Consider the following 144,179-nt stretch of genomic DNA (forward strand, 5'->3'; position numbering starts at 1 on the left):
CTCTTGTGGTATTGTGGTTGAAGAAAACCTTTAGAGAGAAGTTGTCCACAAAAAGTATTGATGGAATAATATTTTGACAATGATGGAGAAATGCAACCAAAACAAATGAGGTTTAGCCATTTAGCTAACAATAAGAGGAACGATGCAAGTCTGTCATACCCAAGAGGCAATTATGGAGAATTTACATTTTAAAAGTTGAATGTTCCTAGAAGAAATAAATTAGTTGAACAGAGGAGAAATCCAAGAATGACTCCATAAGCAGGAGCTTTCAAGAAAGAGAAACTTTCAAGAAACTTTCAAGAAAGGGTTGTCAACAATGATAGACAAATTCTTTTTTGTACTTTTGGTTCAAGTGAATTCCAAAACATGTGGTACCACTCCTTAGATGAGCTTGGCAAAATGCAGCAGCCAAGCTAGCTATCGGTCATGATCTGTCAGTCTACCTGTCAAAGTAGACATTTTATCCTATAGCAACATAAGATTCTCATAAAGATTTTCATGCTTGTAAGCCATGTAGTTTAAGTGGCAATCTAACCTAAGCCCCAGAATTAATGCAAGAAATTTAGTAGAAGATGAAAGCATTATCATGAATGGTGGGTTATTCAGCTTCTGCTAGATGATTTATGATAAAAGTGAAGTTATTTCGGTCTTGACTGATGGTTTACTTATTACCTGAATCTTTCTAAGAAGTCTGCTTTGACTCTGGAGGCAGCCAAGTATAATCCATGTCTCTGGAGAGAAAACACTGCACCATGTTGCAAAATTAGTTGACCTATTTATGTTTAAATATTCTGAAAGAGCAGACCTTTTAACCTAACTTCTTATCCATTCTTGGCCCGAATCATCAGTATATATACTGTAATATCATCTAATCTTTTACAGCATTTTTTTAAAAAAAATCAGTACATAAAGTCCTTATGCTTGAACTGCTGAATTGAAGGAATATGATAAAAAAGCTGTTGATTCATAATTATGGAAAAAGAAAAGCACTCAGTGATAAATTATTGTGGTTTTGCTGCATAATAAACTTATGTCATTGCCGTGAGTGGTATTTTAATAGTATAAAATGATTGTTAATGGCCCAGGGAGATTGTCAGGTGGTGGTGTTGTTTTACTGTTTAGAATACAAAATTACTCTAGTTAACTATCTAAAAGGTACACAGGTGTCTTTGAAGGAATAACAAAAGAAATTTGGAAATGAGAAATTTATGTTTTAAAAAATCTGAAAGTTAAAAGTCTCCATTTTTAATTAATCTCAGATCCCTAATGACAGCTACTTATCTGAAATAACATATGAAACAGACCCAATTCCCTCCCTTATTTAAAAATGCATGTAGCAGAGGTGAAGGGGAATATAATGCTTCTAAATCCAAAAGTGATGAGAACATTTTTATTCTTCTGAAACAATTTGGCATATTGTTCAGTTTCTATCATAAAGGAATGAGGACAGGATAGGGAGGTGTGTCTTCTGTATTGTGTATATTTATTTATTTAAAACATTTATATAGCCACCCAATCATCCAACCTAACCCTGGGCAGCTCCCAATCAAAGGCTAAAAGACAGATAAAATCACATTATAATGATAAGTATAATCTTTATTGTCATTGTACTTAAATACAATGAAATTGGTTTCGTTATGATAAAAGATAAAACCATACCAATACAAATAGCAAAAATAGCAAAAACCTGGCGCCCAATCAAATTTTTAAAGTGTGATTATCTAGTCTTCTCCCACTGCTTGGGGCGAGGGAGAGAGACAGACCTCCAATGCCTGCTGGAGAAGAGTTTTCCATAAGGCAGGCATTGCCATGGAAAAAGCATGCTTCTTAGCTGCCGTCAGATGGAAATGTTTAGGAGAAGTGACTAGGAGCATGCCCCATCCTATTTGACTTGGTGGGACAGGTAAATGTCTTTAGGGGGAAATGGTCCTGCAGATATCCTGGCTCTGCGCCATAAGACTTTAAGGGTAACAACCAACATCTTAAATTGCACTCAGAAAGAATCTGGAAGCCAATGCAGTTTGCACAATAGAAGGGTTATATGGGCAAACCTATGGGCTGTTGCATTCTGGATCAGTTGGAAGTTTCCACTGTATGACCCCTAATCTCTACTGCTACAGAGTTGGCCTAATTTTAGTGAACTAGAGGAGAAAAAAACAGAAGGCCTCACAATGAACAATTTTAAAACATTGCTCTATATAAGGATTTTGTGGGAATCGAGCCCCTATCATTTGTAAAAATAAAGAGAGAGAAAAAAATACTTCTAAATCCAAATGACTATGTGTTTGTGTGTGTGTTACCATGACACATAGAGATTTTTTTTGTTTAGAAAATTTATATTGCCACCTACTCACACATGGCAACTCAATAGCACTAGTACTTAGACTTACTGCTTCACAGTGCTTTTACAGCCCTCTCTAAGCAGTGGATGACTCTGCTTAACTGTTTAAAAAAGCCTCTTAAAAAAGTGCCCTCTACAGGAGGAGGCAGGAGAATGACGTGCCTCATCTAGTCTGATTTTAGGCGTTTTATGATCACTCGAACAGAGTTAAGCAAGAGTATAAAGCCTAAAAATTCCTGATGTAGGTGTGGCACATTGTTCTCCTGCCTCCTCATGTAGAGGGCACTTTTTAGAGGCTTTTTTAAACAGTTAAGCAGAGTCATCCACGGTGACTCTGGCAGCAACTAGCTCAGCCTGACCTCAGCTCTTGCCTTTTTCCTTTTACATTTTTTTTCTTTTCATGATGACAGGCAAGAGCAGAGTTGAAATCCTCTCTGAAACAGCTGGAAAAGGTACGTGTGGGTCGGAGGGAGGGAGAGGAATTCAAACTTCATCCTCAAGTGTAGATCCCTCCCAAGGGTAGTTTGATTGCAGGCAGAGCCACATTGCCTTTTCAAACAAACACACACACAGCTGGATAAAACTATATAAGACTAGCTTCACTGATTACAAGTTTGAAATGGCAACATGGCTCCGCCTGCAATCAAACGCTCAGATCAGTTCCCCTCTGGCTTCTCTGCCTCTTCTCTCACCCCAGCCTGCAAGCAGGAGGTGAGTGGGTGGGTGGGCTTTATTGCATTTCAGGCATTTCCCACCCAGACAGCAGGCTGCATTTGCAATGGTGGGGGTGTTTGGGGAAGGCAGCAGGGGAATGGGGGCGGGGGGGGTATGACAGAGGAGCTGCTTTCAAGCCATTGGAAAATATATCCAACTTCTGTGTTTGTATTTGTTTCAGAGAGAGTGAATGAGAGAGGGATCCAACTTCTCTGTGTGCGTGTGTCTGTTTGAGAGAGGGGGAGGGAGGGAGGGAGGGAGGGAAGAAGGAGGTGGTGGGAGAAGAAAAAGAATGAAGGAAACTTTTTCGCAGAGAAGAAAAACAAATGCTGTCGCTTTAAATCAGAACTAAGCATGCCTGGCTGTGGAATTCTGGGAGATGAAGTCCACAAGTCTAAAAAAATTTGAAACCCACCACTGTGTCAGTGCCTCACCAGCCATAAACCTCACCACACGTCACTGGCTTCCATCACACTCAGGATTCCCCAGGCCCACGGACACAACCACGTCTTCAGGGCCTTCTGAAAGAGTGTTTGAGTAGGGGCCAGTCTAATCTCTGGGGGTGGGGGTGATGTTCCAGAGAGAAGGAGCCACAACAGAGAATGCCCTTCTTCTGGGTCCTGCCAAATGTATCTCCTTAGGGGACAAGATAATGGGTGAACTGCAGTTGAACAAAACGTGACTAAACACCTGGTTTGCACCCACAGTCACTGGCTTTCAAATGGCAGGTGCAACCAGGTTAGCAAAGTTCCATCAAATTTTGATGTGCATTGCACACCTGGCACACTCATAATGGAGTACAGTTTTGATCAGCTAGTCAAGCTTGCCAGTTTGAAGCCAGTGAGCATCATTGTGGATGTCCCTGTTTAACTCAATGGATAAAGCTGAAAGAAAGTTCAAAGACATCAGAGAAGAAGGAAAGGACAAAACTCTTCAGAGAGAAGAAAAACTGAGAGGGAAACCAAGAGTATCAAAAGGTAAGTAGTCCTGAATTAAGGATGATTTTACTCTGGTTTAAAATAAGAAGCAAATCATAGCTTCAGGCTTTTATTCAGATTTAATTGCATAGAATACATGCAGCCCACTAGATTCATTTTAAAACCCTTCACCATGTTCTTGTAAATTATATGCAGATTATTTTAATTACATTCCACAAAATTCTCTCTGCAGGTCACCTCTGAGACATCAAGTGTGGCCTAAATGTGTAATGGATTTTACCATATAATGTTGTTGCCCAGAACATAACACCATATAACAATTATGTACATTGTTCATTATGTGTAAACTGCAGCCATAAAGTGCCAAGCTGATTGAGTTTTCATCATCCAAACCAATGTGAAGGGTAAACTTTCATAAAGATTAATGAAGCCAATTAATTTTCATCTGTTTCTTTTGCTTTCTTATTTTATGGAAGGCATATTCTATGTCTCTAAAATGTTCCATGTAAGCCTGGAAATTATTCTCTCTCTTTCTCTCTCTCTCTTTTTTGGTACTCTAAAGTCATAAACCACAGCTTCTTAATTGTCCCAAATATTAGATCCTTATCTATTTAAGGTGAAAAGTCTTTATTGGAGACAAGAATATATTGTGAAGACTTGGATGTTATGAGAAGAGAAATCATATTACCAGCCCAGACAGTCATATCCTAATAAAGGTAGGTTATAGATGCTATGCAGATGCTCATTAAAAGGAGAGTCCCCCACTAACCCTTTAAAAAGCATGTTATTTGTTAGGTTTATTCCCAGGGAAAGCACCAAGTAACAAACTGGAGGGGAAATATTGGATGATTAAGGGCCCTCCAAATACAACAGCTTCCCCATCATAATTTTACCTGTATCTGTCAAATACACTGCTAGATGTTCTCTAGTGCCTGAAAGGAAAACATTTAACTTTGTGCGATATGGAAGCAGACAGAAAATAGTGATGTTTGTAATACAGAAGATAGATCTAAGCATCCTTATTTTTTCTTTAAGAGGAGCAGTTGGAATGCTTTAGAATCCATATTAATCATTCCATGGCTTGAGAACCATATAGGGAGCTGACGGATTGGCATACAGATGTGCTAGGAATTCACCGAGTGACAACTAATGACAAATGAAAGAAAAGGTAAGGAGCAACAGATGCAACCTGGGAGGGCAGCAAGATAATCGAGTATCATGACTTTAGAGTCTCTATTTAACCAACCTTTACAGCTTGAAGACCTAGCTGGAGGGTGGGGAGTACCCATGTGAGTAGTGGGCTGGCATGGACATGCGTGTGAGTGTGTGCAGCTCAAGTTGCACAAGCGAGGGCCAGCACACATGTGCATGCACAGACAGCTCTACTGCAAGTATGATGTATGCACATGCATGTTGGTTCACCGCTCACATGAGTTGAACTGTATGCACGTGTGCACTGGCTTGCTGCTCGCATGGCTCAGTTGCAGATAGCCATGGCCAATAGTGGGCAACACGCTGGGGGTTGGGAACCCCTGATTTGAAAAACATGGCATCAGTATTCCATCAGACTGATACGGGTATTGCAACATTGTTTGAGAAGATGAAGAAGCTGATTGATTTAATTAACTCTCATCAGCGTCTTTAGAGATTATTTAGTAACAGGGAAGGGGAAATCTTCCCAAATCTCAGTGTGTTAATTACTTGCTGATTTGCATTCAGAGACCAGGTATGTTGCCTCCATGTAAATTAGCAAGAGTGTTGTTTAAAAGCATTGATCTCCACGATCGTTTTCAGAGAGTTCATAGTCCCTGGGAACTGCAAAAAATAAATTCACAGCTCCTGTATTTCCTAAACAACATGAGGACTTGCAACCCTTCACACCAGCCCTAAACAGAATATTTAAAAAAAAAGACATTGAATCATTCATTGGGGCACAGTAGAAAAATACAAAAGGTCATCAGTACAGCATTTTCAATGTCACTTCTTAGCATCTGATTAGCAATAAATAAAATTAAACTTAGAGACCCTCAGCATGAGGGTATTGTAAAATGAATCTATATAGCTATCTGGAAATTAATACACTGCTTTGCAGTGAACAATAGATAATGTAGAGACCCAAGACCGAATGACTTTGAATACTTTAAGCACAGGAACAAATCAACATTAGGCCTCACAAAATGAGATCAGGTATGTATGAGATTGGAATACATTAAACTGACAGCCGAACTAGGTTGACTGAGCTCTGCATGATAGCATTCTAAACTGGGGAAAGTCTAAAGAAAATTCTAGGAAAGCCAGTGAAAGGAGGTCTTGCTGCCATCCCATCCATACTCCAAGAGACTAAAGGCAAGTGATCTAGCAATCTCTTTGATGGAAAAACAATGTCTCCCCCCCCCCCCCATCTAGGGGAGAGGACCATTGGTGGAGCCTATACTCAGAAGGATGCTAGATAAAACTGATATTAACGATGGAAGAACATGAACCAATTAATTTACTGAGAAACAAAATTGCCATTATTTCTGAAAAAATCATCAAGAGTACCTACTAAAATGAATAACCTTATAAAAGTATACTATAACTTTGAGGTTTTATTTATAAGTGCACGCATGCATAGATGAAATATGTATGTATACTTGTTTGGAAAACATCCCTTCTAATTACAACCAATAAGAGAAGCTCTGACATCTCACAACAAATCTGTTTTATTTATACTTTTATCCATATCTATTATGTCATAACTAATTATATGGACAATTGAATCTCTCTCTCTCTCTCTCTCTCTCTCTCTCTCTCTCTCTCTCTCTCTCTCTCTCTCTCTCTCTCTCTCTCCCAACCTCCCTCCCTCCCTCCCCTCCCCTCCCCTTCCCCCTCCCCCATCTCTCTCGTGTGTGTGTTTAGGTACCCACCGGTGCATATTCAGTATATGCCTTTGTTGTCACTGTATAATATTTCTCATAATTTGAAAATAAAAACCATGTTAGCACCTTTTCATACCAGTAATATTTGACATTTAAAAGTAATTTAGCAGAAACTCCCTTCTCTACTTCTAAACTGTTATTGTTTGGTAGATTGGATGTGGGTCCCACATGGCATTCCAATTTCCTGTTTAATGTGAATATATTCCAATGTTATTTCTGAAATTTATCTAAGCTCCAGTTGGGGATCTTTTCAATTTCTCTTATTTCCTAATAGATTTCCATTGAACAAGCTCCAGTCTTGGTGTCTACTTCAAATTTGATGCTCAAAGCTCAATATTGTATTCAGAAGCAAGCTGATAAATGTGAACAGAAAAAATAAAGATAAACACTTAACAATAAATGCTCCACAGAGCGTATCAAGCCTCTTTTACATGTAAATCCCATGAAAGTATCTCTGCAAGAAGTTATGGGCTGCACTCTTATGCTTGCTCATTAATGTCTATGGAGAGTCTCAGTCATCCAGGTCATGGTTGTCCCAAAGGTGCTTTTTCAAGAGGCAACTGGACTTTCAGCTTTCTTCAGCAGAAGAAGGTTTTTTGATGAGAAGTGAAACATCTTCAAAGAAAAATCAGAAAGCCTGTTGAAAAAACACTTTTGGGTCCCTGTTCCTTAAGTTCTATGGTGCCTCAATTCCCTTTCAACCTTCATGCATGGAATGGTAATAAGTTCATAGTAGAAGTTTGTGAAGAGCTTCCTTTTGTTCCTACATCTATAGTCAATACAGGGGAATAATGTGGCTCTTTTCTTTGCTCTTCCTATGATTTACTCACTCCTGTAGCATGACTGGCAAGTGAAAAGGCAGCATTAAGAAGTGATTAGTGATGGGTTCATGTTGGCTCTAGGCCTCACAAATGGCAATTTTTGTTTCAGAGAGTCAGACATCCAGCAGAAATTAAGAGGACAACTTCTACTTCCTCTCCATTGTTTCCTGAATAGATTCTGTACAGCTGTAGACTGATGAAGGCATGTTACCCGAGATTCTAAAAGGTTTGCTTCTAGAACACATGCACCATATTGAAACAGAATCAAGTCAACACTTGCCAACTCTCATTCATCAAAAAGAATGGAAGATCATAGGATTCTGATGAGTAATATGAATTGGATCCACCATAACTCCTATACACTCAGCTTTTTGTCCCTACCTGGGTAAGCCTTATAAACATTGGGTAAACATTTGGCAGCCAGATTACAAGTTACCCAGACAATAGAAGGTAAAAGCAGCAATGCCATTTTTGTCTGTCTTGCAGGAATAAGCATGGGCAAAACAGTGAACAAATAAAAATCCATCAAGTTGGAGCTAACTTTGATCTAAGTCAAGGTTCCAAATCTGCCTAGAATTAATCTTCTAGTGGGGATAGCAAAGTTGAGTCTAGGAAAAATGGTATGAATCGATTGATATGGAGGTGATGTAGAAGCCTAACAATACTTCTTCACAGGTGGAAAAGTAACGGTTGGCCTTTTTCAAGTGCTCCTATTAGGACCAGAAAGGCATGTTGCAGCCCAGAATTTATTTTCATTTTACTTTGCATTATGTAGTAAAACAAAGACTTTGTCCTGAAATAATTTAGTCACTTTTAGTGATACTCAACATAGGAGAACATTCCATGGCAGCCTTCTAGATTCTGCTGATTATTCTCCCAATGTTTGTGGCTGTGATAGAACATGGTTCCGGTGCTGTGTCTATCCTGTTCCCACAATAGCTATGTAGCTTTGTGCTAGCCAACACTGCATTGAGGAGTAATGTTTGCCTCCAACTATATACAAAGAATTTAGTTGGCAATTATTTCTTGCTCTATACTATCTGGAGAAGGAATCGGTCAGTGTCCTGGATACTCTTAAGAATGGGCATTGTGTTGTCATTCAATTCTTTAAATAAAGGAAGACAGGAAAATATGGGTGCAATAATTGCTTTTGTACTAATAGCCTTGAGCCAAAGCAGGATTCCCAATTAGAAAGAAGACAAGAGTCATTTGAACATCATCATCTCCAGGCTGTTTATCCTGTAAAATGGCCATCGGAAGACATGCCCTTTGTCCAGCATTTGCAGAGATCTCAGCATGTCATAAAGGAACCAAGTTTATTCTTCCTTCTGCATTCTGCACATATCGCCTCTCGTGGCATTTGCAGTAATTAGAGTGTTGTTACCTTGTCAGCACTTGGATTTTGCTTGGCAAATTGTCCTTCTGAACTTACCTTAACCTATGCGGCACAAGTGCCATATAGGAAATAAGTGTTTCAAGTGCACTTGGTGAACTTTCTGTCCTTATGCTTCTTCTATGACATACATACATTGATATTAACAGTCAAGTGACTAGGTGATTAAAATTGTTCAGAAGCTACAATAACATCCATAAGTAATTAAAAGCTAGGGAATAAATTGTAAGTGACATCAGAGCAAATCTGTGATGTTTGCAAAAGCTAATAGATCATCCTTCCAGATAAACCATTATAGATCATTATTTTTTATAAAGTTGGAAAGGAATTTTAACATTACGTTTTGTTGGTTAGACTTCAGTACTGTGCCCTGGGTGAGAAAAAGTAGCATTTATATATAATAGGTAAGGCCGGCCCAATTATTAGAAATTACATTTAACTGTGATTTACGTTGGTTAATTTTGATGATTTATTCATTTTTGTAATGAATATAATTGTTATGTATCTGTATCCATGATGAATTTGCTTTGAATATAGTAATTACAGCCGAAGAGTATATAAATAAATTTGACTTGACTAATTAAAGGCTTCCTATAGATCATTAAATTTGTTCAAGGTACTTCTTCATATGTCATTTGAAAATTATAGAATATGCAAACAAGCTATTTTTTATAGGTACTGTGCTTCTTGAGCCATCCAATTATACTAAATGCATCCTTTCCAAACAGTACAGTAATCCAACTGAATGAATAATATCCTTACACAACAATCAAAACAGCGTTTAAGGTAAATCAGTTTATCTTCAATAATATTTATGTATGAATACTTGGAATGTTGGTTCAAACACTTAATTACTTGCAGATTATAAACACTAAATTCTAAGTTTACTGTCCACATTTTTTTTTAAAAAATACATTAACTACATAGTAGTAAAATTGATTTATTTACTGATTCATGAGTTTATCTGCCTGCCTGGTTGTCATGGCCAGAATGAGAGTGGGGCAATATTTTGAAGATATAAGATCAGCCTTTATTCATTTCCCTGCAATGCAAATTCAACCAGTATCCAGGTATATTTGCCTGCTGTAGTTCAAAAGTAGTCTTTTTGTCTTATGACAATTTCAGTGCTGTTGTCTGTTTAGGATGGCGTGCTTTTCCTCCCTGCAGACCAGCACCAGCAATTCATTTGATACTTTCCAATGGAAGAAATTTGAGAGCCACTTTGATGTAGTGATTAAGGCATTGTGTTAGAAACTAGGATAGTGTAAGTTCTAGTCCAGTCTTAGGAACAAAGCCAGTTGGGTCACCTTGGATTAGTCACTTTCTCTCAGCCCCAGGAAGTAAGCAATGGCAAGCCACTTCTGCAAAATCTCACTAAGAAAACTGCAGGTCTTATCCAGGTCTCTGAGAAATGGACACAATTGAATGGAAGGGGGAGCAGAATGAAAAATCAATTATGCCAATGCTTATTATAAGTTCTAACATCAATTGTACTTCTTTTTTATTATGAGTGTTGTAATAATACAGTAATTAACTCTTGTGAATAGAAGGTTGCTGGTTTAAAATTCATGAGAAATGTTGGGAAGGAGGTTAATTATTATTTTGATTTCTAAGCTGACTATTCCTCCTTTGTCTTTTTTTTTTCTTTTCTAAAATAAATGCTGTCGTTTGGAGGGCAACTTTATGAAGCAATGCTGGATTTCCACTTTCCAAGGGGAGAGGTTTTTTTTTTTAAAGCCATTGGAATAGCTAAGAAGGATCCCCCTGGTCATTTTAAAAAAATGGTAAGCAAAAGCTGTGTAGTCCAAGACATCTGAAAAAAATAGATATAACATCCAACTTTTTTCATATAGCATAATTAGTTTAAAAGTTATTTTAAACAATGCTTTAGCTAACCGGGTCCTCTGCTGTTTTCATTATTGATTCTCAGATCATATGAACTTTTTGTTGTTTATAATGTTCTGCAGACCTCATAGAACTCTTAGAAAAAGATTATATGCGTTTTGCATCTCAAGAAAACAGGAGCTTGCCACCCTACAAAGTACAAAACTTTTTGTTTGCCCTCAATGTGTCCAAATCTTATTAACATTCTGCCATTTAAATCATGTAGAATTCACTGAATTTTGAACATGCATATTTAATAATAGCTGTCTTGAAAGCAGGGCTGATGGAAAAAAAGAGGATAAGAGATTCTGAGGTTGGGGAGTATGATGGTTATATAGAAGCAGAAAGATACAAAATATAGACTGCAGAATCTAGGCTAATAGAAAGCTTATTATTCTCTTACCAATCTCATTTACACTTCAAAAAATATTGTGGATTTGATCACTGAAGGTAAGAGCCTTGGACCTTGACAAATTGTTAACATGTCTTAACAATTTTATAATCTTCTGAAAAAGCTATTCACCACTTAGTGTAGCATCTGAAGGAGTGAAAGTTGACTTGAAATTGATAAGTCATATGATTGTTCTGATATTGAGTAGCAGAATTGAATGAATGGACAGAGACAGTAAGGGAGAGACAGAGAGATAGTTCTAGCAGGATTTACCTGAGACAATGGTTATAGTCTTTAAGGTTAACAGTCTTAAATTTCTCTGCAGATCTGTTTGTTGTAATTTTTAAAGGTAAAGGTTTGCCTTGCACATATGTGCTAGTCATTCCTGGCTTTAGGGAGCGGTACTCATCTCTGTTTCAAAGCTGAAGAACCAGCACTGTCCAAAGATGTCTTTGTAGTCATGTGGCTGGCATGACTAAATGCCAAAGGGGCATGGAATGCTGATACCTTCCCACCAAAGGTGGTTCCTGTTGTGACTCAGCAGCAGCTTGCTGTGAGTTGCGTCGGGATGCAGGAATAATGAGCAGCAGTTGCTCGTTAGGGTCGTCTTCTGCAGATAAAAAATGGATGGTGCCACACCTTAGTTGCAAAAGTCAACGTTCGTGGTTCGTCGTTCGTCGTGTGTGGTTCATCGTTTCAAGATTCAAAGAGGCACTTGGATAACTGATTTGCTTTCTGTAAACCTGGTTTGCTATAAGAGCTTTTTGTTTTTCCTTTTGCTGTGTAACTTTTTGCCAGAGACTTTATCTATGTTTATTTTTGGGCTTGCAGCCAGCTTGAGCCAGGACTGATAAAGATATGTCCTTTGAAGTTCTGTCTGACTGTCATTTGTGAATGAGCGACGAGGGGGGTCAGAACAGTTCCTATTTTTTCTACTTGCATTTTTTACATGCTTTCAAACTGCTAGGTTGGCAGAAGCTGGGACAAGTAACAGGGGTTCACTCCATTATGATGCACTAGGGAATTGAACCGCCAACTGCCCCCCTTTCTGATCGACAAGCTCAGCATCTTAGCCACTGAGCCACCGTGTCCCTTAATTCTTATGTGCCTTATATTCTTACCCTCTGCATATTTATTTGGTAAAGAAGCAACTATAATAAAGATTTCATATATAATAGCTTGCCCTGCCAGATTTGATTGACTTGTGGCTTCCTTTTTAATGTTTCCTTTTCTGCCTGGAAGAACATAATAAAGTATTCTTTGGATTATGATGACAATTATAACCATAATTTATATTGCCAAGTGATATGGTCATAAAGCATGATGATGTCACATTGCATAGCTTAGCAATGGCAAGTCATGCTTGCCATCATAATCGCAGGACTATATGGGTTGACAAGGAAAGACAGGTGGGAGTCCCAGGCAAAGAATATGAGAGGTACATGGGTATTACAGGTGGATGGGGAAGCTGTGAGTGCAATTTGGGAGTACAGATGGCAAGCAGGGGCCACAGGCCAGCCATTGAATTCTAAGGGCTTGAGCTAGGCAGGCTGGCAAAGGCTGAAGCCAGGTGCTAGGGAATGTAGCAGACTGTTAAGGACCACAGACAAGTTAGTGGGTGACCTTGGTGGATGAGGAGGTGTTGCAGGCCAATACATGTTACACAGTGCAGGTAAATGAGTGGATGTGCAGACCAGGTCTACCCCAGTTCCGTAAATGGGAAAAATGTCATGAAATATCATGTGATGGCAACATGATGCGGTGAGCTTGACACTCATGCTATGGAATATGCGATCCCTGGAATCACTTGTGGGAATCTGACAAGGAAACTGACCAATAGCAATCAGAATGTTGCACCCATCATAAAAATGGACTGGTTCTCAAAGATGCCCAAACTGCAATCCTACGAACTGCAGGATTGCTGTGATGGACAGAACTTTGAAGACCCATCATAAGTACCACTTGTTCAGTGACGTGCGGTCAGCTTTAGGGCTGGTGAGGCACTTTTTACACTTGTGGACTTCAACTCCCAGAATTCCAGAGCCAGGCATGCTCAGTTCCGATTTAAAGTGACAGCATTTCCCCCCCTTGCAAAATAAGTTTTCCCATTCTTTTTCTTCTCCCTCCCCCTCCTTCTTCCCTCTCTCCTCCCTCCCCCCTCTCTCAAACAGACACACGGACACAGAGAACTTGGATCCCTCTCTCACTCACTCACTCTCAAACACAAACACAGAAGTTGGATTGGATATATTTTCCAAAGGCTTGAAAGCAGCTCCTCTGCCATACCCCTCCCTTCCCCTGCTGCCTTCTGATCAAACTTTTTGAATTCCTCCCCCCTCCCCACACATGCACCTTTTACAGCTGTTTCAGAGATTATTTCAACTCTGCTTCTGCCTGCCCTGCCCTGCCCTCCCCTCATGAAAGGCCAGAGCTCTGAGTCAGACTGAGCTAGTTGCTCCCAGAGAACTCTAAAAAGCCTCTAAAAATGCCCTCTACAGGAGGCGAGAGAATACGTGCCTCATTTGCATAAGGAATTTTTTGCTTGTTAACCCTTGCTTAACTCTTAAAAGGCGAAAAATTGCTTATGCACAGGAGGCCCCTATTTCTCTGGCCTCCTCCTATGGTTAACACAAAGCACTGTTCCAAGTAACTGTGAATCTGGTAGCAACTACCTTGGCTTTAATTATTTTTAAAAAATTCTTTAAAATTCTTTCCTTTTCCTCATGACTGGTGAGGCCATGCCTCCCCTGCCTCTAGTGACTGCATGTCCCTGCACTTGTTCAGCGCCATTGTAATTTTGAATACGGTGCAAGTGGTGTAATTTGAGGATTACCTGTACTCCAGTTAAGGAGCCCCCAAAAGAAAACCAAATCCCCTCCAAAACTGACAAGGCGAGTTGTTACATATATAAGTAGTAGACTTCACACTGACTTGCACTGATTGTGTTACCTTGTTGGATAATGAAATTCCTGCATGAAAACAATTATGCTGAAAGAGTGCAAGAACTCTGCAGTTTAATGGTAAGGTACAGATACTCTCTTCTTTGGGGAAAAAAAAACCCTTCTATTTTTCCATCTAAACCAGGGGTAGTCAACCTTTTTATACCTACCGCCCACTTTTGTATTTCTGGTGGTAGTACAATTGTCTAACCGCCCACAAGTTCCACAGTAATGGTGATTTATAAAGTAAGGAAGTAACTTTACTTTATAAAATTTATAAAGCAGAGTTACAGCAAACCCCCACTGCCCACCATGAAAGCTGGAACGCCCATTAGTGGGCGGTAGGGACCAGGTTGACTAGCACTGATCTAAACTAAGCTCTGCTCGGTTGCACCTGGGACTTCTCACTCCCGTGGGAGTATCTAATATCATCAGGCAATTTCAGGCCCTGCTCAGATGTTTCCAGGTTTGAAAGAGGCCTAGTGGGTCTTTGAGGGATTCACAGTGATCTTGGAAGATAGATCATGCCAGAGAGTAGCACTTTGCTTTGAAACATCCAAGCATCCCATTTTTTTAAAAAAAATATTAAATGGATATGTAAAACATTTGAAAAATAATGAGGCAGGGAAGTTTCCAGAAGCACTTTTTGAAGACCCATGCAGAGCCTTGAAGCTATATAAAGAAAGAGCTCTCTGGTATGTCCAGGTTGATGTCCAGACTCAGAAATAGAATGCTGTTGTTGCTTCTTTTTACCATTTTTATAAATATTCTAAACATTTCAATTTTTGATTCAGTTTACATGTTTATTTTAATTCATTTATTAGAGTTTCATCCCATCTTCATTATAATGTTGGGGAAAATCTAACATTAGAAAGTATGTTTGGTCAGGACATTTTCCCCCTATAAATAAATACCCGGGCAATTCAAGGGGGCGAACATATCTAATACTCCTTCCTCAGCCTATTTTCCCACCAACAACAACCATGTGAAATGAGTTGGGCTGAGAGATAATTGACTGGCCCAAAGTCAGTCAGTTGGCTTTCACGCCTAAAGCAGGACTAGAACTCGCAATCTCATGATTTCTAGCCCAGTACCTTCCTGATTCTTTAAAACAAATATTTAGCCTTTTGGAAACTTGGTGGGTTGTTCAAAGTAATGATTGTATGAGAATAGTTCTTCACATTCAGATTATTAACACTGGTCTATTGCTGTTATTAAAAACTGCTAAAATGCATATTATCAGCACTACATGATAAATATTAAAAGTGGTTAAATGTTTGTAATTCTCCACATCTGGGTTTGCTTTTCTTATACATGTAATATATTGCTCTGTGCTTTGCCTTCTGTGGATTTTGATTATTTGCAATGGAAGCTACATCTTATTAGTGTGCAGGATATTTAGCGATATCTATTCTGCTGTATTCTTATTCATAAAAACTAAAGCAAACCAAGTCTAAGTATGATTTACAAATAAGAATGTGTGTGTGTGTGTGTGTGTGTTGCAATTGTGCTGATAAATAAATAAAGGGAGACTAGTATAGATCTATTTCAAGCTATTTAGCTCCCATCAGCTAGCCATACCCTTACTGGGAATCGAACCTGGGCTGTATTACATCTTAGGCAGTTATATTAGCCACTAAGCCTCAGGCTCTTCTCCTTTATCAGCTATATTCTCTCTCTCTCACTCACACTCACACTCACACACACACACACACACACACACACATTATATATTGTCCCTCCCCATTATAACAGCATCAATAAGGAAAACGTAGTGCTGATTTTCATTTTCTTCTGACTGATGGATGTGCTAGATTTTAGTTCCAGCATAATCCCAAAGATAGCTTGAAAAGAACCCCCCCCCCCAAAAAAAAAGGGGGTTGTTATGGAAGCATCAGCTTTCACTGTGAGTTACAGGCATTATGCTAAAATGGATTTGCAATGAAGAGAGAAGAAATATCAGCAGAAATTCCATTTCCTGAACACACAGAAACTGCCACATAAGAAAAAAAAATATTAGAAGGCTGCAGTTGTTACAGTCCAAGTCTGCTTTTCTAAAATGTGTTAACAGGGGAAAAAAACATTCCACAACTCTGCTTGTATCAGAATGACAGCATTGGAAGGGACCTTGGAGATCTTCTAGTTGAACCCACTGCTCAAACAGGAGATCCTATTCCAATAGTCCCCAACCTTTGCAGCTTGGCGGCCAGGGGAGGGGGGGGAGGGAAACCAAACTGTGTGAGTTGTAGAGTTGTAGAAGTTGAGCTGTTCACGTAGCCCAGTTCCAAATAGGCCACAGGCCAGTATTGGCTATCCAGTCTGTTCTTAAAAGCCTCCAGTGATGGAATATCTACAACTTCTGGAGGCAAGTCATTCCACTGATTAACTATTCTGACTGTCAGGAAATTTTTCCTTAGTTCTAGGTTGCTTCTCTCCTTCGTTAGTTTCCATCCATTGCTTCTTGTCCTTCCCTTAGGTGCTTTGGAGAATAGGTTGACCCTTTCTTCTTTGTGGCAACCCTTCAAATATTGGAACACTGTCATCATGTTTCCTCTAATCCTGTTTGTCGTAGCCATTTCCCACAATCGTTCTTCATGTTCTGATTTGTTTTGAATTGTTTAGATATAAATAATAACAGACGGGAGAGGAGTTGCTGCTGTAACAATTGGTCAAAAATCTCAAGGAACATGTTTAAAGAGGCATTAAAATCATCGGTGTAAATATCTCCTGATATTATAAATTAAGCCATCTGCTTAATTTAATTTAGATATTCAGCTGGTGTTACTTTTTTAAAAAAGAAATTCAAAAGATATTCTTTTATGTTATAAATCCCCCTCCCCCGCAAACAAAAGATCCTAGAATGACTCACATCATTGATCCTCAACTTTGGGGAAACTATGAATCTGAGATGCTTTAGTTAGAGCTACTGATTAGCAATAGCACTTAGACTTATATACCACTTCAATATGCTTTACAGCACTCACTGAACAGTTTACAATGTCAGCATATTGCCCCCAATAATCCTGGTCCTCATTTTATCAATCTTAGAAGTTTGGAAGGCTGAGCGACCCTTGAGCTGGTCAGAATCAAACCGTTGGCAATCGGCAGAGTTAGCCTGCAATACTGCATTCTTAGCTGCATTCTTTGAATATTTTATAGGAGGTAGCACTTGGCATCTCCCTCATTATTCTTTATTTCTATTCATTTTTAAATCATTTAAATATTTGAATACTATAGAAGGTAATCATCCAGTTTCTGGTCAGGAAATAAATTTTGGCTGGTCTTGGGAAAATTGAATAGTCATTTGTCCTTTTCAAATAGCAAAATGCAGGATAGTCCAAGCTACTCTTCAAAACCATGTTTACATGTTACTTGTGTAAAGTTACTGAGAGACACAAAAGACTAGGTTGCTATGAATTTAGCTTTATCCCGAATTGTTGTTGTTTTTTTGGCTTACACACACACACACACACACACACACAAATATTTTGAAGACATATAAAACTTCTTTAATATTTTGAAATTAAATAAAATGGAAGACACATTTTAAAATGTAGGATGTAAACTCCGTAAATGAATTATTAAATATGCAATATTTCATGGCAAATCTCTTGTTTTCCTCATGATAAGAATATCATTGTATTTGAAATGGATAACAATGTTTTTTTTTTCTTTTGTGCTTCCAGATCCCAAGGAAACAATGAATTGCTAGGAATGCTGGCCCCATAAACTGATTATTCATTTCGGTGTATCCATATGCAGCTGAACTGTGAATAAATGGCATTTTTGACCTGTACATGAAACCTTCTTTATTCAAGTTAGCTTCTTCCTTGTTTTCTCCATAAAGACATATGTACCCACTTTGTTTGTAAGCCAGAAGATAACAAACTCTCCTCTGACTCCAATTAGATAATTATTTCCCACCTTTTCCTTAATTAGCCATCCACTTCTTGTTAAATGCTTAACTCTACCCCACAAATATGTAATTTTTCCTCGCTGACGCCAACTCTGCTGCCCTTTCCTGATTTATTTCCCCAAAAGCAATCTAAGCAATTCCAGAGATGGGGTAGAGATTGAAGGCCTTTAAAATGCATCCAAAAGACAGCCCAATCCATGTGGTTCTCCTGATCTTTGTGCCCTCCACAATTGATGTGCAAGTATACAGAATTAATCATTGAAGCTTTGCTAATTGTCTTTATTCTTTCTTTTGAATCTGAATGGTGGCTCCATCAGCTGGCAACCGCATGTACAATAGGGCAAGTTAGCTTTCATATATCTTTGCCAACTTCTTCCTGGTTTCTTGACAAACATTGCAGATGAGAAACTAAAAGAAGGATTGCATTAGTACCACCTGACTAAACAAAAGCTATACCAAGGTAGTTTAAACTAAGCTAAGACCAAGAGAAAATGTAGTCATACCATACAATGGCAAGTAAGCATCTATGTGACTTTCAGCATTACCTATCCCACTGAAAACATCCCATCTATATTTATTTATTTATTTTCAATATGTATAATGCTGGTCAAACTCAGTGAATCTGGGTAATATACAGCATAAACATGGAATAAAAAATGTAAAATGGTGACCAAGGACACAACAAAATAATCATGGGGGCAGGGATGAGGGCTTCCACTCAACTGTCTCCTATGGCCTGGGGAGGAATCAGTCTTGGTGGCTTTGCTACAAGTGGGAAGACTTGGGGGAGCTGTCATATTCAGGAGATGGAGTGGGATGGAGAATCCCATTTCATATGCAAACAAAACACAAGGACAGAATATTATGGTGCTAAACTAAACCACTGCAGGATTGATTAATAACAAATATAACACATTCAATCTTACTTTCTAACTACTTCCAATAAAATCAAGAGGTTCTTCAACGGAGGGCTCTTCATTTGTCACACGGTGTCTAATTACAATCCTTGAGTAATACATAATTCATGCCAGTTCGTTAAGGATCCCAGGCTCTCGAGAAGAGAAGTCATATTGTGTAAAATCTGCCTCCTCCCAGTTTCTTCTCAGCAGTACTCCGGGATACCTACTGTCCTGCTGGGGGTCAGAGGATATTCAGAGTATCTGCTAATGTTATTATTATAAAAATGAAAGTTTCATCCCTCCAGCTAAGAAGGAAATTGTATCCACTTCCTTCAGATGCAAGGGAGAGTGAAAAAGAGGCGGGGGGGAATGGAAATATGTCACCAAATTCATGTTTCAGCTTAGCTCTTGGGGTATTATCTGTAATGAGGCACCACAGTGGGCATTTAACACAGGAAGATTTGTCATACTCCATTGACAAGTCCTTGACAGATGTGCCCTGTCCTTGAATGACAGTCCTGGATCCACATAAGGTACAAGAAAGAATGTGAATTTAAGCTAGAATTTGCAGCATGTCTAAAGAATATAGCACAGGGGAAAGCACAGATCTCCTAAAAGAGAGATTGCATGGGAAGATACAAAAGACACACACACACACTCACACACCATGCATAGATTGCTCCTGGACTTATTTGAACATCCTGCATATAAAGAGCTGTGAGATTTCCAAAATGGTCTTTTTTCTTCTCTGAATGGACAAGGCATGATTTAGATTTTTTTAAAAGAATTATTGAAAAATGGCACTTTTATATCTAAAGAATATGCATCAGATTTCTACATGGCCCTAGAGATGCTGCTGTCTCAGTTCCAGTCAGTATATTCTCATCCCTCAGTTTGTGCGTTGTATTTCTAGTCTCTTACATTCATATTTATATGCTTCCTTACATACATTCCTATTTTAGTGCTAATAAATTATAAACATCTCATAGAATTTTCAGCATAATTCATGGTCTTATCATCCATAAGTGTCATTCGTGAAAACTAGAAACCTTGCATATTTATTCATGTTTGAGGAGACACGATGCATAATTCTTTCCCAAAAAACTACCAAAGATTTTTCAATGATCCTATCATTAGACAGGGCATCTATCTCAGGAAATAGACTCTGAAGCACAGTATTGGCAGCTCTCAGAAACTCCCCAGATGTTCGCTGAAATAATCTAATCTGTTCTGTCCATACACCAGCCATCCTTGCATTTAGCATCCTGTCTTAAGCATTTCAGCTGTAAAATGTCTTGGATCAACCATATTGGCCTGTCAAGTGGTCTAATAAGGAAGTAATCTAGTAGGCTGAATATTGGTAGCGCAAGATCTTGATTCTTCAGATTAACAGTCAGTAGCAGCAGCAGCAGCAGTATTCATAATAGAAGCCATAGAAACACCTATGTAACAGATTTCTTCAAATGTGTTTAAGGGAATTCACTGTTGAATTAACATCTTCCACTTATGCTGATCAGTTTTTGAAAAGGCAGCAATTGCCTACTTCATGCTCTTGGGATGTTTTAGCACTGGTGGTAGAATTTGCAAAGATCATGGCTGGTTGAGAATACTGAGAGTTTCAGTACCAAATGTGCCAGCTACTGAGGAAAGCTGGACTATGGAAATTCAATCATCAATAACCTGCATGAGTAATCCTTGCTTGGTGCCTTGGCCAATTTATATTGCTGCTTGCAAGAGCAATAAGGGGAAACCATACAGTAGTATACTTGGAATCTCCATAATGGATTTTAGAATTCCATGAGACAGCAGATTCCTTTTTTTATTTAAAGCCAACAAAATAGGAACCGAAATACATGTGGATGCTTTCAACATTAATTATCCTAAAAATACCCAGTGAGCTGAACATCCCAAAGTTTTATTTTTTTCAAGCAGAGCCAATCTATCACAACCTCTTGCTGACAGCAATGAAATGTCATTAGCATCTAGATTTTCAGCAGTCATAACCTGCAAGGGGGAAAAGGATTGTCTCCTTATCTAACCTTGCAGGAAGCTGAAACAAATGGTACCGAAAAGAAAACTATTGTGATCTAACCCCCACCTCCAGATCCCACTGTAATTAAAACTAGCCAGGGTCATTTCATCAGCAGTAAGGCCACTGCAAGCCTGCAGCATTCTCGGTGTCTTTAATGGCAAGCTAGAAGGAAATTATCAAGTCTAATTTATTTCAGGAGTCTGAATGGCACTGATTTCGTGCAGGGAGAAATAAAAGAGAAATGAACAAAATGTCAGAAGGATGCTACTACCTGAAATTTATCTGTTCTTTTTTTTCAAAAAAAAAAAAACACCAACAATTTTTCACAACAATTAGCTCTCTTTCTATCCTTAGAAAAAAAGAATATGTTCTCAAAAATAGCAAACGGGGGAAGAAAATATGGTGAAAAAATTCAAATGTGGGGTTCAGATTCTTAGCACAATATAAATTCATTTCATTAGCTTAATCCCCCACCTCCCAACAACTCTTTGGGGTACCTTAGATTTGAACCTGTGTCTTCCTAATCCCAGACCCCCAAAATAAAGTTCAATAGAATATAATAATTACATCATTATTGAAGCAGCAGACAAACTGTAAATGTCAGACAGCTGATTGAATAAAGGCAACCTAAGAGGAACTAATCTCACTTTCCAGGAGACTTGAGTAAGCTGCTGGTAGTCTATAGTTGGACTCACATACCCCAGCAAGCTATAACATACTTTGCTTGCTTTTGACTTGTGTGAATCTAGGCGCTCTAGTTTAGAAATCATGTTTTAGATTTTAATTGGATTATACCCAACAGCTGCATGGGTGTCAAAGTGGCAGCCCACGGGCCGGATGTGACACATGCAGACCACCCCCACCCCAGCTCCGCAAAGGGAAAAAATGTGGCAAAACAGCATTGTGACTCCATGAGTTTGACACCTGTGAGCTATGTTTTTTTAAAAATAAACCATGTTTTAATATTAAGACTGAGACCAACGAATATAGACAAAATTTTGTTAAATATTCTTAGGGTCTGAATGTAGAGAGTAAAGAAAATGGCCTTGAGAAAAAGAGGAGAAATCCCTCAGAATAGCAATGGAAATAAAACATTGCTTAAGCCCAACAAATGAAAGCGAAGTACAAAAATGTCTCAGACGCCTCCCTAATTCATATAATAGAAAGGGCAGGGAGAAGGTAATACATAAACAAATTTATTTAAAGTAGTTTTGGTCTTAGTATGGACTTGATTTCTTGGTCTTATCTCCATCTTAGGGCTGACATCAATCTTTGGATTAAGCAATGTTTTCCCTCTTTTTCCTTTGGTAATAGATCTCTCCATCAAGGCCATCTTTCTTACTCTCTACACTGACTCGGTATACAGCAGCTAATCATGCACATTGTCATGTACCAACACTTTTCTGACAATATGTGTCACAATTATGGCAAATATGGTGTTTCCAGAAAATATCCAATTCACTCTTAAGACATCTGTACTGTGTAAGCTATCAATTAGCAAGATACATTTAAAAAATAAAGACGTTTTAGAATGTTGAGCCGAGGTGGCGCATTGGTTAGGGTGCAGTACTGCAGACCACTTCAGCTGACTGTTATCTGCAGTTCAGCGGTTCTAATCTCACCGGCTCAAGGTTGACTCAGCCTTCCATCCTTCCGAGGTGGGTGAAATGAGGACCCAGATTGTGGGGGCGATATGCTGACTCTGTAAACCAGTTGGAGAGGGCTGAAAGCCCTATGAGGCGGGATATAAGTCTAACTGCTATTGCTATTGCTATTGTTGTGCAAGCACAAGAGCAAATTACACTCTCTATGTGGCTAAGCCAATCGTTTTCTTTATCTCAGGTCATTCTGACTTTGATTCATTCTGATGGTGGCGTCTCAAGACACCCCATCTGGATGTTTTAGACTGAAACAAGCTGGTATGTCTCCTTTAGCAACTGGACTGAAGGAGGCTTCTTTCTTTTATATGAAGTTTTTTATTTATTTTTTCATTTTCATAACAAATAACCACATGTATACTATTACATAACCAATATCGTATTACATTGCAAAATGTTTACATCAATTCGTCTTACCATCAACTCCCCAAAATGATTATTGGCTCTTCTGCTCTCCATACACTGTATTTGTACCCTATCCATCACTTTCTTCTCCCTCTCTCCTCCTCTTCCCTACCTCCTTTCTTCCCTCTGTCATCCTCCCTACCTCTTTTCTTCCCTCTGTTGTCCTCTTCTCTACTTCCCCTTCCTCTCGCCTTCTCCTCTCTCCCCTTTCAATGCCTTCTTTCTTGCCTCCTCTCCCCCCCACCTTCTCTCCTATCCCTCTCTTCTGAAGTAGGTTTCTTGTAAGCCTCATACTCTCCCTACAGTCATTTATCTTTGTAACCCACAAAAATGGCTGCAGATTCACCCAAATAAAATTAAAGAGGTTGTTAAAACCATTTTAATACTTTCTTTAAAATTCAGCTAGAATGAGGGAGAAGAGAATTTTAAAGAAAGAACATCCCAGCTTCATCTCCTCTTGATAGCCTCAGAAAGCAACAGTATCCCACAGATGTCGGTCCACAGCATTTGGAGATCTTGTGATGGATCTGACATCTGTAGAAAGGGCACCAGCACATATGCTGGGAGGGGGGGAAGTGAAATGGAATAGATAGGGAGGGTTATGAGTCATATGATTTGTGAAACATAATGACAGCAGCCATATGGTCTAGATCCTTAAGAATATCAACAATCAAGCTCGTATTTTAGAATCAAAGTTTTCCACCAAAGAAGTTCCTTTCAAAAAATAAAGAAAGCCTCTAAACTCTTGAAGTCATGCAAAGCATTTTTGTCCTCTCAAACAAGAGGTGTTTTTGTGATGTGCAACATTTATTTTACATTATGTGATATTATCTCTATGCTAGGCTGAATGGCCTTGGAGGCGGTGAATTCCCACCATATTTGTACCCGTGGAACCATATGCAATTTTGTTATGGTCCAGTGGATTTAATTTCACTCAGCCTTCATGAAAATCCCACTTTCATCTGCCATTTAAGCAATGTCTATTTTTTTAACTGTTCCTAAACTCTGCAACTCTTGTTGTCTGTCTGGTCTGGTCAACTACCTCAGCAAAAGTCTGTGGCTGAAGTATGATCTATTTTGAATCATAATAGCAGCCAAGAAAAATCCTCTCTAGTTTTCTGTTCCTTGAATTTCTATAAAAACCTACCATAATCAGATTAGTTCAGCCTAACCAACGAGATCTCCCGGTTAGAAGTTAATATTGAGTTCCTACGTTTATCTGTGCTTATGAACTACTTATATTAGATAAGGTAAGGGATGACTTTCCTAGATATGTATTAATATATATTTTAGATGAAGGCATTTATTAATATATCTATAAGTCTAAAAAATATTCACCCTGGGGTGAAGTTCAGCCTAACCAATCTTTGCAGAGCAATGCAAATCCTTCAAATATCCCTCTTCATGTTGATATCTATTTCAGTAGGACCAGGAGATTAGCAAAGTGTAAAAAGGTGGTGATATTAACATTGAAGGACAGCCCCAAATGTGGTGCCAAAGCCAGCAAGAAAGGAGGAGAAAACTGATGAAGGCATCAACAAAACAACCTCCCTCTCTAACAAAGCAACCCCTTCCTCCCAAAGCTGCTTTCTTTTGTATGGCAGCCATTCAGCAGGTTCTCCACATTCTTCCCCCTGCCCCATATTCAAATCTTGCATGTAAATTTTCCTTAAATTTTACTGTTTGCCAGTAACCTCCCAATTTATGCTAAATTAACCATGAGTTCGTGCAGGGACAAGTCAAAAAATCTTTTTAAAAAATCCATTAAAAACATAAAGAAAACCTTCTACCATTTTACCACTGTGTCTCTTTGCTACATTGAAATATTGTACAAATAAGAAATGTAATATAGGATAGGATTCCTTGAAAAAAACCTACCAATCTAAGTCCACTCTTTCTTTGCAGATGCTTGTCAGCCTGTTACTGCACATTCTTCTTTTATATGGAGGCTCACCAGTGGTAGGTTTCAAAAATTTTTAGAACCTCTTCTGTACATGTGGCCTGCTTTGTGGGAGTGACTTGCCGGCCATGTGACCGGATGGGAGTGGCTTGCCAGCCATTTGACTGAGTGGGAATGGCTTGCCAGTCGTGTGACTGGGTGGGTGTGGCCAACTTGTAAAATGTGGTGAAACTCCCTTAACAACGCTCTTGTTTAGCAACCAAAATGTTGGCTCAGAAACTCTGGCATTTGAAGCACGCAACTCTTAAACCTGTCAAGTTACAAGACCCTTGCGCCCCTAACCCTTTAGAAAAAAAAACCAGGGGTGTTCAAACTTGGCAGCTTTAAGACTTGTGAACTTCAACTCCCAGAATTCCTCCTCCAGTCATGTTGGCTCAGGAACTCTGGCATTGAAGTGTGCAAGCCTTAAAGATGTCAAGTTACCAGATCCTTGCAACCCTAACCCTTTAGAAAAAAAAAACCCAGGGGTGTTCAAACTTGACAGCTTTAAGACTTTAAGGTTTAGATAGGACTCTTAGAGGTGGGCAGGGTGATGGGTGAGCCAGCCAATCAGTGAGTGGCCGGTAGGGCAAGCGTGGTGTGGATGGGTGGGGGGAAGGAGCTGGAACCGGTTCTAAATGGCACAGTAGATTTGTGGAACCTCTAGTATAGAAGAGGTTAGAACTGGCAGGAATCTACCCCTGAGGCTCACCTTGCCCTTTGCTTATCTTTCTGTCTCACAATGGGCTCTTATTGTGTTTCTTGGAGTGTAATTGTAATTTTAAAAAGCCATTCACCTGTAAAACACCCTTTTAATTTCATAGGTCTACTCCAGTGTAGGCCACCTGTGATCCAGGTCTTAGAAAATCAGTTACATTAGGCTTATTTCAATGGAAAAGGAAAATAACGGGAGCAGCTATTATGGATGTCTGACATGAAAATTGCATCCATTCATTCCCCAAGCACAATGAATGAAGGTATGAATTGATTTTGACAACAGAACCTAGAAAGGTGGAGCTTCAGTCTGAACTGTGCAAAATAAGACAAATGGTGTTCTGTCCTGCATAGAATTCGATTCTTGGAACTAGATCCTGCTTACTTGGGAGTATCACATAAAAATCTTCTGTAGAATTCTAATAGTCCATCAGCAAAAGATGTTAGAAGCGGCTTGGTAGATTTTATATTTTTATTTTATTCTGTTCTATTTTACTTTACTTTTTGGCAGTTCAGAAACAAGTTTATTTCATTTTATGATTTGTTAACCATTTTTTTTTCCTGTCTTTTTCATGTTTTCATGAAATTAAAATGAAATATTTTGAGTCCTGCTGTGTACTATTGTCAAAGTAGAATTATCCCTGAGGTCAATGGTCTTTCATTCAGCATTTCCCCAAATAACTACACACTTGATATACAAACTAGACAATAGAGGTAGCTTTTAAAAGAGGGATATCTATTTTTAGTACCTTCCATTCTATTCTAATGGCTTATTAATTGTTTTGCTTTAACACAGGATCCCCAAGAGTCTGGTGATTACAATAAATGTAATACATGAATAAGAATACAATAAATGTGTCCAGTAAAATTATTGTTTGGTCCTTACAATGCATTCCTTTCAGCAGTCCCAAGAAAGTTCCACGCCTGTTTGCACTCTGATTCAAGTGACTCCAAGGATACAGATAAAGCCCCAAGTGGCCTCAATGACTCTCAGAGAACTAACAACCGACCTTCAGAGTGCTAATGATCTGCTAAGAATACAAGTCCTTCCATTCCTCACTACTCAATTAGAACTAATGAAGCTCCCTGGATGAGAAGTGAAACTTTGTCAAAGAAAAAAAAAACACAAGTTCAGTTGCCTTTGGAAAAAAGCACCTTTGGGTCTTTACATGTGACATTCAGTAGCTTTATTCCTATGAAAAAGTAGATTATAAAATGAAGATCTGAAAATGATGATCTGGGATGACTACAGGCTACAAGTAATATTTAATAATAGGGTTTTATCCCATAATAACCAATCAGAGTGCAAATGCAAAGTTCTAGCAAAAATAGACTTAGCAGAAAGACAGCTCTGAGTCATCTGTCTATTCATCTTTCTAACTATCCATCTATCCATTCATCAATCAAATTTGCATCCACGATAATCAGTTGGGCTCTGGGCAGTTCACATTTACAATAATAAAAGATACAGCTTTTATAAATAATTTTGCCTAATATTGAATCCTCTTGCAAACCTTTTTTTTTCTGCAAGAAATACCACTCAATTAAAGTTTTTTATGTCTCCTATGATGCGTCTGGAATTCTATATTGCATATTTTTCTTTTCTTCTCTCAATAATACCAATTATCTATAGAATGCCAGAAACTTTGTAACAATTTTTGATTCCAGGAAACTATCTAATAATACAATTGAAAAATGTAATTGTTCACCTTAGGTGGTGCTATTATCAAGAAATGTTTCTTATTGTGTCAAGAGACAAGCTAGCTGTTTCTTTAGTATAAATGATGACCATTGTTCCATTTTCTGGCTAGCAGTCTTATCACAATCTTGTCCTTAACATGTAGCCTGAAGTCTCATAACATTTATAGAAAATAAGCCCAAATGCACAAAAGCCCAAAACAAAAGGAAACATTCTCAGTAAAATAGCCTGAGCTGCAAAAAGCTCCTATAAGATAAATAGAGACGATATATCCATTAACTGCTCTATGCCTCACTCTATACATTAAATACCACCTTGCATCTCCTTAACGCAAAGCAACTATGGCAAGGAAAAGACTTGGTTGAAAGTGGAATTAAACCACAGGTATGAATGAATGAATGAATGAATGGCAATAACAATAGCATTAAACTTATATACCACTTCACTGTGCTTTCCAGTTTACAGAGTCAGCCTACTTCCCCCATCAATCTGGGTTCTCATTTTACCGACCTTGGAAGGATGGAAGGCTGAGTCAACCTTGAGCCAGTAAGAATTGAACTCCTGGAAGTGGACACAGTCAGCCTGCAATACTACATTCTAACCACTGTGCTGCCACAGTTCATGAACTAATTAATGAATTAATTACATGCTCAATAGTGGTTCCTCCAGTAAATCAAATCCAGATACATTTCAGTAGCAAGAGGAAGAACATTTTGTCATCCTTCCTTTAGAATAGCAGGTTGGGAGACTTCTAGCCTACTTAATGTATTGAATTGAATTGAATTGAATTTATTGGGTTTCTATGCCGCCCAATCCCGAAGGACTCTGGGCGGCTTACAGAATAAAAAGAAATTAAAAGAACTTAAAAACAATAGGACACACAAAGTTAAAAAAGAACACAACAAACACCAATCAGAAGGCCTGCCGGAAAAGCCAGGTTTTAATGGCTTTGCGAAAGGCCATGAGAGTGGGGATGGCCCGGATCTCTGGGGGTAGCTCATTCCATATGGCCGGAGCGGCAACAGAGAAGGCCCTACTCCTAGGCGCCGCCAGCCGGCATTGTCCTGCTGAAGGGACCCGGAGAAGGTCCATCCTGTGTGATCTTATTGGTCTAAGGGAGGTATGTGGCAGGAGACAGTCTCGTAGGTACCCAGGTCCTAGGCCATGTAGGGCTTTAAAGGTAATAACCAGCACCTTGAATCATGTTCGGAGACCAATGGGCAGCCAATGTGAATTTCCTCCTACACTTTTTACTACTCAATCCTGCCCTAAAGGTGCTTTTTCAAGAGGCAACTGGACTTCCTGGTTTTTCTTTGAAGACGTTTCACTTCTCATCCAAGAAGCTTCTTCAGGTCTCCTGAAGCTGAGCTGAAGAAGCTTCCTGGATGAGAAGTGAAACTTCTTCAAATAAAAACCAGAAAGTTTAGTTGCCTCTTGAAAAATCACCTTTGGTACAACCATGACCTGGATGACTGAGAATCTCCATAGACATTTACTTAACCCTGCATTTGGAAGGGGATTTAAGGTACGTGCTCTGAAGGGAACCTGGGCCAGTCCTTTCCCTGCCTTTGCCTAGCAGGCTATTTCAAGCAGCTAATAGATATTTTAATAACCCAATGAACATCCAAAACTAGGTACTTCACATCAGTCACGAAAACATTGACTTGTTTTGTTTTCCGCAGAGCTGAAATGACAGGATACTTCTGCTGCTTGTCATACTTGTCAACGCACTAGTCTGGTTCACATTTTCAAGAATATGACAACTAATTAAATTTCTAAACCAAAGGAAAGTATCTCAGTGTGCAAAGTGTGCATATAGTTGTAGAAATGAATCTATGCAGTTACAACAAGAAAGTGTAAAATTATCCATTATAAATATCCAAGGGATAAATCTGTGAGAGAAATCTGTGTGAAAAATCTATTCCACTGAAGGAAATTGGATACTCTGACTGTTATGTTTGTTATGTTTAATTGATAGTTTCGTGTTATTTTCTCTCCTCTTGCTTATCTTTGACACCGATTGTGCTCAATACTTCTCAATGTTTCCTGACAGCTCTGTGATTTCTGATCCACTCAGTTGTTAAAAGGAAAAAAAAAGGACCTGCAGATACAATTTGAGAGAATTCAACACATTTTTTTAAAATATTCATTAGCTCCCTCCAGCTGGAAGCAACATCTTCTTTAGTGGCAATCTGTCCCAATTATATTTTTATCTAGGTAGCATTCAGCGAGAAGGAGAAGATGGAGATAGCTTTTAAGTCACATGATTTTATCTCCAATCACTTTTGGACTTGTGCTTATGCTTCTTCCTTTTCTCTTCTTTTTACTTGACATGCTCTTTAAAAAGTATCCCATATGATCCCTGGGGCTAATCTGATGGCTATGACTAAAAAACATTCTGAGTCTCTCTTTGTCTCTGATATGGATGGCTCATGACATAGCTGGTTATTAGTAGGAAAATTTCAATTTAAAGCTCCTTTAAATGATTGGGGAGGGATTTTTTGAAGGGTTCCTTCCCCCCCCCCCCTCCAAACCTCACTCCATTTCTCTGTCAGTTCTTTCATCTACCCTGGAAACCTTCCGGATTTTTAAATGGATTAGATAATAAAGCAAAATGGCTTTTGAGAGACTTTCCTTCTTTCTCTCACAGTCCCTAATATGAAAAGAGATACTTCCAAGTCAGCAAGGACAAATTGTGTCATCAACACCACAATATTGTTTAACCTCAATCTTTCTGGAGAATAGTGGGGGGGGGAACCCATTTCTTCCATTTTTGTGGCATATTACAGCAATTTTCATTATCATCTAAAAATGAGACATCGGTAAAGGGAGAAAATGGAGTTAATTCCTTTTATGAGCAATAGCGCTATAGACATTGACTCTTCCCCTTTGATCCTGAAAGAGCTAGGGGGAAAAATCCCCTTATCAGGATCTCAGTTACAAAGAGGATCCACTGATGTCCTTTGATACCTTACTTCCTTAAGTTGAAGCCAAAGTTACCGAAGCTTTAAGGAGATCCTTATAAGAGCCACGATGGCAAAGTGGGTAGAGTGTAGTACTGCAGGCTACTTCTGCTGGTCACCAGCTGCCAGGAGTTTGGAAGATCGAATCTCACCAGGCTCAAGGTTGAGTCAGCCTTCCATCCTTCAGTGGTCAGTAAAATGAGGACCCAGATGGTCGGTGGCAATATGCTGACTCTGTAAACCTCTTAGAGGTTTACAGCCCTTAGAGAGGGCTGTAAATCGGTATATAAGTCTAAGTGATATAGCTATTCACAGTAAGGAAGAAAAGTCTAGCTGCATTTTGCCTAGTCATCCGCACTACTATCTTACAGTGTACTGAATTCAGGTCTACATGCCGTCATGTCTCTCCATACTGTACAAAATAGCAGTAAAATTACACAAAACCCAAATTAATTGAAATAGACTTTCATCTAAATCAAACAATCAGTGAGGCTCTCTTTTAGTTTTAGGCTTAGTGTGAAGAAAACCTCAAAGCATTCAAGTGTGTGTGACTTACACACACCATAATTAGACATTACTTCAATGTTTTCAAGTTTTTCCCCCCTATAGGAAGCTTGTTCATTTAGAAGGAAATATCTGATTGATAATATAAAAATACCAACCTATGGGTGAGGGATGGATTAATTTCTCATTATATAACAATAGCAATAGCACTTAAACCTGTATACTGCTCCATAGTGCTTTACGACATTCTCTCGGTGATTTACAGAATCAGCATATTGCCCCCAACAATCTGGGTCCTCATTTTACTGACCTTGGAAGGATGGAAGGATGTGTGAACCTTGAGCCCCATCAGGATTGAACTCCCAGCTATGGGCAGAGTCAGGCAGCAATACTGCATTCTAACCATGTGCCACCAGGGTTCCTGGATGCTAAATGCAATATCGAAAGTCATGTATGATTTTCAGTGGTGGGTTTCAAAAATTGTTCGAACCTACTCTGTGGGAGTGGCCTCCTTTGTGGGAGTGGCTTGCTCCCCATGTGACTGGATGGGAGTGGCTTGCTGCCCATGTGATCGGATATGAAGATGCCGACGACACTTGTCAGAACCACCTTAAATTACCTCACACACAGCACTGGCATGCATACAAATATGATGTAAACTTGTTTTTTAAAAGGCATCTTTGGTTTGCGTTAAAACAACTTCAACACACGCAATGTTCTGATTGCACCACAAATGCAGTAGTCATCCTTACCTTTCACAGAGGCACTGAGTTTTATAAATATGAGCATGATAGTGTAGAATAATCATATCCAAGGACCAGTGGTGGGTTTCAAAAAATTTTGGAACCTCTTCTGTAGGTGTTGCCTGCTTTCCGGGTCCACTGGTGGAACCTCTTTTAACCAGTTTGGTAGATTTGACGAACCGGTTCTACCGAATAGGTGCGAACTGGTAGGAACCCACCTCTGATGATTTTATACCATGTATGATACTGTAAAAGTGTACTATATATTTATGATGGGCTCTATAAGATTTAAACATCCCAGGTCTGGGTAACAATGCTCCACTGTTTTGCTCTAACGATTTCCACAAGAAATAGTGCTATGTAGTGTTTCTTGTTCAGTGTAAACATTGATGAAGACTACTTCAATTTTTTTTAGAACTTTGCTCCTGATTCCAGAAAATCCTCCAGAAATATCATCCCTTGATGCATTATCTGTATTAGAGATTGCTCTCTACATAAGTATCATCGGGCATCAATGATGACCATTACATTTGCGGTAGACAAGTTTAAGTGCAACTCAACAGGGAGATACATTTTGCATCTCTCTTTATATTTTTCTTGGGCTACACCTTTCCCCCTTAAAAGGAGTCAGGTTCTATTAGTAACCATATGGCATGAAAATAAGATTAATTCTATAATGTATGTAAATCATATGTAAATTCCATCATGGAATGGAATGAGAGAAATCAGTCAGATTTCTGCATGCCAACTGTGTGCATAATTGCTGCCTTCTTTTCAAGGGCAAGGCATAAAGTGATGAGCTGCCAGATCCTCTTCAGTCCCACTATGAAATATTCAGTTGGTCCTCAATGAGCCATCAAATGACAAAGGCTTTTTATTGTTGTTTACCGAGTCAGAGTGTCCATGTTTGTTTGTTTTGATGATTCCAGCTGCAATAGATTGGCCTGAAAAATGCTTCATTTACTTATCAATTGTTCTAAGCTGTCAGATATGAGTGCCACAAATCCAGCTCACTATGCGATGGCTTTTTTATTATTTGCAGTCAGAATAATGATGCAAATTAGGGTTATACTTTTGTGTGTGTTTTGGAAATCTGTGACCGAGCAATAACCAAACTCATCTGTGCAGTTGTGCGAAAGCAGCCAAAGATGCTCATCTTTGAACTATGTGAATATTCTCATGTCCGAATCTGAGAAGCATGAGCAGTTGGGAAGTCCCTCCAAGACACATTTCTCAGGCTATTACAAAGAGATCTTCGTCCATCTTCCAGCTGTTTCTCTCTGTGTGCATGCATTATGCAAGTTATTGTGTGTTACTATTCTGCATTACTATGATTCACTATTTATAAAATTAATATTGAAAATATCCAAATGTATAAAGACTATGCATGCTATCAAGCTTGAAAGTGGTTCAATCTATTCATGTTAATCATCTTCAATGTGTTATATGCCAGCCTTCACTCCAGATAACTGTATTTAGTTGGCAACTCAGTAATTGATTACTATTCCATTCAGTGTGTGCGTGTGCGTGTGCGTGTGCGTGTGCATGTGCGTGTGTGTGTGTGTGTGTGTGTTCACACTGTGCATTTATTTTTACAGGGCTAATATGCCACACCATTAAAACTCTTCATTTTAATACATGTTATTATTTTCATAGGATGATAAGCTGTTTATAACTTGTGATAGGTTCATTGGTGTTGCTAATGGCGCTTCATGATTTCTTCATATTGTCTGCTACTACAGTCTTTCCCAAAGGGATACGGTGGCTCAGTGGCTAAGACGCTTAGCTTGTTGAGCAGAAAGGTTGGCAGTTCGGCAGTTTGTATCCCTAGCGTCACATAATGGGGTGAGCTCCCGCTGCTTGTCCCAGCTTCTGCCAACCTAGCAATTTGAAAGCATGTGGAAAAAAATGCAAGTAGAAAAATTAGGGAAGGTAACAGCGTTCCGTGTGCCTTCAGCATTTAGTCATGCCGGTCACATGACCACGGAGACGTCCTCAGACAATGCTGGATCTTTGGCTTTGTAACGGAAATGAGCACTTCTCCATAGAGTCGGGAATGACTAGCACATCTGGGCCGGGGGAACCTTTACAGTCTTTCTCAAATTAATGTCTTCTATGTTTGTGACTACAGCCAGTAAGGACAATGGAAGAGGTTGTGGTCTATTACAGTCAGACACATAATTTATTTCAGTATTAGCCAGTTGACTAAGACTTTAAAAATAGTCTATACAACCATGTTGATTACCAATAGATGATATACTCGAACCCATTCGTCATTGTCTCCTGAAGCAAGATACCACCATATTTCTTGGTGCCAAAACATCAATGCATGTGATTAAACTACATCATCTGCTGTTGCCACCTATTATCTGCTGTCTTCACCCAGTTTGGATACAGACTGGGTGAGGATGAACCACCTCTAACAGTATAAGTTAAGGACTGGAAGAGACAGACATGGACTTTCCACGTAGTTCCTAATAAAGTAAGAAGGGTCTTTCCCCATCAAGGAACATTCTGAAATGTACTTATATCTGCTTTAAACCTTAAAGGAGAAAATAATAATGTATTCAGTGATTTAGAAAGTCATACACCTTCAGCTCTTCTTTTGAGAATGAAATTGTACTGAAATTATACTTACCTCCTTCCTATAGATTCTTAAATGACTAAATGAGAAAAGAAGTACAAAGTTCTTTATGCATCAACTGCAGTATTTAAGTTATATTTTAATAACAAGTTACATATTGAATTTGTGACCCTTTTCAGCTAAGGATAAAATCATTTTCAGCTTTAAATAATCACAAAAGAGGAAACCTTGTTTAACAAATTATTTTACTCTATGTTTAAGGGACTGGTGTGAATTTTCTTAACATGGAGGGAAAAGAAAGAGAATGTGGCTTCTATAAAAGGGATATCAGAAGAGCCACAATTACACAATTTATTCCACTGGATGCTGCTAAGAGCCAAGGTGGCATAGTGGTTAGAGTGTAGTACTGCAGGCTATTTCAGCTGACTGCTAGTTGCAATTTGGCAGTTCAAATCACACCAGCTCAAGGTTGACTCATCCTTCCAAGGTGGGTAAAATGTGGACCCAGATTGTTGGGGGCAATATGCTGACTCTGTAAACCGCTTAGAGAGGGCTGTAAAGCACTATGAAGTGGTATATGTCTAAGTGCTGTTGCTATTACTTTTAGGAAGGAGTCAATGAAAAAAATTACATACACTTTTATTACATTAATGACTTTGTTTCATCTAACAATCAGAACATCCCAATCATAGGGTTCTTTTCTGTTTCTTAAAACAGTGTAAATTACTGGTCTTCACAGAGAAAATAAAATAAAATACAGAAACTGAAAGAAAACTTTAGCTCAAACATTGGACCTATGATCCATAGATAGGCTTCAGAGTTCTATGAACCAGTGTAAAAAAAAGAGGGGGTGTTTGATTTCCTACCTATTAGTTTGTCTTTGTAAAATGAAAACAAAAGTCATATTAGATATTATAAGGTGGCATAACAAGATACTATCCATGGCCAGGTAGTGCAGAATTATTGTCACAATGCTAAGATGTCTAGAATAGGTTCCTTTTGATAGACATCAAAATTATATGGTAATGGACATCCATCCCTTCTTATACAAATTGAAGGCTGTTTATACTGAAAATACAGTGTGACTCTGTTTCATGAGCAGATTTGAAAAGGCTGCACATTTTTTGCCCCAACCAAAACTTTTATCTTGAAGCATCCTAAGATTGCTTATCATTGCCAAAAAAAAAATTAAAAAGTCATGCACAGTGTTGATACCACCTCAAACTGGTCTGAGGCTTGGAACAATTGTTTTTAAATCACAGACATGCCTTTGCCAAAAGATATCATTCACTCCAGACTCATTTCTTCTAAAATTCTGAAAATATTTATGGATGAATTGACACTTGCATCATTTGCCTTCAGCATGAAATTAGATGAAACTATTGATGCTTCTCAGTGCAGAAAGCTTCTGGGTTTCATTCCCTGCATGCTTGCCAATCCTATTAAATAACTCTTATCTTGTGAGCAACTTTTGGAAATGATCAAGACCATCAGTCTCTTTGAAAGGGAGAAAGGTGTTTCGGCAAACCTAATTTTGATCAGGAGAAAGAAAATTCACTTTTCTGTGCACAGATGACACCCTTGTGATGCTTAGCAACACATCCCTATATCACCGTGATTCACTGCACTCTATAGTGGCATGTATTGGTGTCAACCATCCTGAAATAAGTTTAATCTATTGCCATGAAAATCAGTTCCATCAGATACAGGGCCTTGAGGCTCTGCTTTGGCAAGAAGTGTCTGTTAAGGGAGCACAATGTTTAGTCCTTCTCTATCTCACTGGCTTTCCAAAAGAGAAATCTTGACGTGCTTCACTGAACTTCAGGCAGAACTTTTACTTTTTTGAGAGGGGGAGGGAGGGAGGGAGGGAGAGAGAGGGAGAGAGAGAGAGAGAGAGAGAGAGAGAGAGAGAGAGAGAGGAGAGAGAGAGAGAGAGAGAGAGAGAGAGAGAGAGAGAGAGATCCCCTTGGAATAATTTGAAAGAGAAAGTCCATTAATAGCTGGCCTTACTCAGCAGTGAGGTAAATATTTCAGGACCTTGCCCACCACATATATGGATGTTGTAGAGAAAATGGCTGGATCTTTTGACCTAGCTGCAACTCTAGAAGTAGAGACCGAAGGGGGACAACTATGTAAAGTTTCCAATGCTAGACTTCTGCAAACTGCAGTGAGAGTGACAAAGCATTTATCTCCAGGCAGGTATCTGCAAACAGATGGAAATGCTGCATAACTCTTTTCAAGGTTATCCATGACCTTAAAATGGAAGCATGGGTTTCTCTTGTGTATATGAGCAGCATTAATAATACAGACCTTGTCAAAAATGTCCTCAGTGACTTATTTTAAGAAAGTAAAAGATGAAACACATCCAAAAAAGAATCATGGAGAATTCCAATGCTCCTTGGCAGAAGACTGGTAGGTCTTGGCTAACAAGCTATCAAATCCTTCTGAGTGCTATGTTCACTCCACCTTCTGCTAAGTTCCCAAACACAGAGAAGTATAGAAATTACATTATGTCATGCTGTCACATATGAATTTTTTTTCCATATCTTTGCGTCAGTGTTGACTCCTGATGATTGGCTGGACAGGTTCCTGACGTTTTCTTGGCAAGATTTCAGAAACAGTTACCATTGCCTTCTTCCTAGGCCTGAAACAGAGAGACTGGCTCTAGTCATCTAGCTGGCTTCATGCCTAAAGTGGGACTAGAACTCACAGAATCCTGGTTCAAGATTGGTGCTTAACCTCTGCACTAGCCAGGCTTTCCTATATGAGGTACATGCAGAGGTGGTATTCAGCCAGTTCTGACCAGTTGTGCTGAACTGGTAGTGGAAATTTTGTGTAGTTCGGAGAACTGGCAAATACCACCTCTGGCTAGCTCTGCCCCCACCTATTCTCTGCCTCCTCAGTCCCAGCTGATTGGCATCCCCGCTGATTGGCTGGGTCTTCTGTTGCCCTGCACAGGAGAATGGAGCTGAAAAGCAGGTTAGTGGGATGGAGAGGGAATGGGGATTTTACAGTATCCTTGCCCTGGAGTGGGGTGGAAATGGAGATTTTACAGTATCCTTGCCAGGGGTGGGTTTCAAAACTTTTTACTATCTATTCTGTGGTCTATTTTGTGTGGATGGCTTGGCAGTCATGTGACTGGGTGGGCATGGCCAACTTGATGTCACTCTCTAGGAGATGTCATGGATTGGGTAAAATGTGGTGAAGCTCACTTAATAATGCTCTTGCTTAGCAACCAAAATTTTGGGCTCTTGTAGTCATGTCAAGGAGTATCTCTGCCTTCCTCTGCATGGTAGTCTTGTCCTAGTAAACTCCTTCTCCTTTCTGGCAATTTTCCTCTCTGTTAGAGGCACCAAAATAATCAAGACAATGTAAGTTTTCCTGCTGCAGCAGGGGGTTGGACTAGATGACTTCTGAGTAGACTTCTAGCCCTATATTGCTGTGCTGTTTTTCTTCCCTCCCTCCCTCCCTTCCCTCTTTCTTTCTCCCTTCCCTCTGTTGGAAGCAACCCCTCTGCCCAAATAACTGCTGAATGTTGCAAACCTCCTTCCGAGCAGGACTCCAAAGTTTGCAGCTTTAAGATTTGTGGACTTAAACTCCCAGAATTCCACAGCCAGGCATGATCAGTACTGATTTAAAGTGACAGCATTTGTTTTGTTGAATCTCCAGGCTGAAAAGTGAGTTTCTTTTTTTCTTTCTTTTTCTTTCTCTTTTTTCCTCCCTTCCCTCCCTCCCTCTATCTCTCTCTTACTTTTTAAAGCTTTTTTTCCCTTGCCTAAACTGGCAGGGGGAAAAACTTTTTTAAAAAGAGCTTCTGACGAAGCTTCTGACGAAGCTTCTGATGGGAGAACAGGTTCAGGGACATGGTCAAGCCACCATTACTACCGGTCCTATCCAGTATGCCAAATTTTCACTACCACTTCTGGCATACCGTACTGAGAGGAACCCACCTCTGATCCTTGCCCTGGGGTGGGGTGGGAAGGGAATGGAGATTTTACAGTATCCTTCCCCCAAGACTGGGGAGGGAATGGGGATTTTGCAGTATCCTTCCCCTGCCATGCCCACCAAGCCACACCACGCCCACAGAACCAGTAGTAAAAAAAAATTGAATCCTACATGCCTAACAAGGATTAAACCAATGTGTACTACTTCCTGGTGGTCCTTCTCTGACAGAGAAAGATCTAGGAGCTCTGAATCCATCTGTTATTATGCACTTTTGTGAGTCAGGCGTTTCATCACTACTTTCATCACTAGTTAAATGAAACATCAAAATCAAAGATGACATGTGAACTGCCTGGTCAAAGACCAGCCACAATTTCAACTAAAATTATTGTTGAGCAAAAGTAAAAATTATTTTTAAAAATAAAAAAAAATATTTGCATACCCTTTTCCCCATATTTTTTTCAGGAAATGGCTATTAATTTTTCATGAAAAGAACAAGAAAAAACATAATTCTTTGTACAGATTGCCTTGATGCTTTGTCTACACAAAGGATATTTGTAGTATAATACCATAAAATAAATTGTTTGCAAAAATTTGTCTTCTGTGTATTTATATTCATTTTTCATGGGAGTTTTCATTAGATTCATCTGTGATTCACACACACACACACACACACACACACACACACACGAGAAGAACAACACAAAGACTTAACTCCTAATACTTTTTTGTTTTGTTGTGGAAATAACTATCACTGCCCCCCCCCATATATAGGATTGTCATATTCCAAACTACAAAGAGGGGCATCTTAATTTACATATTACACATGCTAAACTAATATGCAAATTAATCTAATTTGCATTTTGACTTTTTCATGTTAACAATACAGCAACTCACAAAAATTTAATACCATCACAACAAACACATGAAATCAACAGTAGAAATAGATGAAAACATTTAATTAGTGCAGTTAAAGTTCTATTTTGAGAATTGAACACCTGTCCATTTTCAGCTTTAAACGCATTTTAAATATTTATAATTTCTCTCTCTCTCTATATATATATATATATATATATATATTTATATTTTAAAAAAACATAAGAATACCAAATTAAAAAATACTACTATATATTATTCTATTCTTAATTTTACATGATAGCAAAAAAATGTTTAGGACCGTCTTATGTCCCTTGAATTGCAAGGCGATAGAGGAGATAAACCCTGACTGCTCTTTAGAAGGCCAGATCCTGAAGAGGAAACTCAAATACCTCAGCCACCTAATGAGAAGGAAGGACTCACTGGAGAAGAGCCTAATGCTGGGAAAGATTGAGGGCAAAAGAAGGAGGGGACAGAGAATGAGGTGGCTGGATGGAGTCAATGAAGCAGTAGGCGTGAGCTTAAATGGACTCCAGAGGATGGTAGAGGACAGGAAGGCGTGGAGGAGCGCTGTCCATGGGGTCACAATAAGTCGGTCATGACTTCCCAACTATCAACAACAATGCACATTAGAGTCTACAAGGAAATGAGATGCCAGATGTTTAAACTGGCCTTAGAAAAGGTTGAGGAACAAGAAGCATTATTGCTGATGAACCCTGGATAATTAAGAAAAAGACTATCAAAAAGAAGTCAATATGTGCTTCATTGTTTATACAAAGACTTTTGATAATGTAAAATATCAAATAGTGGAATGTAGTTAGAAAAATCCCCCAAACCCCAAACATCTCAGTTCCCTCATGTGAAACCCACAATATATACAGGTCAGGAGGCTTTGATTTGATTTGATTTGATTGTATTTCTATGTCGCCCTATTCCCAGAGGGACTCAGGGCGGCTCACAAACCAAGTAAAGGAGGGGGGGATACAAACAGGGAAAAAAGACAATGGACAAACAACACAACAATTTAAAAACAATCAACAGCCACACTATTCGAGCGGGGACGGGAACTCATCAGCCCCAGGCCTGTCGGAACAGCCAGGTTTTAAGGGCTTTGCGGAAAGCCTGGAGGGTGGTGAGGGTCCGAATCTCCATGGGGAGCTCATTCCAGAGGGCCGGAGCAGCCACAGAGAAGGCCCTCCTCCGGGTGGTAGCCAATCGGCATTGGCCAGTAGATGGAATTCGGAGGAGGCCTAATCTGTGGGATCTAATCGGTCTGTTGGAGGTAATTGGCAGCAGGCGGTCTCTCAAGTCCGAGGCCATAGTATGAAGTGAATATGACAAAACAGGCTGGCTGCAGATTGACAAAGGAGTGAGATAAAGCTGCAAGTTCCCTCCTTAGTTATTTAACCTATATCCTGAATTTTATATGATGGGAAGGTGGATTGGAAGAAGATGGGAATGCCTTTAAAAGTGAAGGAAGAAACATCAGTAATTTGTCCGATGCTGATAACGCTACCTTGATAGCCATAAATGCAATGGATCTGCAAGCTGTAGCATAAAAGTCAAGGAGCAGTGTGGACAAGAGAGTAAAATGAAACGATAGTAAGACCAAACTAATGACAACCAATGCAACATCTAGCCTTAGAATTCACAAATGAAGATGCTAAATTGATAAGTTCTGGTTTTTACAATTAACCACAAACAATACACAGAAAGATAACTATATATTTTAACTGTGACATATTGTCTGAAGTTTGATGTTCACCGCGCTGCAGTCTAATATGTGTTGTACAATATGTGTCCCAAACAAGCAAATATGATCTTTTATCTTCGCATTGCTCTTTTCTTTCAACTCCTTCAAAGGTTGTGTTTATATTGTCTTTTCCAGATGTATTTATTTTAGGACCAATATCATTTTTTTTCTGGAGCTGAAATTACATAGCAGAATGCTTATTTTCAGGTTCTTCAGCCTTGAAATTGCTTTCAGTGATACGCCTCAACATGTACAATTTGGCGCTTTTCTTTTCTAGGTGATATTTCCCTGTTTGCATTAATATCACTGGAGGGGAAAAAAAGAATTAAATGATATTAAACTTGATAGAAAACTTTCCAATAAAAATCCTAATCTCGGTTTCCTGAAAGTATGCCCCACTAATCACATGAGACTTACCTGAGAGTAGAAACACTTCAGGACATATAATAAGACCTGTGACAAGGATTGAGGCCCTAATCCATGTCACCCTCTTGAGCTTCTCAGCTGCTGTCAGGTTTGTGCAGAATTAAAAAAAAAATCCAATACATTTTCAAGACTCAGTAGGTAGAAGGCCTGGTAACCATCCCAATATTGCCATCTTGCACAAGTGGAAGTTCTTTTTTTTTTTAAAGGCAACATTGTGGTTGAGTACAACCCCATCTAACCTCTGTTGTGACTTTTGTCAGAAACTGTCCTGCTAGGAAAAAACATCACTCTGCAGTTTTTCCAGTTTAATGGAAGAACACTACATCAGAAACCTTTGGAGTTCTTCTTTCATTTGGCTCTGTAAATGTTTGGGGTAGCTTTTCCATCCTTCATTGCTATTCTTTGCATAGTGTAAGCCTTAATTTATTGTGCTGTTGGAGAGCAAGGGAACTTTTGTCAATGTTTGTACTGGGATTTATGGAGCAGAAAGTACATACTTTCCCTTTCTATTTATAGTTCTTTTAATGCAAGTTCTTCCCTTCTGTTTCCTAGCTTCTTTCTTATCTTGAGGATAGCTACACAATACGAACAAGAATAGGACATCTAAAGACTATGCCAGCCTCTTATCCTTTACATATTTAGATCTCTTTTATCCAGGGGGTGGGCTGCTATGGGTTCGCCCGGGTTAGGAAGAACCTGTAGCTAACATTTTGGTCAGTTCGGAGAACCTCCAAATCCCACCCCTGGCTGGCCCAGCCTTCCTTGTCCCACCCCTCCCTTCACATCCCACCCCACCCCACCTCTCCAGGACTCTTCACACGGCCCATTTTGGATGCAGGGTAAATAGCAATAGCAGTTAGACTTATATACCGCTTCATAGGGCTTTCAGCCCTCTCTAAGCGGTTTACAGAGTCAGCATATTGCCCCCACAGTCTGGGTCCTCATTTCACCCACCTCGGAAGGATGGAAGGTTGAGTCAACCTTGAGCCGTTGAGATATGAACCGCCGAATTGCAGCTAACAGTCAGCTGAAGTGGCCTGCAGTACTGCACTCTAACCACTGCGCCACCTCAGCTCTGTAAATGTAGGGCCTGCACGGAGGCTCAGGGAGGGGGAAAAACAGGCCTACCAGAACTTCTGGAAAGCCAGAAATGGATCCGTTTCCACACTTCGGAGGGCCCCCGGAGGGCCTCCGGAGCCCAGGGGAGGCAGTTTTTGCCCTCCCAGAGGCTTGAGGAATGCCTCCAGAGCCTAGGGAAGGCAAAAACACACACCCCCATGATGCAGGAGGCCAACTAGGCCACACCCATCATGGCCCACCCAGCAACCGGGCAGAGAACCTGTTGCTGAAATTTTTGAAGCTCACCCCTGCTTTTATCCCTTTTATTTTTTCCAGCTTTATCCTTTATTTTTTCCAACTAAGTATATCTGTCTTTAAATATTTGAAAACTTTCTTCTGAACTAATACTAACCCTAATATTTTTCTGTTCAAAAACAATTTTGCTGTCATTATTCAACTGGTCTCCTCATAAAAGATATAGTAAACCAAATCCTAAACCTCATAAAGCCTTTCTGTTTTATTTGTTATTTCAGGCCATGTTAATGTTTCAACAAACTTAGATTGAGTTTTGAGGTAAATGCTTCATTTAGTTTCCAGTTCTGCCATTATGTAGTTTCCCCCTTTTCTCTTTCTTATCCTATCAACACATACCTCTTCAATACATTTCTTAATTTTTGTCTCTATAATCTGCTTTTCCTACTATATTTTGTTGCTAATGTACACTTTATGGTATCCCCCCCACTTCATTTTAACATTAGTACTGCTTGATCTTATCTCTATTGTTGTAATTCCTTTAGATTCCCAGTTGACCTTATTTTGTCTTTGACAATAGAATGTCCACATTTTTCTTTTGTCTGTTTTAAGGATAATCATAATATTTCACTTGTTCTTTTTTGTTTCACATATTTTTTGTGACAGACAACTTTTTTATTACTGTGTGATGACCCAGTTCATTTGGGTTGGCATTTTGCCATTGCTCTACTGTCATTGCATAACATTTTCCCATTTACAAGAATATATCGTTCTTATGTTTTTGGAGTGCCTTATGCATTTCTCCTGGCTATGTTTTTGCAATTAATAGATAGATTCAAGATGCTGTTTCACAGGAATATCTCACTGTTATTACTATTCCGAGGATATAAAGCAGTGGTAGGTTTCAAAAATTGTTTGAATCTACTATGTGGGTATGGCCTCCTTTGTAGGAGTGGTTTGCCGTCCATGTGACTGGATGGGAGTGGCTTGCCACCCATGTGACCGGATATGAAGATGCCGTCGCCACTTGTCAGAACCACCTTAAATTACCTCACACACAGCACTGGCATGCATAAGAATATGATGTAAACTTGTTTTTTAAAAGGCATCTTTGGTTTGCCTTAAAACAACTTCAACACACGCAATGTTCTGATTGCACCACAAATGCAGTAGTCATCCTTACCTTTCACAGAGGCACTGAGTTTTATAAATATGAGCATGATAGTATAGAATAATCATATCCAAGGACCAGTGGTGGGTTTCAAAAAAATTTGGAACCTCTTCTGTAGGTGTGGCCTGCTTTCCGGGTCCACTGGTGGAACCTCTTCTAACTGGTTCGGTAGATTTGACAAACCAGTTCTACCGAACAGGTGTGAACTGGTAGGAACCCACATCTGGGATAAAGATGCCCACAGAGGGGAAGCAGATAATACAACTTTCAACCTCTTGCTACCTTCAATAAACTATAATTCTTAGAATCCTAGCTTTCATTTTATAAAAAGAGCATGTCTTTATCTATTAGATTTGTATCCCTCATTTATTATTTTATAAATAACTCAAAGTGGCAAACATACCTAATGCTAGGGGTGAAATGCTACTGGTTCGGGCCAGTTTGCCCGAACCGGTAGTACAAAAAATGCTAGAAAGCAGGAAATCTAAATCATGCGGCACAGCTGTTCCCCCCTCCCATACCTCACTGTTCTACGTACCTTTGCAGACTCAGAAAAGGCTTCTTAGAGCCTTCTATGTGCATGCATGCAAAGTGTGCATGCGCGCACAAAGCAAACTGGTAGCAGATTTCAGACCATTTCACCCCTGCCTAATACTCCTTGCTCCTCTTCCTTTTCCTTCACAGTAACAATCCTGTGAGGTGGATTGGGCTGATACAGAGTGACTGGTAAGTCACTCAGCAGGATTTCGTGCCAAAGGTGGGACTAGAATTCACAGTCTCCTGGTTTCTATTCTGGTGCCTTAACCACCACACCAAATTGACCTTCAAGCCATCTAGAAGCCAACGTATGGTGCAAAATATGTCGCTACTGTTCTGCTCATGAGTTTTGTGGAGCATGGTTTGTTCCTACATTTCTTTTTTATTATTATTTATTTTCCATTTTCATAACATATAAACACATGTATACTATTACATAGCCAATATCTATTGTATTAAGTAGTAATTACATCAGTTCCTCTTGCCATCAATGCCCAGGTTCCTACATTTCTTTATTCAAGTAATTGTATTAAGAATTACAATCATAATAGTAAAATCTTAAATAGAGATAGGAAAACTGAAAAAAACAAAGATGCAAAGAGAAGAAAGACATAATGAATAGAAAAAAAATACATAAAATAACTCCCACCCTTCATCACAAGTATAAACAATTTTAGTAACTTTTTACTTCCTTTTAAATTACAAAAATGATCTCTTATTTCCATATCATCTCTCTTATCTATAATCAGAGACTGAGCTGAAAGTTGATTTCCCAATGACAGGCTACAAGAATAACATGGAAATGATGGACATACTGGACATACAGAAGAAATTGGCTGATGTTTTATAACTAAAAAGGACATATAAACAATAACCCTATTGCTTAATTATCTAATTATTGTTTAATTATCTAATTATTGTTTAATTATCTAACCTAGATATATATTTTTTGGACTTGAAAAAAAGATTTGTTACAGTTTTGAAGAATCTCATAAGAAGAGTCAAAGAAAGTTTGTTCCTACTTTCCATTAGTTTTAGCCAATGAATGATCATCACCTAGGGAAGAAAGTTCTTGTTTTATTTTTTTCAGAAGAAGTTTTCAAAAATCTTTTTAAAATTTTATTTTATTTTAAAATCAAAGAGTGGTTATTGATTACAAAAGGCTTTTGAAATGGCTGTGATTAGATAGGAGCAAATGACAACTTCCTAGCATTTTTAAGTCTTTACTTATTTAAAAAAATCATTTTTCTGAGTTCCATACATTTAGCATTGACCTTATACATGCATGCTGATGAAACTCATCATTACCATATGCATACATTGCAAACAGAGGGATAGTAACCATACTGAACTATGCTCACCTCCAAAATAATCAAGCACTTTGTCACACATGGAGGTGACAACATAGGAAAACAACACTCCCAAAGAGAATGTTACTCTCTCTTGGTAGCATAGCAAAATGGTCATAATGAGGCAGAATTGAAAAAACTGAGGTTGATTGTGATGTACATATCTCCTTTTAGCATATGTATTCAGAAATTAGTGTTTTTTCATGTAAAGATAACAAAATCTATTCTGTGTGATATACAAGGCAAAGCCTAGAGAGATAACCTGTAAGCTGAATCAACATTTCATTTAAAACATCGCAAGCAGTTCCCTATTTGGAGGATGAACTTCAAACCAGGTTTTGGTCCACCCCCAAAACAATTGGATCAATGTAGTCAGCAGAAGGAACAGAATGCTTTGGGGTTGGACTGAACATTTTATTCCTATGTGCATATCTTGCACACACAAAAACACCTTCTGCAGACAAATGTTAAATACAAAGCTGAAAAATAAAGCAGGAGAGATGGCGAGAGGGGGAGAGAAGGAGTGAGGGAGGGGGGAGGGGTACTTTGGTAGGAGCTTCTGACAAGACTTTTCTCCCATTCTACCAAATGTGTCTTTGTTAGTGTCCAACTGAAAGAAGACCCTCTCTTGGATTTGTTAAATCCCTGGGAGGGCTCAGAAAACTCCATTATAACTTAGCCTGGTCCTAGCACATGCAGCACTTATATGAAGCATAAACAGGCTTCTAAATTTTATCTAAAAACAGAGACACCCAGGAGATTTCCTTTATTAAGGGTGTTAAACACTTTCCACAACTAGTTTATTTAAAAGTTGGTGGATGCACCAATTTAGATCAATTAAAGTTCTTAAGCAGTAATGCAAGGCAGTCCTTTTTAGAATGCATTACAGTTGTCTCAGATATATGTAAGTTGTAGATCACCCTGGCATCTCCATGTTTAGGGGCAATTAGAGATGAGATATACCATTGGCTAGATCTGCTAAAGTGGCCAAGCACAAGATTTACTAAAGACATATATTTATGTACTACTAAAACTCTTGTGTCTGCTCTAACTTTCATTTGAGCAAAATGGTGCATCATGGGGCAACAATCATTGAACCAACATATCTCAAATGGGCTAACTTATAGAATGTCAGGACCCTTTACTTCCTTGGGAATGAAATTTGGGAAATTTCTCTGAACCGATGGGTCAGTAATTATGGGTTGTCTAGTAGAGCTTTCCATGTGCCTTTGCCATTTAGTCATGCTGGCCACATGACCACGAAGACACCTTTGGACAGCACTGGCTCTTCGGCTTTGAAGTGGAGATGAGCACCGCTCCCTAGTGTCAGGAACAACTAGCACATATGTGTGAGGGGAACCTTTACCTTTAGTAGAGCTTACAAATCATTACATTAATTTCTCAGTGACATCCCTACAAAGAACAGACATTAATAGTGCTCGCTATTGTGGAGCAAAATCATAGTAGTTCCCTGTGACATATTCTGAATTAAGTGAATAATATTTCAGGCCAATAAATGGCCTTATAGCAAATTAGATTTAGTTCCTAGGATAGCATCTTTGAGGTGATCCAACTGGAAGATGTATTTCTAACATTCCCAACATAGTTGAATAGATATTCAGATGGGAAACTACTGATCAAACAGAAGTTCATAAAAAAAAACTTCAGAGTATCCTTTACATTTTCAACTGCTGCTTCTAACATTTGAAATTATTCTGCTATCAACAAAGCAAAAAATGGAAGAAGCATATTAACACATATATGCAGTTGTGCAAAGAGAAAAGATACTGTACATATATTTAGAATATCCCTTAGAGAATGTACATTGTCCCATGGTCACAGAGGTAGAGAGAGGTGGAAGGAGCAGGTGTGGTAAAGTAAAGCAGGAGAATTTCCTCCCTTTCATTTCAGGACCATCTGTCAGCTTATAGAGAGGTTTGTGGGTTTTTTTTTTTAAACATTTCAGAAAACTAGCCACCAGTCCCATCTAATGTCCTGATAGTTCCTTTTAAATCACCCACACAGATTGCTTGTGCAAAATCAGAACAAGTTTTGACAGAGGACTAAACCTACCAGCCTAGCCATCTGACAGAACTCTCCTCCTCTCTATTGACAAAGCAGGTGAGTGGATGTTTTCCTGCTTTTGGTGGGTGGAGAAATGAAGCCAAAGGAAGTCACCAACTTTAAGGACAAGGCCACTCACAATCCTCATCATTACCAAACCAAACTATTGCCAGATCATATAGCCAGCACAATTTATGCTGGCATATTTTTCTGCTGAAGCTTAAAGCCTGGAGGGCTATATGCTACCCTGGCCATGAGTAGGTTAGCTAGGATGACCCTAAATAAAAGCATTACATTTTTAGCTCTAAAAGCAATTGACTATTATTATTTAGCATGTGATGTGAATGTGACAGAAGAGAAGTAAACCTATATACACAGTCCATGTAATTATAAGTACAACTTCTATGGGAGTATGGCAGTGGTCTCATAACTGGGTGGCTCAAAGTTGACTCGGTCTTCCATCCTTCTGAGGTCGATAAAATGTGGACCCAGATTTTGAGAGCAATATGCCAACTCTATAAACAGCTTAGGGAGGGCTGTAAAGCACCATAAAATGGTATATAAGTCTAAGTGTTATTATTATTGCTACCTCTGGCATTGCTTCATCCTGATATTGTAGGGAATCAGAGAATGCACCTCATAGGCGTTGTCCATTGGGCAATCTTGTACAATGTGTTTAATCGTTTGTATATCAGCACCACAATTGTAACAAGGGGAATCTTTCCATCCCCACTGATACTGAGCAGAGGCATTTCTTTCAGTATCACACTGAATTCTGTTCAATTTCAACCAGACAAAGAAAGGCAGGTCAAAACCAGCCGGTTTGGTGGAAGAATTACTAATGGTCAGGCTACAATAAGTTACCTTGCACCACAGGCATTCTCAGCGTTTTTTTTATTCGTGTCACAATCATCACAATTAAAATGAGGCATACTATACCACTTAACATTTAAAATATAAAATGCAAGATTAAAATATGTACAAATTAAACAAATTTTGCCCAGAAACTAGCAACAATTGCGTATTCTCAGGGTTAAACTGGATAGGTGTTAATTGAAGAGCTGTTTTCCAAGCTGGGCTATACGATTTCAATCTTGTGATGGGCTATGCATTGTCCTGGTGAAGGGAGGGCCTTGTTGTTCAGCATCCTTGACCATACCTGAACAAGATTTTGTTGTCTTTTAATGTGGGATAATATTATATTGCTTAATATAAAAAGCATTGTGCCAGAGATGATACACATTTTCTGGCAAGAGTTGGGCATTGACCATTTGGGGATGTGGGCATTGTTAAGCCACACACTGGCATAATATTCAACTATGGAATAAACTAAAGCCAAGGCTGTTGCTCGTAGGGTGCCAGCAGCCAGTCTGTTCCGTAAATAGTTGAGGCTTTCAATTTTGCAGCTGTTTTTTCCAGATGTTGCCGGAAGGTTAATGGTCTGTCCAGTGTTATTCCCAAGTACTTCAGAGAGTTATTGCGTTCAGTTCTGGAATTTCACTGAAAACTTGTAATTTGCATACCTCTTGCTGAAGTGGACCATAGCTATATATTCAATGCAATTGATTGACTGATTGATCGTAATTATTTATATCCCATCTTCTCAACCAATTCTAAATTACTTTTTTCAGCAGTTTTGGATGTATTTTTTCTTACAAGTTGGTTGAAATCCCATATTGACAATAATAAAAACACACATATGCATATGTGCGTGCGCGTGCACACGCACATGCACACGGGGGGGGGGGGGGTTTGCCCAATGACAAATGCTGACAAACCTGCTGTCTCTAGAATTTTAAAATACCCAAGGCTTTCAACCTGCTTCTTTAAATTAGGTCCTTTGCAGAAATTCCATTAGCACAAGGAATAGATTAATGGCGAAAACTATTTTAGAGACCATGAAAAGCCTTTAGCTAGGAGGCAATTTATGGAAAAAAATGGGGCTGGAAACCTGAAGCTCAGATGTATAGCTGGATATATGAATGATTTATAAAATAAAGAATGTACATAAGTTAGATTAAAGGTGGGAGAGCATTTTTTTTCATAATAAACTAAATCCACTTCTTGCTTCTCTCAATGCCAGTATAAAGCTTTAGGCATCTGTATTATATAAATTAATACAGCAATCTGCTTGTGTTCATTTTTTATACCAAGAGGTAGTAAAATTTCAAAACCTTAATGGTATATTATTTTTATAAGACATGATAACATTCAGGAATATGTCAGAACTGTTAAGATCACTTAAATGTTCCAACCCTTTTATTCTGCAGGGGGAAAAATAACCCTACAATCCTGTGCATATTTTTCATTTATGCTCTGTTTTTTTCTATTCATATGAACATGCAAACAGTGTATATATCTCAATGAAAACAAAGCACTCCACGTAAAACTTTAAAAGCAATGAAATTAAAAGCAATCAAAAATTTAATGAATCAACCTTTGTCCTAAACCTTGGGAGAGGTGAACCAAACATTGGGAAAGCCTTCCGTAGTCAGAGGAGAAAGGACAAGACCCCTTCCCTCGCAGTAGACTACTTAACCTCTAGTGGCAACAAAAACTGCCCAAAGGTCCAGTTCATTAGCAGCCCTGCATTCCCTTCATTTAGTTTCATTCATCAAGGTGACCAAAGTAGTTTCAATGCTATATTCTAGATTCTGAAATGCCTGATGGAAATGAGTTCAGGTAATTATTCCAAAGCATCTGGCGCAAAGCCACCACATACCAATTTACAGAGGGAACATTTCAGTCTGGCCTATAATCATAAAGTACATTCAGATAAAGGGAGAGCTTTTTTAAAAAAATAAAGGTTGTATAATTGCCTCCTTTAATCAAGAAGGGATCTACCACATCCTTCCTTAATGGGGTTACCTACCTTCCTTAATCATGGGGTCATTCCTGTCCCATCTGATTTAATCCTCTAAAAGGGTACTCAGCCAGCAAGCAGGTGGTAGTTATCAATCACTATAGATCCTATCTGGTAGTTATCAGTCACCACATATCCTAACTGTCTCAAATGTACACGTTCAAAAGAATCCACACAAATAGGATAAGCCATTCTAAAGTTGCTTTCTTGTGATCAGCCTCTACAATGGAATCCAAGCCTAGCTACAATTCCCCCCCCCCCAATTTATTTTATCTTCAAATAATGATGAAAACTGTTCACGTTGAGCCAGCTCTGACCACTCTGGCTCACTCCTCAACATGAATATTGAAAAGATGGCACACAATCCATTTCTGTCTAGATCCAGCAGAGGCAGAGAAGTACAGGAAGTGCTCTGCTATGGTTTAAAATCTCAAATGGGCCCCAATGAATATTTGATCCTCAAAGACATTCTCTGTTTAGACTCAAGTCTTTGCAAATCAAGGGACCAAATCAGTGGTGGGATTCAAAACATTTTACTACCAGTTCTGTGGGTGTGGCTTTATGGGCATGGCAGGCAGTGGTGGGATTCAATTTTTTTACTACCGGGTCTGTGGGTGTGGCTTTGTGGGTATGGCGTGGCTTTGTGGGCATGGCAGGGGAAGGTTACTGCAAAATCCCCATTCCCTCTCCACCCCACTATCCTGCTTTCCAGCTCCGTTCTTCTGTTCAGGGCAACAAAAGAAGATCAGCTGGGAGGTAGCAGAGGCAGGGTCAGTCTATTTGCCAGTTCTCAAAACTACTCAAAATTTCCACTACCGGTTCTCCAGAACCTGTCAGAACTAATACCACCTCTGGACCAAATGAACTTTGCTAAAAAGAAGAGGCGGGTTTAAGAATAGTCTCAATCACCCAAGTCATCTTACATATCTGCCAGGATTTGAATATCTTGCATGCTTGTATCGGTGAATCTAATTACATTTTCATACCTGGCTAAAACAACTTTGGCTCATCTCTTATACTATTCAGAACATAAATCACCTTCATGTATTTTCCCCCCAAAGTCTTATCTCTACCAAGATTTTTCACTCACCTCATTTTTCAAAACTGAATTTTCATGGACACTTAACTTCTCTCTGTAATTCCAGTAATTGTTCATATCCTCTCAAATTTTCTCTCTTTGCTGAGGACACTCTATGCTGGGCCAAGCTCATACCATATTTAGCCACTGCATGAGCTTCTAGTCTAGTGTAAAAATAATATAGATGCATATCACAGCCTAGGAATATACAGGAAGGTAATGCCAAGTGGAGAGACAGTGAGGAATTCACAGGGAAGGCTAAAAAGCTAGTTTCTCGCAGGTTTTTAATTGACAGTCTGTGTTGAACCCATGATTAATGAATGCTCAGTGTGTTGTGTATAAAAACTTTACAAGCCCACCTGCTGGTACTGACATGCCATGGTGGAGCATTGTACACATACCCTGTGTCCATCCCAGGAAGAATTACAAGTTTACTCCTGTAAGTATTTATTTTTAATAAAATGTGTGATGATCACAGCTTCTCTTTCTGGGAAATCTCTCATGGATATTAGCCCTGGAAGGCATTTACATTTGCATTTTCATGTGGGGAAACAGTCACCCTGCCAAAATTATCTTTAATAATTATAAGGGTTTATCATTAAGTTCTTTCCATTTTCCCCCAGACATGAGTAAAACAATACAAAGATATGCAATTAAAAAATCTGGGGAAATATATCTTAACAATTACATACAAATGTTCCATATAGTAGGAAAATATGCAAATGTCAAACACTGATTCGCACCAGCCCAATACATTGTATAATGTGTCTGCTTAAGCACCTTGGATTCTATTAAACTTGGCTTAAAACTTCATGGTCAAGAGACTTAAAACGGATAACCTTTGTTCTATTCTGTTTTTTTAAAGCCTCGGTTCTCTGAAAGTCCAACAGTGCAGATTTGGTGCAGAAAGATTGGGGTGGAGATGGGGGGTGGAATCCTATCTTGGAACTCCATGTTGAACAACAAACCTCATTCCTGTTCAGCTGCTAAACAATATGAATTGATCCTGCATTATGTATGATCTTTTATTGCATATGTTTAGGCCTCTTAAGTGCTCCCTCTGCCATCGTTATTCCAAAAGGACTATTTCTAGAGCTATGTGAAACAGAGCAATTCTGAATCAGTTCGTTTTCTCCTATAGTGTCCTTTTTTTTTTCCTGGGAAGCAGGCTAATCAAATCATTGCAGTGGTGTTTTATGTCCTTTGGACATGAATTCTCCAGAAGTGGAGCCAGTTTGTGTCTACAAACCAAATGCCATGAATATTTACCCTTTTAGAGAATCCTAAACATACACAAAACCATTGTTGGAACATTCAACCAGCCCCTCTCCTGGAGGAAAATGGGATTTCCTGAGAGAAAATATAATATATTCTGGAGACAATGGCATTGGTCTTTACATCTCCAACTAATTCACTGTAGCACACTTCTGAATAAGTATTGATGGGATTGTGCTACATTATATTTACCTGTTCTTGTTTTATTGTCACTAGGGTAAATGTAAATAGAAATGAGAAATAATTTGCAAAGAAGAAAAGCACATGACATTTTCAAAATATCATCACAATCAACTGCCAGAGTTAAGTTTTACAGTAAAGGTCATCCACGGATATGGGATAAAAAAAGAATTTAAGGTTATTATTGCATATAACTTACTCAATATTTGTGCACTGATTTACTACATGTGTATATTGCTTTTCTGCCAAAGCTCTCAATGCAATTTACATGTTACAATTATGATGAAGTGGATGTTGCACAAAGCTTACATTGTAATAAACGTGTTAGTCTTTAAGATATTACAAAATGTTGTTTTTGCTGCAACAAACTAAAATAGCACCTTTTGAAAATGATCCAGAAGGTATAATTTACAGGGGAAATGTGTGGGTATTTCAGGAATTACTCATTAATGGTATTTGTAGCAAATATGTGTAATTTTAAATGGAATAGCTACTGCAGGGAACAATTCTAAGAGTTGAGGATCTCAATGGTAATTGATCCCAACCAGTGGTGGTATTCTACTGGTTTGGACTGGTTCGTACGAACCGGTAGTGGAAATCATAGATGACCCTGCCCAACTGCCCCGACTCTATGGCATCCCATTTAAGCCCTTTTTTAGGCAAAGCACATGCACAGAAGGAAGAGCCCATGTGCGGACGCACAGACTCACATTTGCGAACCAGTAGGTAAGGTAAGTGATTACCATCCCTGGTCCCAACTATTGTTTCTTTCAATAAATAAAGGAGGTTTCTCTTCATGAAAGTCGGGACTACTTTTTATTGTAACAGTTATAATAATAGAATCTTTCGAGTCTGAGAGTAGTTTACTCCTCCCTGTCTTTATCTCTGCATGAACTGGGGTGGCTCTTGTCAGTTTTCTCCAATTATTTTTTTGGAATGTCCTCAGTACCTGCTTATCTGACCATTGCCTCAGTGGCAGCTCTTCTCCCTGTCCTTCAAGGCCATTTCCTGTCCCCTGTACATCTAAGACAGGGCAATGGACCTACCTACTTGCTTCAACTCTTCTCTAATTATTTCCCCAAGGCATACTCCTTAGAAGTATGACTTGGGGAGAAAAATGATTGCTGCTTATCCCTGCTCTAGCACAGCAGTTTCCTCTGCCTCACTTTGTGCACAGATCTGCTTGAGGGGACTCACAGACTTTTCCAAATGATTTGGGGAGTCCCACTGCATATGCAAAATGTCACTCACTTAAGATGGCTGTTGCACTGCCTTGCATATCCTTCATAAGCAGTGAGATGCAATAGCTTGCTTCCAATAATTCTGTAAAGACAAGAGGTCTCTTGTATGGTTAATTTGTGTTTTCTTTTAGTGTGGAAATGTCAGACAAATTGCTTGATTTACCTGGAAGCATATAATTCATATATTGCAATTTAAAATAAGACATGAGAAGCTAGAAGGAGAAAACCAGTTAGTATTGTGGTTAAGGCACTAGACCAGAAATTAAGAGACCACAAGGTCTAGTCCCACCTTAGACAGAAAGCCAGTTTCCTGTCTTCCCATGTACAATCTGAGACAGTGGCAATATAAGCTGTCCATGATCCCCATCAAGGCATTGGGAACGAGATGCCCATAGTGTGACATCCAGAATAAGGACAGAAAAGTGCATCTGTTCTTTTATGGAAAATACAGTGGTACCTCAGTACTCGACTGCTTCAAAAATTGTTGAATTTGGTACTCAACATATTTTGACAAAAAAATGTTGTCCCAGTACTCATCTTTGTTTGGTGCCCAACATGCAGTAAAAGGAAGTGGGAGACAGCCACAGAGAGCAGACAGGAAGTTGGCCATGCTGGGAAGGTCTCTGACATAGTAAAATGGACAGATAGGAAGCCCTTCCCAGCCAAAACAAAGGGTCAGGTAATAAATCACATGGTTTGTTTGCTACTCATCCTTTTTAGTACTCATCGTGCCTCCCAGAATCAATGAAGCCCAAGAACCAAGGTACCATTATAAAGAGTACATATAGCAGTGATGGGTTGCAAGAAGTACACCCTGGTACAGGCGTACCGGAGCCAGCCTGGAGCACCAGATACTGTTCCGGAATGGTGCTCTGGAGGGCCCACCCACCTGCCGAGCTCCTTATCAGTGTTTAAAGGCTTCTGTGCTTCCGTGCATACGCATGGCACGTACAGCACCTGTGCGATGCTCCACGGTGCAGCTGGAGCATCACAGAGGCGCTAAGATTCATGTGTGCGCTGTGCGCATGTGCACGCGTGCTGGGTATGTCCATCAGGACGCCACCGGCCCCATTCCAACCGTACCAGTTGGAATGGGATTTAAAACCCACCACTGACATATAATATGTGTGATAATTATCAGTAGTGCTGTAGCATTATGTGATAAAGCATTTGTGTGATAATTAAAGTGATAAAAAGAACTTAAGATTCAGATAAAAATATTAAGTAATGTATTGAGTTTGATATACTGGTTAAGGCATCAGGCAGGAAACCAGGAGTCCATGAGCTTTAGTCCTGCCCAGCTGAGTGACCTTGGGCCAATCCCTCTCATCCAGACCTGGCAAAAAGAAGACAAGATCAAATCAACACCAAAAATCTTGCCAAGAGAATTGCAGACACAAAGAAACAAAAAGAAAAAAAAATGGAAATAATGTCACTTCCTTCACCCATAAAGGATGATAAAATACTGTATCAAAGTTGGAATCAAGGGACATCATGACAATCTCAATTTTGTCAAAGCTTCATAGATGAATTTCATCCTGGTAAAGAATGCATTATCTAAGACAGATATACACTGTATACAGCATGGGATCAAATTATTGCTAGAGCCTTTTAAAATATATTATCTGAACATTATAAGCATTACAGACTAAATAGCAAATTATCTCTTTTTATAATATCCTGTTTTCCTTAAATCTTTGCAAGACTATATATTTATTGTGTATGATCTATAGCAGTGCATTTATAATTATCGACTAATCATCAACCCAAATCTTTTTCCCTAATTTTATTCTTGTGATCCAAAGCTCTTTATGAAGACTAATGATTAAAGTAAATGTTGAATGGATTGTTCTTGGACCACTTTTCATTGAGAAGACATTTCCTTTGTCAGATATGGGTTCTCTTCAAATTTCCTTCTCCTATTAAGAAACACCTATTTGCCTTTAATTACCCAGTATGCAAGGTATTGGCAATATGAGTCAATGTAAATCTGTGGGTTCCACCACAAATGCGCGAACGACAAAAGCGCGCCTGACTAAACCACAGTGACAAAAGCACGCTGACAAAACTGCACTGACGAATGAGCGCTGAAGAGCGCCGACAACAGCGCGCTGACAGAAGCGCGCTGTAACCTAACCCTAAACCTAACCCTAAACCTAACCCTAAACCTAACCCTAAACCTAACCCTAAACCTAACCCTAACCCTAACCCTAACCCTAACCCTAACCCTAAACCTAACCCTAAACCTAACCCTAAACCTAACCCTAAGCCTAACCCTAACCCTAACCCTAAACCTAACCCTAAACCTAACCCTAAACCTAACCCTAACCCTAACCCTAACCCTAACCCTAACCCTAAACCTAACCCTAAACCTAACCCTAAACCTAACCCTAAACCTAACCCTAACCCTAACCCTAAACCTAACCCTAAACCTAACCCTAAACCTAAACCTAACCCTAAACCTTACCTTAACTTAAATCGCGCTTCTGTCGGCACGCTGTTGTCGGCGCACTGTTGTTGGCGCGCTTTTGACATCGCGGTTTTAGCACCGCGGTTTTGTCGCCGCGCTTTTGACATTCGCGCTTTTGTCGGGTCACGAATCTGTGCTCTGAAATTCTGGGGGGGAAAGTCAAAATAGTGGATATTCAGCATTGTAGAATGAACGATTCTTGCTCAGAATGCAAAAGACTTTGCTTACTTGAAGCAGCAACACCAACACTAAAAGCCAAGGAAACAGTGAGGTGATAAGGCAGACAAGAAATGCTTTATGGGACCGGCTTCACATCCTATAAATATATCGCATAGGGCTACAGCTTTTGACTTTAATCCATTTGCTGATTTATCAAATAAATAAGTCTGTCATATCTTGGTTGCAAATATCAGGATGAATGCAATGTGATATAGAAAACACCAATTCTTTGTCACCATTACTTGTCTAGATTATAGTAAGCCAGATATTGGAGATCTAAAATAATAGCAAGGCAGAAGCTTTTTGCAATAACTTTTCCATTAGATCAGGAGCTGCCTGATAATCACAAACAATTATTGTACATCTCAGTGTGGTTCCTTCACATTGTGATTTATGCACTTTCTGAAATTCACAGATAAAAACTTTAAAATTAACCCAGTGGGAGTTCAGCTATTAATTGGAATGGGAATAATTAGAGCTTCTAATAATCCCTGAAACTCCTTAAACCAACACATTTGAGGCTGCCAATTTCAGAGATGCAAAGATGATGAGCAAATCGTCTTTGAAACCTTCCTCATCAGCTGCAGAAGTTTCAATTTGCACCTCCTGCTTTGTCTTCCAACCAAAGCTTAAATCACAGCAAGATCCAATTTTAGCAAAACTACAAAGGGGAGAAAAATCATTTGCCCAATTATTTCCCTTTTAGCAAAAAAACCCCAAAAACAAAAACAAACCAAAAACAAAGTCAGAGGGGGGCAAAGCCACATGGCAACTTGTTTTCTTCCCAGTTTGAAGGTGGAGGAAATGGCATAAAGGTTAGGTTAAAGGTTTATTGCATTTATATGCCGCCCTATTCCCGAAGGGACTCAGGGCGGCTAACAAACCCGGGGGGGGGGAGTACACACAAGGTAACACAACAAACAAAATACAGAGAAAAGTTTAAAAACCATCAACAGTCACACAATTCGAGTGGGGAAGGGAACTCGTCAACCCCAGGCCTGCCGGAACAGCCAGGTTTTAACGGCTTTACGGAAAGCCTGAAGGGAGGTGAGGGTCCGAATCTCCGCAGGGAGTTCGTTCCAGAGGGGCGGAGCAGCCACAGAGAAGGCCCTCCTCCGGGTGGTCACCAATCGACATTGGCCTGTAGATGGAATCTGGAGGAGGCCTAATCTGTGGGATCTAATGGGTCTTTGGGAGGTAATTGGCAGCAGGCAGTCTCTCAAGTACCCAGGTCCAATACCATGAAGGGCTTTATAAGTAACGACTAGCACCTTGAAGCATATCTGGAGACCAATAGGCCAATAAGCAAAGCCAGATGTGCCAGCAAAATCTCAACATAAGTCATGTAGGTTGTATGGCTTATGTTTGGATCTCACCATTATCTGGGTCAGCCAGCATCCCAAAAGCATCCTATTTGCATATTTTGGGGGAGGATGAGATAAGTAATAGCCCCATGGACATACTTCAGAGAAAATGCCCACAAGAACTGAACAACTGGGTTTGTATGTGTGGTGAGAAACTATCACTCAGGAGTTAATAGAATAACAGAGTTGAAAGGGACTTTGGAGGTCTTCTAGACTAACCTCTTGTTCGAGAAGAAGACCCGATACCATTCCAGACAAGTGGCTGTCCAGTCTCTTCTCAAAGGCCTCCAGTGTTGGAGCGCCCACAACTTCTGAACGAAAGCAGTTCCACTGATTAACTGTTCTAATTGTCAGGAAATGTCTGCTTAGTTCTAGGTTGGATCTCTCTGTGATTAGTTTCCACCCATTGCTTCTTGTCCTGCCTTCAGGTGCTTTGGAGAATAGCACATGAATAGCACATGTCTCTTCTTTGTGGCAGAGTTATTTTCCTGCCATTGGTAAGAATGTGGGTATGGAGGAAGCAGGGTAGTCCTGGGAGTTAAAGAAGGATCAGCGAGTCTGGAGCAAGATCTGTTCTGTGCAGTTACACTGAAGAAAAGGACTTTTAGTTAAGTCCTATTCTTTAGTGACCCAGAGAAGGAACTGTAATTAAATGATCCCTTCCTTCATGTTTTCTTCTACACAGTTTTTCTTCTGACATTATGGGCAAAGATCAGGGGTGGGTTCTTCTGTTACTGACAGTTCGCTCAGGGATGTGTTTTGCACGCCCGCTTGATGCACAGTAGTAAAAAAATTGCTCCTACGCATGCATAGAAGCAAAACACAGGATGGTGGCACCTATGACGCCAGAGATAGAAGCGGTTCTGGGGCATGGCAAGCTGAGTTACTACGTACTCAGCCGAACCGGTCCGAACCAGTAGGAACCCACCTCTGGCAAAGATATTTACTTTCAGACAGGAAAAACTCCGAAGTATGTCCAGGGTGCAAGTTTTATTAGCTGCAAGAGAACTTAAATGGAAATGTGTGGTTCTGATTCTTAAATTTATTGATTTTATTGACTTGGGGCCATTTCCCCATTCGAGATGAGTGTGTCATGTAGGGGTCTTCCTGGATTCACAGTTCCTGCTTGAAAACAGTTGAAAGCTGTGCCAAGACGGCCTTTGCACAGGTCACCCTGGTGCACTCGTTATGCCCATGTCTAGAATGGAAGGCCTTTCAGACAGTCACTCATGCTTCAGACACTTCATAATCAACAAGTGCAATGTGCACTGTATGCAGCTGTCCTTGAAGAATGTTCCAAAGCTTCAGTTGGTCCAGAATGCTGTGGTGCAGGCTGTGACAGGTGTTCCTCATTATGCCCATGTATCGTGGCTACTTTGAGAGCAGCACTGATTACCAATGAACTTCTGGCAGCAATTTAATGGAATGAGACAATTTGCCACAGCCAACTCGCTGTGGCCAACTCACCACAGCCAACACACCATGGGACAACTCATTGCAAGACAATTCATTCATATTTCATTTTGTCCCTCCTTTTCCACTCTTTCTTTAATAAGTCTATTCCATCGGTTCTTTGATATTAGTGTAACTCTTGTCCCTCAGCAAGTTGTCCCACAGCAAGTTGGCCAGGGTGACTTGTCCCATGACAAATTGGCTATGGCGAGTTGGCTGTGGTAAGTTGGCCATAGCGAGTTGGCCAAAGCAAGTTAGCCTAGATCAGTGGTTCTCAACCTGTGGGTCGGGACGCCTTTGGGGGTCAAATGACCCTTTCACAGGAGTTGCCAAGACCATCGGAAAACACATATTTTCAATGGTCTTAGGAACCGAGATACCAATTTTATGGTTGGGGGTCACCACAATATGAGGAACTGTATTAAGGGGTCACGGCATTGGGAAGGTTGAGAACCACTGGCCTAGATCCAGAATTTAAGATGCTGATTATTACCATAAAGTCTTTCACAGTTATTTGAGAACCAGCTGTCTCTAATTGTTTCTGCTCATAGTAAGGTAGGGCAAAGTAAGCATATTCCAGATAACTTCAATTAAACAATGTCATCTATCAGGACCTAGGAATCACACCTTTTCTGTTTGGGCTCTTGTCTGGAGATTCATAAGATTCCCAAGGAAGAATTGTTCCATAACTTTTTGAAATCCTGGCTTTGCTCCTATGACTGCAGGTAGGCTGTTGAACTTCCACTGAGAGAAAACATGGAATGGTGGGGTTTTTTAAATCTAAATGTACATAATTATTTTACTGTTTCTTACTTTTGAGGTGTAAGCCACTAGAATCATTTGGGAGTTGGGCAGCTTCTAAATTAAATACACCATTCAACAAATAAAAAATAGGTAAAGATAAAGATTAAGGTTCCCCTCACACATACATGCTAGTCATTCCCGACTCTAGGGGGCAGTGCTAATCTCCATTTCTAAACCGAAGAGCCAGCTCTGTCCAAAGACATCTCCGTGATCATATAACCAGCATGACTTAATGCAGAAGGCACACAGAATGCTGTTACCTTCCCACCAAGGTGGTCCCTATTTTTCTATTTGCACTTTTACAAGCTTTTGAACTGCTGGGTTGGCAGAAGCTGGAACAAGTAACGAGAGCTCACTCCATTACACTATAGATTTGAACTGCCAAACTGCCAACCTTTCTGATCAACAAGCTCAGCATCTTAGCCACTGAACCACCGTGTCCCCTAAATAAAAAATAGAATATAATAATAATATTAGTTTTATTTGTCACACATCTGTAACTAGAAACAGCACAAAATTATAAAATATAATATCAAGAAATTAATACAGTAATTTTAGTAGATCCAGTTCAAGTAAAGTAAGTAAAACATTGGGCCTCAGTAACCTGAATAGCCCATAATATTTAAAATGATAGCCAGGACCTCTATCTAAATAAAATACATCACTGTAGAAAGAAATGGTGCTTAAAATCAGTTGCACAAAGGACTGGCTTTTTTTTAAAAAAAAGTCAGTTTGTGATGTGTGAGTTTGACTTTTTATAAATTAGACTCTAGGTAAAATTTTGGTGGATATTTTCAAGAGGACTGGCATTTGATGCGTGAAAAATTCTCAACTGCAAAGTGGCTATTTTAATTCAAGGAAGCCCCATTGGTTGCTGAAATATTCTTTATGAGTGTGTAAGCATTCCTGAAAACAGAATGTGATCTAAACCATAATTGGTGAAAAAAGATTTATAATTGTAACAGAAAATGAGATTTAATGACAGATATTATATTATGCAGATAGGCAATGCCTAGCGGGAGAATTGGGGAGCATATGCCCCAAGTACATGGGCCTGTGGGGGGGGGGGAGTCAGAAGGAAGTGACCTCAGATTTGCAACTTCTTATGCAAATCTCTCCTGAGCAATAGACAAGAGTACTATAAATCCTTGACAGCTGGACACCACAGCCCCCTTATATTCAGTAGGTCATGAGGTGCTGAAAAGTGCACCATTGTAGTCACACCTTCAGGATGTACCAATCAATCCTGGTTAGATGATCAGGCAGACCAGATTGGCACATGAACTACACCAGCTTTTCCAAATAACTGGATGTAGCTGTGCACAAGATTTGTTGAGGTAATGCCAGCAACTTAAACTGGCATATTCTCCAAATTCTAAGCCAACATAGGGATTGACAACAGAAGGAGATGGGGCAGGTCCAACATAGGAATCTTGATTAGGGGATTAGGAGAGAGAAAATGTATTGGACAATTTAGTACACAGGCTGATGAAATAATCCAGATGTGAGAAGACAAGAGCATAAACCAGCTGCTTTGCTGTCATCGTATAGAATTGAAGATTCTAGACACATCCTTTCATTAAAGTTACCCATTTGGAAGGTTTTATCAATGAAGGGCTTTAAAGAATATCCTTCACTGATTTAGATTCCTGGGTTACTCACCATTGAGAAGAGCCATAGATGTTATCCCTAAATACAGAAAGAGGAGATAGGAAAAGAAGCAACAAAATGATTAGAACGAAGCACGCACAATGATCCATCATGCCATGTTCAGTCTCAGACAGTAGAGTCCCAGTCCCATTAAGCCACTTGGAAAAGGATGCCTATAGCGCAACATCAGAAAAAAAGAAGAGTGCATCTGTCATCTTATGATAAATGAAGACTATATACAGATAGTTAACTCATGAAAGTAGTGGAGCCTGCCTTTTATGATCATAAGTCATGATAGTCATTAAGAAGGGCAACTAGATGAACCCACCCTTGCTGTCCTCAATGTGGATAGGGGCATGATTGGCAAGGGGGTTCTGCAGCATGCAAGAGCAAATGTTCTTGGGGGTGCTGCAGCATCTGTAACATGGAAACCAGGTTGCAAGCAGCTTATGGGGACCCATCATAACTTTGAACGGTTGCTACGCAGACAGTTAACGGCTACCTGTATGACTTGTTGTCAGCATACAGTATGATAATTAAACCAAGAAAAAGAACTTAATGGATGAATAAAGTTTAGTGTAACAATTAAGGCATCAGGATAGAAACCAGAATCTGTGAGTTCTAGTCTCTCTTTAGATATGTGGTCAGCTGCATGACCTTGATCCAGTCACTATCTCTTAGCCCTAAATAGAAGAAAGTCATGGCAAACCACTTCCGAAGAACCTTGGCAAGAAAACGTCAGAGACTAGTCCAAGTAGTTGCCAAAGTCAACATAGACTTGAAGAACACACACACATACAAACACACACACAAAAAAACCCTAATGTTGACCTCTGGGAACATATATTCTAGAAAGATAAGATCAGTATGGAGTTAGCTACTAGGATGAGTATTTTAAGTAGGAAAGATTACCTTCCTCTTAGGAGTATATTCAGAATATTCATTTGGGTTTTGACACAGTTTCTTGGAATCTAAGATTAACAAGTTATTGAATGGACATATAACTGCACATCCTTTGAGATATGGACACTGAATTACATTTTTAAAAGTAAAATTTCCTTCTAGTCAAACTGCACTCCATATAATGCCTTCGAGAACTTTGATTGTTAGTCTAGCAAATATACAGTCATAAAGTGTCGTGATCTCAAATGGTCTCTTCCCACTGTTTTGGAACTTGTCCAGCCCCAGAATAGGTCATTCCAATCTCAAGCCAGGCTATCCCAAATGTGAAGTGGACTACATGTTCTGGGAATAGTCCTATCTGGAAACCAGGTTTCATTTTGTATGGCCTACTTACCAGTTACATTATTAAAGTAATATGTAACTAGCCTCCTATCTGAAACTGCAGTCATATGCTGGTATTTGACCCCAAGGTAAGGAATAAGGAAGAATCATCTGCATCAAATTACCTTTGTCCTCTTTGGCCATCTTAGTTCCCACAAAAGCACATTCACCTGAATGTGAAAAAGGGTGGGCATCTTTTGTCAAACTCTGTAATAGTACTGATATGGCTACTCATAGAAATGTACTGATAACTGATCAGGGTGAATTGTGTTTGTATCTCTGAGAAGTAAAATTACAGGACAAGTGTAGTGACTGTAGTTGTAAACATCGCAAGATCTTGCCTCTCAATTTATTAACAAAAGAAAGTAGGAAAGTAGTGAGGTAACGTTGAGTCTTTTCCAATAACTTAATCGACTTTTACTTCCAAAACATTCCTAAAATACGATTGCAAGCTCTTTGTGTATGTCTGTGCCTTTGTATTTGTTGAAACCCTTACAGCCTTTCTGTATAAAGAACCCTCTTTTTAGGTGATACCGGTAATCCCATCTTGCAAATCTTTCCTATTCCCTGTGTGAGGCATTGCCTAATAAAGTATTGGGTATTAAATGCATTTATGTTTACATTAGAGACCTGAAACAGCCCATCTTAACAAAAGGTTTCTAATATGTAGGCTGTTAGCAATATCCAGGTTCCCAGATGAAATGTTTGCTCTAATTTTTTTAAATATACATTTTTTCCATAAATATCCTCTTACATCCTTTCTTCTCATTAAGTTGTGGGCTGTAAATGCCATTGACATAAACTGACCTTTGGCTTGTTTAGTGGTGAGATGCACAAGAAAAACCTAGTAGTGTGCCCTATTTATGCATATATTGCAAAGTGACATTACATTTATCAAAGGATGAATTATTCATAACCAACTGTTCTCTCTCATCTCATAACACTAGAAATGTGGACTTTATTATTCACTGCAGACCCCTAGAGGTTTCTTGGCTGCACTGTATTTCCCATGTTGGAAACCAAGTTTAACCCTCATCTCCCACACACATCCCTTTGTCCTTGCACCACTGTCTTTAAAAGATGAATGACTAATTTGAAATTATGACTGCAGCATTCTGGATTCAGGTATTCCCCATGGAGGGGGATGAGACTTTAACATTTGAAGTGTATTTTTTAATATCAAAAAGTATGTCTATTTAAATCAATCCTGTCAAAAGTATCAGCCAAGATTTGTAAATTGCTTTTATAAACATATGTCTTTCGTGAATTGGAGTTTTCAAGGCAGCTGAAGTGAATCGAACTTCTGTTTCAAAAAGGATTAATACATGATACCTACTGTAAGCAATTTCTGGGAATCTGGGGGGGGGAGAGGAAGTTGTTCAAAATAAGGCAAATGAGGAACAGGTGAACATTTCAGCCTTATCTCTTAAGCAAGTCCTCAGCTAGGGAATCTAGAAATTGAAGAAACTCACAATTCCCACCCACCCCCATTAAAAGCTGTGATGGTGCAATGGTTAAAATGCAGTAAGGTAAAGGTTCCCCTTTCACATATGTGCTAGTCATTCCCAACTCTAGGGGGCAGTGCTCATCTCTGTTATGAAGCTGTTCTGACCCCACTTTGCTCGTTCAGAAATGACAGCCACACACAGCTTGCAAAGGAATGTGTTTATCAGTCCCGGCTCAAGCTGGCTGCAAGCCCAAAATAAACATAGATAAATTCTCTGGCAAAAAGTTAAACAGCAAATGCAAAAACAAACTCTCACAGCAAACCAGGTTTACATAAAGCAAATCACTTATCCAAGTGCTTCTTTGAATCATGAACACGAACTAGACCAGGAACTGAACTAACGAAGGAACAACGTTGACTTCTGCAACTCAGGCCTGGCACCATCAGTCTTTTATCCACAGGAGGAGATCCTTAACGAGCACCAGCTGCTTTTTATCTTCTCCTGTGAGCATCCTGAAACCACTCACAGTAGATTTCTGTGTCAGTCTGATAGCAGCTCCAAAGGCTCCTACCGAGCCACAACATGAAGCCAAAAAGCCAGCGCTGTAATGTGGACGGCATGACTAAACGCCAAAGGCGTATGGAACACTGTTACCTTCCCACCAAAGATGGTTCCTATTTTTCTACTTGCATTTTTTACATGCTTTCAAACTGTTAGGTTGGCAGAAGCTGGGATAAGTAATGGGAGGTCACTCTTTTACGCAGCACTAGGGATTCAAACCGCTGAACTGCCGACCTTCCTGATCAACAAGCTCAGTGTCTTAGCCACTGAGCCACCGCATCCCTGTTATAATGCAGTATTGCAGGTTAATACTGCTGACTGCCAGGTGTTCGATCCCGTCCGGCTCAAGGCTGACATATGGGATCCAGATGATTGGGGACAGTATGCTGACTCTATAAACCACTTAGAGAGGGCTGTGAAGCACTATGAAGAGACATATAAGTCTAAGAGCTATTGCTATCATGCATATGCTCAAATGCTTATAAATGAAGGCTTCAATTTTCTTATTAACCTTCCAAGATTCTATAAATGCCCTATGTGAAACCTGATTGATGAGACTCTGAAAGCCTTTTACTTCCTTGGTCAGGACCTGTTGTTACCAGCTTAGCATGACATCTATTGAATACAGGACAAACTGTTACCAGAATGACCAACTACAGATAGGGATCAGTCACTAATACTTGGGTTTGACTTCTCTCATAAATATTTGCAGGTCTTTGTAGGTCTTTCTAGTGGCAAAAAAAGCAGTAGCATTTGTTTGTTTATAACTTATAATTGATAAAGGCTGCTCCACCGAGACTCTGAGCAGCACACATCTAAAAAACCAGAAATTGCATACATGCATGCCCATATATACTGTTGTGCTCTGAGCTTGGTTGTTTTCTTGAAGATGTTTCATTACTGAAGATCTTACCTGGTTGCGTAATGAAATGTCTGCAAGAAAACAACCAAGCTCAGAGAACTCACCATTCAACCCTGAGCTACAAATATTCTCTTCTTTTGGCATATATGTATATGTACAATTTCCCATAGTGTTATTGCCGTGACACACTCAACTGGTGTGGGAAAAACAGGTTTCTCATAAAGGCTATCCACACACATTGATTACCCGCTCTCCAGCCCCCGCTTCCAGCAGTGTTAGCAGCTGAGATAATACCAAACCACATTGTCAAACTTCCAATTAAAAAATAATAATAGTCCAGGGTGAGCTTCTTGAAGCCATCCAACACCTAAGCTCCATGAACAACTGAATGAAAAGTGTCCTTCGGAGTGACACTGGTAGGCAGAAAACATAGCATGTGTTTAGAAGTGTGGCTGTTAAAAGAAAACTGGAAATAAATAGGACATGTGAATGAGGCTTACTGCAGTTTATTGACATACAATATGTCAGGGAACTCTGTTTAAGAGGAAACGGATGAAGGAAAGTTTCCCATTTATATTTCTGCTATGTAATAAACAGCTATTAATGTACTAAACTAGTAAAACCTGAAGGCTACATTTCCTAAGACAAAGATTTATAAAAGTGTAATAATATTCTTCTTTACACTTATGTAATCATGCAGAACTATATTTAAGTTTCTTCTTCTTAAAGGTAAAGGTTCCCCTCACACATATGTGCTAGTCATTCCTAACTCTAGGGGGCAATGCTCATCTCCTGTTCAAAGCCAAAGAGCCAGCACTGTCCGAAGACATCTCCATAGTCATGTGGCCGGCAAGAGTAAATGCCAAAGGTGCACGGAACGTTGTTACCTTCCCACCAAAGATGGTTCCTATTTTTATACTTGCATTTTTACATGCTTTCGAAATGCTATGTTGGCCGAAGCTGGGACAAGTAATGGGAGGTCACTCCGTTACATGGTGCTAGGGATTCGAACTGCCAACCTTTCTGATCGACAAGCTCAGCGTCTTAGCCACTGAGCCACCATGTCCCCCATCTTCTTCTTAGCCCCTGTTAAAACAAAGGTGTTGAACCTTGTGTCTTTGTAATCATCCTGCAAAATGCATAGTTACACATAGTTACATACATAATTGCATAGTATAGACAGGGGTTATGTTGTACAGTATATTTCATTCAGCACCCAAAGTAGAGCTGGATGGCTATGTGTTCTGACCCACCCCCCGCTCCGTATGGTGAGTCACGCCGACACAAGGTTACTGTTAACCACGCTTTATTCACAGTAATTACTCACAGACAAGACTTAATAGCAACCCAGACTCCCAATATAAGAGATACACACAAGAGCTTCTCCAGCTTAGTAAAACGATTGTGTCCTGCAAAAGGTCTCCTCCCAAAGTCTCTTCTTATATACTCTCTAGGAGGAGCCAAATCACAACCACCTGGGCCTGTTTATCTCCGATCTCTCTGTAATTGCTCCCTGCGCTTCTCCGCCCTTTTCTACCTGGCGTCCGGGACCAATTCCCTTTGCTCCTCCCCACTGCTCCAGGACCTAACATCAGGGACAAATTCCCTTTGGCTTTCATCGCTGCTCCATGCCTCAGGCGCCTCCTGGTGGCCAACCAGCCTCTCTGATCCTTGCTCAGAGTCTGCACCCTGCCCAGGGTCCTCCACATCTTCCAGAGCCAACTCATAGGGTCCCTCACTATTGGAGTCTGTCGGCAGCTCCAATGGCTCCTGCTGGGCCACAACAGTTATGTACAGGTAGACATCTGACAATGACAATTAATGACAATTAAGACCACTATTTCTATTGCTAAATGATGTAGTCTTAAAACACAATGTCACATGACTGCATCAGTTAACAACGGCAACCCCAGCAGTCCTGGTTGCCATCATGACCCCAGGACCATGAAGGTCATTAAGCCAGGACCTCACTTGACCATGATGTGGGAAGAAACAGACATCCCAGGAAAGCTACTGCAGGTAGGTGAAAGTGCAAGTGCCATGGGCAGGTGGGCGCTGTGGGTGAGTGCTATGGAGTGCAAAGAAGAGAATGGGTGCTATGGAGGTTGGGTAAGGAGGCAGGTGGGTGGAGAATCAACAGAAGCAGGAACAATTTGCAATCTCCTGCTGGCTTCCCTATTGACCTTGCTTGTGGAAAGCCAACAGGAAATGTCAGAGTGTGATTATGTGAACATGGGATGCTGCAGCCATTATAATGCAAACCAGATGCCAAGTGCCTGAATCATGTTCGCAGATTTGCGGGGATACCGGGATGGTTGCATTATTATGACAGACTGGTCATAATCCCTCCTTATTCAGCACCAATGTAACTTTGAACATTCACTGGATGAGTGGTTGTAACATGAGGACTACCTCTATCACTACCTCTTAAAATATAGCACTCGTAGAAGGGTTATGCCTGGGCAGCTGCAAGGCTCAGACAGGTCCAACACTTGCACTCCCACCTTATGTGGCTCCCACTGCCTCAGCCAGTCACTGCAACACCACAAGGAGTCTCTGCTCATTGAAGAATGGTCTGATCCAGACACCCACCTTCCTGCTGCCATGACTCCTTCCAGTCAGCTGCACCATGCAAAGCACCAGTTTTTTGAATAGGCATCCAACACTAAAGCAAATCACGTCTACACCTCTTTGTTACAAGTGGAAATGTGACAAGTGTAGCTAAATCATCTACACAAGGGCTGGTCTCTCCAATGCTGGAAGGCCACCAACCCATTCCTCCTTTTCTTTTGAAGTGCATCTACTTGCTCTCATTCTGCTCTGCTCTACAGGAGCAAAGTCCAGCTTTGTAACAAATGAAACCTTCTAAGATTCATCCAACTGCTCTCCAAACAGAAAAGAGACCAACAAAAACCAAGTCCCCTTATACATATGCTATAGATACGAAAGGGCTTTAAGTGTGACAATAACCTTCCCATCTTGAATATTTTAACACCTCCCAATGGATGCCACTGAAGTTTGGCAAAAACAAATTGTACACATTGGTGTCACAAGTATATTGTTACTGAGAAATGATGTGTTTTTTGTCCTAACATGCTGTCTAAATTAAAACAACACCTGGAAACAAGTCATGCTCTACAGCAGGGGTTTCAAACTTGCATCGTCATGATGTCACCACGTGGCATATCGCAACTTTTTCCCCTTCACTAAACCAGGTGTGGACATGGCCAGCACGGGACACAGCTGGCCCGCAGGCCAAGAGTTTGACACCCCGGCTCTACAGCCACAATTTTCTGTCACTCTTTTACAGTATTTGTTATATAGATCAAAATTTAATAATTATACTGATATATTCAGGATCAGTTTTTAGTCAAGGCCAAATGGGCACTGGCTTAAGGCTTCAAAGCTTAGGGGGCACCAAGGCCATCCTTCTACCAAACCATTCTAAAAATGCAAAATCTTCACATGGATGTTAGGTGGGACCATTAGTCAATATTACATCCACCCATGTCGTCCGTTCCAACAGGAGGGGCATCAGCCAAGGAGCTTCATTTAATAGAGCTCAGGTGAACAGCCTTTTCTGTGGTGGCACTTGCTCTTTGGAACATCTTGCCACCAAGGTGAGGCTGGCCCCCATCCTGTTGGCCTTACGGAAGACCCTCAGAACTTGAACTTGCCACTGGCCCTATGGAGCCCATGGAAGCATGGAGCCCATTAAACAACTGGTAAACATTTGCCAACATTCTTCCCAGCCTTGTTGTTATTATGGCTTTTAATTATTTTTAACGGTTTTCATTAATATATTGTCCAGTTTTCGTTTTGACTAGAATTTCCCAGAATTGCATGCAGATGAGCTAGGCAACTATATCAATTTAATAAATAAATATGGTTTAGAGCAGTGATGGCTAACTTTTTTGTGGAGTGAGTGCCTGCAACCCCCATGCATGCACATATGCCCCCCTGCATGCACACTAATCCTAACCTATCCGCACACACATAAATCTGCAGCCCCTGGCATGTGCCCCACTCCCTGCGCATGCGCCCCATCCCCCACATGTACCCACAGCCCCCAGGCACATACCTCACCCCCTGTGCATGCACATGGAGTGCCCTGTACATGCCACACCCCTCCATCTGCACAGCAGAGACTCGAAGACTAGCTGGCTGGTGGGAGGCGCACCCGCAAGCACGGCAGAGCTAAACTGGGGCAACGGCTCATGGGCCCACAGAGAGGGCACTGTGTGCTACCTGTGGAACGCATGCCATAGGTTCACCATCATGGGTTTAAGGGGTGCCATATACCCTTGAGTTGCCATTGGGTACATTTATTTCTTGCCTAATTGTAACCCCATGAAATCATTAAGAGTTTGATTTCATGCAGGTTTGTACAAGTTTATTTCTAATTTTAGGAGATCATACATTACAAAATACATCACCCCAGCATTGAAAATTGCTGCTTGAAGGAATCCAATCATTATAGCTAATTCTCAGCAGTAATTCATTTTTTCCTTCAGGCTCAGGCAGAAGTCTGAAGGAAGCCTGGCTGCAGAAGTGCTAGGCTACACCAGGTCCAAAGCATTCTTCCAAAGCATTTTTGACAGGTTCCCAACCCTAACTAATGACTTCTTAACAACTTCCTATGCTGAAATATATTTTAGTCATTTTTCTACACAAGAAAAAACACCAATGACAAAAGAGCTCTGCCTAACCCTTGTGCTACTTTTCTATATCAAAGAATAGAAAGTATTCTTACATGCACATATGGATACTCAAACCTCACTGCCATCTGCTACCTGAAGTATCAATCACAAACACCTCAGCTGGTCTTTTGTGGCGATGGGAATCAATCTTTTCCAGGAGGTCTTGTTTTTGAGAAAATGCTTTGAATTACAGAGTAGTGTATGTAGCTCAACACAGCTGTGCATTTTCCTTGTGAGGCTGCACCTGTTTTGCTCCCTCAAATCTAATTTCATGACATTTAGAAATCTCCCTGGTGGGAGAAAATCCTTGTAACACTGGAAAGAGTGTTATATTCACTCCTCTATAAAAAGCATCATGAATTCCTCACAAAACTTCATCTGGATTTCTGGAGACATAGAGACAGATGAAAAAGTTCACAAACACCAGGACTGCTGGCACAGTTAAGAAATTGGAAGTGATTGACTCTATGTAACACGGAGACGTTCATAAGATATATCCAGCAAGGAGCCTTTCTATTCTCAGATGATTTCATTCAACTCAAAAACATCCATAAACCTTCTGCAAAACATGGGGTGTAGCAAGCACAGAGAGAGTTCAAAAATCCTTCAGCAAGAGCAAGACGTAATAGCAAATGCCATTTGACAAGTGTTAGATTCACAAATAAATGTTGTGGCACTGTTATTTCTTGTGGCAAGAATTGAAAATCTGAGGACAGATATATCTAGATCATCCACTAGATTATAGTTCAACATCTGCAGAGGACACTACCTTAGGCTAAATTGGAAGATGCAATATGAATCTCAAGGCTCCCATATTGGGTCATTTATACAATCACAACTGGATTACTAGTTGTCATCCTGTGTTTCTCCTTAACACTTGTAGATCCAGATTATATTATCCTCTTCTCCCATTTCATTCCACATGTCCTGCTGTTGTCACTTCCCAACACCAGTAGTGGGTTGCAGGCAGTACGCCCCGGTACGTCGGTACCGGAGCCTGCCCGGAGCACTGGATACCATTCCAGTATGGTACTCCAGAGGGCCCACCTGCCCGCCTGAGCTCCTTACCAGTCTTTTAAGTCTTCGGCGCTTCCATGCACATGCACGGCACATACAGCGCCTGCGCGATGCTCCGCTGAGCAGCTGGAGCATTGTGGAGGCTCGTGGAGGCACTAAGATGCATGCACACTCTGCGTGTGTCCATGTGGATGCCACCAGGCCCATTCCAACTGGATCTGAAACCCACCACTGCTCAACACACATATTTTCTTTCACATTTGCATTGTTGACAGCTATTTTTTTCCTCTCACCAAGTTTATTCACCCACTTCTCCATCAGGATATAAATAACCTCAGCCTGGAGAGATGACCCAACTGTCTCTTGGGTTGTCATAGTACTCTTGTTGTCTCTGCTGATTTCCTGATCAATTCAGAAGCTTCAACCTCCCCCACCTGATGTCACTGAATGTCCATCACCAATCAGCCAAGCCTATGCAGTCTTCAGGAAACAACAAACTCCCAACATGCTAAACTTGGTCACTATGCTAGACTAGGTTACAATTCTGAAATGCCCCCAAGGAAACATAAAATTGAAGAGCAAGTTTTGTATTTTGATTCAGGCATCATAGAACAAGTTAAACTTCCTGGCTATAAATGAATTGCAAATATTTCATTTCCCCTAATGTCATGAAACAAAGCCATTTAAAAATTCAGTAGCATCCAGTAGTCACAATATTCCACATGCATTAGCTGTTGTTCCTGCTAGCTTGGGATCCTTGGTTTTTTACCCTTACTTAAGGGTAAACTTCCATCACAGTCTTAAACAGGAAGGAAGGAAGGAAGGAAGGAGGGAGGGAGGGAGGGAGGGAGGGAAGGAAGGAAGGAAGGAAGGAAGGAAGGAAGGAAGGAAGGAAAAGAGAAAAAGATAGAGGGAGGGAGAGAGAGAGAAGAAATTGTGAATGACAAGAAGCATTGAGCATATTTACCCAAAGTTGCTGCTGTGAGGAAAAAAACCTCTGTGTGACAGAGCAATGACTGACACCCTACTGAGTTGTTATGCAAATAAAGCAGACTCAATTTACTGTTACAGTGTTCATAATCAACAAAGTGTTATGATGGTAATTAGAATTCAACTGACTTGTATCCCATTTTCTATCATTAATTGGAGGCATGTATGCAAACCAGTAGTTAATAATAGAATGGTTATCGTTCCATAAACATTTTCTTCTTGTTCATCCATTTGTTTGATAGCTTGTATGGAAAACATTTCATCCTTCATGTACAATCTGTTGGGATGATGTATACGCAAATGTTTATGAAGCTAATACCATGTTAAATATTCAGCATTTATATAGGCTTAATAACGCTTCATTTTTGCAAAGAGATAGTAGGAAACTTCAGAACTTTCAAACTCTCTAAGCCAAGGTTGTGGATTTTCTAGAACATTTTGAAAAGAAGGGGTTCTTTTTCCCTTACGAAAAGGAGCATGATTCCAATTAGCAAATTCATCTCAATATCCTAGTCTAGGCATTTAGTCTAAATTATTTGAAGAGGGGGGGAAGCATTAAATGTAGCCTCTTTCAATGGGGACTGAACAAGATAGTTAAAGGAATTGAAAGGCTTGGTTTGTGGAGAAAAATATTTTATTAGAAAATTGGAAACAATATTGGACAGTAACCAGCAATATGCAATTGCAACGTATTTTTTGCACAGCAAGAAAATCAGATTAGAGCTCTGTCAGTAAACAAAGGGATACTTCATTAACTATTTACACAAATTCCTCTTTTAGGCTATATACTTCCAGTTTTCTGGTGCTTGGCACAATAACTTTGTCAGGTGTTGTGGTTATCATCCTTTAACTCTATTTAGACCATGCATATGTAGAGGGAGTTCATTATGCACCTAATCCCCTAAATAGAAAACTTTCAAGAAAGACTATAGAGGATGAATTATTTTAGACATTTCCAACCTAGTGCCCTTCAAGCAGATTTACATGCCAGCCATATAGTTGGGAGCTGGCAATTGTAACCCAGCTCATCCTTGTTTGAGAACGCTGCTTTCTTCTGTTCCAGTTAATGAATTGGTTGTTCAGTTCAAGGGCAAGATACTAGCTGTGCTGCCTTAAATCCCTTTCATGGGCTCAACCACAATTTATTTCAGAAAGGATAGCCATCATTTCACCAATTATACACTGAAAGTACTTTAGATGAAAATCTGTGCCTTCGTGATCTTTCTCTTTGCCCCTTACACAGGGCAATTTTCCCTCTTTCAAATTTTCACCCACTTGCTCTTTGTTTGATGTTATCACTTTTGTCAATTATATTTATATTCCAAGTTGCTCCATGGGCCAGATGTGATTTTTCTTTCCATGCCCATTTTCTCTGCAGACTAACCATAAATTGGACTGTAAAATAGCAATGGGGTCACAGTCACTAGTCAGTAGTTGGGAGTTATAATTTCCTGCCATTGCTAGGTGTGAAACAAATCTTGAAGAGAAGGTGGTGTTATTTTACACTTAAGATATATATGCATTCTTAAAAAATGCAATTCTCCCCAAACAAAAAGTACCCAGAAAGCCCAATTTCTATTTATGTTAAGGTTGTTTATATAATTTGGTTACCTTCCTGCCTAGTGCAACTCTCAACGGTTGAGGGGAAAAAATCCCCTCGCAAACACAAAATTAAACTACAGCCTGTGATTGCCACAAAGTGCCCCCTTACTTTCCCAAGCTGACTATTACAATGGTTCAGCTTCAGCTGAGGGTATCTCTTCTGTCATTTATTTCTTTGTTATTAAACAATTTGCCAGTAATAAACTGACTAGGTGGTAGCAAATCTCTCCAGATAATAACAACCGCCTATGAAAAGAGCTCTGGTGTAGTGAACCATTTTTGTGAGAAATTGAACCAGGAGGAGAGAAACAAATAATAAGACACTGGTGACTGAAGAATTTCAAATTGTTGTTGTTTTTTGAAAATGTGAATAAGACCTGACAATAGAACATCAATGTTTCCTACTGATTGCAGATGATTTCCAAGACAAAAGCTTTGGGGGAGGTGGATTTAAGGAAGAATAAATTGGAGCTATAATAATGGCAAAAGGAGAGTTTCTAGCAAAAACAGGTTCAATCTTTGGTTAGAAAATGGCCAAGCCGCTCTCTGAGGATCTGCAACCTCTTTTGGGTGTCTTCTGGTTTTATCTGATTCTTTAGCACATTAAGAATGAACTTCCCCAATCTCTTTTGCAAGTTCTCTCCCAATCGTCTTTCCAACAGTGGAATGTACTGTTTTTAATTCTCTCTCTTTTACCCCTTACGACCTCATTTGACATGAAAGGGAAATCCCTAGTCCTTTATATAAATATAATTGACTTTGCTTGTTGGAAGCAGCTGAGAAGATTGCAAATGGCAATCACATGACTCCAGGATGCTGCAATTGTTGTAAATACTGCCCATTGCCAAGCAACCCAATTTTTATCATGTGATCATGGGGATGCTTCAACGGTCCTAAGTGGAAGGATTGGACATAAACCACATTTTCAGTGCCACTGTAACTTTAAACGGTCTCTAAATGAATAGTTCTGAGTTGAGGAATGCCTATACTGTAGGAGGTTGTAAGAAGAGGACTGCCTGTACTGTACTTTTTCAATCTGGGGAAGCAGCCATTTTCTTTATCTTTCTATCTTTAGCTTTATAACTAAGTGTCCATAAGAGAACTAATTATGAATTCAGTCCATAAGTTCTGTATTGGGACTTTGAACTGCAGTCTTTACAATTGGGTCAAATTCTTTCAACTTTCCTGTTTCTTCCCATGCCCTATTTTTGTTTGTTTTTCTTTGTTCGTCTTGGTGGCATCTTGCCTGATGAAGAACGCTACAAGATGCAATGGCTGGAACACAGTTTTGTAGCATCTCATAGAGGTTTTAGAATCCCCATCATATCATGGATCAAGTTGGCTCTGATTATTTCTTACGTTTACTGGGATTTCTCCTCTGAAGGAAGTCACACAGTCACGCTGTCACTTCAAGTTTCTCATCACTTAGAAAAATACCCCACGTATCACCATATGTCTCACAGACAGCACCAGTGATTGATGGCCACTGGGACCGAGAGTGGCCAACTTCAGACATATCCAGCTAATGCTCTATTTGATTCTGTCTCCTTCCCTGGCATTGACAGTAAGAACACTTGAGCCTACAGTTCAGTTCCTCTGTCACTTAACTGAAGTTAAGAATAATTTCTGGTTCAATGCATTTATATGCATTTCATATCTGACTTTTTTTTTTTTTTTTGAAGGAGCCGAAGTGGCTTTTTCATCACTTTTCAATCCACAGTTACCTTCCAAGTAGGTCATTGTATCAGGGTGAGAAAATACAGGTTTAGAATAGGATGATACCAGGACATTCAGGTATACCATCAGAGGTACTATTCATCTGGTTCTCTCCAGCTTGGATGAACCGGTAGCGGCAGCTGTGGGAAGCTCCGCCCACCCACCCCAATGTAATGCACAAGTACTATGCATGCACAGAAGGCGGTGTGCGTGTGCAGACATGGCACGTGCGAGCAAAGCAAGTGCTCACATTTGGGAACCAATAAGGAAGTCAAGTGAATCCCATCGCTGAATACCATGACTTACAACAATTCATTTAGTGACTGTTCAAAGTTACAATGTCATTGAAAAAAATGTGACTTATGGACATTTTTCACATTTACAACCATTGCAGCATCCCCGTGGTCACATGATCAAAATTCAGACATTGGCAATTAGTTCATATTTATGACGGTTGCAACGTCCAGGGGTCATGGGATCCCCTTTTGCAACCTTCTGACAAGTGAGTTCAATGGGGAAGCCAGATTCATTTAACAACCATGTTACTAACTTAACAACTGCAATGATTCACTTAACAACTGTGGCAAGAAAAGTCGTAAAATGGGCCAAAGCTCTCTTAACAAATGTCTCGCTTAGCAACCTAAACTTTGGACTCAATTGTGGTCATAAGCTGAGGACTACCTGTGTGCTCGCATGGCAGACAGCACCAATTTCTACCACCATCCCACATACAAGCACAGATAGAGGACTTCAGAGTATCTATTGAGCAAGTGTGTGGTCGATACTCTCTTTTGTCTCCTGGTATTTTGGTTTTGAAGACTCTGCCCCTTCAGCTGGTGCTGCCGGAGGGTTTTTGCTGTAGCGCCTCTTGGTTTTATTTTATTTTATCAGTTTTTAGTACTCCCATTGGATCCTTTTTTATTTAACTAATATTTTTCGGAGGATATAACGGCATAGACCATAACACAGACAAAAGTGTTAGTTTTTGCTGAGGACTAATAAGGCATGTGAGGGGGGGGAGAAATGCCATGGCACCAGCCCGGGATCTCTCCCACCAGTGAAAACAGCAAAACAACCAAAAATTGAGGAGCACTTTGCTGGCAAGAGATCTGTAAGTAAAACTAACTCCCCTCCATTTCCAACAATCTTGAGAGGTTAGAATGAGACCTGCAAAAAGATTTGACAAAGCAACATCTACTAGATTTTCCCGATGGGGTGGGGGATGACGACAAACTGACAGCCAGCTGTTCTCACAAACAACTAGTCCAATTGCATCCTATATGGAGTCTGAGATAAAAGCTAAAAAATGGCTCTTCATATTTTAGATTGGTTTTCATTCATCCATTCATTCAATTTAGAGGGGATCCAATTCCACAATATACTGTACATCTTACAACTTTAAAAGCAATAAAACACAAATAAGAAGAATGTAGGTGATGTCCACTGGTCCTAATAATGGACACTCCTGAGGGCCGATAACTATTCTCCCGATCTTCCTCTCATCTCTGTTACACAAAAGGCTTAAAATCCAAACCACCCAAAAAGGAAAGACTCTGCCACATTCCAACATGGCTATAGGGAACAGAAATGCCCTGAGTGAGGGGTGTCAAACGCACATCGTCACGTTGTCGTCACGACTTTTTCCCCCTTCGCTAAAATGGGGGTAGGCATGGCCATTGTGTGAAGCACCCGGCCTGCGGACTGTGAAATTTGACACCCCTGCCTTAAGCTAACACCATGATGAGAAAACTGAAGAATAAAATTTCAAAGATAATGCTTATGGATATTTCTTTGGAGGAATGCTTCAGTATCAGACTACAATGAACAGAGCATATACTTTGCTGCTTCTGCTGCATGGCTAAATTCAATTTAAAACAGATTTTTGTAGGAGCTTGCTTTTCGATTTAAGTACCTTTTCTTTATTCTTCATTGCAGGGGTGGGTTTCTCACCCTGTTCCAACCGGTTCGGTTGGAACGGAGCCGGCGGCATCCTCGTGCACACACGCAGTGCACACATGCGTACTAGCGTCTGTGCGATGCTCCAGCTGCTCCTGGAGGATCGCGCAGGCGCTGTATGCGTCCACATGCGTGGAAGCGCAGAACTCGTCAAAACCGGGTAAGGATCACGGGCGGGCCCTTCGCCGTTCCCGGAAGTTACTTACTTTCGGGTTCGCCGACCAACTGGTTCGCGGGGACCGCCGCGAACTGGTTGAAACCCACCCCAGCTTCATTGGTTAGGAACGTTCTCAGACTGCTCTTTCTAGATTTTCTGCCAATTGATTTCTAATAAAGCTGATCATATTCAGTCAACGTTATCTCCCTTTTCTCACCTTATGTACACATAGTGTATAACAAAAGTTCTTCCAGACACAGCGAGTCTTTCTATCTTCCAACTGTTTTCAAAACAGTTTAAAATGAATCTGATCCAGGAAGACTGCAGATGTACTTGGATCTCAAGTACTATTACATGGTTACACTTGTTACACTTGTAAAGTGTATTACACTTGTATTACACTTGTAAAGACCCATCATCCAATCAATGCCAATTCTTTCTGCGTGATAGGTGATGTAATCATCACCCATCAGGATTCACCTATTGTCATAAGGGGCCCTTGGTGATCTCTGAGCTTGGATGGTGTCATTACCCAAATGTTTCATTACCCAAAACTAGATATCATCCATATTGTTCAACTTTCAAATCAGAAGCAATAGAATCTTTCCATGGGAGCAAAACATTCACATCTTTAATCCTTTAATCCTTACTTTTCTTTCCAAAATTTATTAAGAACCTCATGAATAGTTAACCAAAAAGATAAAACCACAAAGCAACTCAAAACATGTCAGGTTTTTTTTGTCCTCAAGGGTTACATTTCCGGCATGCAGAGTTGAAGCCTAGAGAGTCCAATAAACATGAACATCCTGTTTACTTGAATTAATTGTCTGTTAAGATTAGAGTACATCAAATTAATGTCAATTTAGTTTTCTTTAATACCATAGTCCTCTAGCTTGTTAAAAAGACTATTCCAACCTTTTATTCCAAGTTACTCACAGTTTCTGTATGTAACATACTGGTCAGTTGTATGCGAAAATTAATTGCACTATTGGGATCCTACAAATCATATTAATAGTTCAGGACTCTAAGACACTGCTGGTCCATCAGATCCGAACTGTAAATTCAAAAGAATTTAATTTTTTTTATAGTTTATAGCCATATAGTTTTTAACAATGCATGAAATATTTTAATGATTGACAGAAAATATCCATCCATTGTTAATCCTGCATTTTGCTCAGGAATTTCAGAAGAACCCCATTTTCAAGATGGAGTTATCCTATAGTAGCAACTGCTCATGAAAATGAGGCTTGGATTTACGTTCCTTCTTGACATCATCCTTTTTGTCTTGCAGTCTTTAACTCCCAAAGACAATTAACAAAATCCTGCCAAGACAACAGTGAAACAATAGTTTTCTAACAGTGCCAGTAATGAGTTTTGAGCTTAATGATGTTGGTAATGGCATGATCAGAGTCTGGAATCTAAATCCATAGCTAAAGCATGGCTTAGCTATCTGGTTATAGAAGCATTCATGGGGTGAAGCGGGAAAGCTTCCAGGAGAATAGGCTCCTGCTTAGAACACAGAATAATAAGGTTGGTAGGGACCTTGGAGGACTAAAGGACCTCTAAGATCCCTTCCCAACCTACTATTCTATGTCCTATGTTCTAAGCAGGAGCCTGTTCTCCTAGAGCAGTGGTTCTCAACCTTCCCAAGTTGTTTAATACAGTTCCTCATGTTGTGGTGACCCCCAACCATAAAATTATTTTCATTGCTACTTCATAACTGTATTTTTGCAATTTTCCGATGGTCTTAGGTGACCCCTGTGAAAGGGTCATTCGACCCACAAAGGGGTCCCGACCCACAGGTTGAGAACCACTGTCCTAGAGGCTTTCCCACTTCATCCCATGATTGCATTTAGCCCTCATTTCTTGTCAGTGCAACTTCTCAATTAATTTTTATCAACAGGTACTTTATTTTATAGGCAATTGATTTTAACCAATAGCATTAATTCTATTCTATTAGTCTAATTTAGTTTTTGAACTGGGCTTGTCCTTTTGCAGAAATGGAGCATTGAACAAAATTGTCCCTATTTATAATTTTGTTTTTCTATTTCTAGTATTCTTTTGAGGGGGGGAAGTTATATTAAATTCAGGGTCATGTTCCTTGTTGGAAAATATTGGATTATGGAAATTTGAGGTGTGTCAGTGGTGTCTTCCTACCGGTTCGACCGGTTGGGCGGCCTGGGTCGCTGGAACCGGCAGCAACCCAGGCCTGCCATGCCCCTAGATCTCTGGGCAGCACTGGCATCTTGGTTTTTGCTTCTGCGCATACGCAGAACAATTTTTATTGTACTGTGCATGTGTGTGCAGCATGCAAAGCGCATACAGCACACCCATGAGCAAACTAGCTGTAGTTACTGCTGGAATCCACCTGGTGTGTGTGTGTATGTATTTTAATGAGGGTATTGATTTCTGCTAGGGAGATATGTAACATTTAATTTCAGAGATAATGTTAGTTTGCACAGTATGCTAAATAACATCAGAATGCTGCTCCACCCTACCTTACCTATTTTTCTGACTGGATAATCTGCCAATAACCAATTAACTTAGTTCTTACAGGGCAAAATTATTTCATCCTATTTTGCTTTGATTTTAAACAGCCATGAATATTAATACTCTTTGTTCTTTTGAATCGTTTAATATCAATGTGGCATTCCATTCGGTTAATGCAGAATACATCAAGCTAGTGGGGGGAAAAGTCAAATTATAAACTCCTAAGTAAGCCAGGTGTGTTTTAGCAGTGCATCATTTGCTAAAGTAGCAATTATCTTTTCCAAGCTTGCATTTAATCAAACTGAAACTGGAAAGCAGGGTTAGAAGATAGATATCTGGAGGATGCCAAATTTCAACCTCAAATAATTACTTAACAAGAGGAAGGGGAAACCAGAAGTCTATGCTGAAAACAGGCTAGATTTGAAAGAGGTGGCAGGGAGGGAAGTGAACCATTATCATTTGTTTGAAAATGTTATACTGAGATAGGTATCACCCCTGAAGTAGAGATGGAGGTAGAAAATCTTTCATGATCAGGCAACAACACAGGAAGGCAGCTTTGGCCTCTTCCCATTGTGATCAATTCAAGTTGATTTCATAAAACTCAGTTTATTAACAAGATACAATCAAACGTCCCTCTAGACCAGGGCTGTCAAACTCACATCCCACAGCCCAGACGCGTCATGTGCTGGCCATGTCTACATCTGGTTTAGCGATGGGGGGAAAGTCCGGATAAAACATGTGATGCTGCTGTGATGACAGCAGTTTGACACCCCTGATCTACACCATGGGAAAGGAGTATTTTTAGTTTGATCACAGCTTAACATTTTTCTAGGTAGCTAAAATGACAACTGTCAAATGATTTTTAGTATTATAAGCATTTTTGTCTCTAATAAGACAATTACTATGCTTGTTTATATTAATGAATGCATTTTGTTTACTTTGAGATATATTTATCTTGTTCTTATATTTGCCTGGTTTTTATTTATTTATATTCCACCTTTATTACTTGTACAAATGGCTCAAAGCAGCAAACATACTTCTTCCTTCTCCTGTTTTCCCCACAGCAGTAATTGTTGAGGTGAGCAGGGCAAGTTACCCAGCTGGTTTTCATTCCTAAGACAGGACTAGAACTCACTTTGTGTGTGTGTGTGTGTGTGTGTGTGTGTGTGTGTACCAGAGGTGGGTTCCTACCAGTTTGAACCTTATTCGGTGGAACCGGTTCGTCAAATCTACCGAACCGGTTAGAAGAGGTTCCACCAGTGGACCCGGAAAGCAGGCCACACCCACAGAAGAGGTTCCAAAAATTTTTGAAACCCACCACTGGTCCTTGGATGTGATTCTACACTATCATGCTCATATTTATAAAACTCAGTGCCTCTGTGAAAGGTAAGGATGACTACTGCATTTGTGGTGCAATCAGAACGTTGCATGTGTTGAAGTTGTTTTAAGGCAAACCAAAGATGCCTTTTAAAAAACAAGTTTACATCATATTTTTATGCATGCCAGTGCTGTGTGTGAGGTAATTTAAGGTGGTTCTGACAAGTGTCGTCGGCATCTTGTTATCCAGTCACATGGGCGGCAAGCCATTCCCATCCGGTCACATGGGCAGTAAGCCACTCCCACAAAGGAGGCCACACCCACAGAGTAGGTTCAAACAATTTTTGAAACCCACCACTGGTGTATACACACACAAATACACACACATATACACACACACACAAAAAAAAATAATCAGGATTTCTTTCACAAGATCACACTTTTCCCTTTCATCAGTTCTGATGAAAAATGAATGGTGAAAATGAATTTAGTTTAAAGAAAAAAAGAAGAGAGAAAATCTGAGTAAACAAATTCCCTAGAAAGGCAGCGTACTGTTTTAGAACTCTCAAAAAATATGCTAGAGGAAAACCCATTTGCTTTTTTAAGGCTGTGAGTGAATATTCTTGGCATTTGATGTATTTTCTTGATTTTTAATGATAAGCTGCTTTGTGTTTATAGTATTTGCTAAACAAAGGCAGGAGCTAAATTACTTAACCACCATTTAAACCTGTAAAAAAACACAAGCCATGGAGAGAATTTTAGTGGCTTTAGAAGCAACTTAGAGCCACTTGGTTATTTAAAGCACATCTGAGCTGCAGATTTCAAATGCTTTTTTCCCCTGCAGTCTGTACTGTGTGCCAGTTTAAATGTGCTGACCACATTTTCAACAGTTTTTCAGCACAATGGGAAAGTAGAACAGGGGTTCACTCCACAACATGTGGGTGAAGAAAAAGATAGGGTGAGAAACAGCTCCTTTGATGCCACTTAACTGCAATTCTTCTGCTTCTAATGTTTTAATCCCACAAAGTAATCCCTCAAAAGGGTTTAGTGAACTGGTACAATAGGAGCTATTCTGCTCTGCTTCTCTTCCCCTGTTTGTTCCCATCTTCTTCTGACACTCAGGGGTATCTATCAATAAAATTCAAGAACTCATATTAGAAGAGTCGCTCTTTCTCTTCTTTCCTCCAGTAAAACTGGTCCTCCCAATAAATAAACACTGCAGAGACTAATCCGCATTTTTGAAGCCCCTCCCTAAAAGAACAGCCTTTTGAGGTGGGTCAGGTCAGGAAAGAGATTCCATAAGGACTACTAGAACTTTATTGTTGTGGCATATTTCTTTCTCACCCCTTCGTCCTTCTCAGGGCTAAGTTGATGTTTACCTAATTGGACAACCTAGAACTAGGCCGACTAAGGTTGACCTAAGCTTAGTATACAAAATTGTCTGCTACAACATCCTACCTGTCCATGACTACTTCAGCTTCAACTGCAATAATACATGGGCAAACAATAGTTACTAACTAAAGGTAAACCGCTCCAAACTCGATTGCAGAAAACATGACTTCAGCAACAGAGTGGCCAATGCCTGGAATGCACTACCAACTCTGTTGTTACATCCTCAAACCCCCATAACTTTAACCTTAAACTGTCTAGCGTGGACCTCACCCCTTTCCTAAGAGGTCTGTAGGGGGTATGCATAAGCTCACCAGTGTGCCTACCGTCCCTGTCCTATTGTCCCCATTTATTCATACCCATTTCCTGTGTTCGTGTTTATACTTATACCTGTTATCTCGTACATGTTTGACAAACTAAATAAATAAATAAAATGAATAATTATTCTTGCATTCTACCCTTGAAGAAAGATAGAACTATAGTCCTCTAAAGCTGACAGAAGAATGGAAATATATAGCTCTCCCACTGCCAAAAGGGATCTGATATGATCCTGGAAAACAATAGCTAGACACTAGAGGACAGAGTAACCAAAAGATGTGAGAAGGTCGCCTGTCATCTCACTAAGAAGCACTGGAGATATGCGAATTGCAAGATTGGTGTTGACAGAAGATGAAAACCACTACTTTAAAAGAGGAAGAGAAAAAGATGACCAGAGGCTGCCATTCTCAGGTGTGATGAAGACAATGTCATCAAGGTAGCTTCCTGCCATGTCTAATACTGTATGTTATGCAGAAGATCCCTAATAACGTGAAGCTTGGTGTCCTACATGCTGCTGAGTTTTATGTGCAAAATTTCACATTGCAAACATTCAGCTGTTTGTGACCTTAGCGTAAGAAAGTAGAATGAAAGAGCAAGCACTTGATTCTCACCAGAGTTACAAAGTAGAGGATGGCTGTGTGCTAAAAGAATGTAATAGGAGGGCTGGATTAGATCAATAAAGAGGAGGGTTCCAAGAATCTGCTTGTGGGCAAGCCAAATAGTTGATTAAAATAAGACATAGGCACATCATGACAATTACATATCTGAGAACACTTCTGCATAGAATCTCCATGCTGTCGTAATAACCAGCTTTGCAATTTATGAAAGTTGCATAAATAGCAATTTTATATAGATTGGTCCAGGGACACACACTTTTTTTTTATAGAAGCATTAATAGTCACTTGAGCAAGGCCACTCATAGTAGCTTGATTCACATTCAACCAGGTTATCTAATTACTGTAACCTATTTTCTGGATTTGCACCATGTGTTGTATTATATACATTGAATTAAAAAGCTGAGTGTGCCTAGCTAATGATACAACCTAAACAAAGTTAAAATAAATCAAGTCCAGGATACTGCACATATGCCCAAACCTGGGTAAGTGAACTGTTTTTCTGTTGTTGCCTTCTCAAAAAGGGAAGATGCTACAGGTTTTATAATCATAATGTTCCTCATTAATGCCTTTTCCATCCTCTGGATAATACCAGCAGAATGGGGAGTGAGAATGAACCTTGGGGGAGAGGAGGAAATGCTACGGATTCCACAAATGGTCAAACAAGAAGCAGATGAGTCTTCAGAAGGAATAGGGGGTTGATGAATGTCTCAGCAGGGACTTTCCATAATTTCTTGAATTATAATAGTGAGGGTGGGCTGAAATATACTTTCAGATTTGCAAGCTTTTGTTAATATACAATAAAGTTACAGCTAATATCCTGGTTGTGCTTCTTGTCTAGACTACTTCCCAAGGCTGGCAGCCAGTGACACAGATTGATTCCTGTTAGATCAAGAAGCCAACTCATCCACTAAAATTCCAGCATTTTCTCAGGAAAACCAACAACATCAGGTATAAAAACTAAAATCTTCCTTTGGTATTTTGTGCCCCGGAAGCAACCACATGTGAACCTACATGATCCATTAAGCTATCATAGTCTGTAGACTTAAATTTGTCAAATAGGTTACAAAAGCTAGGTTTAGGTTTCTAAAGATTATCTGATAGTTGAAACTAAAAACATGAAAGCTGTGGAAATACTCTGGTCCTTTTTTTTTTCCTAAGGCCTCTTCTTCCTCGATTAACTGAACATTGAATATTATCAGCTTTCTAAGACCTGTCCATTATCAAGATTGCAACCCATCTGGAGATGCCCAGCACTAAAATTGAGGCCTTCTGTGCGTACTGCATAAGATCTGCCTCTGATTTATACACAACCTCGTAGAATAAGCTGGCAAATCCCACAGCATCGAAAAACCATATAAACTCAGCTTAAATAACAGGGTCTCAGCTCTCTCTCTCTCTCTCTCTCTCTCTCTCACACACACACACACACACACACACACACAAGTACTGTAGAAGCTCTTCCTTTAGTATAGCTTTATATGTTCAAGATGGATTATTGGTTTATCTGCCAATTTAGGCAGCCATCAACATGGTGCCCGAGGAGATTGTGGCTGGGTAGCCAGAAAGTTTTGCCCCCTGAATGATAACAAGTTGAAAGACTTACTTTAACTGATTAAGAGGGTGGTCTGACCCCCATTTAGTTATGTTATTTTATTTCTTGTTCTTTTTTTAAAAAAATCAAGGGGATTCCCCAGAATAAGGCAGGGAGATGAACAATGTGGGGTGAAATATCCAACACAGGGATATAAACTCTAAAATTGTTTTAAATAGAACAAAGCGTACCACCCCTGCCCTCCAAAAGTCAGTGAAAAGTGGGAAATCCCAGCTAGCCTCATTTGTTGCCTATTATATTCCAGGCCATCACTTCTCTCACCTCCAGACCCAAATTAGGTTTAGCCTTTAGCCACCAAAAGTCTAGGATGCTGGGAGCAGGAGCAGGAGCAGGACTGCAAAACGAAGACCATCAGGTCAAGGAAAAGATGAAACTTCAGGTTTTCAGCTTATTAGGAAAGCACTGACCTTCTATTTGCGTTGAGTTCTGTTCCTAAATGGATTCCCTATTCCTTTCTGAAATGGAGGGCAATTCCCCCCTCTTCCCTCCCCCACCCCAAATGTGTAGCCATTCTTCAGTATTGATTAAGGTCTGTAACAAAGAAAAACTGCCAGAAAAATCATCAGTTATATCCCCCATCTTGCATCAGAGAATCTTTAATTAGTGCTACTGGTAGCAAAGTTTCTTCTGAGTTTTGCACCATCCTTATACCTCATTAAATCTTGCTGATGTGTGAAAGTGTGAACACTGACAAACCATAACGTGTTATATTTCTCTTTGTGCCTCCAGAAGTAACAACTGGAAACAGAAAGGTGACATTATGAAGTCCATGGCTACTGGGAACCACTGGCATTTTGACTATGTGTTTCCATGCCTAGACAAGGCGATGATAGCTGAAGGCACAGCTCTCCTGTTGTGTATGTATAAGTTTTAAAATGCACAAGCAAAAAAAAGTTCTTCCTCATTTGTTTGTACAAAGTTTTTTATGTAGTGGTTAGGAAAAAAATGAAAGTGTACTTTGGTACTCCCTATATAATGAATGTACAATACAACAAAATCTGCCTAATTGATCTAAACCCTTCTCCCTCTCTCTCTCTCTCTCTCTCTCTCTCTCTCTCTCTCTCACTCTCACTCTCACTCTCACTCTCACTCTCACTCTCTCTCTTTCTCTCACCAATACTGTGAAAGTTCTTCCTTTGATTCCATACCATTAGAGAAGATATCCAATCAAGCAAACACTGCCATTGAAGTGATGTGCTCTGAAGGTCACATTTAAAACAATGACCAAGGACAAGGAAAGGTATGTAGATTTTGTGGGAATGTATTAGTTCTCTCTTTGAGTTCCTTCAAGTTGCTAATTTAGTAGTAAATTTTGGAGGTGGTCACTCCCTGACATAATAGAACTACTTTTTCCTCCCAGTGTGATGATATTTAAACAGGAAATGTATTTCCACCTAGAGGAATATTTGATTCACCTACACACTTGTATTTTTCACATACAGTAGTATTACAGCAAAGGCTTGTACCAATGTTGTAGATATCAGTATGATGGATGACCTAATTAGATTCTGTGCCTCTAGTTTCAGTACAGGGAAGTTCCAAATAAGGTTTAGGATAGCAATATAAATAGAACATCCACCACTTCTATCCACAAAGATTCAGAGGACAAAGATAGTTTTACCAAATGGCTGGCAAAAATGAGGCATGCATCATTTTTTCCCCTTGTCTGTCAATAGGATTGACAACCTAGATGTATAGCAATAGCTCTTAGACTTACATATTGCTTCATACTGCTTTACAGCCCTCTCTAAGCAATTTACCCTAATAATCTGGGTCCTCATTTTACCGACCTCGGAAGGATGGAAGGCTGAGTCAACCTTCAGTCATTCAGACTCGAACCCCTGGAGTGAGCAGGGAGTTAGCCTGCAGTACTGCATTCTAACCACTGCACCGCCACCATTTATGATTCCAGCAATTGATTTCAGTGAAGCCCCTTCAAATCTATGATCGCTGAAGTCTATAGACCACAATGTTTCCTCAGATGTTTCTATGATGAAATTTGAAAAGTCGGTCATTGATTCTATGTTGTAATATAATTCCTTGTGTAGGCGTAGCGGTCACCCATGGCCCAGTGCATAACAGGGCATGCAGAGCCACACTGAACCACATAGGAAAAAACAAACTCCTAAAGAACATAACATCCTGATAATGCTCCATGACATCCTGATAGTTCATAACATAACATCCTGAGATGTGCCCTACCAATGACGCCCAGGATTTGACCATATATAGACAGAACTTCCCTGAGCAGTAGATTAGAAATTGTAGTTTTACAGGCTGTCTTTAATCACATGCTTATTGCTGATTGCTCCTCCTGCCTTTGTCCTATCTCAATAAAAGAGGCTCTCAGACCCCCAATCTGGATCGCTCCATCCCGAGAAGACTCGTGTCCGTGTCTTTTCTCCACATTGGCCTCATGGACGAACCACGGGTACATCACAATTCTATATAATCAGTAACATGATTTTTTTAAAAAATAAAAAATAAAGATTTGTTGGGAAAATATGACTGAACAAAAAATTCTGACACTGGGAAAAATAATGTCATATACATGTAGAGATACTTTTGGCTTTGGTGGTTTTTTTGTTTTTGTTTTTTGTTGAAAATACCAAGAACGTTAAAGGTTTATATAAGACCCCATTTGTCGTCCTTTCCAATTGTCCATGTTCTCCTTTGCCTGCTCAAATATCTATAATTCTAGATATAGAGGAGTTCACCAATAACCTTTGCTGAAAGTTAGACATAAGAGTTGCTATGAATAGAATTAGGAAGCTGCAACTAATCCCCCCCCCATCAGAGTGTTTGATAGTTCTAAATTGGGGGAGAGATGGGGAGAGGGGGAGGGAGGGACTTGGGAGAGATGAGAAGAGGGAAGCTTGAATTTATAATCTGGAAGAATCACAAAAATATTTCATTATGCACAGACGTGCTAGGTGAATCTCCAGGGCATCTCCAGGGCACTGCCCATTAAACCTTTTGCAAATTAACCTGCAGCATCTAATTATAATATGCTTAAAGAAAAAAAGAAGCAAAAGGTGGAAATTAGACTGTCCACATATCTGGAGGGCAGCCAGGCTGAGAAATTCTTGCACTAGTAATTGGCTTGAGTTGTATTCTTATTTATATATAGAGATCAATTGCACCCATAGTTTGTAAAATGGCCTTCTAGCGCTATCTTTGATCTTACACAACTTTGTTAGTTTTCATTTAGACACCAAATAAAAATGAGAGTTAAACTCATAATTTATCAAGCAGCTCTTTCTCAGGGTACAGTTCTACCTCTTAATCCACATCTGTTGAACCTTATTGTTTTGTCCAGTGTCATGCCCCAGCATATAACTTTATATATTGTTGTTGCTCTCTAGCTCCATCTAGTGGCCAGAGAGACAAATACCAAGTATATAGTTTGAAGCTGACCCAACCCCTTACCCATCTCAAAGCACTCTCAAAACAAGTGCATGCTAGGAAGCCAGACTCCATTTCCTTTGGCACGTGGAGAAGATAGAAGCACAAGAAAAATACATCTTAATCTGTGCCACATGGTCATCCAAGGACAAACCCACATCCCCCCCCCACAGAATCGCTGGTGAGATTTAAATTGCTTGTATTTATTAATTGTTATGTTCAGCAGTAACTTAATATTGTCTATATTGTATTTGGTACTCATTGTATGTATCCTATTTTCCCCAGTTTCACCATATCCTGTTCTTTCAATAAAGCGTTCAGATCTATGCACATGGTCTGTTTTATTGAAGTATAAGTGGTTTTAGCTGCATGTCAAGCTGCACACAGACTAACATGCAATTTGAAAATGATATATTTCCCATTATTTCAGATTTTAAAAAAATTACTCTTGTTCATTCTTTTCACATTGGGAATATTTGGTTGAAAAGGTTATCTTTTGATGAGTTAAATATATATTTGCTTATGGTATATAAAGCAAAAGTCACAGTGAAATTATAAATTCAATCAGATTAATTTATGACAAGATGTTAACCATATTTGGTAAAATCACCATGAGGTGACTTCATATTTCATCTTGAATCAATGCCTGGCATAGATAATAGGTTGGAAAAGGGCCAGTAAATTGAGATTCAATTCAGGACTTCCTGGGGGCGTGGCCTGTTGCCGAGGAGGGCTCCACCGAGCTCCTCAGAGATCTGGTTTGTATATCTAAATAAGATCATAGATAGCACCCCTTTTTGGCAAAAAAAAGGGGCAGGGAGTAGCTCTGTAGGCGAGGGTCTATTCGTAAGCCACAGCCTTTTTCTTTTTTTTGGCTGTGGACAGAGATTAGATCCAGCCGGAGCAGAGCTTTTATCTCCAGCCAGTTCTTCTCAGCTGCCTTTTTTTTTTTTGGCAGCCCCAGACAGGCTAGCCCCCCCCAGGACAAAACAAAGTTTTTCCAAGCTAGAATTGATACGGGCGGGTCCCACCCCTGTGAGATTTATGCTTTTATTACTATCTTAAATACCAGCACCATTTGTCTTAGAGACTTCTTTGTCTAAATGGACTTCAAAATGGCGATTTCTCTCCGTGGATGATTGATAGTGGATGTACTTAGCCGGTTTTACCTTCCTGCAGACCGCTCCTTAACAAAATAAACTCTTCTTCTTTGGAAATAGAGGGGAGCAAAGCGCTGCTTACTTGTTTATTTATTATGGCACCCAGGTCAAAGAAGTGTCTTGCTACAAATGTGTCTAAAGAATTTAAAGAATTTTTACTGGAACCACAGCCTTTGTCTCCTATGCCCTCTACTGGAGAATCTCTAACACAGGAATATTTCTTTAAAATGTTTAATGCCTTTAAACAAGAAATTAAGGAATTTGTATTGGAACTATATGATGATTTAAAGTCTAAAGTTAATCAAATGAAGGCGAATACGTTTGCAGCCGTGTCTGCCCTGTCAGATTACTCTGCTGAAATAGAGAACAAATTGGAAAGTTTGGAGAAGGCCAATTTTAATTTGACTACCAATATTCAAATTTTACAACAAAAAATTAGAGACAATGAAGAACAGCTCATGATGATAAATTTTAATAGGAAGGCATTTGCAATAAGAGTCAGAGGATTCCGTGAAAAGGAGCAAGAGAATTTGAAACAGACCTTTGCTGAAGCCTTCAGCTATGCGGTGGGAAGCCCGGGACTTAACTTTGATTGGCAGATTCGGAAAATCTATCGCCAGAACTCATTGATAGCGGAACAGCGACAGCTCCTGAGGGACATAATTATACATTTCTCTACAAAAGAATCTAGAAATGCGATTGTGCAAAAGTTTTATAATAACAGTCTCCGAGTTGATGGCCAGAACTTGATTGTCTTCAAAGAAATACCTTTCCAGATGTTAAAGGCAAGAAGGGACTACACCTTTTTAACTAAGGATCTTAGGAGTCAACAGATTCGATACAGATGGGAGGCCCCTGCCGGCATCACGGTTACATTTGAGAATCAAAGATTTCGTCTTAACTCTGTTTCGGAGGCTCAAGATTTCTATTGCAGGATTCTGAAGGCGGGACTTCCTGACTCGCTTGGAAGAGAGGAGAGACAAGCGGAAGGAGAAGGCAAACGGCAGGCCATGTGGTTGCAAGATGGAGGGGGTACCCCTTCCTCCCTCGGAGAAGCAGAAAAACGGAGATCGAGAATTTAGACATTTTAAAATACTCGCCAAAGTTGAGGACTGAATGGGGGTTTGAGACCTCTCTCCGGTAGAAAAAGCGGACTAATTCTTATTAGAAGGGAAAGCTGGGTGAAACTACTTTGAGCTAGATTTTAAATTAACGTTAGCATAAATTTGATAGTGGTAAACATCAGACAAGCAAGGGATGAGGGTAAAATATATGTGGAATGATTTACGTTGTTTAAGGCTTATTAGAACAGAAAGCCGGTTGGGATTATCTTAAGATAAGTGTAAAAAGAATGCGGAATGATTTATGTTGTTTAAACTTTGTTAGAAGGGACTATTTTAAAACAGAAGGTTAACTGACTCTTGCTGAAAGTATTGTTTGAATATGTGGAATGATCCATGTTATTTAACTTTTATTAGAAGGGAAAGTTGGTTGAAATTGCTTTGAGTTAGATTTTAAACAAATGCTAGTATAAATTTGATAGTGGTAAATATTAGACAAGTAAGGGATGAGCGTAAAATGCATGTGGAATGAACTACGTTATTTAAATCCTATCAGAAGATAAAGTTGGTTGGAATTATCTTAAGATAGAAATTGATTTCTGTGTAAAGTAATATTTGATCTACGCTGCTTAATTTTACTAAGAAGGGGAAGCTTGGCTAGATTATTTTGAATTACTGTTTGAAAAGGAGGTTAAGAAAGATCACTTACGCTGTTTAAATTTTACTAGAAGGGAAAGTTTGATTACTCTTCTGTAAAGTCATATTTGAATATGTGGCATGAACCACGTTGCTTAAATCTTATCGGAAGGGATCATGAGGTTTAGGAAGAGGAACGGGAGAGTCTACAGAAGGTTGGGGTAAATAGCAAAGAAGTAAGAGACGAGAATAAAATATAGATAGAATGATTTATACTATTTAAGCATAGATAAAGATGGGGGGATGAGATCAACACAAAGAGTGGTTTCTTTTTCTTTTTTTCTTCTTTTTTCTTTTCTCTTTTTTTTTCTCTCTTCTTTTTTTTTCTGTTTTTCTTTCTTTTGACATATTACTTTTATTTTTTAATCCATATGTATACAAGATATTTTAGACAGAAGGTAGTGCCAGGTGTGGGCCCTGGGAAGTCGGGAGGATTGGGGATGGGGATTTGTGGGGGGGGGGGGTGGGGGGTGTTAAAATAGTCTTAATAAGAATAAGAATGTATTTATATACGGTGGTTTTTTCTTTCTTTTAATTTTTTTTTCCTTGGTTCATTTTACTTTTATCAGATCAAACAACACTCGAATAAAGGCATACACCAAGGAGGGAGGTAGAGGGAAAGAAGAGGGAGGAGTAAGGAAGGAGTAAGGGGAATGTAAGGAGGGTGTCTGGGGAGTAAGGGGAGAAAGGTTTGTGGGGAAAGGGAAGTAGGAGGGGAGTGTTAGAGGGAGAAAGGAAAGTTGGAGGGGGTAGATGGGGTGTATGGAGGATGGAAGGGTTAGGTGGGGTTGTGAATGATGAGTTGTGTTTCCTTTTTATTTGTTCGTTTTATTCCCTTTTTCTTTTTTTCTTTTCTTATAGTAAATACCCTGTATATAAGTGATTGCAAATGGAATGTGAAAAATGAATAAAATATATTTTAAAAAAAAATAAAAAAATAAAAAAAAAGAGATTCAATTCACACAAGATAAAGGGAATGAGGCATTCGGCCTGTTCTAGGTTGGATTCTTCTCTTTGTAAAACCTCAGTATCTTGGATCTTAGACACTTACTCAATTAGCGTTGTCTGTCAAGATCCAAATAATATCAGGAGCACCAAAGTCATTTTCATCAGTCACAGCTCTTGTGATTGTATCATTTGTTAATTTTGTCTAAAATAGTTTCCATCTGAGATTGTAGGCTTCAGTTGTCAAAAACGTACAAAGGTATCTCAAATGAATGTTGTAAATGCAAAAAAGGAACTTTTTATCATTTATTGTGGACATGTGATAATGTAAAGAAATATTGGAGTAGGATTCACATCTTAATACAGAAGGTTCTTAAAATAAATATAAAGATGAAACAAGATGCTTCTATTTTAGATCTAATGGACAAAGAATTTGGCAAAAAATGGAACTTTGATGCTACATATGTTGACAGCAGCAAAATTACTTTATGCACAAAAATGGGATGACATTGTGATTCCCACAATGGATGAATGGTTGCAAAAGTTGATGGAGTTAGCAAAGATGGCCATAAATGGCTGCTTTGATTAAAGAGAAGAGGACAATTATTTTTGTTTCTACTTGGAAACTTGTGGACTTTGTGCTTGAGGTGGAAAAAATGAAACTTTGATTTTGAGTTTTTCTGGCTAGCTAGGTTTATTGTTGTAGAAATGGCTACCATTTATTATTACATAAAAGTAAAAAGTTGAAGTTCCACGTGATTACCTTATTCTACTGCACCAAAAGGAATCAGAAGTCAATGCTTTTTTATCTCTCTTTCCCTTCACAGTTTTCTCTCTTCTCCTTTTCCTCCTTTTACTATCACTTTTCTTTGTATTTCTGTATTTTATATTTTGATAAATTAATAAAAAAAATGAAAGACAAAAGAGATTGTAGGCTTCAGTATAAACCCCTCCCCCATTCTAAAGAGATGGTTTTTTAAAAGCATGTGGGGAATAATCTTTTTTTAAAGATACAATGTCACTGTGTTCAAAGCAAATATCAGATGAAATGCTACCAAGGTTCTTTGAAGGAACAAGAATTTTTCAGAGACCCACCAGCAGAAAATATTTGCATGCACCTTCTTCTCTGGACCTTTCTCTGACATTTTTCCAGACTTTTCTAGTAAATTCTGCATTAGACATAGACTCCAAAATCTGAAGAAATGTTAATGCAGACAGTGTATTAATAATAGACAGTATTCAAAAAAATTTTTAATCTGTACATAGAAATCAGGATTTTGTTTCAGATATCAAATATAAATATTTTGCAAATGGCTAATAGAAATAAAATAGATCAGGCAAAACTATGGAATGAATACAAGTGTAGAAATAGAATACTAAACTATTTGAAAGAAAGTATTTGAAAGACTGAATTTTAAATTACTTATGAATGCAATACTGAAAATGCTAAATTATTAAACTACTAAGTGAATATCACAATATTTAAATACTGAGTAAAAGAAATATAATCATTTATTAAACCAACCTGCAATATTCCAGGAAACTAATTTCAAAGTGGAAGGATTGGGGCTATATTCCAGAAATAACCAACCTTCTACAGTAGAATCTACATCAGTATGTTTTAATAATCCATCCTTGTCAAAAGTAGCACATTGATTCTTGCTTCTAAAATTGTTCACCAGCAAGCTCTTGACAGACTTTGGATCTTCATTTGTAAAGACTACCAAATTGTCTGAATTATCATCTAGTTCATTGGTCTTCAAGTATCTCATTTGTTGCCAGTTTGAAACAAATTCAATATTAGCTTCATTTGATAATGTTTTTGTTTCTGTTGCTAAACAATTGGTTTTAACGCCAAAGGCAAACATCAAGTTATCAGATTTTGTTGTCTGATATGTTTGATTAATTAGATTCCCTGAAAGTTTCACTAGCTAGTCTTTAGGTTTGCAGGACTGATGTACATTTGGCTGTATTTGCATAATATTAAACCGGCTGTTAAATTTTAGCTCCCCGGCTGACTTGTTTATATTGTAATTATTTTTAAATTTTATCTTTACTTTCCCCCCACCCTTGTTTAAGTTTAAACTTCTTAAATAACTTCTTCGTGTGAGAGACACAATCAATGGGTTTACTAGCTTTGGACAGTGTAAAAAGTTATTTTTTGATCTTTTGGCTGCGTCATATGTCTCCATTTTCACCATTTCTTCAGCCAAGACAAAAGATCTTTATACTCAGATGAAAAGTTTCATATTTAATTTATTAATATATTGCTTCAGTTGCTCTAGAATATCCAACACTGAGTTGGAAGTTGTTTGCTGAGAAGTAATAATTCTAAATCTAACTGAAAGGGTGCACCACATCAAAAGATAATTTCCATTTGCTTGTTTGTTTAGCAATTCTCTGCCTAAACTGTAAACTCCAGCATTTGGGGGGATATTCCTATAGCTGAGTTCATGTGGTCTTGTTTTTCAGCAAGAGCATGCTCTTCAGAAAGGTTTGTGCTAGTTTCATTGTTCTTTTTTTCTAAAATAAGTGGAAAGGAACTAAGAAAGAAATTCAATGAAATTTATTTTTATTTGTTTAGTGATTTAAAATTATTTTAAATTGTATTTATTTATTCATTCATTAGGGATGCTGTGGCTAAGTGGCTAAGACACTGAGCTTGTTGATCAGAAGGTCAGCAATTCAGGGGTTTGAATCCCTAGCGCCGCATAATGGAGTGAGCTCCCATTACTTGTCCCAGCTTTTGCCAAACTAGAAGTTCGAAAGCACATTAAAAATGCAAGAAGAAACATAGGGACCACTTTGGTGGGAAGGTAACAGTGTTCCATGTGCCTTCAGCATTGGATCAGGCCAGCCACATGACCATGGAGATATCTTCAGACAGTGCTGCCTCTTTGGCTTTGAAATGAAGATGAGCACTGCCCCCTAGAACCGGAAACAACTAGCACATATGTGTGAGGGGAACCTTTACTTTTATTCATTCATTAGATTAATATGACCTCAGTTAAAAATCAGTAACTTTTAGGTGCCTCTTTTGTGAATTATATAACTCAACTTCCTGTGATAAAGATTGCAAACCTACTTGGGAAAAGCCTCTGCAAATGGATACTACTAAATATGGCAGATTATAACATTTCTGTCTTTTGATTTGTTTTCGTGTAAAACATAAGAAACTTTAGAGGGAAATGTATTTTTATACAATCTTAAGAGGCCCAGTAGTTCTGTGGCTTAAAAGATGCCAGTGAAGGTCTATGCTCTGAAGGTTCAAGTCCTACCATCGCATGACAGAGTGAGCTCCTGTCTCTTTCTTCAGCTACTGCCAACCTAGCAGTTTGAAAGCATTGTAAATGCAAGTAGATAACGAGGTACCACTTCAGTGGGAATGTAACAGCATTCCATGTTTCCCCACATGCTCTGCGCTATGGTGTGATGTCATGCTGGCCATGTGACTGCTGAAATGTGTTCAGACAGTGCTGGCTCAATGGCCTAAAAACTGAGATGAGCACTGCCCCCTAAAGTCAGTGATAGATTAGCAGAGTAAAATCTGCAGGAACTTTTTTTATATATATAATCCTAAAATTAGGGGTGTTTTCTTGTGTACAGCAATGCCACTTGGGAAGAATTTTGCAACTTTTCTAGAGATGTTAAGATTCTAGTTGGACAGTAAAATATATTATTATCCTCAGAAGAGATAGCTATTCGCAAGTGGAGTTATGAAGGTACGGAATAAATAATTGTAACAAGAACATTGAAAGAACACATGAGCTAGAGGCTCAATCTCCTCCATATCATGATGCAGTTTGTACAAAAGGTTGTTGTTTCACCCTCTCTTCCAATCTTAGAGGACAATACATTGAAGTGAGTTAAAGAAGAACTCTAGAGTGCTTTGGGTAGGTAATATTGGATAGATAATTTGCTGAGTTGAAGGACTCCTGCTTAGTATTGGTTACTAAAACATCCCAACCTACCTAGAAAGTGATATTAAACACCTACAGCTCAGAGATGGGTTACTCTTGGTTCAGCTGAACCAGTAGTGGAATTGTGGCCTGGGTCACAAAACCGGTTCCCCGATCTCTTATGCTGTTGGCAGCATGTTTCTGCGCATGTGCAGAACAATATTTAGTCAAGTGTGCATGCGCCAGAAACGTGCGGCCGGCATGCATGCGAGTTGAGCAAGCAGTGAACCGGTACCGACCAGTATAGGAACCCACCCCTGCTGCTGCTGATAGTTCCATGGTATGAAAAGTTTGACATGAGTTCTTAGGCATAGATCATTCTGAATTCTAGTTTTCCACAAGAAAGGAAGAGTGTCTGGAAGGAGAACTAGGGCAACTAGAGAATATTGAGCCAAAAGTAGAGTGGATATGGAAATTTCACCTCCTATGCAGTATACCTGGTGCTGAAGATGTAAAAAGATGCTTAACACCCCAGTTCTTCTGCTTTAAAATGAACCTTTGGAATTATTTTCAGATCCATGGTTTGATAATAAAATAGTAGGAACTAGTGTTCAATATGATTTTTTCAGTCCAAGAGAACAAGATGAGTAGAGATGTCTTATTAGCAAAGCAAATATTTGCTCAAAAAGACCACGCACACAAAAAAGTATGATTTGTGCCTTCAGGAGCCTCACAGCTCAGCCTTAAACTATGACTCATTTGGAATATATAGCTTGTTTAACTAATTAAAGTGGTAGGTTCTCCTCCCTCCTGCCCACCCCATGGTCCTCTACAGCTAATAAAACTGTCAATTTTCTTTTGCTTCAATAAAAGGTCACCCCCTGACAAACAGCCACTCTGCCATCTAACAGCCAGCTCCTTTATTAATATTTAAAATGTACACAGTGATATTTCCAAAAGGTCAACATTTTAAAAGACATAAAATGTCAACCCAAACTCCTTACCTCTTGTCGTCTTCCCTACCTGAACTACCATGTTAATGTTCTCTTTGCTACAGCACTTAGTTCAAGGTGTGTTTAAAATTAGTGAAGCATAAGGGATAACCACCACACTAACTTGTCCAGCAGTAATAATAATATAAAGTACAACTTGCATTAGATACTTAGCCTTTCCCATAGAGTACTTGGCAGTAGGGAACCAGTAGCTCATTTTGGTTGAATGACAAACAAGATCATGGTTCAAAAATTCCAAAGCTTCATTCATCTATTGCCCTGTAGATGAAGGCAGCTCCTACTGTTTTTGGAAGAATGGAAGGAGATCTGCTTTCTGTTCAAGTAAAGGCCTTACTAGACCAAGTGAACCTCATGTAAAGGCTGAAGAAGAATCTGCTGATTAAGTTAGTTAATCTTCCTGTCAGAGTAGAAGGGGTTCCAGGAAAGAATGTTCCCTAACAAATTGGATCAGCTCTGGAGGTGGCACACAAGCATGTGTTAATTGGTAGAATCAAGTCTTATACTCAACTCCTGTTCCCACAATATTTATTTATTTATTTATTCATTCATCTATTCAATTTGTATGGCCACCTATGTGTATAAGTGACTGGGGGTAGTGAACAAAATTAAAAAGAAATTAAAAACAATTTCAATAATATAAAAATTAAAATACAGAGCAGCCGAGAATAAATCATACACTGTACTTGCTGATATGCTGAATAGGATCAACTGAGAGGTTACAGTTTTGTAGGAACACTAAAAAGGAATCAAATTGCCCAATTAATAAACACCAACCCAAGGGGCATAGATTTATCCTTAATAAGCCCGGACCTGCATCTATTTAAATCACTTTACTTAGCAATACTGTGGTTAAACTAAGGAAAAACAGGTAGAGATCAAAAGTGACCACAAAAATAAGCTTCTCTATTGCACAAGGTTTTGGCAAGATCTGGCCACAAGTAACACGCTTCAGAACATCTCCTGCTTCCTGACTAGCTAATGATAAAGGTGATAGCAATATCCAGGGAATCTTAAAAGTATACTCCATTAGCACTGCCTGCAGAAAGTCAACAGGAATTCTATATTTCTGATATGTTAATTTTTGCCCAATTATTGTTATTGTGTTCTGCCACATTTCATAGGTTATTTATTATTTTGTGTACAGTATACAATGTCAGGGAAATCTACACATACAAGACACACCATGCAGTCCTGAAAGCCTAGATTGTTAATTCATTCTGTTCAGTCCTTGCGCACTTATCCTTGGTGCACTGTGCGTGTGGCGGGGGGAACTAGATTTACACCAATTAGCAGTGCTCTGATTGCTGGTTCTTAGCCAGTCTTGCCTTGTGTCATGCGGAGGAGAGCCTTCTCAGTTGCAGCTCCGATGCTTTGGAACGATCTCCCCGTGGAGATTCGCACCCTCACCACCGTCCAGACCTTCCGTACAGCCCTCAAGATCTGGCTATCCCATCAGGCCTGGGGATAAGACCTTAACCTCGCCCCACCCGAATGCTGAATGAATGTTGTGTTTTACTGGTTTATTTTTTTTATTCACATTTTTCTTTTTTCTTGTGTTCTGTCTTGCACTCCCTCCCTATTAATTGTAAGCTGCCCTGAGTCCCCTCAGGGAAAAGGGCGGCCTATAAATGTCAATAAACATTTAAAAAAAATGCCTTGTGTCCAGCCACATCCAGTGCCAGCTTCTGTTTTCCACAACACAAATGCAGCTAGACTTTTCCCACCAAAGTGCTATTCACTTATCTATTTGCAATATTGTGTGCTATCAAACAGCTACCTGGGCAAGAGCTAGGGGCTCACTCCATCTCACAAATCCAGATTTAAATTGCCAGAGTACAGACCATTTCTGGCTGGTAGTTCCAGTATCATTAAGCCACTGTGCCACTATGTTCCCTTATTCATAAATTAAAGAGATTTAACCAGATTAATGGCTGGCTGGTTATGTGTATTTTGAGAACAGCATCTTACATGGTGCATATCTTAGCAAAGAATCAAAGAAAGTAATACCATGTTTCCCCGAAAACAAGACAGGATCCTATTTTCTGTTGACCTCCGAAATAAGCACTTGGCCTTATTTTCAGGGAGGTCTTATTATTTTTGAGGTGTATGAGACGGCAAGCATGGTCACCTCATGGCTGCTGCTGCGTTGCAATATTTTGGGGGAGGGCTTATTTTGGGGGGAGGGTTTATTTTAATGCATGCGCTCAAAAGACCAATTGGGCTTATTATCGGGGGAGGTCTTATTTTTAGAGAAATAGGGTATTGAAGTCACAGAAATCAAAGAAGAATACACTGAAAGTCACTTTCTTTTAAATATGAATTCTGTATTATTTCCAATATGAATTCAGTTGCTGTATAAATAAGAATTCAGAGAGAAATGCTATCATCCAATTATCAGATTTATTTTTACATCTCTGCTGAAAATTGGCCAAGAGGGCTGGAGATGATCATATCATTATGTTTCCCTTGATATTTTGAAAGCCACATTTTATGACTCCAATGCCTTGGGTGCCTTAGAGGTAGTGAGTGATATGAAGTATGCATAGGTCTTCGACTGCATAAGTTGCAGTTGCCCTGTAGAAATAAAGTGAGATTCAATTTGCTCAAAACCAAAGTCAAGTTTACAGGAGATCTCCATGGAGTGAAAGGCATCAAACCATTAGAGTTGTTCTCCTTGCTCTAGGAGACCAACATCTCATCATAGTATTGGAATTTTATTCCTTGTCAGGATCATTCTATGCCAGGATGAAAAAAATCAGGCAGTTGCATGAAATTAAGTTCTTTATTCTTTACCCAACAGCAATGACACTAAGTTGCTAGGTGGACTGTTGTGACTCAGCAGAAGTTTGCTGTGAGTTGAGTTGGGATGCAGGAATAACAATACAGCTGGGGCTCTTTAGTGTCGTCTTCTGCAGATAAAAGACCATGCCTTAGTTGCAGAAGTCAACGTTCATTCATTCGTTCGTTCATGGTTCGTCGTTCATCGGTCGTGGTTTGTTTGTGAGAGGCACTTGGATAAGTGATTTGCTTTCTTTCTGTAAACCAGGTTTTGCTGTAAGAGCTCTTTGTTTTGCATTCTGCTGTGTAATCTTTTTGCTAGAGACTTTATTTATGTTTATTTTGGGCTCGCAGCCAGCATGAGCCAGGACTGATAAAGTTATTTCCTTTTAAGTCTGTCTGACTGTTGTCTGTGAACAAGCGAAGAAGGGGGGTCAGAACAGTGGACAACCTGGTTTACAATTCTTTATATACAGTCTGTTCAGCTGATCCTATAAAATACCACCTCTTACCAATCATCCATTTTCTATCTCAACAGCATTCCATAGAAAGAAACTTTCTGTTTTGCTAGGACCTCTAACATTTCTGAGAACACATTTATCTAAGGAGAAGTGATCCTTGGAAAGAACACCTAATCTCACTTCCATTGGTCAGCTAACTTCAAGGACTGTAAAAGGTGAAAATTACGAAGGCCAACAAAATTGTAAAATGAAACATAAGTTTCACAGTCCTGATAAAAGTAAATGTTCTAATACCATATTCTAATTCTATGTGCTATAAAATATTCTAACGATGGGATGCTAGCAGTCTAGAGACTCTCATATAAACAAGGAATCATTTGCACTTATTGCTCTTTTATGTTTTGTGATTGTAATTCTGAGAAGCGCAAGAAGCATGCTTACAGAATAAGCAAAATATCAGTGGCATTGAGAATGCACAATAAAAGAAGTTAGAATGTGAGTGCTCTCTCTCTCTCAAGTTGAGCTTTTTTATTCAGACTGCAACCAATGACATGATATTTGCTGAGTAGGAGAACCAGAGGAATTTGGGTTGGTTCCAGAAAGAGCTGTAAGGACAAGTACTCAGCTTTGTGACAGTTATGCTATAATATTAGCTCAAAACCTACATGAAGCTCCTGAGCAAAATTATCCAGTAATTTAATATATGCTGATGATACTTAACTATATCTTTGTTTTTTTTTCATTTTTAGGTGAGAAGTCCCTGCAGATTTTACTCCACTAATTGTTACCAACTATAAGGGCTGGTGCCCATCTCTGTTTTAAGTTCATTGAGCCAGGGCTGCCTGGAAACATTTCTGATGTTTTGTGACTAGTATGACATCATGGAGCACTGTTATCTTCCCACCAAAGTGGTACTATTTATCTACTCACATTTGCATGCTTTGGAACTTCTGGGTTAGCAGAAGCTGAAGCAAGGATGGGAGCTCACCCCATTGTGTGGCACTTGAGTCTCAAACCTGGGTTGCTAGCTTTCTAGGTGACAAGCCCAGCATCTTAACCACTGAGTCACCGTGCTGCCCCTCTTTTAGGTGACGTTGTGAAAATTGTGAGTGATCCTTTTGCCACTGGAGGTGATATATGATCCTTTTCTGGACAAATTTACACTTCCGGATGATCAAGCTCCTAGTCTAGAGTACTAATTGATTCTGCTTTGGCACAAAGGGCAGCAGCCTCATCATAAGCATTTCTGCTAACAAAGCACTTTCATATTTGTCAAAGAAAATAGTAAGTGTTGGCAGGATGCTTGATGCTACTTCAGGGGTGCTGGAAACAAATATGACTTACTGCCTACTTGTTTTACTGCTTTACTCTAGTTGGCAAATATCCCTCCATATATCACTTCACACATTCTTATAATTATCAGAATCTGCGCTTTTTGAATAAATAATCTGGAACCGGAGCCAAGTCGATCCATATTTCTGGTCATCAAAACTCTAATTAAGCAAAGTGTTTCAGAGAAATCAGTGACATGCATGCTAATATATTCATTTGTGCATAAACATCATTTCCTTCACATGGTATATGGGTTTTTTTAAACAACATTTGGGTACTTTGACATTCTTGCTGTTTAGAAGATGTATAATGATCAAAATATTTTTTTTAAAAAAGTGCAGTTTTACCGAAATTTGAAACATAAACTGAAACTTGACGGAAAACACATGGAGGAAGATATACAGAAAAAATGCACAGGTATTTTTCAACATATAACTAGTGGTGGGATTCTACTGGTTCGGTCTGGTTTGGGGAAACTGGTAGCTCCAAAGATCAGCTGGGAGTGAACCGGTTCGCTCCCACTGGCAAGTGGGCCTGTCTGCCCTCTCCTGCACTTTACCTACCTCTATCATCTCGGTTGAGTCACGTGGCAGAGTGGATTGCCGCACCTCAGCTGTTTTCCTTCCCAAGCACTAATCAGGAAGGTAAGTCTTCTCTAAACTGAGCACACACACATGCACTTAGCGAACTGGTTGTTAAACTGGTAGGATCCCACCCCTGCATATAGCTATTCTTTACCGACTGTTTGACATTATGAGAGCACTGAAAAAGGGGTCTTATGGTCAGACTTCACACTGAAGACCATTGCATGATTGCCAAGGTCATAGGATCATATTTTGGGTGCTTGGCAACTGGCACATGTTCACAATGGTTGCATCATCCTCAGGGTCATGTGATCATCATTTGCGACCTTCCCAGAAATGTCAATAGGAGAAGCTGGGTTCATTTAACAACTGCTTGATTTACCTAGCAAATGCAATGAATCGTTTAACAATTAGGGCAAAAAGGTCCTAAAACCAGGCATGACTCGCTTAAAAACTGCCTTACTTAGCAACCAAACTTCTGGTCCCAATTGTGGTCATAAGTCAAGGAGTACCTGTATACACTGTAGGGCTCAGCTGCTATATTTCTAGCAACTGCATTGTTGTTTTTCACATACTATGCCTGGACACTGCAAAAATGATCTGCTAACTATTCCCTCCCCCTTCCCAGTATTTCTGTACAAGTAAAATTATATACATAATGTTGTATAAGATAGAGAGATAGAGAGATAGAGAGATAGAGAGATAGAGAGATAGAGAGAGAGATAGAGATAGAGATAGAGATAGAGATAGAGATAGAGATAGAGATAGAGATAGAGATAGAGATAGAGATAGAGATGATAGATAGATAGATAGATAGATAGATAGATAGATAGATAGATAGATAGATAGATAGATAGATAGATAGATATAGATATAGATATAGATATAGATATAGATATAGATATAGATATAGATATAGATATAGATATAGATATAGATATAGATATAGATATATAGATATAGATATAGATATAGATATATAGATATAGATATAGATAGATATAGATAGTCAAAGCACCTGTTATGCCCAAATATTGCCTTTCAGGTCCACTCCAGGAGCCTTCCAGGCAGAAAAACTATTTTTGTGTTGCATTTTTGCTGATAAATAAATGAAGGAAGACCAGTATAGTTCTATTTCAAGCTATTTAGCTCTCTTCAGCCAGGCATACCCTTGCTGGGATTCGAACTTGGGCTGTTTTTACATATTAGGCAGTTAAATTCTTCCTCTCCAACATCCCCACACATCTTCAAGACAGAGTATGGAACACCGATTATTAAGCCTTTATTTGTCCACTTCCTGTCAAAAAGACTGCCTTTATTTTTAATATACATCCTATGTCAAAATAACTAACTGAAAAGGTGCCAAAATATTTACATGCAATGAATCCTTCATTCAACAACCCTCAGACACAGCAGACAAAATTTCCATTGCAAATATGTAATTTTGTGTTATTTGCATAAGGCTATTATTATGCACATAATGTAAACTAATATAATTTACATCACATGCATAATAACATTGCTGCAAGCATAGTCTCTTTAATGGACTATCAGGATCAATGGATTCCAATTCCCACCAACTAGTTTGTTGAATCGAAGTTTCACAACTACATATCACTCTATTAATGAAACGGAAAAGCGGGAGGGAAGGGGAAAATCTTTTTTAAAAAAAATCTGGATATTTTACACAAAGTGTCTCCAGATTTTTAATCATCTTAGAGAAGAGCAGCTAAAATGATTAATGGTTAGAAATTAAAACATATGAAGAACAGTTGCAAGAATTGTGTATGGCCAGTCTAAAGAAAAGAAGGACTAGGGGTGACATGATAGCAGTGTTCCAGTGTTTGAGGGACTGCCACAAAGAAGAGGATGTCAACTTGTTTTCCAAAGCATCAGAAGGCAAGACAAGAAAGCTAATCAAGGAGAGAAGCAATTAAGCAGTTGAACAGCTTGCCTTCAGAAGTTGGAGGTTTTTAAGAAGAGACTGGACAGTCACTTGTCTGAAATGGTACAGACTTGAGCAGCGAGTTGGACTACAAGACCTTGCAGCTCTATTCTGATTGATTGGTTGTTAATATTCCTTTCCTTTCACTTTTGTTGGGGGAAAAAATCAAGTATTACAAAACAACGAATTTCTATTGCTGTAATCCATATACAGATTTACCTTTGCAATGTTTTAAAATATTTTTGGCCATCTTCCATATATAAAATGCCTATAATTCTTGATGCCCTGATAGAGTCCAAATCCTTAGCATATTACTAGGTACATCTTTAATATCCATTAAGAAATATAAAACATGTAGTCAGCAAAACTTTTTGTTATAGCAACCTCGTTCTAAGATTAAAGAAGGCTAATTTCACAATCTTTAAAGACTGTCTATTGATTTACAGGATCAGGAATTTCAAGCTCGCTATTTCAAAAATCTCATCAATAATTAATATCAATTGAACAATTCTATCTATTTTGTATGAAAATTAATTACTGACTTCCAGAGCATAGCTAATTCACTAAACTTGTAACAAATATGGTGATTTAGAAGCAATCTTGAAACCAGAACCAAATAATCTAACAAATGTTTTAATTGAATAAATTGCCAAAATCTATAATCTATAACATTGGTGTTACTTGGGTTGTACAAAATTTTGAAAATCTTTTTCAATAACACTATAGTGGCACCTCAGTACACATCGTTAATTGGTTCCAGGAGGCACAGTGAATACCAAAAACAATGTGTACCAAAGAAAATTTCCTCCCAAGGAATAATATAGTGTGTAACAAGGCAGCCAACATCGACAAGTTCTAATTTGTGTGTTGAGTATCAAACAAATGATGAGTATGGGGACAAAATTTTCATGTCAAAATGCGCAGAGCACCAAATTTGGTGAGTTTCAAAGCAGTTGAATATCAAGGTACCATTGAAAATCATATCCAAATAATAATAATAGTGTGAGCAGCCCTGTTTTCCAAAATAGATTTACCTGCTATTTTAAAGTGAGGATTATTTCATTGTGCGAGCTTTTCATGAATCAAAAAAATAATATTCAAAGAGTCAAATTGTAGACTCCCTGTTTCAATCAATAGCTGAAACCCCCTAAAAAAATTGAAAGCTAATCTTTCAGATATGGAAAGCTAAATGTAACTTTCATGAAAACAATTGAAACATATACAGTAAAAACCTTGAACTCATTTGGAACTTGTGTATTCAATTTAAACAATAAGATGATGTAGAATAGAGGGAGGCAACATCTTTATTAACTGCTCTGTTTTGTTTCAGGGTTTTTTTGTATGAAAGCATTGTACATTTTTTTCTGTTTGTCTTGTTTGGAAATCATGGTTTTGTTTAGAGTTGTTTGGAAAATAAAAGGCAGCTATATATATACATACATATGTCTTTTTTTAAAAAAAAAGTAACTCAGATGGACTTCTAGATCACATGTATTATTTTCTTCACAAGACACACTGCTTTAAATAAAATTGACTCATATCCATTTATTTAATGTTTTATGGTTGTTCTGTGGTAATTATGAAGGCTATAGATCATATTTCAACTTGAAGGGATATGATTATCAACTATATGCCTCTGACATATAAAAGAAACCTAACTCTAGTTTGTTGCCAAATAAGGATAGCATAACTGCATTTGGGATAGACTTTAGAAACAACTAAACATAATTATTTGGAACAATCATCTAGTTTCTAGTGAATGACAACAATGAGTACTCTTATAAGGAGTCATTGCATTAAAGAAATACTTTACTAAATTAGACGAGGTAAATATTTGTGGGGGAGGAGGAAATCACAAAAGAACAGCAGTTCAATTAGGTTTTTGGCTATAAATGTTGTATAATTTTGAATAACCAGCACCAAGTTGGCCAATGCCTTGCCTGAATCTGGTTTGGTTACCAAGAAAGGGTGAAAGTTTCCTCCCCTCACAAGATCCTTGGGACATGAGTAAGGCAGCAGTCTTTCCTTGAAATATTAACATTGGAAATATTGGAAAATCTTGTGGAATTTGTCCCCAAGAACTTTCTATAGCCCCCACTTTGCTACAGTTCCAAAAATAAGTTTAAAATGTTTTATATCAATATGCTTCCAGGCCCAGCTGATTGACTGTGTGCACCCATCTTGGGTTTTAACTTTGCTTTCTATGATATTTATATTTTTGACACTGTTCTGATTCACCAATTTATTGTTAGTCTTTGGTTTGTTGTTGCTTCCATTTATGATGTACATCTCTCAGAGTCCTTTGAAATTGGGGTAGTTAATACTGGAAAAGTTAATAAATACATTAAACAAGCAATAAACTAATTAGGAACTAAAGACTAGAATTTTGGTACCTTGAGGTTAGAAGCAGGCCCAATGGCAAACATTGAAAAAGTTTCCAGCCTTCTGAAAATGGAAAGTGGAATTTCAAAATGTAGGAATTGTTTTGGTTTCCCTAGGACTGTTAATAAATTTCTGGCTGTCACTTGATTTTATGAGAACAAAGACAACTAAAAAGTAGGCAAAATGCAGATTTAAATGCATATGTTTCTCTCATGAGACTTGCAGCTGTCGTTGTTGTAGCAGCAAACATTATTTTATGATCTTGAATTTTCTTAATAAAATCAGGGGGACACACAAAGCCAGATTTATTTTTCTCCCCATCAATTGAGTTTTTTTTTAGCATGCTTTGCTATTTTTTATGATAAATCTAAAAAAGTTCACAAATAGCTGAAGCTTATAGGCTTTACACTAAGAAGGGACTGGAACACAAGCTCTCTTAATATCCAACTGATAATCTCCTGGAAGAGACAATCACTCACATATTATTAGGCTTCCATAAAGAAATCCAACTGTCTCTTCTTCTTTTGCTCTAGAATTCCAGCCAGCGAAGCAGAGATTTGAAAGACATTACTTCAGCCTGAAGGATTTTATTAGCCTTTGATAATTCAATTATGAATGTTTCAGCAGACTTCCCACAGTCTTCCAACTGAGATATTCTGCTCCTAGCTGCATTCAGTCCAGTACTTTTAGTATGAACAATAACTTCAATAACTTTTATGTCCTTTTGCATCTCCATAAAAACAGGAATTGAATAAGCTTTCTTGCTTTGTCATTCGGACATGGCAAAGGATGGTTGGCATTTCTTGGATGTCAGAAAATTAAAAAACCACCCCAAGGCTCCCTATGACTTGGAAAAGTATATAAGCAGATGATTTTAATAAGCAGCAATTAGACAGTGTTGGTGATGAAGATTCAGAGAGTGTGAGCATGTGCTGAAGCCCCTTGATTGCAAGTCTACTTTAATCATGTCAAAACTGCTTATGCTCATCGAAACCAATGATCTAATTCCACTCATGATCCAGATAATATCACATAATTTGGGGTTCTTCACTCAGAATGCTTTCTGTGTTAGGATATGCTGTAGGCATATGCTTAAAAACACTTCCAAATATGTCTTCAAATGCACTTCAGTGAAAAGACAACCCACACGACATTGTTTTTAAGATCATGTATATTTCAAGAAGCATTCTGATCCACGTTCGGTGGTGACAAATCATACACTGTTTATACTTGAAAAGAGCTGAATTGGTACAATGAATTTAAATAGAATGTCTTTGCTTCATATAATCCAATTAACCCTGATGCACTGGAATATTTTATAGCTTTAGTCCTTTGTGATTGGCATTGTAACCACAGAGTACCCTGCAAGATCTGCCGGTTCATTTCTTTTTTCCACTTCAATCACAGTTTTCTACTGTTTTCTTATAATTCTTCAGAAACTTTCTTGTTCATTACAGCTGTTTTGCTTTAACTGAGAACTTTTAAAACTGTCAACTCTAATGTCCATATTGCAAAGACCTTTGGAATAATATCTTCAGTACTACTTGCTGCTGGTCTTTACACAGAAAGCATATTACAAGAGCTGGGGAAAAATGAAGGGGATGTTTTTTTAATGACGGGGGCTAAGCAATTTCCCTATAAGAATCGTGATGGCGCAGTGGTTAGAATTCAGTACTGCAGGCTACTTCTGCTGCCTGCCAGCTGCCTGAAATTTGGTAGTTCAAATCTCACCAGGCTCAAGGTTGACTCAGCCTTCCATCCTTCTGAAGTTGGTGACATGAGGACCCAGATTGTTGGGGGCAATAGGCTGACTCTGCAAACCACTGTAAAGTACTGTGAAGTGGTATATAAGTTTAAGTGCATTGCTATAAGGAAAGATAGCAATGGTTGAAGTACTTATTCACAACCATAAAGCTACAGTTATTTACACCAATGTAATGATGATTGTAAGGAAGGATTAGACAAATCCATGTAGAACAAGGATGTTAGCAGCTACAGGTCATCATAACTATTGTACATTACCTCTTGCCCAGAAAGTGGTAGGCATCTGAATTGATGTTCCTAAGGAATATGAGGTTGGGAGTTCCCATAAATATCTGGTTGGTCTCTTGGGATTTCGGATGGCTATTTTTATGTTCTCATGTCTTAAGATGCATCTTCTGAAACTGTCACATTTATACTTTGCGTATCTTTATTACAACATTGTCTCACTTTTCTATATATTGAAAACACTAGTACCAGAGATAGTTTCAGCTGGGTTAAGGTGGAGGGAAAATGGGGGGATGCAGTGAGTTTTAAGATGGGCAAGCATTGATTCTAAATTTATATCCTCTGAAATAAATTCTATTGTTTCAAGTGAATTTAGGTGGCATAGTAATTTGCTCTTTATAGTGTAAGGAAGCATTTACTAAACAAATTTTAAGTTACACCCCCCCCCCCTAAAAACAAAACCTACTTCTCAGTTTTACTTCCAGATAAAAATGTTAGGCATTTTATTTACAAATATGGCAACACAAAACCTATTACTAAAGGATTTCTTTCAAAATTTATTTGGTTATTTTTGAGCAATTACTAGTATGGATATTTCCAGGAATGTATTCATTAAGAGGAAGCTGAGCAGAAAACTGAGGCAGGACAAATTCTGGTCAGATATGAAGACACCCTGTTGTTTGCCCAGAATGTGATTGATCGAACTGATTGATCACTTTGATCAAGTCAATGAGAGGAAGAATGGAAGCAAAATACCTATGTTGATAACTACAGAAGTTGAATCTGCTCATTCGTGCTCAATTCTGCAAAGCTGTCAACTAGCTTCAAAATTAAGGGTTTGGAGAGTTTCTTTTCTATTGTCAATATGATAGTATTACTTAGGTATTCATTACCCATACTGTTCCTCCAATAGGTCTTTATTTGACATAGATGTGAACATGTTTGTTCACAGCCTATACTTAGTGGGGGTAAAGTGATGACAATAGCACACAACTGATGGAACTCTGAAAGCCATTTTCTGTGTTTGTTTCACTGTGGCAATTTTCTCTTCCCTCTCATGTCCATAGTGTTGAGAACTTTTGTAAATTGTTTCTGTTCTTCATCAGATTCCCCCCTATCATTACTGTAAAGTTTTGCAAATGGTATGAGTTTCTCTGAATCAAGAAAATAATGGCATTTTAGACTGTGCACCAACCACACTTAAAACACACAACGTGCCCATAAAGTATTGTTTATTCTTTTTTCCTCTCTCAGGATCCCTTCCCACCTTCCACCAAAGAATGGAGAACTGCAAAAGAACTTATATTTGTATGGGATATATTTATAAATATTTATTCTATTGGAAATAGAAACTGGTGTATTTTTTTGCCATTACCCCTTGCACAATTTTGATGGAATTTTAATATATTATTTTTTCAATATAAGCGGGCAAGTAATTCTGATTTTGCATATCCCTTAGAATTTCTTGGGGGTCTTTGGACTACAAGCACCGGTTTAGTCTATTGATGGTATAATCACAAATAAGAAGCAACAGTTTTACTTTAAAATCACGGTGAGGGTTTAGAAGTATAAATCTTGTTGTATAAAGTACAAGAATAACATAGTATTGAAGTTTTGAAATACATCACATTGTCCTTTCTTTAGTTTGCACTTTTATTTCTTCTACGGTAATCTTTATGTCAGTTTTAGTTTTGTTGAAATTCTTGTAATCCTTCAATTCTTGCAGTTTGTCAAAGAGTTAATGAAAGCAGCTTGAACCATATCACAAATCAACTTCTGCAAGTTCAGGAAGATTCAAAATGCAAAACAGAAGCCTAGATATATATTTTAATAGCATGTGCCGATGCACATATTGCAGCATTTGATTCATTGTTGATTATATTCAGAAGCAGTAAAATCATTGAAACTGTTGATTTAACAGTTAAACATAATGCAATCCGACATACCCAGCGAGTGCCCGACAATTTCTTCAATTCAATGATTCTGCTCCCAGTTTCTTTTTACAATTCAATGAAATGCAATGAATGCATCATCACACAAACAGTGTGTCAAAATAGACTAAGGAAATGGGCAACCTCTGTCTTTTTAGACCAGTGTTTCTCAACCTTGGCAACTTGAAGATGTCTGGACTTCAACTCCCAGAATTTCCCAGCCAGCATCCGCTGGCTGGGAAATTCTAGGAGGTGAAGTCCAGACATCTTCAAGTTGTCAAGGTTGAGAAACACTGTTTTAGACAATGAAGAATTCTACAGTATGTTAGCAACTCTACAAAGCTATTATCAATGTTAGTGTTAATAGTATTACTTAATTGTGTAAATAGTGATTGTGACAATAAACATAGATAGCTTTAGGTGGCTCTTTCAGAAACCATGCACATCATTTAGTGCTTCAATGATTATATTGGCACCACCATAGGTTTGCACTATGTAGTTTTATATCTATGTGAAACAAACCAAGGTGCTCTTTAAAAAATTCACTCAAGCAGCATCCAGTGAATTACACCGATGAAAACCCATAAATCCTTCAAATATGTTACCCCGGCAGCAATTACAGAAGGCCACAAAGTGTGTTCTTATGTATTCTTTGTTTCATCCTCAATTAATGCAAAATATCTATGGAGAAGACTTCATGGGAACTGACATTAGAAATATTCTATTTATAGTACCTACCAAGTAATATTGAATTGAACTATGTATTTTTACTGAATCCTAGGATTATGATCTGCTTCGGCTACAATAATTTTTTTCTGTTGTCATTCATTTTCCCGGTGTTCACACTGAGCAATTTTTGGTTTAGAGGTCCACAAAAGAATTTCTCTTAGAATAGCTTTTCCCCATTGCTGCATGCCCTGTGAGTAAATAAAAGTTTGATATACTGTTGGGAGGGTACTACTATATATATATTAAAAAAAACAAAGGCTAGCTGAGAGAATCCCTGTTTAAATAGAATACAGACTTGACTAGCAGGTGACATTTTCTAGTGATCATGATGGATTACTTAATAAATTATGTGATGAATACTTAATCAAATGAAGTTCATACAATATCTGAACCCAAGATGTATGGAAATGCAAGAGTATATAAAAGTAAAGGACTCCCTGAGTCATTGCCAATTATAGAGAATGATGCTCATCACCGTTTCAAGGACATTGACACTGTCCAAAGATATTTCCCCGGCCATGTGGCCAGAATGACATCATGAAATGCTGGTACTTTCCCACCAAAGTGGTACTTATTTATCAACTCGCATTTGCATGCTTTCAAACTGCTAGATTGGCAGGTACTGGGGTGAGAATGGGAGCTCACTCATCACCGCATGACTACTCAGGTCTCAAACCCAGGCATTTTAATCATTGAACCACAGCGCTGCCCTGCAACAGTATGTAGGTGTTGGGAAATGGCCAGCGAGGTAGGGGGGAGATCTCAAGTGGAGAATTAGACCAGTTGCAAGAGATCCAGAACTAACCTCCCCTCCCTCAAGTTCCATAGAGCCATATCCATCTGTTCCAAAGAGAAAGCAAGCAATCTGGGTAGACTCCTGTATAATGAGCAGAATAAAATAAAATAGTTAGTTTGAACTTCATATGAGAGGGTCTGGTTGCCTGTAGTTGGAATAAAATAATAATGTGCCGAAGATATGAAAAAGATCTTAATATCATTGATGGGGAAAAAGAACCAAGAATTTGGCCATAAACATCCATGATAATAAACCCGTCCAAGAACATCTAGATCCTTCCTTAATTTGTTTTCATACCAATAGTCCATGGCAGGATTGATATAAATTAAATTACCAGTAGGTCCAATACTTTTAGATTATAAAATAGTTGTCAAAAGTTGTTGTGTGTGTAAGTTGGGAAAAGTTTTTTTGTATTTGTAAAATTTGTAAGGATTATATATTCTTCTAAGGCTGCTTGCATCTTTCCAATGGTAAACAAAGCAAAATATAGCCTCTTCCAGCACACTCTATTCCAATCAATCTATTCCAATCTGACTGTATACATTTTTTTAAAAATCTTTTGCTGTACAATGTCATTTGGCTCAGGAAATGTACGAACTAAAAGTACCCACGCTTCAACCAATGTGTAACTTGGGATCATTTTCCTCATCCCATTCATCCTCATAAACTACAGGTATTTTATAATTCCTCCATTCTACCCAGCTTCAGCTACTCAGAGTTTCTAAAAACTTGTTTGAGTTTCTGTTTGCTTTGGAGGGGAGTAGTAGTATGGTTTGAGTGTTATTTCTTCTCCTCAAGAACTTCTAAAAATTCCTTTCAGTTTTTGCTTGAGGTTTACTTGCTTTTTTAGCTTGCCTGGTTGGAGTTTTAACCGGATTTATGAAATACTGGTGACAATCAGCATTTAAACAGCATGATAGAGCAGAAATTAGAGTAAAATCCCTGGGACATTATGTAACTTTATCCTAGAATGGCCCTGTAGGATTGCAACAGACGAATGAGAACTAAGCAGCTAAGACAGTGTTGCTGAACCTTTTCAGCATTAAATGGGAGTGTGGCAGTGGGGAGCACCAAAAACTGGAAGAGCAGCTCCCTAGTATGCATGCACGGGAGCACTGGAAACTGGAAAAACAGTTCGTATGAACATGCCAGGAAGCCAAGCTTCCGGTTTTCAGCCTGTGCCTGGGTACCAGTCATCTGGTCTTCCAGCCTCTGCCACACCTGCATGCAAAGACCAGCTGGCCGGTGCACATGTGTCTGCTGGAATCCAGAAGAGCAATGGACGACAGCTGCATACCACTTCCAGAATGCATGCCATAAGTTCACCACCACAGAGCTAAGATCTTAGCACAGAAGAGCTACAATGTGATTGCACATCCCTGCCAACTCTCCTAACTGCCAGAGAATGTCAGCTTTATGACTCATGGCCTTCAAGAGATTATGGTAGTGACCTCTGCTTCCATTCACAAAAAAGAATCTGTGAACAATGACCGAGTATGAATGCCTTTCTCTTTAATGAAGCAATCCAACCAGTCTTAAGTGTAAGTGAGAGGGCATTAGTCCTCCTGTTTCCATTCCCCCAGCAACACTATTAATTGGAAAATTAAAGCACTAATATCCTGTTTTATAATTACTTTGCTTATAACTCCACCATCAGAAAAAAAAAACAGTTCTATAATGAGAAAATAACCTATATACATTGTAACAATTAATATAAACCAAACATAGTAAAACTACAAAGGAAAAAAAACTAATTAAAAAGAAAACAAATATTAAGATCCATAAATATCCATTAAGTATTGAAATAGAACTAATTTAATCCTTAAACTATAATGAAATCCAGGCCATATGGAAACATATTGCTTCATCTTCTCATTTTTGGAACATAAAGACTTTTCAGAAAAAGTCCTGGATCCATTTCTTTGTATTTGTTTATTTTCTTCTTTGATGAGATCCAGGCTTGGTAGACCTCAAGTGAGACTTAAGAGGATAAATTCCATATTTCATGAAAATAGTTCAATATCACAATTGCATCCTTAATTATTACATTTATTTCCAAAGTCATGTTAATATAGGCTATGATTTGAAATCAAATTGGGCAAAACCAAATCATATGAATTAGATTCCTCAGTTATTTTTTCCCCAGTGCCAGCACAAAAAAAATCAGATATGCAGCCTTTTAAAACATTCTTGGGATGCGGGAACCAATAGATGTCTAATAATGAATCTTTCTGATGAATTAATTTCATTCTTAAGTATATGTTTTATATTTCTAAAAATATGGACCCACTGATTTTCAATTGGGTGTTCTAATTCTTCATTCCACAGTTCAACTATAATAATTAATATCAGTCATTCTACTTTTTAACTTCCTTGTAGAACTAAAGGGGTTGACTTTTAAAATCATTCCATACTTTAAAGTAGGGAGTGATCTCAAAAATATCTGGGCTATACTGTATATGAAGAAAAAGTTGTTTTATCCCAAGTCAGATTGTTTACCTGTTTGCTTCAATATTGTTTGTTCTGATACTGAAGAACTCCAGTACTAAAGAAAAAGTAAGTTATTTTTCATTGCCCGCTATTCATTTTCTTTTCTCTGCTGGAAATACCATAGTCCCAACCACCAGTGATGCCAGAAGGAAACAGAATTATGGCATATAAGAGCAGGTTCACCTAATCTAATTATCCCTCCAAGTGAATCATGTCAACTTTTTTTAGAGACGGTTACACATAGCAAAAGTAAGATATGCGTACTCTTCTTCTAGCTGTAAGACTGCAATAGAAATAAAGATGAAAGTCCTAAGTAGTCCCAGATGCACTTGAAAGTACCCTAGAGCGTTTTGTTTTGTTTTTACTATTCTGGAATCAGTTCTGTAGCACATGCATTCTTAACAATCAACTCTAAGCAGCTGAACTATAAATCCTTTAACTAAGAAGGGCCTTTGTGCAAAAGCACTTTCTTTTCAGATGCATTATTTGTGGGAAAGTTGACTGCACCAACATATCTTGAATCTAAAAAGAAGCTCTCTATTTAGTACAAAGAGATAGATTGCAAGATTCTAAATTCATTACTATTGCCTGCCAAAACCCTTCTTCATGGTACATGAAAATCAAAATGTTTGGGATAACTGGTTTTCTAGTAAACTGAAGAACATGCTAAACAGTAAATGTTCTTCTTAAAAATCTGTGTATTGATATACTCAGAATGATGAACCACAGCCGTTGACTATGGAAATAAATATCCATGAACAATTGTAGGAGAAGAGGGTATGGAGTCAAGAGGGGACTTAGCCTACAGTCATCACGTGTCCGCAAAGACTCCAATTCCAACCCCTCTTGAATTCCATTGACTATCATCTAGCACTAATTTAGTACTGACTGTTAGTCGACCAGATTCTTATGTATAGCCTTGAGCAATAAATCTTAACTAGAACTTAATGTATGGTCCTGATTCTTTGTGCTGGACAACAATAGCAGTACACAGTTTGGGTCTAATTGACATAACCAGTCTCTTTGTGCTCATCTTCACACCTTCCAAATGCCCTGGTATGAGAGGAAATGAATCAAGCTGAAGATATGTGGAAGAGTTTTCTTTCAGAAAAAGCAATCTTTCAGTTTAGTTGTCTAACAGAACTCAAATAAGGCTCATGGGTGTGATGCAATTTTCTCTAAATAAAATGTTTTGCTTTTAACACTTCTGTTGTTGCTGGAAGGGGAAAAATCTGTCTGTGTGCTAAGTGGTGTTGGTGTCATTTGGAACACCTGTAGATAATCCACTGACTTATAAACAATGTTACCTATTTTCTAAAAGAAGTTATGTGCGATTTATCTCTTTACTTTCCGAAGTAGCAGATGGGAAAAAGGAGGTATTGCCCCAGGAGACACATCAATAGGAACAGCAATAACTAAGCAACGCAATTAAGAGTTCTGTAGTTCGAAAGGAGAAAACAAAGATCTTAAAAACAGATTAAAATGGGGATTTGAAAATGATCATTTTTCAACTTATTCATTCTTATTCCACGCAATGTAAACTGAAAGAGAGTTTTGTGGCACAGAAAATAAAGTCTGTCTCTTTTGTTGAAAGTTTCACTTATCTCTCAGTAGACATAAAGAGAAGTGAATGAGGTTTGGAGATGACCATTAATTTATTTTACAACAATACCAAACTACCTCACACATTTGGCACAATATAGTATTTGCTAATATACAAGGGTATGGTCACCAATTACTGATTATAACACTGTTCAGCAATTTCTTCCCAGCAAAAACACATCTAGATGTTCTCCACAGCGCTCTTATCTGATACACTTGTTAAGTTTTCATTTTTGATGTACAAATAAAACAATGGCACTTTGAGGATGAAAAAAAAACTGTCAGTCATGGGGCTACAGAATTATTATTATAATTACTGCTCTCTAAGAGGGCAGCATTTTATCTCCTTTCATGCTGTTTGCTTCTGATGACAATGAACTAAACTTCACTGAAATTATATACATACAAATATCTATAATCAGCCTGAATCATTCTACTGCAATATGAAGGCCAGTTCATTGACATTTACAATCAAGGTCTGGGAGAGAGTGACTGGCACCAAGTCACTCTGACAGCTTTCATGTGTAAGGGAGGACTACAATTTATAATCTGTCTGGTTCTAGTTCAGAACCTAACCACTGCACCACATTAGTGTGTGTGTGTGTGTGTGTGTGTGTGTGTGTGTGTGTGTATGTATGTATGTATGTATGTATGTATGTACTAATCTTCATTGATCCCATGTGCAAAGTGGAAATATGGCTTTCAATATATAGATATATATATATATACACACATACATACATACATATACATATACATATACATATACATACACATACACATACACATACACATACACATACACATACACATACACATACACATACACATACACACACACACACACACACATATATATATATATATATATATATATATATATATATATATATATATATATAAAATGGAAGTCATATTTCCATTTTGCACATGGAATCAATGAAGATTAGTTTTGTAGGCCTGCCAAGAAAATATTTGCACCAAGTTAGCCTGATAAATGTTATATTATTTCATTCATATTATAGCATTTTGAAGAAGCATGCCTTCCGCTTCTATCTTGAGTATACCCATATCTTCTAATGCTTACAAACCAGCTGCCTTTAAATACGAAACAATGTGAAAGGTTGCTGGAGTTTTCTTTTGTCGCCATTCATTTTGACAACTACGTCTAGACAAAACTTGAAATGCAAAATCAGCCAGACTTTCTGCACATTTGGATGCCACTTTTAGAATCACCGAGAGGCTCCATCTGTTCATGTTGTAGTTTGTGTCTGCTGAGGCACGGACGCCTTCCAGTGTGTCAATCAGAAGCGACGATCTACACACAAAACTTGCTATTTCCTAGCAATTAGTTAAAAATCAGGGGGGACTAAAATCTGAATTAATTATGAAGCTGTTAGTTGCTTAATAAAAAAAATTGGTAGCAAGTGTCCCTGCTAATGGAGGTCCAACTATATAAAACATGGAAAATATCATAAACAGGGTGAAAAATGGCAGAGAGAAAACTGCAGTTAGTATTTCTTCTTTAGAGGGACCTAGAATAGTTAAAATAAGAGTGAGATTACAAATTCTAACAATTGTATTCTGGATACATTTTGGCATGCCCACATATAAGCTAAAAAGAGCAATTATACACAAAATCCTGAGATTTCCTTGGAGACTTCAAATTATCATTCTGACAAAGCTTGTGGCTTTATAACGGATATAGATTCCTATCTGGGTTTAGGTCATTTTTTAATGATATGACTAGGTTTTCTATATTAACATTTGGGGAAATATTCTGAATTATATTTCATCTGCAATAAAATCGTCTCTGAAAGACTGACTGCCATGTTACCTCTGCCTTTACTATTGTGTTTGCTCTGAATAGCTTTCAAGTCTCGTCTTTTAGGAGAGTTCTCCAACAAGGAACTGCCAATTTGAAGGTCTTATTTTCTGTGCTACTAGCTTGCTCAGCAGTTAAATAATGTACAAAATTATACTGCCACCCTATTTCTTTGCACCCACAGAACATTTTGAGAAGTGCATAAGTGTGTAAAAAAGGATGTGGGATTTTTTTCCAGTTATATCGGCACCTGAGGTTTTTTTTTACTAGATTGGAACCAATTCTGATCCTGCCTGATCATATGATCTCAGGCTATTTGAGACCCTGATTTGATTTATTTTGTTCCTTGACTCATGCCAGATTATTTGACATCAGCTCAAAGCTGTGACTTTTTTTTTATAGAACCCATTGGGTCTGTGTCCAACCTGGTTTCCTGTTGGTGGGAATTCTTGCCCAGTTCATAGACTCAAGGCAAAATATCTTCCCTTGCTACAGAGTGGCAGGAAATTTAGCAGGTGTCTGCTCATTCTAAGCATTTTCATGATGATTGCAGCAATAGCAATAACAATAGCAGTTAGACTTATATACTGCTTCATAGGGCTTTCAGCCCTCTCTAAGCGGTTTACAGAGTCAGCATATTGCCCCCAACAACAATCCGGGTCCTCATTTTACCCACCTCGGAAGGATGGAAGGCTGAGTCAACCCTGAGACGGTGAGATTTGAACAGCTGAACTGCAGAACTGCAGTCAGCTGAAGTAGCCTGCAGTGCTGCATTTAACCACTGCGCCACCTTGGCTCTGGTTGCAAGAGGTGGCAGCATGTTGTTATTTAAACATCACTCTTCAAAATGAATTTCATATAAAAGGGAGCAAAGGAAGCTTTGCAGACAACTTCCACTGTCAATTGGTGAGATTTTTCAACTGGATGGACCCCCTGACACTTTCTTCCAGCCCCTTCATCCCTAAAGGAAAGTGAGGTGGTTTATGTTTCTCCACAGGCCACACTGTAAAGAAACATAAATTCTTCCACCTTATGAGGAGGAGACCACTGATTGGTTGGTTGGTTGTTGATTTCTCATTCCCATCTTGATAAGCTAGAGGAAGCTCTTGGTATACCTTGCCTTTTTCTGAAAATATTGAAAGTGACAAGACGACATGATTACTGATAAGTATCAAGCTAACTTCTTAGGAATTGGAGAGTGGAAGAGAATGCAGAGCTGAGGTGGCACAGTGGTTAGGGTGCAGTACTGCGGGCCACTTCAGCTGACTGTTATCTGCAGTTCAGCGGTTCTAATCTCACCGGCTCAAGGTTGACTCAGCCTTCCATCCTTCTGAGGTGAGTGAAATGAGGACCCAGACTGTGGGGGTGATATGCTGACTCTGTAAACCGCTTAGAGAGGGCTAACTGCTATTGCTATTGCAAACAGTGTCGTCTCTCCGTCTTACAAATCATCTCTCCAAAAGTCTACAGCTCCCTTGATTGTTTACCCTCCAATTAAAGCTCAAGGAAGACACAGGAGAAAATTCCTCCAGTTGACTTTTTCCATGTCAGGAACTATGAGCTTGTAAAGAATGATGGGGAAGAAAATTCAGCTGCCAAGAGAGTTTAGAAATATGGTACTGCAAGCATCTTATAATACTAAGCTTCCAATTGGCGGTCAAGACCTGGCTGTTTTGAAAGAGATACCACCTCAAATGTTAAGAGCCAGGAGGGACTACACTTTTTTGGTCGAAGAACTCAGAAATCGTCAGATACAGTATAGATGGGATGCACCATTTGGCATCATATTTACATTTGATAAGCAAAGATACCGCCTCAACTCTGTATGGAAAGCCCAAGATTTTTATTATAATATATTGAAGGCCGGACACCCTGCACCATCTGGACCTAGAGAAAGACCACAAGAAGGACAGGATAGACAGCAAACTACAACACCACCAGACAAGATGGAGCATCTCTCTTCTCTAGAAGTGCAAGGTGCTATGGAACCAAGACATAGCCGCATGACTACTAGACGTATGGAGAAACAAGCTAAAAAGCACAGCATCAACAATCATCGGCCATCGATCAAGGATCTACAACAACAAATCTGGAAGCAATGGGAGGAGCTAACCTAAGGTTAAACAGGCTGTGCAGGAAGCTCTAAAAATGCTTCAACCAACCAAAGATGACAACTAAGATTTTAACATGGAATGTCAACGGACTGAACTCTCCACAGAAGAGGAAGAAAATATTTCATTATCTCAACAGTTTAAGAACGATGTAATTTGTTTGCAAGAAACTCATATCAAGTCAACTGATCAAAAATATTTGATCAACTCAAAACTTGGTCAACATTTTGCAGCTTCTGCTATGGAAAGAAGAATGGTATAGTTGTATACTTAAGAAAAGATATGAAAGCTGAATTAATAGAAGCAGATCCCTTCGGAAGATATATTGCTTTAGACTTAATCTTAGAAGGGAAAAAGACATTACTTTGGGAATTTATGCTCCCAATCAACAGCAAGATAGATTCTATAGAAATCTTCATGCTAAATTAGTACAGTGGGACTATAGTTCCTGTATACTATTGGGTGACTGGAATGGAGTGATAGATACTAAGAGAGATAAGAAGATTTCCCGCCTAAATACCAAGATGCGAGCAAAGTTACCCAAATCTTTCTTTGACATTATGGATGATTTTGAATTGAGAGACATTTGGCGAGAAAGAAATGCAGAGGAATATGACTTCACTTTCTTCTCGGACAGGCATCAATCCCTTTCAAGGATTGATTTTATCCTAACCACTAATGATTTGCTTTCTAGGGTCAAGAAAACAAAGATTGCAGCTAGGGTCCTTTCGGACCACAACCCAGTTTGGATGGAGTTGGGAAGGGTAGTGCAGGCAAGAAGGTCTTGGAGATTGAATGAAAACTTATTTAGATATGAAAAGTATATTAATGATTGTAAAAAATTACTATCTGATATTTTGTTTGAATATGAATAAGGGTACATCTATGGAATTGTATGGGACGCAAGCAAAGCGTATATGAGAGGAGTTTTGATGAATATAAATAAAACACATAGAAATAAGCAAGGGTTAAAACGAACAGAACTGGAAGAGGAAATTAAGAGAAAGAGCTGGAGTTAACAATGAACCCAGATGATACAAAGGTTAAGGAAGCTATTAACATATTAAAATCTCAATTTGACATGTTGATCTCTGACCAGGTGGCTACTAATCTATTATATGCAAAACACAATACTTTTTGTAATGCAAACAAACCTGGCAGATGGTTAGCTTATCAGATTAGGAAAAAAAGGAAAACTCGAAATATATCTAAACTGATTTACAGAGGGAAGGAGGTGTTTCAACAGGAAGAGATTCAAAAGGCTTTCTGGGAATTTTTTACAGAACTGTATAAAGGGGATAAAATTAATGGTTTAGACATAGATAAATATTTAGACAAAGAGAAAATACCTTCAGTTAGAGAAGAACACAGGCAAAAATTGAATCAACCAATAACCTCGGGGAAATCCTGCAGGTAATTAAGCAATTAAAGTCAGGGAAAGCACCAGGTACAGATGGCTTGACAGCGGTTTACTATAAAAACTTACAGTTAGAAATGGTAGAACCTCTTAGAGAATTATTTAATATGATTCAAACGGAAGGTAAAGTCCCTCCATCTTGGAAGACAGCGTTTATATCTTTGATACCCAAAGAAGATCAGGATACTACTCAACCCAAAAATTATAGACCTATTTCATTACTGAATGTAGATTATAAAATTTTTACTAAAATATTAGCAAATAGGTTAATGTTGGTCACTCAACAATTGATACATACCGACCAAACAGGTTTTATACAAGGGAGACAGATGAAAAGTAATGTTAGATTAATTATTAATGCATTAGAATATTTGGGAAAGAACAACCAGATCCCTGCTGCGTTTATATTTTTGGATGCTGAGAAGGCCTTGATCGAGTTAACTGGCAATTTCTGTGATGATATTGCAAAAAATGCAGATAGGAGATAATTTTTTACAGTCAATTAAAGCAATATACCAACAGCAAACAGCACAAATCATAGTCAATGGAAGTCTAACAGACTCTTTTCAAATTGGAAAAGGTACAAGACAGGGCTGTCCTTTGTCCCCATTATTGTTTATTATAACTTTGGAAGTATTGTTGAATAAAATACGGGGCTTGGATGGTCTAAAAGGGATCAAGATTAGGCAGCAAGAATATAGAGTCCGCGCTTTTGCGGATGATTTGGTTATAATATTGGAACAACCGCAGGAATCCAGTATGGTTTTAATGAATATGATTAATCAATATGGTCAAGTGTCGGGCTTTAAAATAAACTTAGGAAAAACCAAATATTAGCTATAATATGAATATTAAACAAAAGGAAGAATTAGGAGTGATGCTAGGATGTGAGGTAGTTAAAAAAGTCAAATATCTTGGAGTTAACATTTTAACTTCAAATGGGAAATTATATAAGCATAATTATGAACCACTTTGGCATAGCATACAGACAGAGATGAAAAAAATGGGAGAAATTGCACCTATCTTTGCTGGGTAGGATAGCGGCAGTGAAAATGAACATTCTACCAAAATTTTATTTCTCTTCCAAATGTTACCTATACTAAAAAAAGATGCGAACCTTTTAGAATGGCAGAAGGGTATTAACAAATTTGTGTGGGCAGGAAAGAAGCCGAGGGTAAAGATGAAAATAATGCAAGATGCACGTGAGAGAGGAGGATTGAAACTACCTAATTTAAAACTATATTATGATGCAGTGGCATTATCTGTAATTAGTGATTGGATTCACTTAACCATGATAGAATATTGAACATTGAGGGACACGATCTGCTATTTGGTTGGCATGCTTACCTGTTATTCAACAAAAAATTGGATAAGAACTTTAAAAGTCATATTTTAAGAAATGCTTTATTGCGGGTCTGGAAGAAATACCAATATAAATAAATGACAAGATACCCATGTGGGCAATTCCTAGACACGCAATTGAAAATATGAATACAGCACAAAAACAGGACAGAATTACTTACAGACAGCTTCTTACCTCGGAAAGGGGGGTATTACAATTAAAATCTTTAGAGGTATTAAAAGAGGAGAAGGTAGTTCAAACATGGTTCCAGTATGGGCAATTACAGGCTAGGTGGAAAATAGATCAAAAATTGGTTTTATTCAAGTTGAGGATAATCTGTTTAAACAAATAAGAGATCAAAGCTTAATGCATATAAAGAGGATATATAATGTATTAATACAGATGGATTCAGAAACAGAATTAGTTAAAGATTGTATGATAAAATGGGCTCAAAATATTGAGGAACCAATAATGTTGGATACATGGGAAGGAATCTGGGTAAGAAATGTGAAATTTACACAAGCTCAAAATCTGAGAGAAAATTTTTACAAGATGTTCTATAGATGGCATTTAGATCCTAAAAAGTTGGCTTCTATGTATCCGAATGTACAGCCTAAATGTTGGAGGTGTGGTTCTCTCGATGCTACATATTATCATATATGGTGGACTTGCCAAAGGTTAAGGCATTTTGGATAAAAATATGGTGGGTCATGCAAAATGTTTTTAAAAGAAGGATAAAGTTAGTCCTCAGTTATTTTTACTAGGTATATGTACTGACTTTACAGTGGTAGAGACCAATTTGACTTTGCACCTGATAACTGCAGCAAGACTGTTGGTGGCGCAATATTGGAAGAAGGAAGACTTGCCTACAATCCAAGAATGGACATTGAAAGTAACAAACTTAGCTGAAATGGCTAAAATATCGGCATATCTCAAAGATCATTCAAATGAGAGATATAAACGAGACTGGAAAAAATGGATTGACTATATACAAAATAAATACGGGACTAAGAAATTCCAGTTAGCCTATGCTTAAGATCAGAAATGATTTAAACTGTTAAAAGTTAGTTCAGTAAGAGAAGCTAAGGTCAATCTAGAATGTCATTAATTTCTTTATTTCCTTTTTCTCAATAGATTTTAGACTGTGTTAGTTAAAATCCATACCGGGTACGGGTTCTGGGAAGTCGGGGGGGGGGGAAGGAGGAGGGGGGGGTGGGGGGGTGGAGGGAGGGAGGGGTACACACAACAAAAAAAAAAATGTACTTCAATGTTTTAATGATTGACAAATGACATATTTGTGTTTTTTTTAAAGAAAAATAAAAAAGTTCTGTTAAAAAGAAAATTCAGCTGCCTTGCAACAATGAAGTAATCCCAAGGTCACAATCAAAAGTAACTCACATTCACGTTAAAGGCCTCTGGCAATAACAAGCAAAAGAGAAGCATCTTTCATAGAAGAAGAAAATATCCAGGAAACTGCAGGACAATTTTCAGCAGTTATAAATAGGAGGTGGTACTGTGTATGTGTGTCAAAGAGCATGTAGATAATTTCTTTCTTAAAGCAATATTTCTTTGGATTTTTGGTTGATCAAGAACACTTAGACAGCCACATGGAAACCAAACAGGAGAGTTGCAGACTTTGTATGCTGTTGATAGATTTTACAGTTATTTTGAGAGACAGAGTTTGACTTTCTATCACTACTTCTTTTTTTAGATGTACAGTTTTTTTAGAGACCCATTAGAGATCCAAATTTACATTCCGCTAAGGTGAGAAAAATAATCACCTTTATTTATTTTTATTTTGCATCTAAATTGTTGATTTAAGACAAAATGACGAGGCTTTATGCTAGTTTCATATGGATAATTGGCTCGTCAACTTTTCTTTGAAGCATGTCACCGAATTTGCCCTGTGAGAAACCTGGCTGTGATGATTTCCAACAGAGAACTCTGTTAGCCACCTACAGAAAAAAACAATAAGCCTACTTCCAGATGAATTCATGAATGCATTAAAATATAATTAGAAAATATAATAACGCAAGAAACATGTTAATTTTGCAGGTGCCATATGATTCTTCATTGCCGATAATACCCCAGAAAAGCTTCTTCAAAAGCTTTCCAAAGCACAGCTCTGCCCTTGGGGAGTAGCGGATCCTCCTTAGCACCACATAGTGACCTAATTCTCATTTCATGTTGAATCAAGACTCTATATGAATTCGGATTTAATCTCAAATCAAGAATTTATTTCAATTCTGCAAGGTAGTATGGCCTAACCAGCTCAGGCAAGCTGGAAAGATGGGCTGAACTTCAGTCTGAAAGTTGATTTCTGTCACATTTGGAAATTTCTAGTTTAGGGAAGGCTAGGTTAGCAACTATCCATTACAAAAAGACAAGAAAAATGGCTCGATCAGCTATGACAGTGATGGCAAACCTTTTGGGCACCAAGTGCCCAAACCGGAATGTCCATATGTGTGCATGTGCACACACCAGAGTGCCAGAAACCGAAGACCAGCTAGTCGGCATGCACAGCTGGTCTTCAGGTTTCCGGCACATGCATATGTGCTAGACAACTGGTCTTCGCATGCGCTAGTGCACTGGAAACCTGAAGACCAGCTGGCTGAGGCACACATGCCTGGGGGTTTTGGGGGGCAGTTTTGGGTGCCATTTTCAGGCTGTTTTTCAGGCTGCTTTCCGATGCTGCGATGCCAGCATGCACGCCGGAAGCCAGAAGAGCAATTGGCGATAGCGCTCTTACCCACATAGAGGGCTCTGTGTGCCACCTCTGGCATACATGCCATAGGTTTGCCATCATGGATCTATGACATACCTCCTACACGTATCTATTTGCTTATATTTTTTTGCCAGCTAAAAACTAGTGTGGCTGTATTTATTTTCAATAATACGATGTGTTACACGCAAAGGTATAGATTTGTGATAAGTAGATGACGAAGATGATATCCACATTAACAGTGCCTTCAAGATACCAATTATTCAATTACTCCCTCTATCTTGGCAAGTTTATGTTTGAATGTGTGTGGGCATCCCACCAATACAAATGCCATGGATGGATGGATGGATGGATGGATGGATGGATGGATGGATGGATGGATTTCCCACTTTTATTATTTGTTAAATAACTCAAGTGTAATAACTCAAGGAAGTGAACATGTCTGATCCTCTTTTTCCCCAGAACAACAAAACCTTCAAGATAATATGGGCTGACAAAGAGTGACTGGCTATAGTTTGAAATAATGGAAATCTTAATTGTAGGTAAACTTGAATTTGGGCTGACATTTCAAGGGATACATTAGAAATCTGCAGAGTGGCATACAATTTCTTGCATTCCTAAACTTACTTTGTGACTATAATGTCCTGTGCAAAATAAACTTGACCTTGAATTCTGCAGCCAGTAAAATTCAATTTATACATCTCCTGCTATATCATATTAACTAGGAAGGTTGATTGTGGGGAAGATCACCACACCAATATATACAATTTTCTAGCCAGGAGAGTCCAGCCTACAATTATATCTATCATCACACCATTATATCCTCACAACATAATTATATTACTGGATCCTACTGAAGAATTCCTCTTGAATAAAGTTTGAGTTCCTGGTGACCACCCAGAATTTAACATGGGCATCTGGAAATAATAATATGGAACAGCTGCCTATCATATCTTTGTGTTTAAAGGTCTTGAGAATGCAGCTTCCAATTTAATCTACACCATTGTATAAATCCACAGTGATGGAAAAAGTCTTCTCCAAGAGTGATCTATATCTGAACACCACCAGTCAAAGCATATATCCAACCAATATTTTATCATTTTCCTCTTCAGTATAGAAACAAATAACCAAGTAACTTGAAAGGCAGAAAGGCAAAACAATGGAAGGAAATGAAGAATAAATGTCAATATTTACTACAGACCACAGCTCACTTAATAGAATCAGTTGGAGTCTTTATATTGGGATCCCACGATAGCAAAGTACAGGTAGTTACAACAATTCATTTAGTGACCGTTCAAAGTTACAACAGCACTGGAAAAAGTGAGATATGGCTGTTTTTCACTGATACAACTGTAGCGGCATCTCCATGGTCATGTGATCAAAGTTTAGATGTTTGGCAAGTGACTCATATTTATGACGGTTGCAGTGTCCCAGGGCCATCTGATCACCTTTTGTCACCTTCTGACAAAAGCAAAGTGAATGAGGAAGCCAGATTCACTTAACAAGAGTATTCCTAAATCAGCTGCAGTGATTCACTTAACAATTGTGGCAAGCAAAGTCATAAAATGGGACAAAACTCATTTAACAAATGTCTCACTTAGCAACATGTATATCCTTGATTTTACACTGGCTCTAAACAGAATGTCTTGTCTTTCCTTTTCCTCTTGGGAATAAAATTAGAAGAAATTCATAAAACGAGTCTTATCATAGCAGGATTCAACTGAAGCCTTCTATTTGTTTGCAGGAAAGGAACTTCCTTTTTTATATATAAATATTTTTGTTGTACATTTTTCTTTATAATACATCACATTTCCTGTTTTGCAATGGCAGTGTACTGGCTGTATCAAGTCCTTTTTGAGTATACATAGTTTTATACACCCTGATTATAACCAATATTCTCTTAATCATACATTTATAGTCTCTTTTAAATACATAATGTTGTATGTCATAGTTATAAGCATTATTTTCATAATTGTACCATAACATTCTATATATTTGTCTCTCTCCTTTCCCCTCTCTATTTCCTTCCCCCTCCTTCTCCTCCCTTTTCCTCTCCCCTCTTCTCTCTCCTCTTCTCCATTTCCCTCAACTTCCCTCTCTCTTACTCCTCTCCTCTCATCCATTTATTTTTCTCCTTTCCCCTCTCTACTTCTCTCTTCTTCGTTCTCCTTCCTTCTCCTTTTCCTTCGACTTTTCTCCGCTCCTCTACTCTCCTCCGCCCCTCTCCACACTACTCCACTTCCCTCTCTCCCTTCATCTTGCTTCTTCCCTTTCTTTTCATCTTTCTCCTTTCCTTATTATATATAAATTTCCATTTCCCTGCAAGGTACAATGTATTTTCCAGGAAAGGAACTTCCTGTTACATTTGTCTTTCAAAATATTTCAGCAAAACTGTATAGGTACTCTAAGTCTTCTTCACATTGATCAGCTAATCCTTTACCCATAATGTATGCTCACAGTTATTTCAGGAAAGTTAAATAGATTTCTGGGTATATTTACAATTGCCACAAACCATAGCAACAGCTAATCAGTTAGCCTACTAATTCAAGCTGTTGTAAAACAGCCATGTGTCCTTATGGCAGCATGACATTTTCCTTCTCTCTTGACGCATCAAGAAAGTTCTTAACATTCAGCTTGTGTTCCTCTGCTCTAAGAGGAAAAATCCGCCAAGGAGTCAAACAAAAAAATGTAAATACCCATTGTACAATAATTCTATGCTTCGTTGCCTTTAGTATTTTAATTCTGCATGTGGGACAGCAATATGGTGAAGTTAAATATTATACATCGACAGATTTGGCACATGCCAGTTGTGATGAATATGTAAAAACAATATAAAAATTGTTTCAAATCAGAGAAGCAATCCAAGACCGCATGTACTTTCTGGGGGGAAAAAATTAAGAGCATTCCAAACCACTCCAAAACTGACACAAAATTATAATGTGACAGAAGAGGGGACTTGTATTTAATTTATTTAATTGAAATCAGACTTCATTTTTGGTCAGGGCAAGGCTCAATTCTTTGTCCTGGACCTCTTATCAGAGTCTACTCCTTAATGCAGCATTCTAAGACAAAGTATCTCCCTAAGTTCATCCCCCAAAGTTTTGTTTTTTGTTTGTTTGTTTGTTTGTTTTTTCTCTTTGTTTTTTGCTTGAAGACATTTTGCTTCTCATCCAAGAAACTTATTCCATGCTGGCTTCTTGGATGAGAAGCAAAATGTCTTCAAGGAAAAAAACAAAGGCAGTCCAGTTGCCTTTTGAAAAGTACCTTTGGGACAACCATGACCTGGTTGACTGAGAAGCTCCATAAACTTTCATGGGTAAAGCTTGCAAAATTGCTGCAGTTTTCACAGTCATTGTAAAAAAAACCTCCCAAATTAGAAATCCTTTGTGAAATGTTGAAATTGGATCTCTCAAAAACTGTGTGTTGCCTTACCTGTCTGAAATTATTCTTAAAGATTACTTTCTGTATAGATAGCAACAGATATCAACAGGTTCTCTATCCCATTTAGTTACAAACAGCCCCATTCACTTTAAAGTTGGCCGCAAACTCCACTCACCCTGCGCACGCCCTGGTCCCACCCAAGGAGGGGAGCTGTGGGGTGGGGGAAAGGGGGGAGCTCTGCATCTTTCAATCTTCTTCCCAGCCTCGGTTCTGGGGGTGGGAAGTGCTGCTGCTGAGGCAGTGCAGTGGTGGCGGGGGAGTCTGGGCACTGACCACTGAGCAGCACGACCCACAGCCAGCGGGCATGCAGAGGGGGTGTGGCAGCAGCGAGAGCAGCCAAGTGAGGGCAGTGCTTCGGTGGACACTGAGGGAAGGAAAGAATGAAGAAGAACCAAGCTGAGGGGGGGGAAAGCTCTGCCGGGCGGGGGAGCAGGGTGGGTCGCTCCATGGCAGGCCAGTCCCGCCACCGTGGAGCCTTTTATTATTTTTTTCTCTTCCCCTCACGAGAATCACGCTGACAGTGGCAGTGGCAGGAGGAGCAACGGCCTGGCGTGCGCTCCCGATGTGGTCTGCCTAAGGAACAGAAGGGGAGTTGGGTTGTTTGAAAAGCCCCATGTGGAACTCCCCTCCTGTTCCTTCTTCTGCTGTTTGAAGAAGCCATGCGGGGCATGCTCCCTTGTCTTTGACAGCCATCTTGTTCCCAATTGGGGGAGGGGAAAAGAAATCCATCTTTTTCCGCCCTCTCCATGGATCCCCCCCCCAATTGGAAATGAGGTGGCTGTGAAAGACAAGGGAATGAGCCCCGCATGGCTTCTTCAAACAGGCAAAGAAGGAACAGGAGGCGAGGATTCGTTGGACAAGCCCACGGGTGTGCATTGCTCTCTCCTCTGACAGCCACCTCATTTCCAATGAAGGGGGTAGGGAAGTCATGTGATTTCCTCCCTCTGCATGGATTCCCCACCACCTTCATTGGAAATGAGGTGACTATCAAAGAGAAGAGGGCAGTGCATGCCACATGGGCTTGTCAGGGCCTCCGGACGAATGAGTACACTAAGGCACGCTAAATTTCACCAACCAGTACACACATACCGGTTCATACCGGCTGAAACCCACCCCTATTTTATTGTCACTTTGAATGTACACTAATCGGCATACATTAAAATGAAATTTCATTGCATGCAGCTCTCAAAGGGTTATCACCTCCAATGTACACTATATAAACATACATACATACATACATACATACATACATACATACATACATACATAAATGTATATGATGTATTTCTATTTCTATTTCTATTTATTGAATTTATAGGCCGCCCAATCCCAAAGGACTCCGGGAGGCTTATAGAAATAAGAAATAATTTAAAAAGATTAAAAACAAATAAGACACAGCAGATTAAAAAGAAACACAACATGCACCCAGTCTAAGCGGGGCTGGACCTCAATCAAGAGGTCAACAGCCCCAGGCCTGCTGGAAAAGCCAGGTTTTGAGAGCTTTTCGGAAGGCCATGAGAGTGGGTAGGGTCCGGATCTCTGGGGGTAGCTCATTCCATAGGGCCGGAGCGGCAACAGAGAAGGCCCTACTCCGAGGCATCGCCAGCTGACCTTGTCCAGCTGATGGCACCTGGAGAAGGCCCATCCTGTGCGATCTTATCGGTCTTAGGGAGGTATGCGGCAGAAGACGGTCTGTATGTAGTTGGATGTATACATGTATATGGTGAGAAAAATGAATCTTATGAGTTTACCACATGGATGGCATAGGGAAGAAAGCTGTCTCAGGAAACAGCTACCTACTGTAGATGATTAATGTGTTTTCAACCAAATCTAATAATTAAGATTATTATAGATTAATGTTACTCAACAGATGTGACATTTGCTTGAGGCCTTGACTAAAAATTTTCTCCTTAGCCAAAACTATTTGACAGGTTTGTCATAAGGTTAGAAATGGTATGTGGAGAGGAATGGTTGTTATCAAATGAATTCTAGATTAGATGATTAGATTAGATTGGATTGGATTGGATTGGATTGGATTGGATTGGATTGGATTGGATTGGATTGGATTGGACCGGACCGGACCGGACCAGATCAGATCAGATCAGATCAGATCAGATCAGATCAGATCAGATTAGATATTTTCAGTCAGGATTGTATGTCTGAGTATTTTCTTGCCTCAGAGTAAAAAATTAATAATTTCAACATGAGGAACATTAAATATAAAATTTGTTTACGCTTGATTAATTAGGCTTGTGAATAAAGAACATCTGGAGTTCAAGATCCATAAACCTCAAAAAGTGATTGTAGGTCTACCCTGAATACAGGCAAGGGATATTTGAAACTTCTTTAGCATGAGCAAAGTGCTCTCCAAGGTTAAAAAACCATAATGTCTGCAAAGTTTATGCAGCTTCTTTGAAACCTGATTCCAGTTACCTTTTTGTTTACTGTTGTGAATGTAACTGGCACCCCCTATTCTTGAAATGTGCTGTTGTCTCATTGAAATGGAAAGCAACAAACAAACCGAATATGCTATATCTATTATCTTGAAAATATGCCAGCTTTTGTTAGCAGCATAGTTCTGTTTTGTCATGATGTTTCAGTCAGGCCAAGATAGAGAAGATGAATATTATCAGTAGTCTGATCAATCATTCATTTCATTCCTTCAGGTGGGTGTCTGCCTACTCATGTACAATACACCTATTTTCTGGATAATAATGACAATGCTCCCTATGCAATCTAAGACTAAGGGTCATTAGAAGGACACAATTTGGTATTGTGCTGGATTACTTTACTGTAAAGTAACCATTCTTAGGCTTTCTCGCCCACTACTGCATAGACATCATCTCAATTAACTTTTTGTAGGTCTATTTCCTATTCTCCATGGCTTGAGAGAGCTTCACTAATATCAATGACTATCTTTCAGACTATAGATCTCAGTTTAAGTATAAATTGCCTTTCAGAATTTTGGTACCTGGAATATCTTTATCACCAATCATCAATCATTATCATCATCCCCCCAAAATAAATCTACTGCAGGCTCCAAGCCTCTTTCTCGAAAGTTATAAACCATAATCTACCATATAAATCAAAAGAAGGCTGCTGAATTGATGTTTCTTGACTTCCCAGTTGAGGACTGAGAAAGCATTAGGCGCAGAATCACCCAGCCAGCTTCTTTATTTAAAGAAAGATGTCTTGTTCCTAGTTCCCCAGCCTTAAATATGACTACTCTGGTTCAGAAGTCATACTTGGAATTGTTTCAGGAGTATGTTACTCCAACATTCAATTTTATTTTATTTTTTAATAATTGAAATGACTTGAGCTACATGCATAGTAGAAGCTAGAATGACCTCATATATCTCATGACATTATCATGCAAAAGCTATGAATTCCATATCTTGCATGAGATTGTCAGGCCATTGTTGAGGAAATAACACAAATGACATAATTTATATCATTTGTTCTTAATGGAATGATTAGGTGAGCATCAAACCAGTTAAAACAGCTGTCAGATTCTTTTATATTGTATAGATGAGGAGTGTCAAACTCAAGGCCCACAGAGCCGGCCTGGAAATATCAAAGGACCGGCCTGAGTTGCCTGTGCCAGCCAAAATGGACCATGGGGGAGCCATGTGTGGCCCCCCACACAGCCCATTTTTAGCCTCCCTAAACTCCAGCAGCACTCTGTCGGCCAAAATGGGCTGCATGGGGCCTCTGTGCAGCCCATTTTCAACCGGCAGAGTACTGCAAGAAGACTGGATTGGACTGGATTACAATTATGTGGCTGATTACAATTATGTGCCTGATCTGGATAGAAAACAAGCAACATCCTATGTTAATGCTACAGTTTATGCCAGATTTTACATACCGTAGGTCCATTTAATCAACAATCAACTATCTATAATTGACAGCCATTTCTATTTACGTTCCTGGAAATGTACCTCTTCTGTTAGATCTTGCATTATCATGTTATTTATGATATTGTATTTTTATTATTAGTTGAATAATAAAGATACAATAGTATAAATAGCTTTTCTATTAAACAATAGGGTATACATTTAGAAATAAAAAGTTAAGTGGAGTATGAAGAATAATAAGTAATAAATGTTTGCCATTAATATCTGGTAGAAGAGATAGGAAAATGGTTATAGTAAAGAACTGTGGAAAGAAAGAAGAGAAGGGAAAAAATGGACCTTGAGGCTGTATCAAACGCCCACCATGCTGTCAGCCCTGGAACCACTTCCCCCTTTGGCACTTCAGGGCTGCCGCAGTGAAGAAAGTCAAGCTGTGGGAACGGGCCGGGAAAGGAAGAGATAACTGGGGGATTGTAGCCATAATAAAATTCTTCCTCTTGAGAACCAAGAGTTTTCCCACCAGGTGCAAGGATTGATTTTGATTTGATTTTATTTGGTTTGTATGCCGCCCTATTCCCGAGAGACTCAGGGCGGCTAACAATAAAAAGGGGAGGGGATACAGAAAATGAGGTGGGGGTCTAAGACTGAATGACTCTGACCTGATTGGACTGCATGGGCAGGGGAAGGGAAACTCTACTTTTCATTAGGGGGAAACCCAAGGGGGGCACAGAGTCGGGTTTCCTCAGATGTGCCAATATGACGGGCCTAATAAATCTGTACTTTGAGGAACATGCCTGCCTTGGAGTTTTGATTCCATTGGGCTTCTTACTTGGAACTCTAGCACACGGCCCAGGGGTGGGTTTCAACCGGTTCGCGGTGGTCCCCGCGAACCGGTTGGTCGGCGAACCCGGAAGTAAGTAACTTCCGGGAACAGCAAAGGGCCCGCCCGCCCGCGCTCCTTACCAGGTTTTGACGAGTTCTGCGCTTCCACCTATGCGCAGGACGCATACAGCGCCTGCGCGATCCTCCAGGAGTAGCTGGAGCATCGCACAGATGCTAGTATACATGCGTGCACTGCGCGCATGCACGAGGATGCTGCCGGCCCCGTTCCAACCGAACCGGTTGGAACGGGGAGAGAAACCCACCCCTGACACGGCCACACCTACTCCGGCAATGCCCACCAAGACCACGCCCGTCCCTGGCCACACATACACACCCCGCCCTCCGAGGTCAAACACAACCCTGATGGGTCCCTCAATAAAATCGAGTTTGACACCCTGATATAGACAATTTCCCGCTTTAGATAATGCATTCGTATCTCCTGAGCAAAATAGGAATGACGTAGAGGAGAGTGGCTTTGATTTTCCCTGTTGTCACAGACCCATTTGCAATGATCCTCTTGGTAGGCAGAATGGAAAGAAAATAACAGTGCTGATGGAAGCATTCCTTTCAGTGTGAATATTGGTATGGGTAGTCCTCGACTTACAAACACAATGGAGCCCAAAATTTTGTGAGAAATTTGTTAAGTGAATTTTGCCCCATTTTATGGCTATTCTTGCCACATTTGTTAATCACTGCAGTACAGTAGCACAGTTGTTAAGTGAATCTGGATTCACATTGACTTTGCTTGTCAGAAGGTTGCAAAAGGGGATCCCATGACCCCAGGACAGGGCAAATCGTCATAAATATGAATCAGGTGCCAAGCATCAGAATTTTGAACATGTGACCATGGGGATGCTGCAATGGTCATAAGTATGAAAAATGGGCATGTCACTTTTTTCAATGTCGTTGTAACTTTGAACGTAAATGAACTGTTGTAAGCCGAGGACTATGTGTAATGGAAAGAGAAGTTATTTGGAAAGTATCCATGGGCAAAGGATCCAAGGAGCCTCTCCAGTGCTGGGATTCAGGCAGTTCGCACCACTTCGGGAGAAACAGTTGTTAACTTTCTGAGCAGTTTGGTGAACTGGTTGTTGGAAGAAATCATTAGGGCAGAGAACCGGTTGTTAAATTATTTGAATCCCACCACTGGGCCTCTCTTCTTGTAGCATAATCCTACCAGTTATTAGATTAACAAAAATCAGCTTTCCAGCACTAAAAAAGAAAGAATCAAACAGCACTTCTGGACAGGCCCCGAATAAGTAAGGCTTAAATAGTTTGATAAATGGCTCTTACTCAACCTAATGCACTCCAAAGCTGTAGGGACTACAGCTTCCATTAACAATTTGCATTGCAATATATCAGGTGGGCACCAAGTTAAGAAAGGCTGAAGCAAGAAACTATTGGGGGAGAAATCTGAAACTAGGATAATGCAGTCTTTAAAACATGACTGATTATTGCACAAAATAGTTGCCTTCTTCACCGACTGAAAGGAAAAGTGTACTTCCCTCAACTCTTCTAATATTGTAGAGTGCATTTTTATCTGCACATTTAGAATTCAGTCTTAGGTTTTGAATGGGATGCATCAATATGGTCATATTTCTGTGACCATAATGATGCATGAAAATGAAAATAAATGAAAATAAATATGAATCATCAAACTGTTTCAGCCAGAGTTTCAGAACTTAGATCTTGTTTAGCTTACCAACTAATTCAGCCCTGAATCCATGTGCACAGGTAGTCCTCGACTTACGACCACAATTGAGCCCAAAATTTATGTTGCTAAGTGAAACATTTGTTATGTGAGTTTTGCCCCATTTTGCGACCTTTCCTGCCACCGTTGTTAAGTGAACCTCTGCAGCTGTTCATTTAGTAAACACGGTGGTTTGTATTTGTATTTGTATTTAAGTTTATTTATATGCCGCCCTTTTCCCTGGGGGGACTCAGGGCGGCTTACAACTTAAAAAGGGGGGGTGGGGAATCTGGTTTCCCCATCATCTTTGCTTGGCAGAAAGTTGCAAAAAGGACATCACATGACCCTGGGACAGAGCAATGGTCATAAATATGAACTAATTGCCAAGCATCTGAATTTTGATCACATGACTATAGGGATGCTGCAATGTTGTGTCAAGGTTCCAAGTAACACCTCCAACAAAAGAAGACTCCAAGGCTTGAGGTTCCTCAAAGTTCCATTTTATTAGAAATGTCATAGTGGCACATCTAGGAAAACAAGATTCTGAAAGTTTCCAAGTTTTCCCCACCTAAATGAAAGTTCAAGTCCCTGCCCAGCACCCACATGTCCATCACATGGCCTAATCAATGCACCGTCCCAACTGGAGATGCCTCCCAGTCACACTCCTCCAGGTATAGAGCAAGTTGTCCTTGACTCTCTGAGAAAGGAATGTTATTTAGTCTATATAACTCCCCTACTCGATATGATCTCCCCTCCCGTTTCCTCACAGCATTAAATGTGCCAGGCCTGAAGGCCCAATGCAAAAGATGGCTTCCAGGCTTGACAGTAAGTGTGAAAAATAGGGACTTATGTCCCTATTTTCAACACCCTTGTAACTTTGAAGTCACTAAATGAACTGTTGTAAGTCGAGGAACACCTGTACCCTATGTGTACTTTGTACAAATTAAAACTGCATAGATGGTTTAATATATAAAAATATAAAAGAACAATCAAAACTCTTGATTGTCTTTGTTGCCTAAAATCAGATCTTCCTAATTAACAGAGTATTTCTTTAAAAAAATTCACACGTGACTTTCTTTAATAAATTACAAAAGTGACTCAATTAAAATTGAGTCATGATTAAAAAGATAAAGAGGTGTGAGGATACTAGATTTGGTCTGCAAAATCTAGACAAGAAAACTTTACTCTTTGCTACTTTGCAGTGGCTGTCTGATTATTTGTAAATCTAGATCTGCAAATCTTATGTTTTATGATATAGAGCTAGTTTGGTTCAATTAAGTGGTGGGATTCAAACATTTTTACTACCAGTTCTGTGGGTGTGGCGTGGCTTGGTGGGCATGACGTGGCTTGGTGGGCATGACAGGATACTGTAAAATCCCCATTTCCTCCCAATCAACTGGGACTCGGGAGGCAGAGAATAGATAGGGCTGGAACCAGTCAGAGTTGATATTTACCATTTCTCCAAACTACTCAAATTTTCCACTACCGGTTCTCCAGAACTGGTCAGAACCTGTTGAATACCACCTCTGGGCACCAGGCTAGAAGGTGGGAGGCAGTGAGTTCGAATGAGTTCACCTTAACCACCTGGGTGACTGTGGGCCAGTCATTCTCTGTCAGCCCAGTTTGCCTCATAGGATTGTTGTTGTGGTGAAAATAGGAGGAGGAAGGTATGTTGAATATGATTGACCACCTTGAGTTATTTGTAAAAATAAAAAAGGTGGGAAATAAATAAACATGCCTCTGTGATCTTCCAGAAAAGCTAGTTCATGTGATGAGCCAAGGTGGCGCAGTGGTTAAATGCAGCACTGCAGGCTACTGCTAGATCAGCAGTTCAGCGGTTCAAATCTCACCGGCTCAGGGTTGACTCAGCCTTCCATCCTTCCGAGGTGGGTAAAATGAGGACCCAGATTGTTGGGGGCAATATGCTGACTCTCTGTAAACCGCTTAGAGAGGGCTGAAAGCCCTATGAAGCGGTATATAAGTCTACTGCTATTGCTATTGCTATTGCTATTGATTTTCTTTGTATTCAAATTCCCTAATAGACTGGCAGAGAAATCCATCCTGGTTTACTTTTGATGGTTGCAACCAATAGTCCCCAAGACCAAATTAATGAGATTGTCAGAAATTGCTGTGAAACTGTCATGCCATTTAGTTTAGCAGCTCCATGAAAACATTTCTCAACATCAGTAGAAAAGGGCAAATCTAAACCACTTTATCTCTGCTACTTTCTATGGGGGTCAAGTCTGAAAACACTCTGTGCGTGGTATATTCCATGAGATTTAGTCTGCCATCAGCAACCTGGTTTAAATGGCATTTAATATTTCAAAGGAAAACAAGAAATGTCAATGCCTCATTTAGAGACAAAATGGCATGATTTCCAGGTTGAGTGATCTAATTAACTGACTAACCATTGTTCCAATTTGTAACAAAGCAGTAAACTAAAGCAGCTATTATTTATTTCAACAGTGAGCATCTTCTGAGTAGCTGAAAGTTTTACTTATGCAATAATAGCAGAGGTGGGTTACTAATCTTTTTACTACCGGTTCGGGCACTCTCGTGCATGCGATGCTTCTGTGCATGTGCAGAAGTGTCCGGGCAAGTGGGTGGAGCCTCCCACCACTGCTACTAATATTTCAGCCGATCCAGGCTGAACCAGCAGCAACTTACTTCTGAATAGTGGCGAATATCTTTAGCTCTGGTGTAGGATGAGGGTGAAGGTTCATTTTCTGAGCCTGTGGGTTGGTTTCTGAACATTTCATTACCAGGCTAGGTAATATCTTCATCGGAGTTTAGGGGGGGGGGGGGTTACATATATGTTATGTGGGGGTTGATTGAAATGGAGTTGTCTCATACAAATGCATAGGACCAGGTTTTCCCTCTCCCTTCCCTTGATTGGGAGATGCGATTGGGAATTTTATTCCTGTCTCAAACCCAGAAGTGTAGCGGTGCATTGGAAGATGAGCAGATTTGGACCTGCCTACTATAAAAAACCTTCCTAAGTTCAATTTAAAGACGTTATTAATTTTCTACTCTCTTTTCAAATATATTTTAGACTGTTTTTGTTAAAGACATAGACCGTGTATTGGTTCTGGGAAGTCAGGGGAGGGAAGGTTGGGGGGGGTGGGGGGAGGGGGGGGAGGGATGGAAGTATATTAGACTTGAGGAGGGGTGTTAGGTTTTAAAGTAATATGATTGTACATGTATACTGTCTTCTCTTATTTTTTTTATTCTGTAAGCCGCCCGGAGTACTTCGGGATTGGCCAGCATAGAAATCTAATAAATTCAATTCAATTCAATTTTTAAAACAAAGATATGTTATGTATATTGAAATGGAAGTATAAATACCATCAACACAGAATGGAGTTTGCTCAGAAGCTGAAATACACCAAGTGAATGAGAGGAAGAGTGGGAAGCAGAGGAGAGAAGAAAGATAGGAAGAGAGGGATAGGAGAGAGGGGAAGATGAGGAGAATAAGGAGGAGTGGAAAGGGGAGCGAGGAGAAGGAGAAAGGAAAGAGAAGTAGAGTAGAAAAGGATGATGGAGGGAAGAAAAGAGGTAGGGAGGGGGAGGAGAGAGGCAGAAGAAAGTGTTGGATAAGGCATAAATATGGTGTATGGAGAGTAGAAGAGCCAATAATTGGTTTTTCTTTTTCTTTTTTTTCCGGGAGTTGATGGCAAGATGAACTGATGTAATTATTAATTAACACAACATGATATTGGCTATGTAATAGTATACATGTGATTATATGTTATGAAAATGGAAAATAAAAAAAGTATACTAAAAAAAAAAACCTTCCTGGAATACCAGAGTTGAAGACTAGGCCAGGAAGTCAAAAAGCATCCCTGAAGAAGGCAATGGAAAACCAGTTTTCTGGCTTCCTGGGAGGAGCCTGCTGGTGGTGGCAGCAAAAAAATCAGCTGCCTCCGAATTCCTGGCTACGTACCTGTTTAGAGGATCTTCCATCTGACGTCTTATCAGGTTTTCTTATCCTTCAGGCAAGAAGGAAAGAAGAAATTGTTTTGCTGGCAAATGCTCTTCGATTTTTGCAGCTTTTGTGCTTGCAGGGAAAGGGGGGCTAGCCCAAGGCAGAACGGCTGTCCGTGCTGGGAATTTCAAACTGCCTTGTGAGGACAAAGTAGGTCTCCCCCACTCAGTTCAAAGTTTTGTTTGATTTAATCTTATCACGAGCTGATCCGTTTCCGTGGACAATAATTGTTTATCAACATTTTAGCTTCTTTTCTTTTTCTCCTCCGAAAAATTATTTACTTAGAGGCTTTTAAAATGGCGCCGAGCAGGCTGGTTTCTCCGGTAATAATGAACACTTTCTGTTAATTCTCACAAGAATTCACAAGAATTCAAAACAAAAGAGATTGCTTATCATATGTTTTGGTTTCACAATAGGCCAGCAGAAGCTTTTTAATTAGTTTCATTTCTACAAGAATTTTACTCCTTCATTAACTTTGCTTATCTGGAAGTTAAATGGTGATGAATCTGCTGAACGGTCTTGTTACAATGTTTACTCACTGAAAGTTTTGCCAAGCCTTAAACTTCAAAATAAAAGGGGAACTCAGCCTCTTTACTTAAAGCTGCATATTCAGGCAATAGAGCTTTATTAACTGCAGGCAGATAAATTTTGAAATGGCTTCAAAACCAAATATTAACTTGAAGTTGTAAATTTTTTTCTTATTACTATTCAAAATACCAGCTTCAATTTTGTAAAAGGCTTTCTTATCCAGCTGCGTTACAAGATGGTGATTTTATAGCTTCTGCGTTTGATATATGACACACTCAATCAGCTCTATTCTCCTGAAGACCTCTCCTTATTAACTGTTAAAAGTCTATAAATAGTATCCCATTTAAAACCGAGGGGAGCAGAGACTTTGTTTGTGCGTTTTTTATAATGGCTCCCAAATCGAAGCAGTCTAAGCGTTTCCTTAATATTACATCTCAAGAAATTGTTACAAAATCGCTGCCTTTGCCTCCCACGCCCTCTACTGGAGATCTCTTAACGCAAGAATTTCTTTTTGAAACCCTTAAAGAGTTCAGACAGGAAATTAAACAACTTTTATCGGACTTATATGATAAACTGGATGCCAAGATTGCTCAAACAAGGGAAGATACGATCAGAGTTATGACTGTTATGACAGACTATGTTTCTGAAATGGAGGACAAATTGGAACTTTTGGAAAAAACTAATTCTAATTTGACATCTAAAATTCAAACATTACAACAGGAAGTTGAAAATGCTCAAAAACAACTCGTTATGATAAATTACAATAAGACTGCGTTTGCAATAAGAGTCAGAGGATTGCGTGAAAAGGAACAGGAGAATTTGAAACAGACCTTTTCTGAGGCTTTCAGACGTTCGGTGGGAAGTCCGGGATTTAACTTTGATTGGCAGATTCAAAAAATTTATCGCCAGAACTCGTGTGTAGCAAAACAACGACAGCTTCCGAGGGACATAATTATATATTTCACCACAAGAGAATCCAGAAATGCGATAATACAGAAGTTCTACAATAACAGGCTGCGAATCGATGGAGAGGACTTGATTGTTTTTAAAGAAATACCATCTCAAATATTAAGAGCAAGGAGAGACTACACTTTCTTAACTGAAAAACTCAGAGATTCTCAGATACAATATAAATGGGAAGTGCCATATGGTATCACAGTCACATTTGAGAACCAAAAATATCATCTCAATTCTGTTTGCGAAGCCCGAGATTTTTACTACAAAACTCTGAAGGCGGGACTTCCTGATTCACCCGGACTTGGAGAAAGACAAGGAGAAGGAGAAGATAAGCAGCGGGACACGTGGTTACAAGGCGGAGGGTGTTGCTTTCCCCTTCCGGAAGGGCAGAAGAGTAAAGAATAAAGATCCAGCTATGCCTTTAAAATACTTCTTAAATTTTTAATTTGAATAAAATTTCAGGACTCCTGTCTGGTATAAAATGACAAAGCTGTATACCGATGAAGAGATATTGAGACTAAAAGAAGTGGTGCTGAATTTGGACATATATTGTATGGGACTTATATAAGACTTGTTTGAATCTTAATTTAAACTGCGCATGATCTATTCTTTGGGGCGAGAAGAGCGGAGATCGTAGTTTTCTTGGATTGTGGTTTGGGATGAATGGAGTCGGGTGGCGTGGGGTAGATGGAAGGGTAGTGAAAGTTCAATTAGATTACCTTGATCCAGAATGTAAGCTGATTTTTGTATAAATTGTTATTTGAATACAAGGTTAAGAAAGATTATCTGGAGAGTCTACACGAGGGTGGAGTAAATATGAGAGGAGCAATGGATGAGGATAAAATATATATGCGGACACGGGTAAAGGCAGGATGGGAGGTATAGAATTTATATGCGGAAGCAGGTAAAGACATTGTTTAAGACTTTAAAAATAATGAGAAGCTGAGTTTAATGTTAGAGAGTATATTGACTTCTCTTTCTTGGGGGGGGGTTTCCCCCCCTTTTTTTCTTTTTATTATTCTTTTCTTTTTTGTTCTTTTTTTTTATTATTATTATTATTTTGTAACTTCTAATCTATTTGGTTTCAATATACTCCAGACTTTGCTTGATAAAGAACGATGCCGGGAATGGGACCTGGGAAGTCGGAAGGGGGTCAGGGAGGGGGGTTCAGGGGGTGGGTGGGGGGGAGGGTGGAAATATAGACTCAATTTTCAGAACAATGAATGCATTTGGATACTGTTGCTTTTTTTTTCTTTTTTTCTTTTCTTTTTTCTTTTCCTTTTATTTTTCTTTTGTTTTAGTACAAAACAAATAGACCAATGAATACTAGAAATACACCAAAGCGAGGTGTAGAGGGAAAGAAGAAGGGGGAATTAAGAGGGAGTGAGAAGGGAATGTAAGGAGGGTGAGATGGTGGGAAGGGGAGAAAGGAATGGCTGAGGGGGAGGGGAAGTAGAAGAGGGGATTGTTGGAAGGGAGAAATGAAAGTTGGAGGGGTAGAAGGAAGGGTGTATGTAGGATAGAAGTGTTATGAGTTGTTTATTGCTTCTTCTTTTTTTACTGCACAGTATTTAAGTGATTGTATAAAGGAAAAGGAAAATGTAATAAAAGAATCTTTGATAGAAAACCAGTTTTCTAAAAAAAACTAGATGATTGGCTGAGAAATTACTTAAAGTTAGGCTCGATTCAAAGGATTCATTACATTAAGGCAGTGGTTCCTAAACTTGGCAACTTTAAGACTTGTGGACTTCAACTCCCAGAATTCTCCAGCCAG

Source organism: Thamnophis elegans, chromosome 3, assembly GCF_009769535.1.
Source record: "Thamnophis elegans isolate rThaEle1 chromosome 3, rThaEle1.pri, whole genome shotgun sequence".
NCBI lineage: Eukaryota > Metazoa > Chordata > Lepidosauria > Squamata > Colubridae > Thamnophis > Thamnophis elegans.